We start from the raw sequence: 144,179 nt of genomic DNA, 5'->3' as shown, positions 1-144,179 counted from the left end.
TGTAGAATATATAAAAACTACCTGAGCGTATTCAGAAATTATGTAGCTACCAAATTAGATCCCAAAACTAAAATGAAATATATGCCTAATTTTGAAGCAAAACATGAATATAAAAAATTAAAACCACTGTGCTCAAAGCGAATGTATATGAGTCCTCTCTAGATGATCAGTATGCATAACGAATTGAGAAAGTAATTATAAATGTGTGGTTATATTAATTTATAAATTTTAGGGAAGCTTGTAAATTTCCAGATCTCAGGAGAGATTAAATTATAGAATACATCAAAGAACTGGTTGCACCAGCTTCAACCATTATACCTTAATGGTGGCAAAAAAAGCGCTTTTTACTCAACTTGATATCTAAGGATTAATTTGCTTAACAAACGTACAGCGTTCCAAGTAAGGTAGCCTTCAGCAAGGCCGTTGATTTTTTGATCAAGTCGCGAAACAGGATGTCACCGATATCACTTAAACATTGTATGTGCTTAGATAATTGGGGTGTTCCGCTATGAAATACATTATTTATATATTCTATCTTATTGATTGTATTGTATAATTGTATTATAAATCTTGTTATATTTACAAAATAAATAAATATTGGATAATTAGTAAAAATCTATTTAATATAAAATTATAGGCTTTTTAGTAGCTTACATCTTAGGTTTCACAAATTGCTTAAAATCAAAGATCAAAAAAATTTTATAATGCTCAAATGTAGATATTTGATTAAATTTTATTTAGAATAAATTTTTTTTAGCAATTAATGGAAATAAAAGGTGATATATGTAATTATAGATTTTGATTCGGAATTTTTTTTAAAAATAAAAAAAAATTTCTTTCTTTTTTTGCCATCTGGCTGGTACCAGAAAATTTTATTTGTTTTTTAATAAAATAAATGATATTATCAAAAGGACATATTTAAAAGGCCAAAATAAGGGATTTAAAGAGAGAATGTTAAAAAAAGTTGAATGAAATGGAATAACGTTAAGAAACATTTTTGTTTTGGTAAATTTATATAAAATCATAAATATTTTCATTAAAAAAAAAATTCATTGCAATAAATATTCAATGCAATATTATATTAACAATTTGAGACTATATATCCGATGTTTCGAATTATGAAGGATATTTTTATCATTCAAAGGAATTATAAATCCTTGCTTAGCCATTATGCCTATTCATTATAAACAACTATTGATGTACAAAATTATTATCAATAACTTTTATAATTCAGTGCTTGATCATTTTACTCAAATATAAAGACAAATTCTACTTATTTATATTATGGTTTGACTAATAAATAAAAATAAATTAAAGTTTTCGATTACTTCCCTAGTAGTAAACTTGACGCTTCGTCATTGCACAAGATATCACTATCACAAATTATACCATCAGTATTCTAATTCGACTATTAAATTTTTGTATAATTCATGTCGTTATATGTCACTGAATATAATTAAACTTCCTTCAATGCCTTTTCAGAAATAGCTTTCATATTTTTATTTATACATGTTCCGAATAAAAATATTTCACATTCATTGTAAGCTCTTTATTTACCTAAAATCTTCGGTCAGACAGCCATAATTTGATCAATACTTCAACAGTGCAGTATAGAGACCAATCTAGGGCATTTATCTATTCATTCATTATTTATACATCCTCCTTGTTCAACCTACTTGATTTTTAACATGCTAATTCGTACTCAAATGCTATCTGATAATTTTAAATCAGGAATATTTTAATTTAAATTGATAGTCTATTGTGAATTTGTTTTGATGAATATGAAGGTTATAAAAGGTATCAAAGATCTAGCATTTTCCTTATTTTCCAAGTAAATAAAACATCTGAAGGATAGACGATCCACTTTTTATCTTCTTATAATTATAAAATATGTTTTCTGTTATTTTTATAAAATATATACAAACAAATCCTTTTAATCAAAAAAAATTACCTTAAAATGCATTTAAATATAAATTTTTAGTAAATATTATTTTATATTTAGAATATGGAATCAAATATAAATAATATAATAAATGATCATATATTTAATTAAATTGTCATCGTCAATTGTAGTTAGAATATTTGAAGTGGTTTGTGTAGATCTAAATACCATGAGTTGATGTACTTCTAGTTATTTCGGTTCTATAGTAAGTTGTATAATCATCGTCATTTGTGATTAGAGAATAAGTATTTGGAGTAGTTCAAATTATCTAAATTAGCGTAGTTCTTGTCTGTAAGTTTGTACCGTTTTAGTTATTTTGAGTGTGGTTCAACTTTTTTGGGTCTTGTAGCAAATTGTATGATTGTCTGTCATAATCATTTGTGGTTGAAGAATAAGTAGCTGGAGTAGTTCGTATATTTCCAATTGTTCCCTCAGTTAATCTTATTCTATGATAATTTTTAAAATTGTAGATGTTGGTATAAAATAAGTTTATTCACATCTTTTATCATATAAGACTTTTAAATATCAAAAATGAAATTCAAATACGCGCTATTAATAATATAACTATTGAGAATAAATAATTTAATAATAATAATTAAATTTAAATAAATTAATTACAATAATTTTAATGATAATATAAATATTCAAAATAATTTTTATTTTTATATAGATAACAATTTAATATTCTTAATTTGAACTGTCACCTCTGACAAGATGTGCTCGTCTGTTAATAAAATATCTAATAAATTTTTTTGCAAATTTAAAAATTTCAAAATCAATTTTTTTTATGATATGATATGATGGCAAACAAAGGGACCTTATTTGATTTAAAAAAATTTAGATTCGGAAGTAAAAGTGAACAAAGTACAATAGCTATATATTATTCTAATTGTTAAATTTTTACAGAACACACTTTATATAATGTCAAAGGAATTTCTGGTATATCAGACGGATTTGTCAATTATTCAAATAAGTTTTAATTTGATCAATAAAATAAATATAGTTATATATTCTTCGCAAATTCAAATATTATTTTATTTCTACTTAATCTTCTAAATAAATATTATGTTTTTCAATATTATTTTTCAAGATCTTTAAGATATAATTGTATTAATATTTAATAATATGTAATTTCATTTTTTTAAGGAATTTATTACCATATTGACTATTTAATAGTGCAAAACATTTACCTTCTCTATGACTCAAATATAATGTTATCTTACTTTTTATGAAAATAGTTAAATGACAAGTGTTAATTAAAGTAATTTGCAAAATAAACCTAGATTAACAGGTAGAACTAAATTCAACTTAAGTTTGTAGCACCACATTTTTTTCCTACTCTGACAACCTGATTGTTATAGTCAATTCTAATCTTGTTTATTAGGATAGGGTTTTAAAAAATTAGCCATTAGGAATTACTAAAGTGGCTGACATGAATTTAATGCTTTATTTTAAAAGCTTCTAAATAATCTTTTAAACTAAAAAGGTATGCCCAAATTCAGAATGTTGAAGCCATTTATCGTAAAAATATAAACCAGGGTAAGATTTTAAAAAAATAAAAATAATACTTATGTTATATATTTTTTTAGGAACAAGAGATTATAATACAAATTTTTATACTTCTCCTGTCAGAAGTGGAAATATTGCAAACTACCCTATATCCAATCTTGATTACAACAGGACATTTGTGTCTCACAAAAGGGCATTGCCTAATAATCCTGATGGAACTTCACCCTATTTTAGCCAAAATGTTCCAGAATTTATTTTAAAACATCCAGCATTTAATAAAGCAAAATATATATTAGGTAAAAGATACACTTTACCACTCAAGAAATGTAGAATCAAAGATCTAGAGGCTGATAAAAACAAGCTGGAAAATTTTTGTTTTGTTTGGGAGGCCTTTCCCAAATATTCTGCAAATGTGAGTTGATTTAAATATTTATTTATTTGAAATATTTGAAAATTAATCAATATTATATGCTTACTAACATAACGTTCAAAGAATTGTGTAGATATGATTAGAGTCCTGTAGCAACCAAGTTGGTGGTAATATCATCAACTGAATATACGTTTGGTTTAACATGTGTCATGAGATAATATTTATGCTTCCTCTTATACCTGATTGAATAATATCCAATTATAAAATGAATCTAAAAATAAGAAAAATTTTGTTAAAAAAAATAAGGATATGATTTAAAAATTAATGTTTATGAATTTTTCAAAAGTTGTTTTAATTTAATTTTAAAAGTAACTAGTTAAGTTGCTTAGTTAATTGTTGAAAAATAATTTCTATAACTCATCATTTTTGATATCTTTTTTTGTTACACAAAATGTTTACAAATTTTAATTAAAGGAATTTGAATAAAAATACGACAAAGAGAATACGTACCATCCTAATTATTTGTACGAAAAAAAATAATAAAATAACACAATTCAAAAAAAAATTTGAGCTCAATAAATTTTTAGTTGACTTTCGCAAACTATTTTTAATATATGTGTATTGCAGTAGAGATCTGCTTTTGGACCTAATTTTTTTAAAAAAAATAGGGTTCAGGCTGAGAGGGCCTTATATTTTTTAAAAAAATTCAGGCCAAGTTGGGTAGGCCTTGGAATTTTTTTTAAATATTTTAAATTTATCAATTTTATATTGAATTTTTGATGTAAAATAAAAATATTTGATTTTATTTATAGAAATTAGATGCCATAGAACATATGTCTTTTATTTTGAGTAATTATAAAAATTTAATTTATATATTTAGATAAATTTGGGCAGGGCTGGTAATTTTTTTTAAAAAAATTTCTGGTTTGGGCTTGGCTGGCAAAACTTTTTTAAAAAAAATTCAAAAATTAGGCCCGATGCAGATCACTATATTGCAGTGTGCTTGTTTTCTAAAAAATAAGTTTCCCTACAGTAAACAAACCTTCTAAAGAAGCCTTTTTATGACTATATTTAATAAATAACTTTGAATTTGGGAAATAGTCATATAAAATTATAAATGTGATACTACATATATTTACATTATTTTACCTATATTTTAATTAAAGTAATTCATTATTTTTGTCATAATTACATTTTAATAAATTCGAAAAGGACCAGATAAAGTCCTAAAAAAATATAACTAGTCACTGTTTTTTTCCAAAAATGCAACTTTGCAAACTTAACGTTAACTAGAAACTTTAACTTAAAATTAATTACAAATTATGTTTGAGTTTGAGATTATTTTTATATCTATGCTTTTTATAAAGGTTTGGGTCAAGCACCAGGCTGGGCTTAGATCTAGAAATAATTTGGCACTTGGCTGTGGTTGAGCTAAGTCCAAAAATAAAATCCATTTTTCAGGTTCATAGCTCATATATTTTTCTCTCATGTAACTTTTTTTTGAATGGTTAAAAGAAAGACAAGTTTATAACCATTCCTTGTAGGCCCTAATTATTTTTTAGTCATGTCACAAAAAAAGAACTTACCAATATATAATTTCCTTGTAACATATTTTGTAACAAATGCCTTGTTGCTATTGGTACTTATCCATATCCCTTTTTTATATTATAGCCTCATTCTCTCATTAAATTATCTAAATCTTTATTTATTTGCAATATATTTAATATTTTTAAATTACCTTATTTAATAAAATATATTGTTTAGGATATTTACATAATATTTGACTATTATAACTGGAACATGGAATCAACTATTCAACACCTCAGTGATAAAAATGAAATTCCTGTAAAGCCACTGGTAGAAGATGCACTAAGGGATTTTTTGGAAGAATCAGATGATGAATTTATGGAGGACGACGATTCACATGGTATTTACTGCATGTATATATATCAGAGACCTGCAGCCGGCCCTAAGCCTGGCCCGGGTACCAGGGTCGGGCCGTATTTAAAATTTTTAAAATATACCCAGGCTGGGCCTGAAAAATTTTTTTTTTAAATGGGCCGGGCCTGAAAATTATTTTTTTAAATACCTGGGCAGGGCCTGGTCGTATTTTTTTAAAAAATTTATACAACATGAATTATTATATTCGTCAATTAGATATGGTTATAATGATTATATATAGTTATGATTAATATAATATTTGGTGAAAGTTAACACTAGCTAACACTCATAGTATCTATTACATAATAAAATTATAATTTTCCTGCCATGGAATAAATACGTAAAGGATTAAATACATTATCATATAATATATATGTTATATTTTTTATTAAAAATATCATTTTTATTTTTTTTATAAATACATAGTATTTGTAATATACTAAATATCTGTTTAGAATAAAAAAAATATATTTAGTGTTGTTAAATGGCTCGTTTTGAGCCGATTTTTAAAAACGGCTAAGTCAGTGTTTTATCCAGTAAAATATTATGCAAGCCTGAAAATTTTGCTCATAGAAGGAGCAAAGGTCTAGACATATAGTATTGCAAAAAATATTGAGTTAGCCGTTTTTGTTTAACAACATTAGCTAATATACTTGCTTATTAGATGATAATACTCGCCGAAAAATATGATAAAATACGAAATAATGAATTTTTTGAATATACCAGGTCGAATATAATTTCTAAAAATTCTGAGCCGGGCCTAAAAAAAATTTTTTTTTTTAATCTAGGCCGGCCGGGCCTCAAAAATTTTTTTTTTATATTCGGGTCGGGCCTTAAATTTTTAAACCCGGGTCGGGTAGGTCCGGGTTTTAAATTTTTAAACCCGGTCGGGCCGGGCCGTAAAAAATTTTTGGAAAAAAATCCGGGCCGTATAAATTGTACCTCTGCAGGTCTCTGATATATATATATATATAAAGAATAATTATGGATTTATTATTGGGGTATAAATTTTATTTGAATAAATGTTTTGGGCTAACATTTTAATACAAAGATTTTCTAAAAAAAAAACCACCCAATTTTTAAACAATAATTCTAATAATCAAAATAAGAGTGTTCAACATTCTATATTTTTTTCTAAATGTGTTTGTAAATCCATTTTGATTTCTTAGTTTTAAATTCTCGTATAAAATAATGAGGCTCTCCAATATTTTTAATATACTAAGCAAATATCATTAAAATTAATAAGTATTTTTAAAAAATTGGAATGCCAAACTTTTTCTTTCGCTGATAAAAAGTGGATAAAAACACTAATTTAACAAAGAGGAGTTGAAAGGAGAAGAAAATTTTTGACCGAAATTCACCTCAAAAAAAATATTCTTTTATAGGTAAATTAAATATTTTGTTATTTTCATTAAATAGGTTTCGAAGAGATTTTTTCAATCTTTTTACTAAGGCTGGATTCATCGTGGGATCAGATCCTGCACGATTTATCAGCTGAGTGATATTTAAAATCTTTATATAAGATCACAATTATATATTTTTTTTAAATCGATCAGCTGTTAAATCGTGTCAGATCGGGGGCCGCTATGAATCTAGAATCACTTGTGATCATGTGATGAATAAGGAATTTGAGTTTTCAATCGCGTTATATTTTTGATATAAGAACGCCTAGCCAGAGCCGAATTTGATATGGATGAATACAATTTCATAATGGACTACAATGGATCTACCCATCCTATGGCATTCATGCATTCCCATCAAACGCCTTTCAACCCTGCTAATGCTAACCTAAGCCACCCCTATACTTATAATATCCAAAATCTGCATACCAATGCTCCGGCATCTATATACAACAACGTTAATCATCAAAATATCTCTCCCGTCAACGTTAACCCCAATGATCCCATTGACAAACAATTTTATAATGGTAAATTTAGTCTATTTTTTTTTATATATATAATCTATTTTGGCAGGTTTGAGTGATTTGCTCAAAAAAGATTCGGGCCACGGAATTATAATTGACTATTCGGTTTGACAGGATTAATTTTCACGCCGGGATAGGCAATTCATATAAAATATTTTCTTTTGGGCCAAGCTAAAAAAATAATATTAGGAGGCCAAAAAACAAGTCATTTTTAAATATCTTCACTGGGGCTGGTTCGGACTGTGGCGTGCTGATATCATTAATTACTAATATCAACTTATACTATATTTTTACGAACCATAGATCAAAAAAGGAAGGCTGGGGATAACGTGACCCATGAATCTAATATAGCCCATGGCGCAAATAATCCTAATACGAATTCCAACTCGGGTACCGTTGACTTGATGGATGAGGACAATGAGGCCGACGAAACGAACAACTTGGAAATATCTTTGGATTATGGCGCAGAGGCCTATTATAACGTAAAAGAAGGAAATAGGGCATACGGCAGTATGGTTCAAAAAAAGAATTTAGGTTTTTTTAAAAAAAAAATTTTTTACAATTACGATCATGATATTAAACTGATCCAAATTGATTACACGTAATTATCCTTTTACACCCGCCAAACTAGCGAACAAAAATATTGGGAATTTTTAAAAAAGAGAAGTTTTCAATGAATATTTTTTTTCCAATTTTTCTTCTCGCAAAATCATCAATTTGCCAAACATCCTTGACGTCCACTCAGCCATTGTTAGATTATGATATAACTTCTTTTTTTTATAGAAAGGAAAAATATAAGCTACCAAATATTTTGTATTCATTATCACGAATCATATTATAATTTGCTCATTTTGTTGAATTTTATTTATTTTATTTTTTTAAAAAACGAACTTAAAAATAAATCATATCCTTAAAAACGATATTTGTGCTTGTTTTTTTTCTTCCATTACTTATGTTTAATAATTATTTGTATTTTTTTTGACATCTCTAGGCTACGGTAGTCGAGGAGGCTTGGAAAGAGACCTCATCTTAGATTTTTTCAACACTAGCACTAAAGAGGAACTGCTGAGCTTGAAGCATTGTTCTCTCAAAAAATGCGAAATCGTTATGCAAAACAGACCCTTCGTTAGTTGGGAAGAATTGGTAAATATATCAGAGATCTACAGGCCCGACCCGGGTACACGGGTCGGGTCGTATTTCAATTTTTTAAAAACCGGGTCTAAAAATTTAAAACCCGGGCCAGGCTAAAAAAATTAAGCCAGGTCAGGCCGTGCTAATGTTACTTCTATGGGCCTATATATTAAAAATATACTTTCTAGGGGTTTTTCCTTTGTTTGGACACACCTTATATGGTTTATGGTTAAATTGATAAATATATTTTAATAAATTAGGTTAAATTTAACACTAATCATACTTTTTAATTCTTCTTAATTGTTTTTTATTTTGTTTTAAACCTTTTCTTTTTTTGGATGAGAAAATTATTTTCTGTTGAAGGGTTTGTTTTTTTTGTTTTGGAGAATTATCTCCAGTGATTTATACTTTCTTATTCTACACAATTTTTGTCGATTTTATATCGTGGTTTACTGGCTAGGGTTGATACACCAATATTTACCTTTTCCGCCAAAACATGCCTGAATATTCATCGGGAATGTAAATGAGATTAATTTCCGCAAAGTTAAAATTTTATTTTAAACATTGGAGGTGGGGGAGTCTTGATCTTGAATTTCGAAAATATTATATCCATGTATTGTATTTGTATCTCTAACATTGTAATATAATATATTACGTATATAGAACGCTAAATTCGAAAGATTTAAATTTCTCTCGGTGGAATTGATTCAATCGGCCAAGAAAATGCTTTACGTGCGAAGACAAATCGTTAAATTGTTACAACATTGCGAGCAGCTATCATCCGTATTTTTATAATACAAATAATCTTCCTCTTTTTTTTCTATCAGAGCAAACTTTAATTCTAAGTGGTTTATAAAAAATTTTTGCCAGAATATATAGTCTTTAGTGGCGAGCATATTATTTTATAGTCAAACCAATTAAGGTCTAAGCTTCCACAAATTCTCATGGAACATGATTGTGCCATATTATATTTCATGAAGGAACTTTAACCCCTAGGCGGGCAGTTAAGGTGTCCAAGTTTCACACGATCATGATTAATCCTACATTCATATTAGCCCGAATTCGTGGTGAGTGTACATAATCTCACTTATAAACTTTCGCCACAATTTCGTGCCAAATATGAATGCAGGGTAACCCCTCATTCACAGCTAGAGCGATACCACGTATTTTTAATAATTCGCTACGAATGTGCGCTAACTATGAATTGAGGGGTAAGGCAGATTATATTTCCTCGAAGGTCAAGGACATTTAGCCAATAGAACGATCCTATAAAACACGCGAATTGAACAGTGCTAATTTTTGATTATATTTTCTGCGTTATTTATTCAGGTAGATTCAAAACACGAATCGAATCGTATTATTATTTTTAAAAAAAATTTTTTGGTAGAAAGGGTTTTATCTGTTATTATTGGTTATTTTCGTTCCCTGCCTTCCAGAATAAGTGTTTAAAAAAAACTAATGATAATTATATAAATAAGTCTGCTAAATTAGTGGCAAACTAAGAAAAGAGTTCTCCTTTGTATAAAGGGCTTGTAAAAAAAATGGACGAATACATTTGAATGATTTTAATTATCTTTTGCTAACGATATTTAGATTACCAAATGATATGATCAATCATATGTATCGCTTTTTGCAATTGTAAATGGAATACATATCTATTTTATTTTAAAAAATGACACCAACAATCACCTGGAATGAATTTATACTATTTGAATAAATTACACGTGACCGAATCAAATAATTTGTTTTTCGAATATTATTCACGAATATTAATTTCGATTATTTAAACAAACTTAGCGTATTTGATTCGTTCATCAGAATATACATTTTAAAAGCATGCACAATAAAATTTTTATATATAATATATCCGGACATCCCCATTTTATTTATAATTATTTTTTTTTAGGAATTACAAAGGGCAGTAGAGAATATGATGTCAAGGGGACATATGGTTGTTCAACCTTCTAAGTTGATATCTGATCATTATTCACTTAAACCATATCAGGTAGCCGGGATAAATTGGCTCAATCTACTCTTCAAAATGGGCATGAATGGGATATTGGCCGACGAAATGGTGATTTTTTCTCTCACATCTCATTGTACTCTATATATATTTCAATTAAAAAAATAGATTAATGGGTGTGCATTATGTTCTTATATTATACACGATTATTTCTTAATATTTTGTTTGCCAAAATTATTTATTTTTAAAAAAAATTTTAAGAAGGGATAGGTTATATTATATAAAAATCCTTATAAAGTTATGATTTATATTATTTACCTCTATTGATTATATATATATATATATATATACTATACAACGTTTACATATTTGATTACATTTTAAAAGGGATTGGGGAAAACCGTTCAAATTTTAGCCTTCCTTCAGTTCCTCCTAGAAAATGGCATCAAAGGGCCCATACTTATTATAGTACCTGCTTCAACGCTAGGTACGTTTTTATATGCTGCATTAAATTTTGGGTAAAATATGTTCTGGGTGGATGGGGTAGAGATGTGATATGGTCTAGAAGAAAGATGGATAGAAAATAGTTATTATTAATATTAAAATTGGACAATTGGCACGTTCTTTTTAAACGGGCAATTCAATTACATTCTTACCGACAGTTTTTATCTTAAATAAGATATTTAATTTGTTGAGGCATTTGTTCATCCCTGTCTCCCATAAAATGTATTACTTGAATATATTTTGCTCCGATCTTTATTGAAAACAGTGACAAAAATCGTAAAGGAAGATAAACGGGCTTTGGCCCCATCCGTCTGACCGAGACCGGATGGATTGGCGGACCTGTTCCGGTGTTTAATGTTAAAACCGTGATTCAATTCGGACAGTAAACTCTTTAAAATTCCTAGTCTTATTTTTTTTTTTTCATATTAAAATTATTTTATGGAAGATAATTGGACTTCCGAGATAAGCATATGGTGCCCCGTCTCCAAGATAACTATCTATTACGGCTCCCAGTCGGAGAGGAAAGATCAAAGATTTTTCTTGACCGAAGAAAATGGTCTTCAGCAATTGGATATCATTCTAACGACTTACGCTATGGTTTATTTTACCTCCAAATTTAAAATTTATTATTTTATTTCTTTTATATATATAAGAATTGAACACCATAATTTTACAGGGAATTGATTATCTTGTTCATGTCTATAATAAACCACCCAAATTACTAAGAACGCTTACACATAAATGACACAACACCTCTCTTTTTTTTTGATTATTTGAATTTATAATAAAATATTTATATTTTATTTTCCCCGTGTCTGTTAGTTTACCTATTTATATTAATAATAATATATAATTTAATCAGCCCCATATATTAGGTTGATTATGTTTTAATTTTTTTTTTGGGGGGGGGGGGAGGATTGGCTAAATTTTTTTAATCTTAAAAAATATTTTATATTAAACCAAAATATTCAAAGGTCTCCAGTACGGCAGATGACAAAAACTTTTTTAAAAGAATCTTATTCACTTACGTTATCTTTGACGAAGCCCACATGCTTAAAAATATGACTTCCATTCGATACAAATACCTTATGAAGATCAAAGTTTATAAATTTTTAATTAATAATTTATTAGGAATTTTAAAGAAAAAAATTATATTTCTTTTTTTTTATTTAAAATAAGATATCTGAGCATATTTTTTTTAAGAACATTACTCATAAAAATTATTATAACTATCAATTTAAAATAAAGATTTTACTTTATAATTAATATATATTTATTTCGATAACCTTTTGTAGGGTCTAAATTTTATTTGGTTATTTTGAATAATTTTGGCAAATTGTTTCAAAGGGAAATTGAAGATATGAGCATTAAGTGGATATTTAACAATCCATTATACGATTTTCCAGCTGGTTAGTGATGTTAAATGGCTCGTTTTGAGATGATTTTTAAAAACGGCTAACTCAATATTTCACCCAGAAAAATACTAAGCAAGCCTGAAGATTTTGCTCATAGAAGGAACAAAGGTCTAGACATATATTATCGAAATCTTCAGGCTTAGTCAATATTTTTCTAACTAATAACAACACTACTCTTCTCTTATAAAAATTTTATTAAAAAAAAGCTTATTCAAAGATGGTTTTTGGCATTAATGTTAAATACAAAATAAAATTTCAGTCTATGTTTTTACTTATAATAAAAAAAAAGAAAATTATTTTAAAAACGCGGGCTAACTTGTCTTTTACTTTTAAGGCGAAATATAGGGTTTTGCTAACCGGTACCCCCATACAAAATAATCTAATGGAACTCATGTCCTTGATGCAATTCATTCTCCCGGATAAAATATTCGAGGAAAAAACGGAGGAACTTAAAACCGTTTTTTCCGCTTACGAACTAAACGTAAACGCCGCCATAAATTTGGAAGTGGGAAAGACCGCCGCGGAAAATGGTAAGGACGGTGGGACCGGATCCGACAACGAATTAGAGGAAGATAACAATGACGGGAATGTTTCTGGGAGCATTGGTAAGAGGAAACCCGATAAAAGGCAGAGGAGTCAGTTCGAGATGGACAGGGTGGAACAAGCTAAAAGGATAGTTAGACCTTTCGTACTTAGAAGGACTAAAGCGCAAGTAAATAACAAGGATTATTTTTATTCATGATACTCACATTATTGGCATAGGAAAATATTTATATATTATAATGTGTTATAGTATTTGGAGCAGGATGTATAAAAAAATTTTTTTAATGTCATTCATTACTCTTTTAAAACCTAGTAAATCACAAGAGAAAACAAAATCCATTTTTTGAGATTTCAGTTTAAATTTTTGGAACAACGTGTGATTTTTTTTTTGTGTTAAACTCTGAATTATTTAAGTTTCGCTGTTTTGATTTCACATGCCCGGGTATCTTATGGTTTACAATATTTCTCAATTTTAAAGTTTCTTATTTAACCTTTTTAATCAATTCACTCGATTTTTCTAACTTATTGAACCGGACCAATTTAAAAATAAATCTTCGAACTTGGGTACGACTTGCAAGGATGTGCCAAGGAAAGGGCTCTAATACATGTCATAAATCTTATACAGGTTTTAGACCAACTCCCTCCAAAGATCCAAGAAATTACGCTCTGCGATATGACCCCCGACCAGGCTCTCGTTTACAAAGGAGTCCTGAATAATTACAAGGAACAATTGGCTAAAAACGCGAGTAATTCCCTGAACAACAGTAACGTACTGCTCCCACCCATGAATATTCTCATCCAACTCAGGAAAGCTGCTAACCATCCATTAATGCTAAGGAACGCTTACAGTGACGACCTTCTAAGACAAATGTCCGTGGATATGTTAAACGTAAGATAAATTATTTTATTTTTTTTTATACGTTTATAAAAAAAAAAACTTTCATTTTACCCCACTGCTGATTTTTAGGCAAGATTTATTTATAAGAATCGATAGGAAACATATTTATTAAGAAAAATATATATATTAAGATTAATATAAAAAGCCTTACGCCTTAAATAATATTTGATAGTTTGAAAACACTTGAAAATATTTAATCTTTATAAGGTTGTATATTTTTAAAAAGATATTTAATTTATTCTTATCTATTTCCCCTTTTTGTAATTTTTTTAGTATTATTAGATTTTTATTGTGTCCCGCGAACAATAAATTCGTTTATCCTTGAGTTGTAAGTTGATTTTTTCTCTTCTCGGCTTCACTCAAGGTTGAGATATTTTTTTAAGTTGATCATATCTATATTGGAACTCTTTATTAATCAAAATATTTTTTATACTATTCACGCAGGAGCCTACGCACAAGCACGCGGTTCCTGATTTGATATACGAAGATATGAAAGTCTTGAGCGATTTCGAACTTTATAAATTGACCAAAGCCTTTCCGGTTTGTTTACACAAAAAAATTATTTCATGTTTTTTCCCCTTTTCCTAGTGGTTTTAAAAAAAGACTTCTTAACCTTTATTCCCAAATGATTAATACGTAAGGGGCGCGCATTTATAAGCCTGGCACCGATTTGTTAAAAAATTATATATATTCCGAGCCAAGCATGCAAGCAGTATGGTGCTGCTCATGACTAAATTATAAAATGGATACTGCTGACGAATAAAAATTTTTGACAAATAGGATATCCCCCTGAAATGAAAGATGTTATTCTTTCCCTCCCCCTCCGCCATTGTTGAGAGTTTTTTAAAAAAATTGATAGCCTTAGCTTCAAATTATACTATTTTTTTAAAAAAAAAGCCTTCTTGTATAAATTACATATCATTTTTTTTAAATAAGGTGCATGATTGATTTTTTTTCCTAAATACCAAAGTTTCTTATAATAAACAAATTTTGATGTTCCATTTTTAAAAATATTTTTTTTTATTAAAGAGTATTTCCGGTTACAAACTGCCGAATCACGTGATAAAGGCTTGCGGAAAATTCGAATTTTTGGATACCATTTTGCCCCAGATCGTTAATAAGGTTAGTGTTTGTTTTTTTTCCCTTCTCCAAAACATTTTGCGCATCTTAATTATATAGTTGAATGATTTGAGAAATCTTCAAACCAAAATATTTTCTTTCCTCTTTTTTTTTTATTTTTAGAACGAGAAGGGATTAATATTTAGTCAATTCACGTTGATGCTGGACATTTTACAAGAGTATCTATCCATATTAGACTACAAGTTTATGAGGATCGACGGGGCGACTCCTGTCCCAGATCGGTAAAATAAATATATTAGAATAAATAATATTACTTGATAAATTCAGCGTTTTATGTTTTTGTTGCGTTTTCAATAAACAAAAATGAAACGCGCCCACCAATTTGAATGAAACTTCTTCATTTATTTCTTTAAATACAAAAAACTAAGGGGGGGGGGGCATGCTTTAATATTTATTTATAAAATTAATCTTTCTTATAAATTGTTTTTTTTTCAATTAACTCTATTTGACAAAATGAGCTAATTTTAAAATGATCGTGATAATTAGATATTTTAACTAGAAATGTTACTGGATTCAAATTTTCTATTTATTTATTTACCCAGTTCAGGTTCAGAAAAAAAATGTTTATTAATTTATCATATACATTTGAGTATAAATTTAAAAAAATATATTCAAATTTTAAGGATTTATATATATATATCCTTAACAGTAAGAATAAATCGGCAGTGATTCAATATTTTTCTTCATTTGGAGATGATTATCTTGTGTTTGAGTTTTATTTTTAATTTGATATATTTTTAGCAAAATAATATATTTTTTTAAAAAAAAACTTAATACCCCCCCTCCTCGTTCCCCCAAATTCATTTTATTTTTATTATACGATTTAAAAGTCTGTCCCTCATCAAGGCCTTCACTAACGATAAAGACTGCCCTTTCTTCCTCTTATCAACCAAGGCAGGGGGCCTGGGCATCAATCTCACGTGTGCCAATCACGTTATCATATACGACATCGACATAAACCCTTACAACGATAAACAGGCCGAAGATAGATGCCATAGAGTGGGCCAGGAAAAGTTAGTTTCATTGTCGATAAAATGTTTATTCGTCAGAGGTTGGATCGTTTATTAAAATTACACCTTTTTGAGATGTTTACTTTCGTTATGTTTATTTGTATACTTTTTCAGGGGGCTAAATTATTTTAAACCCGGCGTGGATTTGATCGATCATCTCCATTCTCAGGCCCAACCAGTTTAATAACCTGTCTCAGATCTTTGAAATTTATACCTCATACAAATACAGGGTTTCCCATGAGCTTTTTTGTTGCATTCTACTTCTGAAACTCTCATCAGTGTTAATATAGTATAATATGGAAACGGATTTTTGCGATTAAATGTAGTTTCCTTTTTATTATTAAAATAATTCAAGAATTTACCCTTGGTTCTTCCTATTCAACCACCCTTTTCTAGGAAATGAACCTTTAAATTAATTACTTTGAAAAATTGTTAAAATAAAACCTTAAATTCCTAGAAACTTTTTTTTGTACACCAAGGCAGAACATGCAGGGGGCTAGCTGATTTTATACAATGGATTAGATGATTATTGTTGCTATTAATACAAATTCTTGAAAACTGGTAATTTTTTTAAAAAGTTTTATATTCAATTTTTAGATCAAATAAAATATAATCATGATGGTTAATGATTTTATAATTATAGTTATTAATTTTTTTTTTAAACATTTAGAACTGTCTCCGTTAATAGGCTTATAAGTAAAGATACTATCGAAGAACTAATCTTGAGGTGCAACAAGGAGAAATTAAAATTGGAAGAGAGTATGACGGGCGTAGGAAAGCAACAAAATAGCCAATCTTCAGGAATGATATTAGGCGGAAATGACGTATTTGAAGGTTTGTATTGTTTATATCATATTAGTTTTATTACTTCAATAGATTATGTCCAAGGAAGCAAAAAGATAAGTTTATTATATTTACCTAAATCGCTTATTTTGCATTTAAAAAAATTTACTATTATTAGGTGTCAATTCCGATAATCTGAACGACGAAAATAATGACGACATTGCTAACTTGCTAAAGATGGCAGTCGGTTCATAGAAATACTCAAGATATATTATTTTTTTTTAAATTATATAATTTAGATTTTTAAAATTAATATATATATATAGTAAATATTTAGTTTGTTAAATAATTATATGTATGCCTATTTTGTGAATCGTGAACAATAAATTTTTAGTAATTGTATTATAAAAATATCAATTTCCATTTTAAATTATTATGATGAGCCAAAAATTGATGAAGCAATATCGCAATTAATTAGTAAAATAAAATGTCTAAGCAAATAATATTATATTTAAAAAAAATTCATTATTGTTAAAACATGATCGATAACTATGAATTTTAACTAATACTATTAGATATTCAAATATGATAATTAATCTTCAATCTATTTAAAATAATCCTATATTAGTCTATATTCTAGAGGATTTTATTATTTATGGTGAGCTAAAAACCAATAAGACAAATATATCACTAACAATTAGTAAAATAAAATATAATGTTGTGTGATTAATTTATTAATATTTTAAAAATATGGGCAATCACTTTGAATTTTAACTGATACACTATTAATTAGATATCCAAAAAATGGTTATTAATCTTCAATAAATTTAAAAAAAGATTTGATTCTATATTAATATTAATTCAAAGTATCTTTAAAAAAATTCTTTCTATTTTGCTAATTTATTTGTTTCAATAAACATATATTCAAATAATATAAAAAAAAATATGTAAACCATTTAAATCATAAATATAAAACTATATTAACTTCAAAAAATATAAGATGGGGAAACAATGATTTTTTTGAAAAAAAATTTCCTTAACCATCAAAATAATTATTAAGCATATTTTATTTTGAAAATAATTATAATAAAAAATTTTTAATTATTGTTCTATAAACATATTGAAATACTGTTTATTAAATTTATAATTTATATAAAAATAAAATTATATACAAATTTCTAGGGAATTAAATTAATATTTTTTAATCGGTTTGTTTTTTTATAAAAAAAAATTGTTGTCGGCATATAAATTTTTCCAATACAAAAAAAACGATAAAATGGCGCTTTATATTAAAATTTTTTTTAATGCTTTAGAAAATTTTTATAAATATGTGCGATAGTAATCAATATAAAAATAAGCGGTGAAAATCGTTAGCGCCAAATGGGGCGGCACACTCGGGACATTTGCGACGACGTGTGTCGTAACGCAGCTTGAGGCAATGGTAGCAGAACACGTGATAGCATTTAGACAGCATGGCGTCTTTGCGGTTAGATTTGCATGATGGGCAGGTCATTAGAGATTTATAACCACGAATTTCCTCTGCCAGTAAAATAAGTTCCGCTGCCATAGTAGCTGAATCGTCTGTCTGGTTATCCTTATTTTCTATGTTTTGAGAAATCTGTTTTTGAAATTTAATCTTGTCCTTAAGCCTTGAAAGCTGTTCTTTTAGTCTATCACACCGGAAATTCTCCTTTTCTAACAGGGCACTTTTATCAGCCAACGATTGGAGTGATTCAGAAAGTCGGATAGAAAGTTGTTCACATTTATCTTTGAAGGACAAGGTCTGTTGAGCACTTTCGATGGCCTTTTGCTTGAAGGAATTGCAGGCGGATATTCTGAGCCTCATTTCCCGCTCATTGTTTTGTAAGTCGTTTAGCAACTGTTTTTCTTTATCCCTATAAAGCACCAGAACATCATTAAGTTTTTTATTTGCACTTTTAAGAGCTTCCTCCCTATCCAACTCAATGTCTTTTTCTTCCTTCATCAGTTTTGTTAACTGGTTTGCCTTTATGCGTTCTGTCATGAGCTTAAAATTGGCGTCATCTTTCTCACGAAGCTGTTGCAATAGCCTGATATTCTGTTCTTGCATATCTTCAAAGGCCTGACCTGTGACTTCCAATTCCTTCAACAAGGCTTCTTCTTCCTGTTTCGTTTCAAACATTTTCTTCTGCATGCCACAAATCTTATTTTCACACTGAGCCAATTTTTTTGCCATTGAGTGATCATGGCTAGCATCTGAGGTGCTGGTAATAGAATTAGGAGGATTAATGGTAATTGCATCAGTATGATTTGGTTTATTATCTTGCTCTGTGACGTTCTTGATGCCTGTCAACTTATCCCTCAGTTCATTTAAGTCGTTTTGCAGCTTTTTCTCACTGGCCATCAGCTGGGCTTTATCCCTCTGATCTCTTGAGGAATTCTTGTAAACATCCAACAGGAGCTTCAATTCCTTTTGGGCTGAATGTGATTTTTTCAGTTCTTCTTTGAGATCTCTGATCTCGTGAACCATTTGATTAACATTATCAGGTGCGATTGGCAAATTGACCTTGTAAAACTTGGCTTTGACATTTTCATTCAAGTTTTTAGTGGAGGATTGAACTTTTTCATGGACTGGGCTATTATCATTAATAGAAGAAGGGGGGTGAACGTCAGAACTAATTGTTGTGTCTATGGCTATATTATTGATTCTTGGATCATTGATCACCTTGTTCTCATTTGAGGTATGGCTACTATTTGATGTCTCCAAAGTTAAGTTAGTAATCGGATCCAATTTCTTGAAAGGAATTATTAGAGAATGTGAAGTGGTTACATTGAGTGGGTGGTGTTGAAGCTTGTCACCAGTGGGACGTTGGACCAGAGAACTTGGTTGAGCCTGCTGAGTACATCTTTTTTTGTACCTCATGACCTCCCTTTTGAGTTGTCTATTATGTTCTTGTAAATTAGCAATGGTTATCTTAGTTTCATGGTTAATAGCAGCATTCTGATCTCTGGTGGATGAATATTGTTCATGTTCTATGTGCAAAATATCTAATTCCTTCTTTGTCTTCAGCCAATTATCTTGAAGATTTTTAGCATCATCCTTAAATTTTTGGCAATTTTCTGTCTGTACTTTAGCCATTTCCTCCATCTTTTGTGTGTGAACATTCTTAACGGCTTGTAACAACTTCCTAAGCTCGGATGCATGTGCTTTTATTTCTTTATTCTCGTTGAATATTATTGCATGCTGGCTTTGGAGAGATTTGTATTGCTCACTATTGACAATAAAAAGATTTTCATCAAATACGTCCTCCTCATACTCGTTGGTCAGTCCTGTCTCATTCAAATCTTCTGCGTCATTCACGGGTGTCACCATTTTAAAATGAAATCGCATTTTAAAGCAGTTAAGCTTTTCAATCCTATTAAGAGCATCAACGTATTGGGAATGAAGCTTTTCAAGCTCGTTTAATCTATTAGATGATGTTTCCCTTTCCTGACTCAATTCAAACTCTAACATTTGAATGGTTTCATTTGGCACAAAACTTGTGGTAGAAGTTGGAAGTTCTTGAATTATATTATTTGAATCTACTTCATGTAAATTTGGATGAATATTGTTTGATACTATTGCATTAGCTACATTATTAAGAGCTGCTTTTCTGGCATCAATTATTTCTTTGTTCAAATTTGCATAGGAATCAGTTAATCTTGACAATTCCTTGTTTAATTTAATTTCTTTTGCTAAATGTTTTTTAAGTTGAAATTCTAGGTCCTGTATTTTATTTTGCAATTCTCCATTTAAATTCTGTGTCAATTTTAATTGATCTTTATATTCTTTTTTCATTAGAGTGTCTTTGTAAGTATTTTTGTACAATAATGTCATTGAATCTCGTAGCTGTTTATTTTCTAATTTAACCTTTTCAACAAGCTCTTTAAAAGATGAGAAGTTTTGATTGAAATACTCTTTATCATCTTCAGTTTTATATTGAAATATTTTTAATAGTGTGCTATCCCTTAACAGATAAAAAGTTTCAATATGCTTTATAATGTCAAGCATAACTTTTTTGGTAAATTCAACTCTTTGCAATAATTTTTGTTCCAAGATATCTTTATCACACGAAAATAATTCTTCTATAAAATAATTATAAGGATTATCATTATTTATATTTTTATTAAATAAGTCCTTTAAAGCATTATCACCAATTTTTGTTTCATTGTTAATTCTTTTTTTGTTAAAATCTTGCATTTTACGTATTTTGGCAATTTTTCCATACTTCTTACATTCTTGATCAGATCCTCGTTCACTTATTTCTGAATCATTTTTTTCATCTTGGCCTGATCCTTCATCACTTGAACTTGTGTCATTTTTTTTTCTTTTACTGGCATAATGTTTTTGTAGTAATAGTTCATAATTTGTAAATTCCTCAATTTCTCTCAATTTTTGATTAGTTTCTAGATTGTAATCGATTTTTTCCTTTTGAACATTTAATTCAATTGCAACCCTCTCCAAGTTAGCCTTTAGGTTTTCATCCAAATTATTCCAATAGCGATTAAGCACACACATAACTGATTCATTTGAGTGAAATTTCTTTTCCATTTGGTAAATTTTTGATTTTAAATTATTTTCTACATTCTTATAATATTCTAACCTTTCAACCAGTTTTTTGTTTTGAAATACTAAAACTTTATAATCTAACTCTTGCAGATTGGATACTCCCCCAAATGTAATTTGCTCAAATGTGAAAGTGGAGCAGTCTTCGGAATCCATGATTTTTTAATAAATATATTCGAATATAAAAATATAATATACACCTGTCATCTGTCAAGTTCAGTACATTCTTATATTTTGTAGTAGTGAGTGATAATTATTAAAACCAAATAATTAACTTTGCATACATGTATCTAGACAGTCAAAATATGAAGTATTCGGCTAAAAAGTTACAAAATTAATATAATGGAATAATATTAAGAAGAAGTCATTTATTATATAAATTTTAGATGACAACAACAAGACTTTAAATTTATTCGTAATACTTATATTAATACCAGAAAATTTTCTCATTCAACATAGACATTTAAAATAAAAATAAGCCTTTCCTAGCTAATAATGTAATTAAATAACAATTATCGGCAGAGTTGTACAAAAGATCTTCTTTGAAGATTTGCGAGATCTAGCTCAAAAATTTGAGCAAGATCTTTGAAGATCGTAAAATTTGAAGATCTTTTATTTTTTAAAAATTTTGATCTTTGAAGATCGCTGCGATCAACGATCTTCAAGATATTTATTTTTTTACCCCTTTATTAAAAGCCCAGATGTTTTTCAATTTTCATCAAGGCAGGAGGAGAGGTATAAAACATAAAAGAAATATTATATTAATAAAATTGAAAAACATCTGGGCTTTTAATAAAGGGGTAAAAAAATAAATATCATGAAGATCTTTGAAGATCGTTACACAAAATTTTTAAAAAATAAAAGATCTTCAAATTTTACGATCTTTTATTTTGAGCAAATGTACAACTCTGATTATCGGGTTAAGCTTTTAATATGCCCAACTTTTTTTATCTTAGCCTATGGACTTTTAATGGCAGTCTTCGTCTTCGGACTGTTGTAGGGACAGGTATGTACAGCTTACCTATAAAAGTGTTGAGGGCTCCTCATTTTTAATTCTTCCCCCAACTTAATTTATTCCACTTAGAAGGAGATAAGGAATACCTAGGGCAACTCTGTTCTGTTGAACCTTCAACGATAAAATGTAAAAGAGCTATAAATCATGTATCCCTTAATAAATATTTTTAATTTTAACAGTATATAGAATATTTGGGATTTTCTACTTTCCAAATGATACAAATACTTTTGTAGCACAAAAGACATCGATTTTAATTTTACTATACAAAATAAATGATCAATATTAATATACTTTTACTCATTGATGACCATAAGTACAACCAGGGTTGGGCAAATTTTCAAAAAATTGTATTCGGATACAGATACAGATACTTTATAAAATTTTGTATTTAAGATACAAGATACTAGACACTTTAAAAAAATTTCAATTAGGTATAAGATACAAGATACTTGTATTTTTTTAAAAAAAAGTATCTAAGATACAAGATACTTTTTTAAAAAAACTTTAAATAGTCAAAATCAAAATGTATAAAGCTTTATTTTCTCTATAATATAAATTTATAAAAAAATATTTAAAATAAATTGTAGAAAATAACAAATTTATTATAAAAGATAATGCGATATTACATTTAATAATTATATAATTAGTAAATAATAATAAATCAGCATTATTTTTTAATATTATTAATTTTTCAAATGATTTATCGTTCAATCTTTGACGATTTGGTCTATTAACCATATTAGCAAAGCTAAATAATCTTTCAACGGAGAGAAGGGTAATATTGTGTTATATTTAATAAATATTTCTTTTATATATTTATAACTATTTAACATATTTATACTCCGCCTGTCATCTTACATATAATTTAGGACCTCTATTTCAATATCATTTATTGAATTATTAGAATTGGATGTGGTACTTTTAAGGCAAAAGTAATCATCATCTTCATCAATTGAAGATTTTGTTGAAGTATTAATTTCAATATTATTTTTAAAAACAATTAAAACTTCATGTAATAACAAATCCTGAAGGTATTTTTTTCTTTTTCACCATCAATCCAACGATTTTTAAAATAGGGATGAGAATAGTTGCCAAAAATGCACTTTTAAAATTGTTATCAAAATCATATATATTTTTAAATCTTTTATTTAAATAATTTTCTATGGCAATAGCTAATGGTTTGCAAAATTGTAGAATGGTTTGAATTAAATTTGTAATTTTTTTTAACGACATTTAAAATTGGAGCTGATTCTCCATAATTGCAGTTGATTTCACTCTATTTTGTCAATCGCTATAGCCAATGGGGCCATTATATTGCAATATTCTTCTAAATATTGAATTTCAATATCTCTTAATTTAGGAAATTCTAATTTTTGACATAATTTAGGAAGTTCGCCTTTAAATTTTAATAAACTATGAAGACTATCATACAAACTATTCCATCTATACAAGGTGTAACTAATTGTTTTCCTAAAACTGCTTTGATAAGTTCTGCAGTTTTAGGCCTATTATTTGCATTCCATAGTTTAGTACATTTAGCTATTGCAGGATGATGAATTTTAGAAATGTTAGAAGAATCCTTAATTGCTCTCTCGACATCTGTTGTGGCAATTAGACTTATCGTATGGCACAAACAACAAATGTGTTGAGGCAATGTTATTGAGGCATCTTTAGACCCTTAAATAAACAAATAAATAATTTTATTTGAATAAAAATTTTTACTATTTACAATATCATAATAAATTTTAAAGAAGTATTAAATAATACTTTCAATGATTTCGAATTCTATAAATTCATCATCATTGATGTCAAAGTCATTCTCTACAGCTTCCATAGAATATCCAAACTCCTTGAAAGCTTTCTTAAAGTTAGAGCCGTTATCTGTAACAGTTGCTATAACTTTTTCGTCAATACCAAAGTCACGATGAATTTCTTTATTATGATCATCTTGCAAAAAATTTGCCATTAAGTATGCTTAGTTTAAATTTATTGTTATAATTTTCGGTTGAAGAATCATCTGAAGACGAAGATAAACATATTATTCTATTTTCTTCTTCCATAATTTTAAAATAGACAGATATAAAACGATTCAAATATGGTAGTTCTAATTGTTAGCAAATTGCTTTATGACGACCAACGTCATATATCAAAAATTATCTTAAAATATCTAAATTTTGATTAAATTTTTCATTTAAATCTTAAAACAATATCATTTTAAATTTTAATACTATTTAAATTAATCAATATAAATTTTTTTAAAGTATCTGTATCTTTTTGAATACAAAGTTGGTTAAGATACAAATACTTTTAAATAATATGTATCTTAGATACTGGATACAAGATACTTTTCAAAATTTTAAATATCCGCGATACTGCCCAACCCTGAGTACAACTAAATAAAATAAAAAGATAGGTTATTGAAATTAGAAGTGGTATTATTTTAAATGACTTATGTATGGTATTATTTTAAATAACTTATGTATGGTATAATCATAAATGATTGTATATTAAAAATAGTTAGATCAGGCGCATAACCAAGAGGAGGGGTAACGCAGTGACAAAGCGTCCATAGAAACAAGGGAAACATTGCTTCCCTTGAATCATTATTTTCACTAAGTTAAAAATATTATTATTATTTTTATTACGTTAAAAAAATATTTATATATGAGGGAAGAAAATTTGATATTGCTTGTATTTGAAATATATTTTATAAAAATTATGATGATATTTTGGTGTAATTTTTTCATTACGTTAAAAAATATTGATATTGGGGAAAGAATATAAAATAATTTTTCAAATAAATAAAGTCAAAATCATGCGAATGTATTGATCTAAGGCTTATAATAAGTAGACCTAAAGATCTCCAGTAAAATTTATTGGGGAAAACAGCATCTTATCTTTAGCAAAATCCTAGATACGCCTATGAACTGTTTACTTTCGAAAATTATAATATAAAATCAGATTAATAATTTCGAATTAGGTTTCTGCGATGCGGCTTGGAATATTTTTAAATGGAGTTTAATTATATTTGATATATTTAAATAGTTTATTGTAGTTGTTGTTAAATAGATAAATTTGAGTCGATTTTCAAAAACGACTAACTCAATATTTTCACAAATAAAAATATTGCTCAAGCCTTAAAATTTTGTTAATAGTGCCAACTATGAGCAAGATATTCAGGCCTGTGTGATATTTTTCTGAATAAAATACTGAATTCGCCGTTTTTAAAAATTGGTTAAAATCGAGCTTATAACAATACTAGTTTGTTGCATGTGCATCATATTTTTTTAACTACTAAATTATTTTTTTTACATCTTAATTAGAAACTTAAAAATAGCAAGCTGATATGTCTATTAGCGATCTGCATCGAGCCTAATTTTACAAGGCCGGCCTGAAATTATTTTTAAAAAATTTGTTCTACCCGGCCTAATCTCTAATGTTTTATTTGCCCCGAAAGGCTCAACCTGATGAGCATTATTTGCCCACCCGGCCCGGCCCAAATTTATTTAAAAACAATAAATTTAATTTTTTTTCAAATTCGCAAAAATTTTAAAACATAGAAATTTATTTGACAAAATGGAATATCATATTTAAAAATTTAAACCCGGTCTGGCCCATATTTTTTTTAAAAAAACATTAGGCCATACCTAGCCCGAACCGTTTTTATAGACCCGGACCTGCCCGATACTTATTCGGGCCGGGTAATACCAGGGTCCGAGATCTCTATTGTCTACTATGCATTTCAAATCAATCATTTTATACAGTACATTTTGATGGACTCGAGCGGTATGTTTATAACTATGAAATAACATCGATCTCTGAAAATAATATTAAATAAATGTCATGTATGGATTAGTGTAGTTACAAGGCTTGATTCTGGTCGATTTTAAAAAAAGCCAAAATAATATTATGTAAGCCTAAAGATTTTACTCATAGATGGATGAAATGCTTGGCCATTTATTTGCCAAATCTCGCTCACCACATAATATTATTTTATCTAAATCGGGCTTTTTAACAACACTAGTGTTGGTTAGGGGAAGATATTCATGTGAACTAACTTTTAAAAAAAATAAAATAAGAAAAGCACCATAATGTCTGATTATCGTGAAACCTGCTTAACCCATTAATACTCAAGATTTATCTGGTGAATAAAAATGCTCAATTTTTTTCAAATTATATCGAAAATATGATATTTTAATTAAAATCAACCGAAAAAAATAATCTTAAATAGGAAATCTAGCCTGGTGCATATCTGCACCGTTAACCATTAAGAGGTTAAAATTGGTGAAAAGAAAGATGGGAAACAACTTTGATTAAGATAATTTATTTTTACGGTAATCTATTTTAGTTTTAAACTATTATATAAAATAAATTTTGATCCAAGATTTCAAAATCTGAAATATTTTGATGCAAATTTTAAAAAAAATTTAAATTGTAGGTATAATTCAAATGTCCTCGAAGTATTACATTATATTATGGGTAAAGATACGAAGTAGCATCTGGATTAGGGATGTAACCATTTACTTAGTCAACCTACTGTTTACCTGAACAAGATCTCCCTAAATTAACTAATTTAGCTAGAAAAGTTATTTTCAGACCTGCTACGAGAACACCTGGAAAATCATTCGCTGGATTAAACTCAACGGCAAAGGAACATCCAAAGTCCCTACCAATCTTTATAAAATCGTGTCGCACCAATTATCCTTTACCTAAATTAGCATTTTTAAATTTAATTACTATTTTACCAAAATATTTTGATTTGCATTCCGAAATTTATTTCGACATACATTTGTTTTAATTAGAAATTAATAACTCTATGAAATTTTATTGTTGTTGATTGAGTAGAAAGAGGAGAAGATAAAATGTTGCAAATTCGTAAAAGGTTAGATTGAAATAAGTATTGTTATAAAGCCCCCGATATGCGTCGATTTTTAAAAGACCCGAATATGATTTTTTTTTTTAAATCGTATTATGTAAACCCCTCAAAATTTGGCCAACAGACTTCTACCATCTATGAGCAAAATCTCTAGTAGGAGCTAACATAATATTATTTCGGTTATAATCTTAAAAAACTGACCCGCGGGCCTTTTAACGACGCTAATTGGAATACTAATAACATTGGCAAAATCCAATAATAAATTAATTATTAGGTGGCGGGCATATTAGATACGCCGACAATCGCCGATGCAAAAAATAAGAATTAACTGCCGTAGCCGATTTATATTATCGCGCAAATATCTCCTTAATTTTTTTTTTTTTTTAAATGTGATTAATTTTGGCACTCGTTATAGCTGTAAAAAAAAATATACAAACGCGTACAGGAGAATAAAAAAAACTGGAAAACCCTTTTATGAAAAATGTAATAATCGAAAATTTTTATCATCACATATTCATATAATAATTTTTCCCCCATTCGGACTTATTTAATTTTGTTAAAATTGTGTTTATTTTTTTAAAAAAAATTTTATCCGCTAAATTAAATATATATTTGTATAATTGCGCGTGGAAAAAATTTAATAAATGTGAAAAGTATACGATATTTTTTTAAATTTAATTCAAAACGGAAGGTAAACAAATGTTTTTGCGGTATTTTTCAATATTAAAATTTAAAATAACTTTATATTATATGAAAAAATATTTTCAATTTATATCCTTTATTTTTATCTTATTAAAAACAAGAAAGTATATTTAACAAACGAATTAATTTTATTAATTTACTAACCCCCTTTTTTTAAAAAATTTAATTTTATTATATTATTAAATTTAATTATTTTTTGTTTGCTTCCTTTAGGTAGGACTCGTTAAAAATTTTGCCCAAGTTTCCCGACCAGTTATTTAAATGTTTGTGTCCTAATTTTTTCTTAATGTCAATTAAGCATAGGCGTATCCGGAAAATTTTTATTAGCTTAAAATCATAGTTACAAAAACGGGCAAATTCACGATTAGGGGAATTTCCCCCTTTCCCACTTGGTTGTTAAGGATTGGGGAATAGGGGGGAGGGGCTTCTTTTCCTTATAAATTTTATTGAAAGTCTTTAGATCAACTTATTTTAGACCTTTAGCTACGTTAGAAATTTTATAAATTTAATTTTTCACTTTTTATCTATATAAAAAAGCTTTTGTTTCTTAAAATTTAAATTATAGCAAGTTATTTTAAAAATTATTAATTTTTTTTTTCAAATTCTTGTTCATGTTTAGAAGTAATATCAGAAATATGTTACAATAATCATATTGTTTCTGAGAAATGTCAATCAAAATTACATGTTATTCACGTAACTTTCTATTTCCCAAATTATTAATAGCCTTTTTATTGGGGTAAATATACTTTTATTTAGGATGATAATTTATAAATGAATACACATGACCAGGGTTGTGAACCCTTTGACAAGAAAAGAGAATTCGGGTCCGTGGTTTAAAGAACATAAAGAATTATTGCATCAAAATAACAAATTTTTTCCCCCATTTATTTTTTATACATACTCTAATTTACAAGTAAAAAAAATTAATTTATATTTTAAATGTTTTAATCGCATTAGTCTTAAACTTAATATTCTCTATAATTAAATATTACCTACACTATGGAATATAGGCGCATCCAGGATTTTTTTTAGGGGGGGTGGCACTATTATAGTACACACAAATTAAAATTTTAAATGAGTTTTTTAAAAAAAAAGGATTTGTCTTTGGAAATTATATTATCGTCTGCCTTCTTATTTCCTTAATTTCTAAATATTTCTTTTTTAGGTTATAAGTAAGTTATTTATATTACATTTTATATAATATTACAAAGCGAAGAATAATAGTGCGCACAAATTGAGCATTTCAAACGCTGCGTTGCAAACGCAACATTTTAAATAAGTTCTTAAAATAAAGGATTTGTCTTTTGAAAATTATATTATCGTCTGCGTTCTTATTTCTTTAATTTCTAAATATTCCTTTTTAGGATATAAGTAAGATATTTATATTACATTTTATATAATATTACACAGCGAATAATAATAGTAAGTAGTGAAAAAGGAAACCTATTTGCGTTTTTTAAAATGGTTGTTAACGCCAAACTGTAATTTTACCAATTTGCACGAGGTCATTTGAAATGCATTATTTGCGCTTGAAACGCTCAATTTGTGCGCACTATAAAGAAAGTAATGAAAAAGCAAACATATTTGCATTTTTTTTAAATGGTTGCTAACGCCAAAACGTAATTTTACCAATTTGCACGAGGCCATTTGAAATGCATTATTTGCGCTTGTAACGCAGTGTTAGAAAAGCTCAATTTGTGCGCACTATTAGGCAAGTTTTTTTCCCCCATAAATTTTATGGGAGTTGCAGGACTTTGGCTATATTCGATTTTTGTAAAAAATAATTTTTGGTTTCGGTTTTTTTCTAAAAATTTTGAATTATTAGAGTCGTTATTTTGAAAAGTTATTCTTTACTAATTTTTCTTCCAAATTCTTCCTTATAGTAATATATGCGATACATTTTTGGGAGGTGAGGTGTGTAGGGGAGTGGGAGAAGATCCTCCCATTGGTTCAACAAACAAGATAAGCAACTTATTCCTATTACATAGCATATTAATAAATTATCATTTATAATAAAATATAATTATATCTACTCTATAGAATTCACATCGCTTTCTAAAATTGATATAAATTAAAACAAGATTTTATACCTTATAAAATGGAAATATAAAAACTTTAAATTTTTGAAAAAAATGGGAAGAGTAAAAAAAAATATAATTTAATTGATTTTTCATGAATTTGAAAGATTCTTAAAATATTTTTGGCAGCTTGAACCATCCACGATTAGATTATGGTCCGGGGTTGAGTTCAGCTAAAATTCCGGGGTTCGGGGTCCGGTGTAACGTGATATTTTAACTTAAATTTAAATTAACTCCCTTTAGTAATACTGACATTTAATTGACGTTATAATAAAATAACATTATAAAATTTAGTGTGATATTTTAACTTAATTTAAATTAACTCCCTTTAGTAATACTGACATTTATGATTGACGTTATAATAATATTTTATTAAAATATCATTATATAATTTAGTAATACTGACATTTATGACTGACATGTAATGTTAAAAGTTTTTATTATTTAGTAATACTGACATTTATGACTGACATGATATGTTAAAAGTTTCTATTATTTAGTAATACTGACATTTATGACTGACATAATATGTTAAAAGTTTCTATTATTTAGTAATACTGACATTTATGACTGACATGTAATGTTAAAAGTTTTTATTATTTAGTAATACTGACATTTATGACTGACATGATATGTTAAAAGTTTTTATTATTTAGTAATACTGACATTTATGACTGACATGATATGTTAAAAGTTTCTATTATTTAGTAATACTGACATTTATGACTGACAAGATATGTTAAAAGTTTCTATTATTTAGTAATACTGACATTTATGACTGACATAATATGTTAAAAGTTTCTATTATTTAGTAATACTGACATTTATGACTGATATGATATGTTAAAAGTTTCTATTATTTAGTAATACTGACATTTATGACTGACATGATATGTTAAAAGTTTCTATTATTTAGTAATACTGACATTTATGATTATTTAGTAATGCTGACATTTATGACTGACACATAATGTTAAAAATTTCTATTATTTAATGATATTGACATTAATGACTGACATGTAATGTTAAAAAGATTCTATTATTTAGTAATACTGACATTTATGACTTTATATTGCAATATTAACACTTATGACTGACAGGTGATGCTTAAAGTTTATATGTTTAGCATATTGACTCTTATGAGTGATAAATAATTAAAATTTTCTAATATTAAAATTTATGAGATAGATAATATTTTAATTTCTGATATACCTATAAATAATTTAACTTCGAAAACGTCATAGCTTAATTTTTAAAAAGTTTCATTGAAATCTATATACACATGGTAGGTTAATTTATTCATATTTAAACATAAATTACATATCATTGATCAAATGATTCAATATCGTACTTTTTATAAAAATATCTATTAATAAAAAATATAAAAAGCTATATAATATAAATTAGCAATTGAATAGGACTTAACTCATCAAAAAGATGGCTAACTATTGTTTTTTTATAAAAAAAACTATTAATAAAAAATATAATGCAATAAATATATTGTATAAATTCGCAATTGAATAACATTTAAGAAAAAGATGAAGTATTAAAAAAAATATATAATGCAATAAATATAATTTAAATTTGCAATTGAATAGATTTCAACTTATAAAAAGGATGTCAAACTATTGTACTATTTATAAAATATACTATTAATAAAAATATGAGTACAATAAAATTTAACAAAAAGATATTTACCGATTATCATCTTTCAACTAAATTGCAATAAATATAATGGAATAAAAATATTAGAACAGATAATCACATTGATATAATTCTAACAAAATGATTGTTATTTACATTGCATAAATAAATATTTTAATATTATTAAAAAATTTCATGGGCGAATAATAAGCCCATTTATATTGGGTATAGATTAATATATTTGTCTGTAACAATGTGGCCATAGATAATATTTCTACCTCTGTTGCCCAGACACCGTTTCACATAACATTTCTGTTAACTAGGTATTCCTCTACAGGATATCCTATAAATTTTCCCATTTCCAATTTGAAATCTTCGCTCCTCATAATAAGAATGCATTCCTCCCTAAGGTAATTATAATTTTCCTGGCTATTTGATATCTCTTGACTTATACACCTATAAATAGGTAAATAATTTAAATATTATATATAGATTCTAACCTAAAAAAACAGTTCCCATCACCCATAATTTGTGAAAATCTCTTTTAATATACCACATTTTATCTTGGGATAACGTCCAATTACTTTGAAATTGAACCGTTTAGAGTGATATACCTTCGAGTTCCTTGTTGTGGGCAGAAAAAGTTCACCAATTTTCTTTGGTATTATTGCTTCCACAATAATTTGGTCATCTAAATTGGATAATTAAATAATAACATATTTTTAAAAAATATTACTACCCTGATCTTGTACACCTATATATCCTTCCTCTCTCACTATACTTTTAATAGCTATTATTTGATCTTCACCAAAAGTATCTATATCCAAAAAAATATATTAAATAATTTTATATATTATACCCTTTCTCTTGACACGTTTTATTTTAGTATCCTCCTTTCTAAATTCCAACCCCTAGAATTTTAGATTTATCAAAAATATAATTTTTCCAATTTTTAAAAAATAAAACTTTCTCCTGAAACTTTTATTCCACAGGACATTTCTTCAAATAGTGCTTCTTCTAATGAAAATATAATAATTAAAAATATATTTTCCTTTTTCCCAAATGCATTTGTTTACCTTCTCCTTCTCCAACTATAGTTTTAAGAAGCCTACAAACTTAATTATTTGTTCAATATTATTTTATAAATAAACTGATATTACCTTGATCTTGAACACCCTCTATAGTTTCACAATGTGCAATATTTTTGACTGTATCATTACCATTAAAAAAAGTTATATTCATATATTTAAAAAATAATACCTTTGTTACCCTCTATATAGTGCTTTAAATTACTTATATTAGCCTTAGTATGTAAAATTTTTCCTATTGAAGAGGATAATTCTACATTGCCTAAATATGTATAAATATTTTGTTAAAAATAATAAATTTACTATTAACAATTTTAACAATTATATAAGGACCTACCCAAGGCTGCAACATTTTCCCTCCTTTCCTGTCAGCCCGACGATTATTCCATACAAGCACTTTATCATTTATGTGATAAAGTGCATTCTTAGCCGCATTACGAGTTTTATAATCTCGTTGCTGCTTAAGCTGAGCCTTTATAATATTTTTTGTTGCAGTCTTGAATATGCCTTTCATATTGTCTGCCCTTCTTTGGAAATTGCAGTCATAATCTGTATCAGAAAGATCGTCAAGATCTGTTTCTGGTTCTCTATCATCCTTAAATAATAAAAATTTATTACGTATAATAATTTTATACAAATAATGATATATATATCATACCTCACAGGGCAGTAAAGCTTTCCTGCCATACATCATCTCATATGGCGTAAATTTTGAAGATTCATGCCTTGATGTATTGTAGGCAAATACAATACCAGGTAGAACTCCAGGCCAATCTTTCTGATTGCCTTTTGTACACTTCAAAAGGGAATTTTGAAGAGTACGATTGGCTCGCTCTACCATGCCATTAGCCTGAGGATGGTAAGATTATGTCAAAGTACATTTTAAAAGTGTTACAAGCTTTTTGGGTGATATCAGGCTAAATTTAAGCAATATTTTAAAACAATATTCTATTAATTGAAAGAGAATTTTAAATTGAGTACTGTATCCTAGCTTATAAGAGCAATATTTACCTGATTATATGAAAGTACATTTTAAAAGTGTTGCAAGCTTTTTGGGTGATATCAGGCTAAATTTAAGCAATATTTTAAAACAATATTCTATTAATTGAAAGAGAATTTTAAATTGAGTACTGTATCTTAGCTTATAAGAGCAATATTTACCTGATTATATTAAAGTATATTTTAAAAGTGTTGCAAGCTTTTTGGGTGATATCAGGCTAAATTTAAGCAATATTTTATAAACAATATTCTGTTAATTGAAAGAGAATTTTAAATTGAGTAGTAAATATACCTTTCAACTAGTTTATCATATGTCTTGTTGATTCCAAAGTGACCTGATAATGACATTTCTGTGAGATTTGTCTCACATCCTCCATGCAATGATACTAAAAATTTTTGTTTTTCGCTATAGAGTGAGATAACTTGAGCATTATGAAGGTTATGGTATAATTTGTCATTCTCTAAGAAAAACTTGGCACATTTGACTCTAAGGTTTCTTTTTAAGCCATGATCGCCGACATAGGAGTTTGGGTAGGTTTTGCATTTTAGGTAATTATAAATATCATTGATAACATCGTGATTCACTATTTAATATTTTTATATTAAAATAATAAAATATTTTACTTTTTACGTGAACAAGTTACTTTTTAAAAAGGATGTTTAATTTCACCAAGTAGATAAAAAAAATTAAAATTCGATCCAAAATTTAAATTCGAAAATCAAATTTACAAGAATTTCAGCAATATTAAAAAAACTGCATGATCAATAACTCTCCCTATCAATTTACATTGTAATTAATATCTTTGTTACTAATTAACTCCCTCCTTAACACTATTTATCAAAGGGGGAGTTAATCTCTCATAGTTATTACTTAACTCAGAGGTATGTGATAAGGGGAGTTAATTAATCACGCTACACCGGGTTCCCATTCCTGCAAATAACTTTTAGTTTGTCCTCAGGCATTATAATATCAAAACTAAAATCAAAATAATTTTAATTTGGGTTGGGCTGTAACAAAAAAATATTTGATCTTGGTTCAGGTTAGGCGGCAAAATTGTTTTTAAAGTCGGGCGCGGGTCGGGTTTGGGTTTCGAAAAATTATTTTACGAGACTCTAGTCATGACTCCGAAGGTTGAATTGAAGTGGCAGTGATTTATTTTTGACCTAGGAACATTCCCCAACTTAGAAAACTTTTTCTACCAAAGCCAGGTAGCTTAGGAAGGAAAGATTAAGAGTTAGTTTATAATTATTGTCAAGTGAAAACATTTATAACAATTTGGCCATGCCCCAACTAAAAAACGCTTTCTATCCAAAAAAAAAATATAGAAAACATTTGACCAAAATCACGAAAATGTAAATAATATTGAAAAGACTTCCAGTTTCTGAGCAAAGATTGTAATTAGATAATTGAGCATCTTGATTAATAAATAAATATTTTCATATTTAGAAAATTTTCAATTTAATGATATATATTGATAATATTTATCTAAAAAATAATACTTTTTTTTAATTAAATAAAATTATTTTTGTAAAATTTATAAATTTATAGTTTTTATGATCAAATAATCAGGATTTTAATCATTTTTTAGAAAAATATTTTTTCCTTTCGGTTCATATATCATAATCGTGTTTTGTTGTTTTTGCATGTACGCTCATTTTCTAGAATATAAATAGCTAAATTCTAGTAATATTTACCGGAAGATAATTTTTACTGAAATTATTTTAAATTTTTAATAATAACTGAAATAAGGATAATGGGTAGGATTAAAGGTTAAAGAGATATAGGATATGGTAGGCCAACTTTCTCTTTTAATTTTAATTTAGCAAATAACAATATAAATTTCGGAAATAATAATTTAATGAAATATGCAACATCGATTTTTATATTAAATTGTTCATTTTTCCATAATGCAAGCGTGTATTGGGGAGAAATTATTTCAATCTTTAAAACACAGCATTTAAAAGCTCTTAAGATATTTACTCAGAAAAATTTGTTAAATCATGAAAGGATTAAAAATGTTCTAATCGAAGGATAAGATACCAATTTGACCCTTATTAATGTTGGGTAGACAAATATAAGAGTGGAATGTATAATAAATTTTTTCCTAACATCCCAACTCTCATTTCCTATAAATTAATTGAAACAGGAAACAATCTTCATACTAAAGAATATATATATATCTAGTAAATTTAATTAAAGCAATTGAATAAATAAGGAAAGCCAAAAAATAAACATAATAAATAATGTAAGTAATGTAGAACTCCTGGACACATGTGAAATTATCAAACATAGAGTCTGGTCTGCATCTATTCAACTTAATATGCTTTTGAAGGATTAACAAATAAAATATTGCCAATTTAAATTTTAAGAGCAAAAGCCTTATAAAATATGTAAAATCTAACATTCTTTTACACACAACAGTAGTTTTACTAAATTAATAATCTGTTAAAAAAAATAAAAATTATTTTGCGGCAATTAATCCATGTTTTTATAGAGATAGTAGATTTAATCTGCTTGATAATGAAGTTTTTTTTTTTAATTGATCCTGAACAAGTTATACAATTATATAAAGTCATTTCTACACAAATAGAGGTTAGTGGAAGCGAACCTATCAAACTTATTTCACATTCCTCAATCATATTCATATCGGAGAGAGATCTCCTATGAAACGAAATTATAGAGATCAAACAATTTATAAAATAAAACCAAAATTTTTTTTTACCGCAGGGACACGACCCAATATTTTCTATATTTTTTAAAAACATTTTGGTGATTTTGGCCAAAACGTTCAATATCCATTCTAGGTTTTGTGATATATACTACGGAGGAAAACTCAAATAAAAAAATTGGTCATTTTTGAATTTTAATTTACAAAACAAATACGTTATATGAAATAAATTTGTAATTCAATTAGCTTTGACAATTTTTAATTATATAAATATTTTATAATTGCAATGTGAGAAAAATAATTTTCTGAGATATTAAAAAATGTTTTTATGCAAAAAAACTAGTCCTTGTAATTGCTTCGAGAATTTTTCTTTTTCAAAAAAAAAAACAACAATTCCATTTAAAGGGCACGAATCTTGAGCTGCTTGAATTTGGGGTTTCTTCTCTTCAGTTCTCTCTTGTACTCTTTTTCCTACAAAATAAAATAGCAAAAAAAAGAGATTAAATGACACTCGCAAATGATGAATAAGCTTTTTTTAAATATAAACTTAAAACAAACTTTCTAATTATTGCAAATATATATCATTTTTTTTAAAGGAATGCGTTTGACTCCCCGAGGGGCGGATTTGTTAAAAAAAATATGTAGAGACCCCACAGACGATTGGGCTAAAAAATCAAATTAAACCTTTCGCCAATCATAACTTTAATCACACTTTGAAAATTTCAATTTATAAAATACAGGCAAAAATTATTGTTGTTTAAATCACTTAACAACTCTCAAATGACTTCCAAAGATCATACCCTAAAAAAGTGTTTTTTAAGTTGTGGCCCGGTTTGTCAAACCGGTTTGTCAAACGGCTCGTTTTGAGTCGATTTTTAAAAACGGTTAACTCGATATTTTATCCGGAAAAAATATTATGCAAGCCTTTGGATTTTGCTCATAGATGGCACAAAGGTTTGAACACCTATCAACAAAATCTCGAGGATGACGTAAATATTTTTTCTGGTTTAAAATATTGAGTTCGCCGGGTTTTAAAAACCGGCTAAAATTTAGCCATTTAACAACACAAGCTATGGTCAATATGAGAAGTTTAAATCCATTCTAGGCTGCCTCTCATATATGAGTTGGTCAAAGGTAGTGTATTTTAACAGCACTAGGATAAAAAAACTTAAGAACCCGTTCTGGGCCGTAAAAATCACAATTTTATAATCCAGGATTCGGCTTTAAAATAAGAAATATATATTTTTTTTAACGATCGAAATCATTCTTTCTTTCTATAAACGATTTTAAGTGACGTTTATGATTTGATCGGTCGAAATCGAAAATGTTTATAACCTCCAATTTTTTCTGCTTCAATGGATCTTCCTCGTTTAACAAACGTTCTTTTTCGGCCTTCCTTTTTTCTTCTCTCCTTACCTGCGCCGCCTCTTGCCTCTGAGTATGTTGTTGTTTGAAAAACGTGTCCTCGACTTTAAACCTATTCTTTCCGCTCTTGATTTTAGCCTTGGCAAATTTTATAAAAAAAATTTTAAATTTACCAATGGCTCCACTTTTTTCAATTAGGTATAAATATAAAAATTACCCAACCTCTTTATTAAAAGATGTATGGAGATAATAGCACTATATGTATGTCTATTTTATTTTCAATTTCAAGTAATCGTATAAATTATATTTTAAAAAATTTTATATTTAACATCAATACTTATATAACAAAAACAAAATTATATTTTAAAAACTAATATAATTTTCAGGTTTTTAAAAAAAAATCGTCAATTTGAACAAAAAATCTTTGAAGAATTTTTATTCCTGAAAATTACAAAAGATTTTATTAAAAAATGATTTTGGCATTTTTAGGGTAAAATATGGATCAAAATTGCCCAATTTTTCTTTATTCCAAACCTCTCGTTATTTATATATTTTAATAATTAAAAAAAAATAGTTTTATAGATAAGGAAACTTGAAAATGTAAGGGCAATATTATATTATAAATTTTTGGTAAATTTAGATCATAAAATGAGATCAGATACATCAATAATCACCGTTTACAGCCGATACCGTGACCGAACCGATACATCATCGTGTTTACCGATACAACCGACGATATCAAAAAATAATGCATGTAATATATTTCCTTCATAAAAAAAATATTTATAAGTCTCGATTAAAAAAAAAATAGCCCGATTAAGATTTTAGCCAAATATTACGTAAGCCTGGAGATTTCGCCTATAGATGGCAAATAGGGTATCTCGAGGCTTACATAATATTATTATCGTCGGTTGTATCGGTAGACATGATGATGTATCGGTTCGGTATCGGCTGTAAATGTTGAAAAAATCGCTTCCGAATCGGGTTATATCGAGAGCACTAGTAAAAATGAAAAATATCGGCTAATAACGTGAAATTTGTTACATCTCTGATCGAGATAACCATAAGGGCGCATCTAAAACACTACTAAATTATATCGTCACTCAGCTACTCCTATAAAGCAAGATTTTAGTCCAAAACAAATATTAACCTACTCTAGAATTTCTCAAAAAAAAAAAGATGAAAGAAAGGTTTGGTTCTATATTTTTTTTGGCAATATCTCGAAGTTCAAATATTAGATAGTAGTTTAGTTAAAATCTTGACTTCTCAATAGAAGTTTTTTAAGAAGGCTTATTCCCTACTAATGATAATTACATTTTGATTCGAATTCTAATCAATTTTTTCGTTTAGCTAAAATCTTGACTTTGCAAATAGAAGTTTTTAAGAAGACTTATTCACTACTAATGATAATTATATTTTGATCCGAATTCTAATCAATTTTTTCGTTTAGCTAAAATCTTGACTTTGCAAATAGAAGTTTAAGACTTATTCACTACTAATGATAATAATTTTTCTGTTTAGCTAAAATCTTGACTTCGCAATAAAAAATTTTTGATAATTATATTTTTGATCTGATTTCTAAACAATTTTTAAAATAAGATGAGGTATTTTTAAAAATATAAAAAAATTGAATCTATTATTAATTTACCTCTTTACTTAATCGAAAACGTTGAACTTTATCTACGCAATAAAACACGAAAAGAAGGAGTGGCTTTAAGGTAGATAATTCTTCTTTCGAATTCCATTTATTTGAGGGAACTTATGGAATATATAAAAAAAAATAATAATATATACTGTTATAAGATTTCTAATGAAAAAAGTTGTCAAAACTAGAAAAACCTTTCATCCAAACAACTAAAAGATACTTTTACCTTTTCATTTAAGCTTATGTTCCTAAGGTTGATCTCGTATTTAAAATATAGTGGCCAATAAAACAATATATCGTCGGCCTAGAACTGGGGTGCTCCACTCGACATTTTCAAAATTTTAGAGTTAGAAGTGAACAATAACTTATTTATTCCCAATATATATATAAATATATATATAAATAAAAACTAGATTAAAAAAATTTAAATTTTTGCCAAAGTTATAGCTCTGTCAAAATTGATCGATAAGCTTTTCTATATTTGATTTTCTCATTTTAAACATTTGCGCAAGTGGAGCACTACAATCCTAGGCCGAAGATACATTAAAGTCAAACTCAATATTCTTGAATTTATCTATTTTTTTTATAATATACTCGAGAAACAAAATCGCAAGCACTTTTTGGTATCCTGAGGTTTTACAGCTTGATTTGCCTCGCTGATAAAATATATATATATATATATATATATAATTAATAAGAATAAAAAAATGGCGCCAAAGTTTCCTTTTCGGAAATATTATATCCTAATTTTGATAGGGATTCCGCTAGTGATATGGATCCTGTCCTGATGTCGACGCTTCTGCGTGAGCTTTAGGCAGTCAAAGATGGAAAATATAAACAGGAAGTTTTACTAGGAACTGAACTTCAATTTTTATTAGCGCGAAAACTTAAGAGAAGGGGATAAAATGTTTTGTGAAAATAGATTGGCATTGGTAATAAGGAGGAAAAGCCTTTGGAAAAACAAAACTCTAACGAAAAAAAAAACTGCAGATAAAAAAAAACAGCTGATGAAAACATAGGTTTTAGTTTGAGGAATTGAAGAAAAAAATTTAGCATATATTATGAACTAAACATATGGAAGCTTCTAATATGAAAATATTCGTTTGTTTTTTTTTAAATCAACCAATTAATCGATAATATTTATTTGCCTTAATAGAAAGAAGAAAAATCTTATAAAAATATTTTTCCTAAAAAAAAATATGTAAATAAAAATACATGTAAATAATTAAAATGCATGTGCATTAATAAAAACCAAAGTATACTCTGGCAGTTTTTTTCCGGCATATTGATCAGAAAAATGAATGTAATCTATATATGTCGCAAATTTGTTAAATGTCGCCATAATCTTTTTAATTTAAAAAAAAATAAAATAACGTAGTATTTGATTTTAAATATTGTAAATTCCCTGGAATGACTACATCTCATTTATTATTTAAAAAATTTATTGATTTAGCCACCTTATTCCTGATTATTATTTTTTAAATTATCAACTGAAAGTTAAAAAAAAATATTGAAATAATCAAAAAATAAACATCGAATCAGTTTTTTTTAAACTTTGTTGTCCAACAGAGATAAAATGGCTTCCCCGATTTCGCTGACATATTGAAAACCAGGTGGTAACCCCAATTTTTCGCCCCCTTTTTTCTCGGGACAATAAAGACTCTAGAAAAAGAATTTTTAATTTTAAATTAATTAATTTGCTAAATAAACTGTCATAATTTTTAAAAAAATTTTTTAATCTGATTTACTATTTCGTAAGTCATTAATATAATTAAAAGTCAAAAAAAAATACTTGGAACAGCTGTATCTTAATACATTATCGCTTATGAAAAGTAAATCAGCTGTGGAAGTAGAGATTTTTAAAAAAAAGGACGAATGACGTTTTGTAAATTTCGATATTGTAAGTAAATCGGTCTTAAATCATGTAAAATATTTCAAAAAGAAAACCAATTTTGAAGCACGAAGGGAAAATGGCACTCACTTCTATATTATTATATTCAAAGATAATATTATCCCAAGTTTTACCCCTAATTCAGTTAGTTGGAATTGGGGGTGAAACAATACAAAAATAGAGCATATTTTGTATATTTCGCTGCAGATTTGCGCTAACCAAGAATGAGAAGGGGTTAGTTTTATATTTCACAAAATACATAATAATCATCGTAGAAAGAAAGAAATGCATCTTTTCTTGAATATTACAGAAATAAAAACAATAATCGATTATCATCATAAAATAAAAGATAGTACTACATTAACTCATAAAAATTAGAAAACTTTACTTTAAATTATAAATACTCGCAAAATCTATGCCACGACATTACCCCAACTCGAATTTTGGTAAGAAGTGGAGTTAGAACTTTATAACACTACTTTAATTTTTTTTTTAAATAAAATGCTTAACTCACCAAATCTTTCATTTCCTTAGCAAGAAAGTTAATCGATTTCTTTTGTCCAATAGCTAATATGTAAGTGTCCATATCTTCGTTATTCATGTAAACGGTTATGATCTAAAAGAAGAAAAAAAAGAATATATTATTTTTTATGTTTTTTAGTATCTAACAGCTGTTCTTTAGACTATTTTTTTTAACTGATAGGTAGTATTCTCAAACGGCTAAATTTTTAAAAATGGCTAACCCAATATTTTAGCCAAAACTATCAAGTGGGCCTAGGAAATTTGCATAAAGAAGGTCGACCAGTTCGGAAACGAAATCTTGAGGATCAGGTAATATTTTTTTGGAAAAATATTGGGTTTCGCCGTTTTTAAAATTCGCGCCACTTAACAACATACTTATGCCCTCTGTCTTGCTCATTTTTATTTAACTTTGGTAGTAAAGTTCAATAAATTAGTTTTAACAAGATTAGTGGGGAGAAAAACTGACCAACCTATGGAATCTCTTCACAAGTAATTCAGGCTTATAAGATATATTTAACTCACAATTTTATCTGTCTCGTGCTTAAAGTAGCTGGTAACGAGACTGAATATGTCCTGCCTTTTGACGAGTTTCAATTCGCTAAGCATACCCTCGCAGCCCGTTCTCCCGCTGCACCATAATAAGTAAATATTTTCTGAGTCCTTGGTCAGGAGTGTTTCATTATCTTCTTCCGAGCCATTATGGTTGTTTTGGTTATCGCAATTGCCTTTATCATTTACAAAAAAATGATATAATTAAAACTTAATCACATTTATATAAGGGTAAAATCCTGTTAAGGCTATCTCAAAAAAAAATCATTTTACATGTAGCTTAGCTATTTTAGTGTAGCTACTATAAAAATTATATCTATTTTTCTCCTTTGTGGGAATAAATAAAATATTATAGTAGCAATTATAATTTTTTTTGAAATATTAAATGAATTTTTTACTTATAATATCACACAATAAAATATTAGTTATATATATATAATTTTAATTATATTTGAAATTTGTTTTAAGAGAATGTGTTTCAGTCTAGCAAAGAACTTCTTTTTCTTTCACCAAAAAACATTTTACTAGACTACACATATCTTAAAAGTAAAACTGGATGAGATAGGAGGTATTATATTTCATGAAGTGTGGTTTTGAAAGAGGACTCTTTAAATATTGTGAGATCTGATTTGGAGAGTCTCAAAAAATTTGTTATATAATCAAACAATATTATTTATATCATCCTCATCGGAAATATCATCAAATATTTGAGAACACAAGAATGTTATCATTTTGTTAGGTTTATTTATTTTAATGTTGAATGGATGATAATATATATATTCCCTGGGATAATCTATGGATTAGTTTATTATCCTTAATTATTGCATCTATCTCTAGTTTCAAACCTGTCCAACTCTATTTAAAAATATTAACATGAAATACTCTTGATATAAGTTAAAATTAAATATTTCCAGAGCTTGTTCAACAATACCTATATTAAACTCCTCTTCTTTGTTTAGTTTTTTCCTAAATAAAATACCCAAATTAAATATATATATATATAATAATAGTAATTATGAATAAGATGTCATCTTCCAAATTTAAATATATATAAGTGAAAGGATTTTAATAAATCTGGTTATTTAAAATATATCGAAGAGCTGCAGAGGTATCATTTGCATGGCACAGCCTAGATTTTTTTGTAAAAAAATTTTTGGCCTGGCCCAGAAATTTTTTAAAATATATTTTTTTATTTTTAATTTTTTGTAGCTAATAATGGCGATTTTAAAATATACATCCCAGCCCAGATATATTTTAAAAAAATTAAAAATACAGCTCAGCCCATGTCCTCAGGCCAGGCATAGAAAAGGGTCTGCAGGTCTCTAAAATATATCCAATTTTCTTATTTATATTATAAATAAAACTTTTTGATCCATAAATTTTTCATAATTCGATTTGATATTTCCAAATACAAATATTCATAATGGTTCATATTTACCACCCATCTTTGAACCAATGTCATAAAAAAAATTGACTAATTCTCATGAATAATCAAGTGTATCCTGATGTTTTTTATTCACCAAAAGTTAATCATTTCATTTAAAATATGGGCAATGTTTATAGCTGAATATAATGTCATCAAAGGCTTAATTTAGCTAATTTTTAAAAAGGGCTAAAAATTTTGTCCAATAAATATACAAACATCTCTGTCATCCATGAGAAAAATTTCCAAACTTAATAATTGTATTCTGGCCAAATTCTTGAGTTAGCCATAAAATTGTCTAAAAAATTGTTTAAAATCACAATATGTTTAAATCTTCTTCTTGTCACAGATAACATATAACAAAAAAATAATACCAAATTTTTAGCTATATTATCTTTTAAAATAATATTATTTAAACATTACAAATAAATTAAATTTTGGTTCCTTTTATTATAAAATATAGAATAATATATTATTATATATACAATAAATAAAATGACTAAAAATAATAAAATTATTTGATTGGATAGGTTTCTTTAAAAAATATTGGCCTAATTTAATATTTTACAAAGAGGATAAATATTAGATGGATCACCACTGCCCTAAATAAAATAATAAAAATTAATTATATTCATCATTTTTTTAAAATAGCTTAATAAATTAGCTATTTTTTAGATATAGCTACATAAAAAAATAGTGACATTATTCATTAGCTATTTTTTTATAAAGGCAGTATCATACCAAGTAGCATACAACCTTTAATATCTATTTTAACAGCATTGATAGGAATGCTTCAATTGTCCCATCGAGTTGCTGAGATCAAAACCATGGTCCCAGATCCAAATGGTACCAGCCAAGTGATTAATGAAAGTGCCATTTAAAATAATATTTATATTATATAATATTCAAATATAATAGGTGTACTCTATAATATCAAAATTACCATTGTTAGAATTTATAGCCATATTTGACATGTCTTCATCTTCTTTAGAATCATTTTTTATAGAATTATTCCCAATGGCATCTAGGTTAGAAGTTTTGATATTACTGTCATCACCTGATTTAATCATATAACATATCTTAAGGTTTTAAATCAATCACATGTTAAATAAAAGAAAGCTCACAAAGAAACAATATGTATTATATAATTTAAAATTTTTTAAAGAATAAAACCAAAATATATTTAATATATTTTACAAGCTATAATATATATTATTTTGAAAATTTTATTGATTTGATAAACTTTTATTACATAATAAAATATTACATGGTAAAGAATATAATGCAATTATATACCTATTAATAAAAAATTTGTTTCAAATATATCTTTATGCACATCAAACCATTCATTTGCTAATTTTGAATTTTTAGCACGTCCTGTAATGAAATTGACTAAGTATATAATCAAGCCTGTCATTAAAATCATTTCAACATAATAACTATCCCAATTAGATCTAAAATGTATTGGGACCTTTTTATTGAATAAAATATTAAGTCAAATAAATTTAATTTTATTCATAAATTTACTTGATTAATTTTCAATTGAGGTGGTGGTTTTGTTTGTGATTTCAAATCCTCATTATTGTCCATTTCTTCATCATCAACATCTACCTCGTCAACATGCAAGTCCTTCTACCATACAAGATTAAATTACTCTAATATTTTTTTTAACCTTTTCATTTCCAGGACAATTATGACCCTTGCATTCATCCTCATTTATATTATTTTTATATTGAGTCTTAATTTCTATTTCTTCTTCTATTTCATCAAATTCTGCAAAATCAGTTTCATCAGTGTCGCTTATTCTTTCAGAATATGAATAAGTTAATAAAAAAGTGAAGCAGAGAAAAAATATAATCATATGTCTGAATGTGGTAAAACTAGCATAAAAATGTTCACACGCGGCCTGTCAGATTTATTATGAATGTTACTTGGCAGTTAATAAATGTAAAATTTAAATATTTCTATTTGCATATTTAGACTTAAGAAAAGCAATTTTTTGACCCCCAATGTGTGGATTCGAATTTTATTGGCTATAAATTTTTTTTTAAAAATGAAAGTGTTAAGGGAAAATGGTCCCTGGTGGTAGGCAATATGGTAAAAAAAAAAGTCATCTATCTGCTACGGCTTGAGTAAGTGTTCTGCTATTTAATGGAAAAAGTGGAAATAGAGATATTATCCCAGGTGATATTTATAGAAAAATCCACTGGGATAGTTATAAAATATTAGTTGTGTTGTTATAAAGCTGATTTTAATCGATTTTAATAATGCTTTTTAAAAACGATCCGATTTAGATTTTAGCCAAAATATTTTGTAAGCTTCGGGATTTGGTAAGCAAAATCTCTAGGCTTACTTGGCTAAAATCTAAATCGGGCCGTTTCTAAAAATCGATCTTTAACAACTAGTCAAATTGTAGGGAGTTTTTGTTTCACAAAAAGAATATTTATTTAAATATTGTTTTTTTTTCCTTTATTTTTTTTAAATTTTTCCATCTAAATATTTGCAGCCTAAAATGATTACTATAAAATATAATTTTCAAACAATATTGGCATAAAGACAACTATAATAGTTTATTTCAATTTTTTAAAATCTTTTATATCTACTACAAAATAAATATATGTTGATTAACAATTTAATTAATCTAAAAATAATTTATCTATAAATCCTTTTTAAATAATAAAAATATATTAAGAATGATAGCGCAAAAATAATCAATAAAACTACCAAAAATGAATGACTTTATAATTACCATTAAAAAAACGACCCACACAATAAGACCCATCGGGCTTACGCTAGCCGCGGTGACAATCATCTGATAAAAAGTTGAGATGTTCTAATATATTAAGTATTTGATACTTATTTTAGAAATAGGTTGAGAAGTTTATTTATTGACAATATCACGTTTAAGACCCTGGCTTTTAATACTAACCCAATCTCTGCCCTTAGCAATAACTGGCAATTTCAATTCAGTCTACTGTAAGGTTAGACTATGTCGCAACCAAATTTTAACCTAGTGTATTATAGCTCTTCATTAGTTAAGAGGTTCCCTAAGTTTTTCCCATGTAAAGCTTTCCACTCATGTCTGCCTATTTTATCTTTATTTGAAAAGGTTGGATGTCCTCAAAGGGAGAGGTGAAGATGTGGATAAAATATAGTAGAATTTTGAAACTAGTAAAAATATATTTTGTTGATTTATATCGGAAAAGCAGTAACTGTTGAAACATTGTTGTGCCACATTTGACAATTGCAAGTCAGATCCAACAAGCCATCAATTAGAGGTGATTAAGCTGGATATTAACGAGTTATTTAATAGTTGGAAAGAAAGGAAAGATGAATGCGACAGGGTTTGAAGGGATAATGGATTGATGCCATATATTATACCAGAAGTTGCTAATCTTTAATTAAATAATAATTTTCTCAAATATGTTTTAAATATGGACTCCAAATTTTAAATAAATTTTTTAAGTAAAAAATTAAGAATATGCAACAGAGATGTAAAATTTTATAAACATGTAAGAATTCGCGGAATATATGGAAGCTCGGATGTGATGGGAGAATGTTTAAGATTGTGTTCAAGCTACATGTGACTAGAGATTCTTCGATTATGGAAGAATGCTTTATGAGGGTAAGCCAAAAAGTGTGAAGTTAATATACTTCGATGGTTTTGTGGGAAGATACTATTTTAGAATTATCTTGAAAGCAAATTGTTTTAGTTGTGTTGAGGATATGATCTGTGTTTTTATGATTGTTTTCAAGGAAGTTATAAACTCTGATTAATTTAGTAAGATGGCCACAAATTTTCCAATTGCCTAGGTACAAGATATATGAATACAGATCAAATTTAGATTAAAGATCATGGATGAAGTCATGAATACCAAGGCAAAATATATGAGGTTATTTGGATCTCCCTTTTAGATGCTTTTACCGGAATCTATGACATTTGTATTGAAAGAGAAGTTTTAATGCTATAACTAGCATATTTCTAATAAATAGTAATTAAGGAAATTTTTGATAGAAACATTTTTAAAAAAGATCACGAAACAAACTATTAAAAGTATTTTAAAGCCCAATAACACTATTGAGAGTAGCATTTTACAAATTCACATGATGAGCTGATTTTGACTTTATGTAAATCTATGAAATTATCAATTATATAAGGAAGAGTTTTATAATACATGAAGAATATTTTACGATTATAATGCTGAAATTAAGGTTTAGTTAGAAGAAAATAAACTCATTTCTTAAACATGATTTATTAATCAATTTCAAAATATCAAATCTTTATTACAAAAATTTCTATTTCAAAATATGAACACACAACGTTTTAATATTATATAAAAAATTACATTTTAATACAAAGTTTACCTCTTTATTATATAAATTTTATGTCCTAATATGATATATTACGCATTGGTTATAGTTATATAAAAAATCTTAGGGCATAAAAAAATTAAAACGAATATTTAGAGTTATAAAAAAAAAATTAAAAAAAATGAATTAAAATTAGTTTACTGGTATAAAAAAAGTTTAAATTGAATGTTTAAGTTATATAAATAAAAATAAAAAATCGAATGTCTCTAGTGTTGTTGAAAAGCTAGATAGTTTGATTTTTTAAAACTTCCCGATAAAGATTTTAGCTAAAATAATATTATGTAAGTCTCGAGATTTGGCAAATAGAAGGGGCAATTTTTCTAATAGCCTTAAAAAAAATTTCAGCTGATATAATATTAATTTGGCTAAAAAAATAATCGGGCCGTATCGACTTAAATCGGGCTTTTAAACACTACTTGTCTACATCATGTATTGATCTGTATGATGACATAGATTTATTTGTTTCTAATATCATGCAAATTATTATTTATTCTTAAATTTAAAATGTTGACGAGACTTAACTTATTCATTTATTTTATATGCTAAGTAGTAAGTAGTATTATAATATAAGTATTTTAACATTTTACCTATAAATGATCTAACTTGATCTATACTTAAGAATATTTAGTTTATTTCTTATTTTATTTTATTACGATACACCTTTATTTTTTTATTTTACTATTTTATCGTTCAAATTAGTATATCATCATTATTATCTATTATATTCTGTATATATATATATATTAGCATGAACAGTCTTATAAAATAAATATTATTATATATATATATACCTCGATTTTATTATATAAAATAGATATTACAAAATTACGATTTAAGAATTAAAAAAGTACGACACATAAAATAATAGTTTGTTTGTTCGTTTGTATAATTAATTTATTCTTATTATTGATCTAGGTTTGGTCATCAGCGTGTGCATGAACGACGGGGGGGGGCACTCATCCACTTTTTATTTGGGGGGGGGGGGGCACATTTAAAGGGGTATGATAAATTTATAGGGGGTAATCTATTAAATTTTTAGATAAAATAGGACGAAATATATTGCTATAAAAATTAATACTTTTATTATAGGCCTATTATAATACAATGATATGGCTGATCATCTACCAAATCTATATATTACATAATCATACATAGACATTTATTCCGAACAAAACTTTTTTCTATCCTTTAAAATATAACTTAAAAGGGTAAGACAGTCTTAACAAACTCATATTCATGCATTCATGCCAAATACTATAATAATGCATTCATTGTAAATGAGGGGGCTTTTAATTGAATTAATGATTTGAAAAATAACTCTTTTATATTAACAATATTTTGATAGTTGGTAGTAGAACTAAAATAATTTAAGTTATCCTTTTTAAAATGTGTGAAAGGGGTACCAATATATTTAAAATGCTAAATTAATAATGGAAAAACATCGTCGCTGAAGGCGCCAAAATTTTTTAGGGGTACAAGCATAGGATTTGGGGGGGGGGTTTGCATCCAGTGAGAATTCTGTCATGTACACGCTATCTGTCATGCATGTGTATTCTTAAGTGGAGCAATTTTTTAGGCGGCATTATTTTTGGTATTGCGTCTTGTCTTAAATGTGATATAATTCTGGTTTTTGTAACTCGCTTATTCGTTAATATAAATACAAGCTAAAATACTATGGCCCCGCATATCTTAAACTGATACTTAATTGAAAACTGAGGGAGGGGTCTAGGCCTCGACAAAGATTATATATTTCAGGTAAAACTATTATATACATTTAGTTTTGGGATCATAACTAATTTTTTTAAAGGGAACTATAACTAAACCACTAATTCCAAAAAAAAAACGAACACTCACTTTTTTGTTTCCCTGATGCCAACTTTATTAGCTATATGACATGGTATGATCGTTAATATTGTGTCTTGTATCGTTAATTTTAATTGTAACTTTATATGCATCATTTGCTATACACTTAATACATCGTCCATATTGTTTATATCTACGTTTAATAAGTTCTACTTTTTTTCTGCAATTTTGACACTGTCATCTAACAGTATTTATTTTAGTTGAATATCCAGCTTGGATTCTTAAAGATATTTGTTGCCTTGATTATAGTGTATTATGTTATAACCTTGATTTGAATTAGCCCTACATCATTTCTGTAAATTATAACGTATCTAATTTCTTAATTGCCAAAGCTTTCTATAATTGTTATCAATAAAGTTGCTAATATCATTCTAACTCTTATAATTAAAATTATATATCAGGATGCCTTATTTGTAAGGTCTATTTTGGTTTTCTTGAATCTCTCATCATGATATAATCTATGGTTGTAGTATCGCATCATTATTTGACTGTAACATCTTTAATTGTTTATATTGACGTCTAATAACGTAATTTTTAATTCGAGAGTCATATCACAGACGTCGAGTCTACGTTATTCATAATTGTATGTAAAACATATTGTTGTTTGAAAATATTGTCGTTTACGATGTCTACAACGTCTACATGAGCGGGAGGGGTAGGAACAGTTTGCATCCTATTTTTTTGAGGGGGTAGGGAGTAAGCTGCTTTAATGGGGATAGGATAAAAAAAATTTTTTTTTTTTTGGGGGGGGGGGGGGTTATCTTTTAAATTTTGAGATGAAATAGGACAAAATTTATTGCTGTATAAATTAATACTTTTAATATGGTATTATTATAATACAATTCATCGACCAAATCTCAAACAATCATTCACATTTTCTTCCAAATAACCGATCCTTTAAATGTAATTTAAAAGGTTTAGATATTTCAGCAAGCTCATAATGGCATAATAATTAATTCATTGTAAATAATGGAGGTTTTAATTGAATTTATTATCTAAAAAATAAATTCTTTTTATTCACAAAATATCGATAGTTGGTAGTAGAGATAGATTAATTTAAGTTATCCTTTATAAATACTTTGAAAAGAGTATCAATAAATAAATAGGTAAAAATAATGATAACAAGACACCACCACCGAAGGCGGCGGGATTTTTTAAGGGGGTAGGCAAAGGTTTTTGAAGGTGGTTTGCATCCAGTGAAAATCCTGTCATGTAGACGCTGGATGTCTATTATCTTGCTGGTTGTCCAATTTTATATCCTAAAACTTTTTATTACTTCCTATTTCACATGAATATTATTTTCAATCTCAGTAAGCGATTGTTTACTGAAATATATTCCTTCAATCTTAGCTATGATTTTATCATCGCTTGACTCTTTATTGTCTATAACGTTGTCTATACTAACTCGTATAATGTCACTTGTCTTTCAAGCTTACTCCCTATTGAATTTCTTTCGATGAGTGGCCATTCTTATTTATTCTCTATATTTAGCAACCCAAAAAGTTACAGTTTATTCTTAGCTGTCACATGCGAGCCGCCCTATAGTCTTATTCTTTATTTGACTTATCACAAAAAAAATTGGTCATCTTTGCGCTTTCTGATTTCTTAGGGTGTTGCAACTTGAATTTGATTATAAGGTTCGAAGGCTCTGCAAGTTCAGTTATAGTGTATATCGCTTGAAATTTACTAATATTCCTAAAGATTTTTTTGCTTCTTACCTTTGCCTGAATGTTTCCGCATATGAAAACTCGAACTTGATTAAGTTGGTAACTGTGATTGAATTATTTTTTATGTCCTTACTTAACGGATTAGAATTATCAGATCCAGCTTCTTTATCTCATTAACTTTTATAATATTAATTTAATTTTATTTTATATTTAAATTTTATTTTATATTTGCCCTAACAATTTCAGTAATATAAGTATTGGAAAAATCTTTTTTAAGGCTGGTAGATCTTTTCTGTCGAATGTAGCGATACATTGGATTGACTACCATATTTTGGAATGAATTGATTGTTTGTTTTAAAGATCAATAAATTACAAACAAGCTGCATCTACACCCCCCACCCACTTACAAATCATGTAAACGCTGGTTTGAGCATTCTGTAAAACATCCTTAGAGATCTAAATCTTTGAAGACTCTTTGTATAATTTATTCTATTTTGTGTTCAACATGAAAATATAATATATTTTTCTTATATGTGTTGTGATTGAATTTCAACCAGTGGTTTTGTTTTAGTCTAGTGACGCCAATGAATCATCATTTATAAAAAGAGTTGTTCAGGAGGCGAATTGGAAAACCTCAAAAACAGCTAGGATCCTTGAGAATAAATATAGAATCTTATTTAAATAATTTTAAAAATATATATATGGTCATATAAATTAGCAAACCACGTATAGTTTTTTTTAAATATCAAATTTCAAAAAGGTAGGATACTTAAGAATACCTATATAGTTTTATTTAAATAATAAAAATAATGTACTATGTATATTTTTATTGAGTTATAAAAATAATCAACATGGATGAACAAGCATATTATTCGCCCCTACAAAATGGTTTAAAAAAGGTAGGATCCGTAACAATCATTAGGGATAAAAGAGTATATTGTTCGGCATGACAAAATGGTTAGGTTTAAAAAAGATAAGAATTCTTTAGAATAGATATATAAATTTATTTAAATTATAAAATCATACTACATATTGTACTTTCAATATGATAAAAATTGTAAAACATGTTCAGTATTTTAGTGAATTCTTTATTTACCGAACAATACAAAAGAATCCGTAGGAATGAGGGAATAATGATAGGTATAACGAAATGTTAAAGTTCAAAAATGATAGGATCCTATACTTGAATGAAAATGTGTGTTAGAAGATATTTTGTGGTATACTTTGCTATTTACTTTTTTTCATCCAGTTTTTTTAAAAAAAGTTAAGCAAAAAAAAAACTTTTTTATCCAGTTTTCAATAAAATATTATTTACGTAAAAATAATATATATAAATAAATACGCACCGATTTTATGGTGTCATATGACAAAACGAGGATTTCAGAAAATTATAATATAGAAACAGATAGTGATAAGAAATCGAAAATGTAAAAAAAAAGAAAATATGTTTATATATATATATATATTTTTTATATTTATTTATTTTTTTTCCGGTCATGGGTTACTTTATTTGAATATTTACTGATATGATATGATGTCAAAATGTATTAGCAAATAATTAATTTTTTATATACTTTTAATTGTTTAATTCATGTAATTTTTTAAATCTAATGTTATAATTATTATTTAGTTATTATGTCTATATTTTTTGCCAAAAATTTCTGTTAAAGTAAAATTCTTGATTAGGATATTTTTTTATTTTGAATTAATTCAATAAAGTTATATATATATATTATTTTTAATTTTTTTGATTACAATGTAATTATTTTTAATATAAAAGATTTTTTAATATTCAATTATATTATTTATTTTATAAAAACTGGCCTCGTGTGTATCATTTAACAAATATCAATTTATATTGAATTTTTAGTTTTACAATAACTTAATAACCTTTAATATTCTAATTAAATATTTATTTGTAATATATATAAATACCTTAAATTTATATAAAATTTTAGTTATTATTTTCTAATAATTTCAATAAATATACTAATAAATAATTATAATAAACGTTTTTTTAAAACAAAGCTCTTTTGAGTAAACAGATGTTTTGGAATTATTATTTTCTGTATGTTGCACCAACTCTATTATAATTCCCTATATTTTTAAAAATTATGATATCAAGCTTTAATAAAAATTCAGTAAACACACAGTAGTATTTGCTATTTAGATTTATATAAATATAGGAAGATTGTACATTAGATAAAGCTCTAAATGAAAAAATTAACAAACTTTGCTCTGAGACAAAACCTCAAATATCAGCTTTGATATGTAAAATTTTAAAATGATATGGGTAACAATGACAATATATTATTTTAGTAAAGATTGATAAAAATAAAAAGTTAATTATACTTGACCAAGAATTGATAGTATATTAGATTATTTTATTAAAAATAAATATTTTTTGTAGAATTGTTCGATTGATGATATTAAAGATACATTGTCAGAAACATTACCTAGATATATAATCATGTCTTATATACTAGATTATCCTGATGGTAGAAAAGGCTTTCCTGTATTTTTATTATTTGTATCACCTTCAGGTTACTTTTTTTAAAACATTATTTATTAATAATATTTAATAAAGGAATCAAGATGGAACTTAGTGTACAATATTCATATAACTTGAAAACTGTCTCAGCCTTGGGAAAATTTACTAGAGTAAAAGATGAATTTATTTAGATATTTTATATTTATTTTAATATATATTATATATAATTTTAACAGGTTATTACATTGTGTAATATTGATGACTTTTCCAAAGAATGGTTAGACAAAGAACTTTTCCGCTCAAAAACATAACATTTTATATTAATATAGAAAATAAAATTATTTTTTACAACTTTTATATAATTTAATTGTGCATGAAAAAAAATGAAAAATTTGATGTGGTTAATAACTCATAAACTAATAATAAAATTTGATTATGGTATTATTAAGTTTAAATGGCCAAAAGAGTTTTTAAAATCAATATTCTCAATATACTATTGATAATATATAGGACTGTTTCAATATTTAATAACAGATCAAATTATATGCCAGAGACCTACTTGTCTAACCCTAATCTGGCCTCAAAATTGGTAAAAAAATGAATAACCAATTTTATTAAAATAAAGTTTAAAAATTAATTATAAAATGGAACATATTTTGCTGCTCAGGCTTCAAAATAGATTTTTTTCTTTAAATCTTTCAGCTTCTGATACAAACTAATAACTGTTTTAAAATAATTATATGGATTGTAATATTTTCTCGTGAGAGTTAAAAAAAAATTAATAAATATAAAACTAATGTTATAAACTTATATTATTCAAATGATATAAGTGTATCACCCAACATTAGGTAGAGAAAAAATTGGGTCGCCAAAGGGGAGTAAGTGAAGAGCCCCCTTAAAATCTTCTCCCCTCAGGAGAATCTTGATTACAATTTTAACATATATTTTTTACTTCTTGGTAAAAAATAAAATGTATCTGCTGATATTGATCCTTACTTATCAACATTGGAACCTCTCATTTTTATCAGGACATTTTATTTTCTCAATTTTCAAAGAAAAAAAAATTGAGGACAATCATTGTGATTTAGATCTTACTCTGAATTCACAGTTTGAATTCAAGGTAGGGTTTACAAAATTTGCACTGAAGAATATACAAAAATGCTGTTTATTTATTTGCTTAATAAATAAATTCATGGTTACTTCATTTATAATGATAATATTTTTTTGTTAGATGAGGTAAGTTGACTCAAAATAATTGCCTATTTCTATTGTTTTCTATTATTTTTTGAACATATGTATTGTATGTATATATTTGCCTTGAAATTTGCATATTCATTGTCATAACTTTTAATTTTGTATGTGTTCATTTTATTTGTTAATTTAGCAAGTCATCATTATCAAAATAAATTAATATTTTTATGATTAGGAAAGAAAGGAGAAATAGTATGAAAGTGGGAAAAAAAGAAGGAAAACGAACATTATGAAATTTGACTTTTTTTAATAAATTATTAAATAATAGAGTTTTTGAAAAGCTATAGAATTATATTAATCCTTTGTAACAAAAGAATTATTAGTACGTAAGCACCAAATAAATTTAACATTATATTTGTGTTTTTGAATACCTTGTGTTCTTGTAGTTAGTGTTAAAAAGCCCGATGATTAAGATTATAACCAAAATAACATTACGTAAGCCTAATATTTTGCTCATAGCTGGCAGGAATGCTTGGACATCTATTTATCAAATATCGATCATGCATGATATTATTTAACCAAAAATCTTAATCGGGTGTTTTGAAAAATCAATCAAAATTGTGCTTTTTAACAACAATACTTGTAGTCTCGGGGTTTTGTATTTTTTAATAATACGAAAATGGGGGATTTGATATTAATTTTAAATTATTTTGGATCATCACAGGATATACAATGTATTAAAAAAAATTTGATTTGTAACCTTAGTAAAAAAACAGAAAAATATATTTCGCTACAAATTACATATTCCATTTACATGACATCTTTTGCTGTAATATCCAAAATGGCAGCTAAAAATAAAGTTCTCATAAGTAAAATTTATATTTATCAGGGATCCAAACCGAAACAAATATCGGTTCAGATTCGGATAAAAATAACGGTTTAAGATTCGGTTCGTGAAAAATTAAAATATCGGTTCGAATCTCTAAAAACCGCTTTGAATACTTTTGTTTTCACACCTACATTCGAATTATGTATAGGGAAAATATTTTTTTATTTTAACATTAATTTAAAAAACACATGTATAAAACCTTCATTTTTATTAATTGCACATTAAAATAATATTTAATTTATAAATATAAAAATATATATCAATGATTAATTTTAATATGAACAATATTTTCCTTTTTTTAATTAAATTTTTTTTATTAAGCCGCACAATTAATATATTTTTAAAATTCGTCTCACTCAAATTACTTCTATAAGGAGATAGTATAAATTTAATTGTTGAAAAACATTTTTCCACATTAACTTGGGTAGCCGGCATTGCCAATATGATATCAGATTAGAGGTGTCATTTATAATAATATTTTGGATTTAATTTTTCTCTAATTATAATTTATAAGCTTAAAATTTAAAAAATGTTGTAAAATGACAATATACTAAAGTTTATGAAATTTATGTCCGACACTTATCAATCAAATGTGATTGATGATAATCTTTAGAATAATTCGAATATAAGTGAAATCTAAAACCGGTTCAGAGGCATTTTAGAGGTTCGGTTCAGGTTCGGCTGAATTTTTTTTAGCGGTTTAGGTTCGGTTTAGATTAGATAAAAATACCGGTTTTTAACTGTTTAACGGTTCGGTTCAGGTTCTGTTTGGATTCCTGATATTTATTAAAGGGTTTTTTTAGAAAATGAGATTAAAAATAAAGAGCTCTTAATTAAACAATGCATTATCGCTAATGTATTACCACTAAAACATTATAGCGAATGCATTGCAGAAAATACTTACCGCGAAAATATTAGAGCAAATTATCGCGAATGCATTACCGCGAATAAACTGCAGCAAATGCTTTACCGTGAATACATTATAGCGAATGCATTACCCCGAATTCATTAAAGCGAATGCATTATCGCAAATGTATTGACATGAATATATAATCGTGATGGCATTATCTCAAATGAAATGAATTACATCAGTTGAAATGTCTGGAATTGAGTAATTGCACATTTATATTTAGAGCTCTTCTATTTATTTATTTTTTAAACTCAATATATATATAAAAGAATTTAAGCAATAAAATAGGTTTCTCAGGATTAGGGTAATGGAATTAAATTTTTATATTGATTAATTGTTTAAATATGCGTTTAGTTATATTATTCAATTAAATTCGGGACAGGATAGGCCTAAAATAATAACATGGATAGGTACAAGATTTTCACTGGATGCAAACCTCCCTCAAAAACCTTACCCCCTTCCAAGACGGCGATGTTTCCCGATTATTAATTATATCTTTTTAATTATAATGATACTCCTTTCAGAAATTTTAATGGAATAACTTCAATTATTTTATCTCTACTACCAACTATAAAAATATTGTGAAAGATTAAGGAATTATTTTTTAGATAATGAATTGAATTAAAAACCCCCTCATTTAAAATGAATGCATTATTATAGCATTTTGAATTTGATGAGAATATCTAACCCTTTTAAATTACATTTAAAGGAATAGCGAAAAGTTTTATTTGGAAAATAATGACTATGATTGTTTGCAATATATAGATTTGATCGATGATCAGCAATATTATTGTATCATAATAGGTCTATAATAATAGAATTAATTTTTGTAGGAATATATTTTGTCCTATTTCATCTCAATATTTAATAGATAACCCCCCAAAAAATTTAAGACACCTACCCCCCTCATGAAAAAATGAATATAAACTGTTCTTCCCCCCCCTCGTTCATGAAGACGCTGACTAGGAGAGGGAAAAATAAATAAAAATTTTGAATTTGGCTCCGGCCAAAATAAATTTAATTTGCAAGACGCTAAGAAATGCCTTATTTAAAACTTTGATTCAAACAGATAATTGGTCCTCGGAGATCATTTACATTATTCTTTAACAAAACATGCCCTAATTAGTGAGGAATTTAATTAATTTTATTATTTCGGTATTTTGACCATATGGATATATATTTTATTAAAGAACAATTTATATAAATCATAAATTATAATTTAACATTTTTTGAGAATAAATTTGTATATAAAGTTATTAATTCATTGATATATAGCTTAATCATAAAGACAAGACCAAAGGCGAATGTATTATAGCGAATACATTATCGCGAAAGCATTGTAGCAAATGCATTATTGCAAAAATATTAGAGCTAATTTTTTTTATCGCGAACGCATTAGAGCGAGTTTACTACCACGAATGCATTATCGCGAATACATTATAGTATATTTTTAGCACAAATGCATTAGAACGAATGTATTAACGAGAAATTAATATCGCAAATGCAATGCGAAAATAATACCGTGCATGCTATATCGCGATTATTACAGCGAATGCATTATAGAATACATTATTGCAAAAGTATTATCGTGGATAGATTGGGAAACTTGAAGATATAAAAAAAAGTCATAATGTTGAAACACAACTGAATAAAATTGAAGCAGAAGACTTTGGCCACCAAAATTTTTTATATATTTTTTTAAGATTTTTGCTCATAATATTTGGGGGAAATAAAAATAATTAAGGAATGTTTTTCAAACCTATTAAATATATAGAGGTGTATACATAGTGAGAATAAAAATGAATAATTTTTACATAAAACTTCAATAATGCTCCATCATAAATTTTTTTCTTGGTACAAAAATATATGAACTATATGTCATTATCTAATTATATTAGTCTCTCAGACAGTTTATTTCTACATCGTATTTGATGTCTCAGCCGCTAGAGTGCAGATTCACTTGCCTTTTACGTTTCGAATAGTATTGTTAAACGGTTTAATTTAAGCCGATTTTTAAAAACGGCTAACCTATTTTTACCAGAAAAATATTATGCCTGAAGATTTTGCTCATAAATTGCACAAAGTGTTAGACATCTACTAGTAAAATCTCAAGGCTTAGGCAATATTTTTTTCGCTAAAGCATTAAGTTGACTGTTTTTAAAAATCGGCTCAAATCGAGCCATTTGACAACACTAGTTCCCAGATGGGAAATAATTTACAGTCCATCCTTTCAATATCTGCAAAATAAATTACTTAAGCAGTAAATCCAAAAGAGCAAAAAAAATAACTGTTCAATTTGAGGACCTCAAATAATTTCGGTCTCAGAATAGTTGGTAAACTTATATTCTCTGAAACTTTCAATTGTAATAATACTCAGATTTCTGAAAAAATTCTAAAATAGACAGATTTTAGCATTGAAATTCTATAATATTTTAAAGCATCCAATTTTATTTTATGCCTTAGAATAAAATATTTTAAAAACCCTTATTTATTAAGTCAGTGTAGGAATAAATATAAACATTTTTTATCACTTTTGTAATTCTTTAGTTGAAAATTTTTTTATATCCGCAATCACAAATATTTAATACTATAATAGACATCGTAGGGAAAAAATGGATATTTTTTTAAAACTTTTGTAATATTTTACTTGCAAAATTTTTCATTCGAAATCACAAATATTAAATGCCCTTTGATATTATAAATTATGTATCAAATATTGTAATAAATAGATATATTTTGTATTAAAAATATTATCTTTAGCTTACCAATTGTCTTGCGTTGTTTAACTTTCAATATATGCTTGTATTTGTATATAACAACATAACAAATGATAAAATATAAAATTTTGAACTAGTTCAGGGTTTGCAAATTTTTATCTAAAAAGTATAATATATTTTTAAAAATCCCAGAGGGATATAAACTTTTTTAGTTGACTTGGAATTATAAAGGCCAGTGATGCACCTGATTTTATGGTTATGTGAGAATATCAATATATGGTCAAATTTAGTTTTAAGTTTGTCAAACTTACTAAAATATATGCAATACAAATTGGGTGGGTATGCCAAATCACCTACGTTACCTCTCGTGTTATATTTTTTGACTTTCCTTTCGAGGGTAATAACTTAATTTTTTTAAAAAAATGATACGAATTCTCTTTATTCTACTAACTAAAGCCTTCGCAAATGTCAGATCAAATGTCTATATATATTATACGCCATTTATTAGGTTAATGAAAAGGGTGATGGGCCAGAAAATAAATTCTTAGCGAATTTCCCAATGTTCGTTAACTATCATTGAAAAAATTAAATTCTTTTCTCATGAATGTCATTATAAACATCAGTTAAATAAAAATGTATAATTTAATAATATAATGGTTATTGTAGATTACTGAAGCAAATAAATTTAATATAGCCAGGGCTTAAAAGAAGTGTACTAAACTATCCAATAAAATCTAATAGTGAGTACAGCTACTTAAAGTTTTTTCTCCTTAAAATATTATGGATAATAATAAGATTCATAGTAGTATCCAATCTGACACGATTTAACTGCTGATCCATTTCAAATTTTGTTTTTAAGATCAATTTTTCTTTATTAAAATAAATAATTCTTAAATTACTGAATGGAATTTAAGCTAAAATTAAATAAATAATTCTTAAATTAATATCATGAATGGAATTTAAGCTAAAATTATTATTAATAAATAATATTAACCTCGTAAACAAAATTTTTATTAATCAACTAAAAAAAACATAAATGTTTTTATGGGTGCGGCATCGCAATTTAAATGGACTCTTACAGGTGGGCCTTTAATTTTAAAGAATGGCATTTAAACCCCAACGATCTATGTTTTGCATCCAAATGTCTATCTTCTGAGGAGAAAACCAGAATTCTTAAATTCCAATATATACGGGATGTGAAAGCAGCTTTGTCTGGACGTTTACTGCTTCATCTTATGTTATGTAGACTCAAACAGTTCATAAAAACCAAAACGGATGACATAAATATTGAATTTACACGCTCAAACCATGGGAAGCCTATTCTTGATATTAAACTTGATAAGCCTGGAACCGGTGATATTAACAATTTATATATGACTGCATTGCATAATTATTCATTCAACATATCTCATCAAGGAAGTTATAGTGTTCTAGCAAGTTCCCCCATTTATAATGTTGGCATTGATATTATGTCAATCGATAATTTTGTTGTTAATGATCCTCTTAATGAAAAAAAAGATAATTCAAATATTGTAATTAAAAAAGATATCAAAAATTTTTTTAACACGATGAGAAATGTATTTACTGATAATGAATGGAAATATATAAAAAGTGCAGCTAAAGATTCAACAAAGATAGAAAGGTTTTTATGCAATTGGTGCCTCAAGGAAAGTTTTGTAAAGGCTAAAGGAAATGGTATATCATCAAAATTATTAAGATCTATTGAATTTTCAAACATAAATTATGATTTAATCTCAGGAGACAATTATTTAAAATCAGGGCCCAAATTAGCTCTAAATAATGTTGTAGATAATGATTGGAGATTTCAATGTCAAAAATTAGATTTACATATTATTGCTATAGCATTTTCAAAACATGTGGATAATGATTGCAAAAATGATATTTTTGATTTAATAGAAAAGGAACCAATGGATTTTACTTATTTAACATTTGAAGATATTAAACAATTGACTGAACAGCTGATATATAATCACGATATTGATGTAAATTTTGCAGATTCCATTATGCAAAAATTATGATTCTGAATATAATTTATTTTTTTGAGTATATATTACATTTTTCAGATAGGAAATAATAAAAACAAGACATCTCTAAAGGAAATTATGATTTATATGAAAATTACAAACATAAGGTGCAATTAATTTTATAATTTTTATCTAGAATTGGAAGTTGAATCTATTTTCTTCTGATGGTGATTCTTGATTAAAGTTATTGCCAAATATTCCACATACTGAATTATTTCCAGATTCTGTAATCATAAAATTAAAATCACTTTTGATTATATCATCTTTGTCCTTTGATTTAATTTCTCCTGCCATAATATTATCAATATCAAAATTTCTAACATTCTTTTTGTCCTCAGTATTTTTATTGAACAAATTTGAAAACACATCATTCCCTTCATTTTTATCCAAGGAAGATTCATTTATTTCCATTTTCCCCGCAATGTTAAAATGCACATCTGAAATATTGTTAGGATGGTAATTAAGATTGATCCTCTCATTTTGTAACGTTTTTATAATGTTGATGGTATTATCATTGATTTGATCATTTTCATGATTATCATTTGCTAATTTTTCATTAACTAATAAAAAAATATATTAAATTAACATTGAATTTATATTTTTTTATTTACCCTACACCCTTCCTTATTTATGTGAAATTTTATATTTATATTTTTACTCCTGAGTTTTAAGTTTTAAAATAATAATTAATATATGACAAAAATGTATTTTTTAGTTTTGGAATCATTGTTAAATCACAAATTTTTCATTTAGATAAAAATTGACATTAACAAAAAATGCCTCATTTTGACTTACAAAAATCTTGTCTTGTTTTTAGTTTAAACGTTTTTTCGCTTTCTACCTCTACACCTGGATTATAGATTACCTGGTCAGTTGCATCATCATTCTCAAACATAAAACGTGATTTAAAACAGCTGTTATATGAGGATTGAGAATCAAAAAATTTCTTTTTGTTCTCAGCATGTTTTTCACTTTATGAAATAAATAGCTCTAATTTAAGATTAAAAATATTTACCTATCAAACACACTAATTTTGGATTTTTGAGACAATGTTGATTCTTGACACCATTATAGAGGGAAAAAAAATAATTATTAAATATTTGAGAAAATATAAGGATAAGTTCTCACTTTCAGCTTCAAAATTTATGTTTAATAGATTTTTTTCTCCCAAAAATTTGTTTTCATCTACACTAGAGATTAGATTCAAATTGTTCTTCATAAATTCAGGCCTTGCCATTTTGTTATCATACAATCCATATCTATCATCACACCCTGTCAATGTATGAGTTGATATCAACACTCTGTTTTCTTCTGTATATAGTTCTTGCCCTGGATTTAAATCATTGTTTATTGGTGTCATTTCACGGGCACTATTATCCTCGGAGTTATTTGTTATTACATCTTTATACGGGAAATTCTTCGGAGTTTTGTCCAGATTATTATTAAATCCTATTAAAAATTTCGATTCTAAAGTCAATTTATTTGTCATTACATCTTTATGGGTATCAACACGTTCATTATCACCTATATTTCTTTCACCTTCGCTTACCACTTGAAAATTGCGTTCGTTGATTTGAGTAATATTATCGTAAATGCTACAATTTGATTCTCCTTTATGTGATTCTGATTGGCTCTGACTTGGCTGAGGTGCCACTATGGCAGTGGCAATGCCTTTTTTCACTCCTTTCAAATTAATCGCTGTTAAGTCTTTGCTACCAGAATTTAAAGAGCACACGGATACGTTACTCGATGAAAGCGAATTTTCTTTATCACCAAGTGAAACGGCTCCATTATGTAACAAGTATCTATCATGTCCATGCCTATCAGCTGTATTATCATTCGTTTTGTAGGTATTAAAGGGATCGTTTAAACAAATATTATGGTCAAATGACATGATTTTCTCGAAATCCGCGTTAAAATTCGACAAATATTTGTTGACCTTTTGGCAATCATTTTTCGATTGGGAATTTTTTTTTTCACTCATACCGTGATTAATATCATTATTATACAAATTCTACAAAATATTAGAATATGAATGTTATATTGTAATAATAAATTAGTTAATAAAATGAGACCTCATTATCTGTAAAAATGGCTTCTTTAATTAATCCAATATCATCTATACATTTGTTCGCCTTTTCCCCATAATCATTTTTACCAGCGTCGACTGTTTTATTATTTGTCTTTATAATCTTCATTAATTTGAAAATTTTAATTGGGTTAAAAAAATTTAAAAAAATAAATCATATGTTGTTTGCTAGGTAAAAAATAAATAAATATTCAATTAATTTTTTAATTTTATCAAAATTCAATTTAAAAAAAATATTTTTCAACAATTTGGAATCATTTGAATCAAAATTATTAAAAATAGAAATATTTATTATAATATAAATTAGAAAGAAATATGATTTTTTTAATAATTAAAGGGTAACGCCAAACGCTTTAAATAAAATAGGCCACCTTATTATCAGCTATTGTGCTATGTGCGGGGTCGTTTCTCAATCCATTCTTTGCTACATAATATTCGGCGAATTTTATTATAATTTCATATTTTCTAAATTTTTTAGCTAAACAAATATGAATTTACAGATAAACAAAACGAATTATAAAACTTTTTCCAATATTTGGGGTATAATGCTCTAATATTGTAGAATTGTCAGAACTATTATCATATAATGATTAAATAGTATATTTATATAAAAAAATATATTGTACCTTGATATTGATTTCTTTATATTCTTTTCACAATCAAATTTATCAAATATCGTTTTATATTTCTTAATTATACATAAATATTCGTTATTCTTTTTGATATCTAAAGATAATTATAATTTATTACATTGTGTATTTTTTAGACATTATTAAAGGCATATATTGATATCAAATATATTTCAGTAATAAAAAATATCAATTCCATTACTGTAATTAATGCATTCCTCTAATTTGCTTTTAAGATGAGATTGATCCCTCAAGGTATTAATCGATAGTTTAAGGTGATCTAGTTGATTTTTATATTCTTTTATTAATTCTTCAGTTTTGGCAATCACATTCTGTGAATAGTCTATAGACATCTAAGGATAAATATTCTTTATTAAATTAGAGTGTCATACCTACTTTAATTTCGTCAATTTTTAAATTTTCCTCTCTTAGTTTTGTTTTCATTGCCTCGATTCTATTCCTTTTGGCAGAAACATTACTCAACAACTTGCTATTTTCTATGTTTGCACGATGTATTATATCTTGAAAATCTTCCATAATTGTAAAAAATTTATTAAAATATTTCTCGCTATATCTAACTTTGTAACAATAACAGACGATATAAATAATCATAACTAAAAAGCAGACGAATTAATTATTGTAACGATATAATCTTTGGATAAATTGAGCATCTCTCAGAATTTCTTCTACCAGGAGTGCAAAAATTGGTTAGGTAAGAATCAAAAGAAATTGTTAAGGAAATAACAAATAGAAAGGAATAATTACTTTTTTTATAGTCCAATATCTCTGAAGATAGAATAAATAATTTAAGCAAACGATTTTTTTTAATGATATTCGTTTTTGACCCAGGTATATTTAAAAAATTAAAATAACGGTCCTGTTTTTATTGCTAATTATTAGAGATCAAAAATCTTAGTCAAATCTTCAATAAAATCTTTGTAAGATCTTATTTAATTTGAAATAAGAATGAGCCACTCAGATCGCGAATTTCTTCCCTCCTCCCCATAATACATGAAGCGGTCTTAGTAAGAAATATTCCCATTACAAGGTTAGGAGGGAATACTCCTGGACCGCTCCAAAAGGAGGAACGCTCTTCAAAATAAACACAATTTCCGTATCCTCTCGCACAGACCGAACAGAGAGAGGTAGAGGGAAAAAGTGCTTACGCAAATTTCGCGCTAAGGAAAAAACGCCACGATGGTCATCATCGTGACTGCGTGTCGACTTTACATTTAGGCGATATTTCGCACGTATCACACTACAGAAATGATCCTGTTGAAGTATGATCTTAATCTTTACATTTACCAATTCGGATTATATATGGCAAATCTTTTTATTCTCAATTATGGTCTTTTGTGATGTAAGAAAAGATTTTAAATATCAAGTATATGCTTTATAAACTTCCGCATTTTTTAAACTATGTTAAATAGCTAGTGCTACCTTTAAAATTAAAAATCAAGAGGATTAATATAAATATTTAATAATAAAGTCTACAAAAATAATAGACAAAATATTTAACGCCATCTATAGGCATTTAATGTATTTTATATTTTATTATAAAAAAAATTTTATATTATTTTTTTTAGAGTCAAATTGGTTGAAAGGTAAATTATTTTTAATAATATATTTGAGTATGAGTTTATTTAAATGTTTGTAATTCCCTGGTTGTAGTTTTCTTATACCCAATAAATGTTTGGGCATTATTTCTTTAGTTTGGTAAATTAATTCCGGGTGTGATATTTTTTTTAAATATGATTTTTAAGGTTGGCTAAAAAATATTAAAAATAGAATTTAGAAATATTATATATTTGTAGCCGGAAACTGTAGATTTTATCACAGTGTACACATTTACTCCAAGATATATTAGGTGTTTTGGAACATATTTTTTATATTATTATTAGATATGAGGTATTATCTATTGAAGGTAAAAGAGCTTTGACTCAATGTCTTGATCCATAAGATCCGCTTATAATTTATAATTATGTTTTAGTAATGCTGTACAAAAATGAAACGCGTTACAGTTACTCGTTTTACGTATGAAAAAAGGAACTCGTTATCGTTACTCGTTACCTTTTTAAAAACAGAACAAGCGCTACGGACTATTCAAAAAAGTTACGGGTTACTCGTTACTTAATAAATTAAATATTATATACAAAAAAAAATATTTATTTTTTTCCTACTATATATAATATAAATAAAACTATAAATATAAAATTTCATGTATATATATATATTATAATTATAGATAAAATTGTACAAAAATAATATATTACATCTTTTTATAACAATTTTTTATTTATTTTTAGCAACAATTGACTTTCAAAATTGTGATCAGACAAACAAAAGCGCTTAATGCTCAACAGCTTTCGCCATGCTAAACACACATTCAATAGGCGGAGAGGATGGGAGAGTTGTATAATATTTAATAAATAAAAATTTTAGTTCGGGGAATTTATTATAAATATATAAAGAATTATATTATTTTGAAAAAAGCTTAATAGATCATCTTCACAAGGAACCTTCATTCATTTCCTCATCATATTAATCTTTAACAGAAAATCTTCTGGTATGTGTGATAAAGTAATTTTCTTTATCAAGTCCTTTTCTCAAACTGGAAATAAGTTCTTGCATTCTTCCTTTGATGACTAATTTTATTCAGGGCCAATCCAATTTAAATAGCGGGTGAATTATTCTGGATATTATATATTTATCTTTATAGATGTGTTTTAATCTATTTTGAAAATAAAAAAATAATCAAAATATAAATTGTAAGCAATATTTGAACTATATATCTTTTATCTATGCCTTCCAGGATTGAATTAATAGGTGGTTTACAAAACTTGAAATTATTTAAAGCCATTTTTTAAGTTTTAATATTATAATAGTTATCGTGGGAGTTAGATATCCCAAATTCATTTTTCCTTCGCTCTCTAAAAATAAAATAGCCATAGCAATCGTAAAATTATATATATATATATATATCATATTTCTTAATTAACACTAACTGAGACTTTTCAATATCTGATATCTCTGTAATTCAGATTTATTGCAAGATTCGTCAAATTTTTGACAATTCTCCTTAACAAGACTATTAATTTGAGTTATAAGAAGAGTTTAATCTTGTTATAACCGGTTTAATCAGATATCTTTCCACGTTTTCCTTAAAAATGGCTGCACAGTTTGAAGATTGCCCATGTTAATTTCACAATAGCTTACACTTAGAAAATGTAATTTTTGAAATGGTTGTAAAATGGACATCGTTACCTGCCTTTTCAATGTCAACACTTGCAATGAGATTTAAAGTGCGTGCTGAACAGGAATGATGTTTAGGTAAGTCTACAATACTATCATTAGTATTTTGATTTTCAAATAGAACTAATATAATGGCAGAGGAACTATTTCAGCATCCTATTCCTCTCTTTGTTCATATACTCTAATAAATTTTCAAATAAATATAAATATATTATAATTTTTTTACTTAAAAGCTTTTATATAATTTCTAGCATTGTCGGTAATGCATTTGGTCACTTTATTTTGTATCCTATATGTGGTAAAAATTTCAAAAATTATTTTTGCTAGATAATCAAATGTGTGTTTTTTTAGCCTTTTACAAGCTAGAGGCTTAAACCCTCTCATGAGTGTCTGGGTGGTAGCCAGTGTACCGTCATCCCTAAGAACCATTTTAAAAGACAATATTATCAATCTTATTGGCATAATATTCTTAAAATAAATTATAAAATATAATTGAATATTAATTTGATTAACATTCATAGAAAATTAACAACGAGATTTTAAAATAAAAATGTAGGAATGGTGGTTGATAAGAATTAAAAACTTGTATAAATTATTTTTAATAAAGCTTGATTTTAAAAATGCTTTTAATTTTTTATCCTTAAAAGCATTTTTGAACATTTTTTATGAAAAATACCCTGTTTATGCAAGATTTATTGAACAGTCTTATGGCTGTAGAACCCCTCTCAAATTCGGGGAATATACTATTCCATCTGACGAAGGTATTCAACAAGGAGACCCTTTGGGCCCTCTGATCTTTAGTTTCGGTATACATAACCTAGTTCATTGTCTAAAATCCTTTTTTAATTTAGATTTAAACATATGGTATCTAGATGATGGTACCATTTACGGACCTTCTAAAAATATTCTTGCAGCGTTAGAATATACAGAGAAGAATTCTCTAAACATAGGCCTTACTCTAAATAAAGCTAAATCTGAAATATGCTTTTTAAATTCAAATACTCTTAAAGTCCAAGGGTTTAAAATTATTAAAAAAAGTGAAATTAATCGTCTAAGTTCACCTTTAAGCAGTTTTTCCAACTGTGAGGGGTTCGTGGAAAAATTTTTCGAAGACTTATTAGGACTTAAAACTATTTTAAACGAAATTCCTTCACACCAGAGCTTTTTTCTTTTAAAAAAATATTTATTTTTACCAAAGATTTTACATATTTTTAGATCTTCTTCCTTTTTTTCAAATAATGAAATTATTAATCGTCTTCATGAATTTTTTAGAAGTTTATTAGAAAATATTTTAAATATTAAATTGGAAGATTTTAATTGGGGTTTTTCACAATTACCCTCGAAAATGGGTGGTTTAGATTTATATCCTTTAAATCTTATATCTCTTTCCTCATTTTTGGCATCGCGTTTGATGAATAACGCCATGATATCTTCTTTTATCTCTACTAAAGATAACCTTTTAAACTCAGCCTTGACAGCCTGGGTATCTTTAGCTCCACCTGAAGCTGTCTTACCCACAATAACACACCAATCTATTTTCGAACCTTTAATTAAAATTTTTTTTAAATAATCTCATCAAACCCCCCTTTGGAGTATATTCAACTATTACAGAATGCTAACTGTACTAGTGGTTATGAATGGTTGGAAGCATTACCAAGTCGTAACCTAGGTAACCTCTTATCAGATGAACAATTAAGAGTTGTCATAGGCCATCGACTTGGATGTAACATTGTTCAACTACATACATGCATCAAATGTAAAATATTAGTTGACTCCAAAGGGAGACATGGTCAAAATTGTATTTATAGTCAAGGCAGGCATGCAAGGCTTGCAGCAATTAATTTAGCTATTAGCCGCTCTCTTACCAGGGCTCGAATACCAAACATCCTGGAGCCTATAAATTTATCATAAGATGATGGCTAAAGACCAGATGGCTTAACTTCCGTGCCTTGGTCTTTAGGGAAATCCTTAATTTGGGACTTCACATGCGTATCTTCTTTCCCAAAAAATTTAAATTCTAATCCGGTTGATATAGCTGAGAAAAAAAAACAATGAAATATTTCAAATTCACAAATTAGATTTTTACACCGATCGTTATCTCTTCCCTTGGACATATGCCAAGCGGAACTTTAAAGTTCTTAAAAAATATAGGGGATAAGACAAGATCCCTTACAGCAGAACCAAAAGAATTCTATTTTTTAAAACAAAACCTACAAATCACTATTTTAGATGTGGATATTGGATATTGCGTTGGAAAAATTTTTGTTCAATTATAGAAACACGCCTAATGATACAACAAAGATGATACCTAGCAAATTGATGTTTTCAAGAACAATGAGGACTAAACGGGATTTAATCAAACCAATGGAAGAAAAAGAAAATATATTTAAGAGGAAAATATCGGACAATAGAGACATAGATGTTGGAGAAAAAATTTGGTATAAAACGTTTAAAGAAAATATTTGGGACAAATGAAGGTGATACAAAAAGAAGGAAACTTGACGTACAGAATAGACAATGGACATCATATTATCAGGAGACATTTGGATCAAATAAAAAAGAGAGCATCAATAGATAATACTGAAAAAATTTTTAGAGGGGGAAGAAGTGAACAAGTTCAAGTTCAAAATTCGAAAATTCAAAAGCGAGAATATGACCTACGACATAGAAAATGATTGTTATGAATAAATAAAATTTTGTAAGAAATATATATATATAAAATTTTGAAAGAGAAATGGGATGATCAAACAGCAAATCAACAAGCAATGTTCAACTAACGATGTTTCACGACGTTCGATAACAAACAATCTAAAGATATACGAACAAATGACTAATGGAGCAATTGAGAAACGAATGACTGGAAGTGAAGATAAGAAACTGAGGAATGAAGACATAAAAAAGGGGGGGGGGAAATGTTAATATATAATTTGAATATTTTTTACTTTGTAACTTATGACCTTTTGTAAAAATCTTTTCTTTTTTTTTGATAACCTATAATTTGAATATTTTTTACTTTGACCTTTTGTAAAAATCTTTTCTTTTTTTAAGGACCTTTTAAATTATATAAATGTTAATATGTAAATAACAGAGTTGTTAAAAGATACTTTTTAAATATATCTAGATACAGATGAAACGTCTAAAATAATATCTAGATTATTTAATCAAAAATCTATCTAGATACAGATACCACATTTTTATATCTAGATACAGAATCTAGATCCTTTAACAACTCTGGTAAATAATATTAAAATAATAATATATATAGTATAGCTGTAAAAATTGTAAAGTTTTTCAGTGGTAATTTTTATAAAATTAAAAATAAATTAAATAAAGATATTAAAGAATATTTTTTGGTTTCTCTTTACCAGCCTTCCGTGAAAATATTATGGTGGCAGTGGATTAGCAACTTCGGTCGGATTATATATGGCAGATCTATTTATTCTCGATTATGGTCATTTGTTATATATGTGTAGATATTAAATGTCGGATTTATGCTTCAATAATATACGTACTTTTTTAAATTATATTAAATAACTAGGTTCTACCTGTAAAATAACAAATTGTGAGGTTTAGTATAATATTTAGTATTAAATTTATAAAAATAATATAAATAATATTTAACGCCATCTATATTTATATAACATATTTCATATTATAAAAAAAAATATCCAATTTTATTCTAATTGATTTATAATTTTAATATTTAAATTTTTTTTTATCTGATTTATAAAAAATAATTTAAAAAAAATATCAAACCATTAAATATCTCACCCGAACAGAACTTACAAAAAAAGGATTGTTTATATTTTACTCATGCATGGAGATAATTAATAATCATATTTTGACCTTATCATTATTTTTAGATATTTTTGTATATTGCTTTAAAAGTCCCAACCAAATTAGCGTATAGACTCGATCTTAATCATAAAATTTATTCTTGCTCCATATAGATAGTATAATAATAATAATAATAAATCTATTGTAATTTTTAGCAAACTGAGATTAAAGAAGAAAAAAAACGAATATTCATGAATGAGCAGCTATTATATATATATCACATTTATAATTATGTTATAAAAATGAAATCAAAATTTTTATACTATTTTTTTTATCCCTAATCATCGTTCCTCTTTCTTTCTTCCCTTTCTCGTTCCTTTAACATTCCAGAATTTCCCCAAAGTTCCGTTCTACCCAATGATCCCTTTAAGATTAAAACAAGATACGTTTTCATCCTTTCTAAAATAATTCTTAAATTGATGGATAGTCTTTTGAGATACAATTATATAAAATCTTGTATTCAATATTTATTTTAAAATATATAATTGATATTAATTGACTAAAGAGCCAAAAAGCGATGACATTTTTTTTTATAACCATTTTTCAAATTCCAAAGAAATATATTTCATCTTTCGATTATCAAGCTTTATAAAGCTATTATATCACGCATTTTACAGAAGGTTTTTCGATAGAACCATATTTCGATTTCCGGTCTAAACCGCCAAAACATTCATTATTGCTCCCAATATGAATACCAATCTGGGAATCAAAATGGGAATATGGATGATATTTCCTCCATTTTTTTAGGGATTTTTTTAAAAAAAATTCGATTTAAATACTTGTATTAATATTAATTTCAAATTTACTCTAAATATTCCTAGGCGATATAAACGAGATTATCAATTTTTAGCTATTTTTATTTTATCGATTTAGAACCTATCCCCATATTACAACTGTTTATTTGTAAATAGAGGCTTAAATTTTTTATTTTTTAATTCTTATTCATATTAAATAATTATTTTTTAAAAAATAGGTAATTTGACGTTCTAAAGCTTATCATAATTGATGATATTAATTGATTATAATTAGTTTCAAGAGTTTATATATATAAGTTTAATTTGTAACCTAATATATAGTCAAAATATTACTAAATTTTAAAATAAAGCTATCCGAAGGTAAGTATTTTTGGGATATATTTCCGAAACTTCGATGGTGGAAACAGTGGTAATACTAGTTTATTAATAAACTAGAAGAAGTGCATTTTTAAAAAATTTTTCCATCATCAAATTAATAATTTTCTTTAAAATAAGCAAAAAAAAATTTATTTAAAAATTTTGTAGGGTTATCATCCAATGTTTTTTAGTGGGCCTTATCTGTTCTGCTTCCCACATTGATGCTACTAGTTAGGAATGACCACTAAAGTACCCCCCCCCCTCTCCCACAAATTTTCACTTCATATGGTTAACAGGCCACTTAATAAATTAAATTTAAAAAAGAAAATGTTTATAAAACATTTTTAAAAAATATTTAAAAAATCGCTTGCTACGTTTTTTTGGTTTGTTTTAAGTATTTGGTAATGTTATTTTTCGCATTTTTTTCTCGTTGTTTTTTTTTTCGTTTCTTAGTGCACACAAATTGAGCGTTTACGTTTTGGCGTAATTTTTTAATATAAAAACGTAACGCGTCCGTGTTTAAATTGAGGTTGCCTTTTCATTAATATCGTCGATTCAAAATTTTAGATAAGTTGTTTTTGGAAATTAATTATCGTCTGCCTTCTTTATTTCTATAATTTCTAAATATTCCTTTTTAAGATTATAAGTAAGTTATTTATATTACATTTTTATATAATATAACAAAATGAAGAATAAAAAAAGTGTTGAAAAAGCAAACTTGTTTGCGTTTTATTAAATGGCTGCTAAAGCCAAACGGTAATCTTACCAATTTGCCCGAGGTCATTTGAAATGCATTATTTGCGCTTGCAACTCAGCCTTTGAAACGCTCAATTTGTGAGCACTATTAGGCTATTTAATAACAAATCGACCTAGTACACGGCCTTAAAACTGTTGCAAGGAATTCAAAAAATTAAATATTCTAATTTATATTTATATTTTGATGTTAAAATGAGTTGAATGACTAATTATATTTATCATCATAATAAATAAAATAATATTAATATTTAAATTAATATTTTTGTTTTGTTTGTTTTAAGTCAATGATAGTTTTTTTTTTCCAAAAATTTAATTGATTTTAAAAAGGTTTTTAATATTATTCATTTCATTTTTTTTTGCAAAGGTGTCAAATTAATAATAAATATATTTTTTTTATCGTATAAAATATAAAGAATATGAATTTTATATGCCTTGTTCAATTATCAATCCTTTTGTTATCACTATTTTGCCTTACCATGAATTATAACGCTTTCCGGTTTGCCAATATTGGTATATCTTTCAACCACACGGTTTTCGCTTATAATATTAACTCATTAACACGGATTTTAGCGGCTCCATTCACGACCGGATTTACGGTTTCAAATAGTTACGGTAAAAAATGTATTATATAGATCTCAAAACGAATATTCGAATTATTCGATATCGGAATGCAAATAGTGATACATTCGTATTCGATCAATAATTCGGATATTTTTTTTAAAAATATTTATTTTACTTTAATGCACTTTTTATCAAAACAAAGACAAAACTTCGGGTTTAAAAGTAAGATTGTAACGTTAGTTATATTTTATCTTGAAATGGTAGATTATGCATTAAATTTCAAAGTTTTAGATAGTTTTCATATAAATGCGTCAATAACAATAATTTAATCATTATATCTTGTTTACATTTCAAAAATTTAACAAAATAAACAATATTAGATGAAGAAAAAACCAAAGTTTGAAAGCCGCTTCAAATTAAAATTATTTAAAATATTTTTCTAGAGGTAGTGTTATTAAACAGCTGACTAACTTTGTATTTTATCCAGAAAAAATATTACTCAAACCTTAAAATTTTGACCATAGATAGCATAAAGGTTTGAACTAACGAAATTTTCAGGCTTAGGCACAATATTTTTTCTGGCGAAAATATTGAATTAGCCCTTTTTAAAAATAGCTTCAAATCGAACCCTTAAATTAAATATTTTGTTATTTTTATGAATAAAAATTTTTTTTTTAATTTTAATTATTAATATTCATAAATTTTGGGCAGAAAAATAAAACTTCCTTTAAGATTTTCTTTTCTTCCAAACTCTGGAATTGACGCTGTTATAACTGTAAAAAAAAGAAGGGAAAATTATTGATATCGATACATATAAAACTCTTTAGAAATATCTAAATCTAATAAGTATAATTAGAAAATAGCTAAAAAAAATCTACGGATTTGGCTACAGACGCGTGCAAGAAAATCCCAAGAAACAGTTGACTTATTTACGATTTCCTTGTTGAGGGATATTTTCAGAAAAGCTAAGGTGATAAGGACTGTTTTATTAGCTAGATCCAGATAATGGGATAAAATGGCGAAAAATATAGCAATTTACACACACACAACGGTTGTTAAACGGCTCGTTTTGAGCCGATTTTTTAAAACGGCTAACTCAATATTTTAGTCAGAAATAAATTGTCCAAGCCTCGAGATTTCGTTAATATATGTCCAGACCTTTGTTCCTTCTGTAAGCAAAATCTTCGGGCTTGAGTAGTATTCCTCTGGATAAAATATTGAGTTAGCCGTTTTTAAAAATCGGCTTAAAAGCCGTTTAACAACACTACACACAACTACAATAAATAAGCCACCATTTTTTTTATCTTTTTTTTAAAAATAATTAGATATTACTCGTTTCAAATAACTAGAAAGTCGAATCGTAAAATAGGATATTCCTTTTCTTTTTAAAACAAATCAAATTATTGCTAAGGGTGCATTTTGGCAAACATCTTATTTAAATAAAAAAAAGGATGGATGGTATTAAGTGTAAAATAAAATGGATGATATTAGGTAAAATAATTCATGATATGGGCTACCCGGGTTTAGCCTCGGTGTAACTGGCGCAAAATATTTTATTTCGTAATTTTTTTTTTGTTAATCTTAGAATAATGTATAGTCTTTACGAGTCAATTTGTACAAAAAAAAATTTTATTACCCGACCAAATACCAATTTGTACGGGGCGGAAAAAACGTTATATAAATGTTAACGGGCCGGGTTTCGGCGGATAGTGAACTTAAATCTTTTTTAATGAAATTGGATGTTTAAATTTATTTTATATATTTTAGATAACGAGACTTTAATAATACCCCAATGCGTTTTGACTAAAGATACAAAAGATACTTCTTTTATAACACGAGGTATATATATATATATATATATATAATATATATATATATATATATATATATTATTTTTAACAAATAATAAATAAAGACTTTTCACTGACGTTATTAGGGACATAGTTTAGTAAATGGATAAATGTTGATCAATCTACAGACGCGTAACCGAGAAAATCCGTTAACATTAAGGCGTTTTAATTTATATTAGTTTCTTTCAAATTTGAGCTGTATTTTTATGAAGTTTTCGGCTACAAATTGGGTTAAGCTACTTTTTAAAGGCGCTAAAAAATCGGCTTAAGCGGTTAAAAATTTAGTACAACACTCAAGAGAAATCGACTGAGCAGTGATGGCGGAGTTAATTTATTCACGCTTTCTACAAAATTAAGCAATATTTTGCAAAAAGAAAACTGAGGTTGAGGGATGATAGCTTCCAGCTAAGAACTAGGTTTATGGATCAATTACCCAATTATATTCAAGGCCACCCAAAAGAAGCATGCCTCTGCTGCATAATATAGTAAAGAAAGCGCGAAAATAGCCCATAGTTCTCCATAAATAGCGATATATTTCCTTGATTTTACTATTTCTCATTTCTATCGAAAACTATATCCTACTATTTTTTCGCACTTTTTTTATTAATAAATACACCATAATGGGGGAAAAAAATTAGCGACATTATTGGATTTTTTTCTTAAAATATAATTTTGCATATGTATAAGCCTATAAACATAAGAAAGTAGTTATCTTTAAAATTTGATGGCTATTATAATTTTATTTTGAGCATATCATGGGCCTAATTATTTGGAAGCCAAAAAAAAAGTTATATGATAGTACTGATTATTTGAAAGAAGGAAGTTATAAATTATCAAAATATAATAAAAGGTTATTCGAAATATAATAAAGGTCTCCTCATTATAACTCCTTTTTTTTATGGAATACGGTGCTACGTTTGCTATATACTAATCAATTGCAATCATTTCCATGAGAATATGATATATTTATTATTAGTAATGTGTAAATGGCTGGTTTTACTTGACCACGACCCTGGTTTTTGGTCGAAAAAATGAACCAGAAATAACCCAACCAAATGGATCGATTTGGTCGACCAAATCCGTATACCCGAGCACCGACCCAACCTAAATTGGTGCTTTGGTCTATCGACCAGATCGATTTGGTTGGTTGGGTTAGTTCTGGTTCATTTATTCGACCAAAAATCATGCTAAGACCCAATCAAGCACGGCCCGGCTAGGGTTTTTAGGCCCGACCCTGATTTTTTAAAAAATATTATATTTGTTTTTAATTTTTATAGCTAATAATGACGATTTAAAATATTTGGTTTTGAAATATAAGGCCCGGCCCGGATATTTTTTTAAAAAAATATTTAAGCCCGGGTATATTTAAAAAATTAAAATACGGCACGGCCTGTGTACCCGTGCCGGGCCTGAAGATCTCTGAATTACATAAAAAGGAACGAAAATTAAACTATTCAATATGAATGAAACTGATATCAGTATATGATGATATATCAAATCTAGAAAATTGCTCTTTCAAATTTAAGCCATTTAACCAAAAAAGAAAAGAGGCTTTCATTTACAGAACACCTAGCATTAAAATAAACCCCTTTAAATTTTAGTTTCTTATAAATACCGGATTATTTATCTAAGTTTTCACGAATATAATAACAATAATAATCAGACCCAAATGACGCATTATTAACGTTCATAACAATTGGCGACACTGGAGGGGAAGATTTTCATCCTTACACATCTCATATAGGTAGGAATACCGCTAAAACCTTGGGACTATTTGCCAATCAGAACCACCCGGCTTTTGTTTTTCTATTAGGCGATAACTTTTATCCCAAAGGCGTAATAAATGATACAGATTCTAGGTTCAATGTAAATTGTAGTATATTACCATACTTTTATATAAATTTGTTGTAAATGAATTTAAAAAAAGACACAATAATTGCATAACCCCTCATTCACAATTTGCGCGAATTAGCGATTAAGTATACAAAATATGCTGTATTTTTGTATCCCTAACTGTGAAGGAAGGGTAATATAGTCAAAGAATAGTGAATTGAATATACAATGTCAAAAGAGCATATTCGAATCTTAAAATCAAATGCCTACATTTTTAATTTTTTTGTTTGTTTTATAATACATTTGATTTTGCCGAAATTGTATTTCAAAACACGTTATAAATTTCATACAATTTTATCATAAAATATGGGGTTAATTTCAAATAATAATATATATGGGAAAAAAATTAAAATTTGATTAGAATTTTTTTTGGGGGGGGGGGCATTGTTATCTGAAATTCATAATGGTAAGTTAGGGTACTACTTACCATACTAATAACACGTGTTTAAAATACAATTCCGACAAGGTTCAAGTCTTTAAAAAAAATAAAAAATTAATGTTGCGCTATGATTGATTGAAACTTTAGTGATTCCAGTCTGAATTCCAGTACATACATCCCACGCCTAGCGACATTAAATACAATCGAAAATTAAAAGAATTATTTATTTTTTCAATTTTATATATCGCGTTTTTAAAATATTTAATGGTTCGACTTTAATCAGACTTCGTTCGAAAATTTGTATAATTATCCGGGCTTAGACATACCCTGGTATGCGATAGCGGGCGCGCACGACCATTATGGTAATATTACAGCGCAAATGTCTTACAGATCTTCTAAATGGTGATTAAAATCAATTTCGTTTTAAAAAAAATAATATTGTTATTTATTTATATCATATTTTAAGGAACTTTCCTTACCTATATTATTCAAACATTTACAATATATCGGGGAAATGTCCAACCCAAGGAGCAGATAATGCTAATGTAATTATGCAAATGGTGATGATTGATACCCAAGTTTTATGCCCAACCGCGAAACATGTCAAAAAAAGTTTCGAGAAATTGAAATACATTAATTCCAATAATAAAATCCTTCACTGGAAATGGCTGGAAAACACCCTATCTAAATCAAAGTATAAATTAAAACTTTATAAACATATTAAAAAGACAGATTTTAATAGATATCTTAAAATATACAGAAAATAAATGATTAAATTATTAATAATTAGAGCAGATTTATTGATAGTTGTTGGACATCAACCCATATACTCCATTGCGAAACATGGTCCCATTCCCTGTTTGGTCAAAAATCTTAGACAGCTGTTTTACAAATATAACGTATCATTATACCTTAGCGGCCATAATCATGTCATGGAAGTTTAAAAACGTATTTTAATATTTGGTCATTCCTATAAATAGATTATTTAATATGGTAGCAGTATTATTATAAAAATAAGTCAATCAAAATAATTATTAAATTGCATTGTATAACTAAATAAGAAACTTTGAAAATACATTCAGCACAACAAATGCTCAGTTATCTTTATAAATATACTCCTATAAGGTTATATTTTTTTTATGACTTAGGCCTAATTTATAGTAAACGCGTTATGTTACAGCGGATTTTTCGTAGCGTTAATGATGAAACATTGAGCGTTAATATATTTAATAACGCGAACAATGGAACGTTATAACTTTATGATATAATTTGAAAAACATGTCACGATGGGTAGCGAATTCGATTTAAATTTTATATAAAATAATTATCTCTTTAGCTTTATCTTAAATTAGTTTTTAAAGACTGGATCGCAACGCTTGAAGATAACGCCTTTACTATAGTAGTAGCGTTAATTACAAAAACTAATTCAACATCCATATGATTTATTACATAAAAGTATTTAATGTGTTAAAGCATTTAATCGACAGAGAAGAATCCTCCGGCAAAACAATGAACTATGGGGTTTTCGGATCCGGGTCCAAATTAAACGTTAATCGCAAAACAAACAGAACCTCTAGCCCATTGTGCCTCAGTAAATTTTACGATGAATCCAAAGGTGGCTTTGGCATATTGGATGTTCACTGCAACAAATCACTAACAGTCTATTACGAAAATGAAGAGGGGTACCTAGTACATCACTTTATACTCAGTCCAAGGATTGTTTTTTAAAATAAATATTATTATCATTCATTATAATAAAAAATTGTCTAACTAATTGTATTTATAAATGTGTCTAGATGTAGTAGTTTGTTTTATATAAGTTAAGTAATATTCTTTCTATTTTGCCAAGTATATTTGACATGAATTATTTTTTAGGTGTAATAATAATGTAAACCTCATCTGGTTAGTTAAAAACGGCAAATAACGTAACACTGATCCGGTTGGTTTAATAGCATAATTGCTAAATTCTAAAACCAGGATTTCACAAGCTGTACAAAATCAAAAAATTTTGAACTTTTGCAAATCAAAATAAAATGCTTTTTTTGGGAAAATGCATTAAGCAGGATTTTTGATAAAATTTTCCCCAAAATTCCAAATCTTTTTATAAATTTATCTTGTGATTTTTATCCATAAAAAAATCTTAATTTTGTTTGATCTTCAAAGAATTTTGCCCAAACCGCGAAGAGGCGAACATTTTTGTTAAAACATACAATTTAATTAAAAAAATCTTAAAGATATTTCCAATATTAAAAAAGGCTATGCTAATTTTTTTTATTAAATGACAAAGTTATTGTAACAATAAATTTGTTTTTTTTCTAACATTTATTAATAATAAAATACATGTATAGATATAATTGGATTTAAATTTTTTTAAAATAATTTATAGAAATAATAATGTAGATATTTTATCAATATAATTACAATTAATATATAAGACTAGTATAAGTATTTCTAAGTCTAGTTTATCACAATATCCATTGGTTTGGTAAAATTATTATTTATTATATCACTAACATAATAATTCTTAATATATAATATAATTGGGTATAATATTAATATATACAAAAAAAGATTATAATTATAAGATTCTGTGTCCCGAATTAGGTTCGGTTTACCCTCCTTAAGTAAATAAGCTAGTCAAAAAAATTTGACTACATAACATATATTGTCCGTGTTTAAGCATATCTGAATGTAGGATTTTTAATTATCCTTTTATATATGGGGTCATAAATCCTTCGGCAAAAGTAAATGTTTGACTTATTCTTGTAAAGAGTTTGAAATGATGGGATTTTCCTAGTGGATGAACAGGTAATCATAATACGAGAGGTTGGCAAACGTGGCTCGGCTTTAAATTTTATTTTGGCTTGCAATCTGTTTTTTTTAAAAATAATCAATATATTATATTTATTTATATTAATTTTAAAAAAAGAATTATTGGCATAAAATTGTAATAAAATATATTTTAATATAGTTGATTAAAAAAAATAATTTTTTATTATCAATTTGCTTTTCTATTATAAAATGTAGTTATTTTAGGCAATAACTATAAATATAATAAATATATGTGCTACATATTCCGCTATATTTCATAATTTTAAATTATAAAGGAGGAGCGAGTATAACAATATGCTAAAAATTGAGTTTATTTATTTCTAAGATTATTCGACTCTAAATAAATATTTTTAAAAAATTGTAAAGAGAGTTTGTTAAGAAATTTTATCGTTCGTGTCATTTAAAATTTATTTATGTAAATTTTGGTAAATAGTAAAGACACATCGCGTAGTAAAAGGCCATATCCCCGGGTTTTTTTAGGGTTAATTTTAAAAAAAACTTAAATCACACATAGCCTTGATTTAAACAGGAATCATATTCCAGTGAGTATAGACTTATACATCTACCTCATCGAATTATTTTTAAAATTTATATGAAAAATCGATATATATATAAATTTAAGTGTAAATAATAAGTTCAAGGTAAAAAAAAAATTGCCACATATTTCACAGTATAAGCACTCTAATGTTAGAATAACGATTTCGGCCATGAATAATTTAGGTTTTAAAGATTTTGCTAAAAAACAAGCTAAAATTTTCTAAATCCTCGATGGGCATTTAGATACAATTTACAATCGCTAAATAAAAAGGATATATGCATTTATATTATTATATATGTAAGAAAGAAAAGGTTTCAAACATCATCTATAATTCATTGGAATTCGGGATTTCTTAATTTTATATCATTTACTAAGGAAGATTTCTAAATGTGAAAATTTGATTTAAAACGGAAATGTATTCCAGCAAGTGTAGGATATACCTACCCAATAAATTTCTGATAATTTTCGCCATAAGACTTTTGTGTAGTGTTAAAAAGCCCGATTTGGGGTCGATTTGAAAAAATGGCCCCATTAAGATTATAACCAAAATAACATTCTAAAGATTTTGCTCATAGCAGGCAAAAATGCTTGGCCATCTATTTTCAAAATCTCGATGTTTACATAATATTATTTCAGCGAAAATCATCTACTTCAAAAAGTTCTAATCAAAATTTGTGCGAGTTTCACACAATGGATGCTCTATATATGTTGGAATACATTTCAGGTCAAAAAATCGGAGGAAATAACAAAAATAAAGTCATAAAACCTACAATAGGCGTCGTAGGTAAATACGAACCCCTTATCCTCGATACAACCCACACTCAGGGTATCTATGTGTTTGGAGGCGAAAAGTTCTTTGGGGGACCCATTTTTTATGAACGGAAAATTCTGTTCGCATTTTTGATTGGTCGTAATGGCGAAAAATTTATTTCTAGAAGATTTAATTCCAATATGGTCACCGCGATTCCGAGCGTACATAAAACTTGTATCGATCTCGCTTATCACGGACGAAGCGTCGGAATCCGCGTTGTAAGTCTCCGCTATTTCCACGTGTTCTTTTTGGTAGTACCACATTATTGTCATTTTCATGTCACCTTATTTATTTATTATTTTTTGGTAAGATAATAAAATATTCTTTTATCCGGGGTTCTTTCATTCAATTGTTTCGAGGTTCGGGGTGTACCGGTCCAAAGTTCGGACAAAATGATTACCGGGTCGGATAATTTGTACGAAATTATTTACGGACCGACCGGATATAAAAATTTAGGTTCTGAACAGAAAAAATCGATAAAAATTCACGGACAGACCCGTGTCGATTTCTAATATAAAATACAAATAATTTTTATGATTACACAAGTAAAAAAATAAAATTAAAATAACCATTGTGATTCCAAAAGGCCATAATTTTACCGACGCATGTCACTTGACGTTTGTCAGCCTTACCTTTAAAAGAACGATCCGATATTTCCGATCGGATGAGAACGTCGTCCTTAATTCGTAAAATGTCGCCTCCTTTGGCGTGTTTTATGGCTGGGTAACACAATCTCACATGAGGAATGGAAGAATTCTTTATAAAAATATAATTTTAAAGATAAGAATTAAAAATGAAAATAACTTTTTATGCAATGTATAGTAGTTATCTAGATATAAAATATAAATGTGTATCACCCAAATTTGCCCTGAATTTTCATATAATTTGTGCCTATTTATTAGTAATATTATAATGAAATGAATAAATTTATAAAGGATTTACTAAAATACATCAGGATATAATTTCAAAAGATTTCATATACAATAGTAGAAAGTAATTTCGTTACTTATTATATCCAAAAAAGTAGCTAGTAACGGCATTCCAGTTGAAAACAAGTAATGAATTAAGGTAACGCGTTACTTTTGGTGACATTGCCACATTACGTTCAGGATTGCCATGTAAAAATTAATCGATTGTGGTAGATTTTTGTTAAAAAAAATTTTGTGGCCTTCACCCACAAACCCCCTTTTACCCTGCCAATCCAATGCTGAAAAATACTAATTACTAATTTATTTCATTCATTTTTATTAAAAAGGTTTTTAGTGCTGATTGTTTAATCAATATATCATTTCACAAATTAGCTAAATATAGTATGGCCGTAATTATATAAATCCCAGTAGTTTTATCAGTTATCAAATAAAAAATACTACATTTGAGAATAGGAGGATCCAATAGAAAAGAGGAATTAAATTATCGTGATTTTAAAAATTTCTCTTTTTTACATGATATTTTTTATATCAAAAAGCATGATTTTTGAAGAAAAAAAAATTAGAATTGTGGGAGATTTTGTGGTATATTTGGGAAATTTTAATTTCGACTTTTGTAACAAAATGTGGTAGACCTTGGCAACCCCGATTATTTTATTCGCTATTCGCATTATACACTGCATTGTAAAATGAAATGAAATATATAAAACGAAGTTTTTAAAACAAAAATTATGTAATTTGTCACCTTAATTAGCGGGATATCATTAATTACACTTAGTGTCGTTAAATTACCTAATTTTGACCATCTTTATTGTTGTTTAGTCTTCTAACATTTAAGCATAACTAGAAGCGATTAGATAAAGGGAAGGTAAATACATTAACCTATTTTATAATCAATAAGGTCGAGACCCGATAATAAATATTTTATTTTCACAAAATACAACAGATTGCCCAGATTAATGATATTTCTTAGCTGAAATCTTGGCAAGAAGATACTTTACCATTTACTATCAGGTTAAAACGGCTGTAAAACTCTTATTAATGGTGATCTTGTCATGAAGCTTTGGATTTTAGACTTAAGGAACCGAAATCTAACAGATCACCTGCCAAGCTGTCTAATAGTTTGTGAATGACAGAAAAACATGTAGGATAGTTAATGGGGGAAGGGCATATTTATAAAAAATTCTTAAATTTATTTTTAAATTAGCAAAAACATATATAGAATATTTACTTATTTTAAAAAGTCGAAATATATTAGCAAATTTTCTCAAAATCATGGCAAATTATGCCTGATTGTGGATTCAAATTAACGAGAAAATACCATCATTTAAATATTAATTAATAAATTTTTTTAAATTATATTTACTAATTATTTACCTTTGTTAAAACGTATCCATAATAAGGGCCCCCTTCCCACTTCCATCCGTATTGGGGAGGTGCTCGATCAGAAGATGCGGTGTTTGCGGTGGTAAAGATGTCGCGAATATTGTCATTTTTATCCGGATACAATAAAGATTTAACGGGAATTTCTGGCGCCAGGGCTACCATAGATGATAATTGATGAAAACTTTTAACTTTATTCAAGTCGTTGGTAGGGCGGATGTTCTATTATATATAGGATTATATTTTTAAAATTCTTTAGAAAGGTAAATTATATTATTGACAAACAATTTAAAACTAATTTAATTTTGGCATGACCATGAGTGTTAATTATTATATTGTTATTATTTTTATTTTATTTATTTATTTTTTAAAAAATATATTTATATTAATATTTTCAAAAATTATATAAAAAAAAATATGTAATTTTAACAATGAAGCAGACTGATGAATCATTCATATGTGGACACGTGCAAACAAAAAAAATTTAGCACAAAAAAAATGGAAATTCAAAATCTAAAAATTAGCATAAACAAAAACATGAAAAATTAAAAAATTCTAATTAAGTAATTTCGGGGTTCGATCCCCAAAACGGGTTTTTAAAATATGCCCATAGCATAATGTATATCAATATAAATCAGCTGGAGACACTAGAAATCAAAATGGCGTGTTACCAGCTGAGCTGATTGATTTGTTAAACGCTTCAAATCATTCTAGGTATGTTATAGAAGTTTTAATAAATACCTTATGAGTATTTTTGTGGCCAACGGATGTTGCAGTGTTTAACTCTTTCTCGCCAATTAACAAAGATAGGTCCCGCCGTTTTTTAGCGCGTTTATAATTCGCAAAAGTAGTCGGCGGATAAGTCAAGCCAACATTTAATTTTTTTTTATGATTTGACGTCGGCAGGGAGGGTGTCTTGGTATCAAACAATCTCAAATTTTCAACTTTGCTTGCGATATTATTATCCTTTGAATGTAAAGTAGTAGGTAGCGATGCTGATCCATGATCAAGGCTCAGAGATGTTTTTTCTTTTAACAAAGAATGGTTGATCGCCTTCTTGGAGACTCCATTTTTCGCAGGAGAATGCCTTGGTTTGCATGGTGCTGCATCATATTCCATAATCGATAGCGAAACTTTGTCGCGATACTTTTGCAGAGAATTGAAATCGATTAATTTTTCGATATCCTTGATGACTTTCAAACGAAACGTAGTGTTATCATTAAAAATTTCGGCTACGTCATCTGTTCCAATCTTCTTTTTGTTATTCCTCTTAATCTTATTAACAGTTACCGCGCCAATCGTGTTCCGTCCTTTGGGCCCGTTTACTACGGAAATCTTGGATCTATCTTTACGCGATTTTTTGCGCCTTTTAGAGGCCTTCCCACTTTTAGACTTGTCATAATCATTTGTGCTTGCTTTACCCGTTAAATGTTTGACGCTATTCCCAGGGAAATTTTTTTTTTGAAATTTGATATGCAGGGGTGCTCTGATCAATTTATTATTTTTTGGTTCATAACTTAAAGGGGTTGTTATTACGTGATCGGGTGTTTCAGCCAAAAATGATGGCTGCCACGACAAAACAAAATTTTTCAGGATTTTTATCGCCAAATTTGCGAAATCTAAATGGGTGTTGTTTTTTAAAAAAAAAAAATTTATAACATAAACGAGGATTCATTAATAAAGTTCCATAAATCAATCGATTTAACCCTTTATTACAAAGCCGGTTGAAATTTGTCCCACCTAAAAAAGGACCTTTAATACACGGTGGGACATATTTAACCCGGCTTGACTTTTTTTACTTTATTTAATACACGACAGATGACATAAATTTATCCCATTTAAAAAATAATATTATTTATGTATATTTAAATATTTTCGCGAGCAAAAAGTTTCGTATTTTATCAATCATGCCTTTTTATTTTATTCTTTGCAAAATATTTTTTATAAAATTTTTGAATCTACTTTATAGCAAAATTCTGGTACATTTGATAAATAAATAAGTAAAATTTATATATTCTATATATTATCATAAATATCAATATTTTTAAAAATGATCATTTTTTGGCAGTTACAAAAAATGTATCCAGTCATTTTAAGTCCCTCTCTGCAATAATACTTATTTTACATTTATATTTTAAAAATTTTATGTTTTTATAAAATTTTTCAAAAAAATTTTCTTTTCTGATATATGTTCAAGTGATCGGATTCTTCTTTTGAAATATGCTCAAAGGAAGTCGAGGACAACCTATTTGAATTAAATTGGAGGGCAATTACAAAACCAATACCCCCACCAAGTTTTTTATCAGATTACGGCTCTGGTGATTATATAAGAGTCTCTATGTCGATTAAAAATTATCGAAAATCTACTAACTCATAAGATTCTTAGTGTATCATCATCCTTGCAAAGCAATCCAATATCGACTCATTCAAAAGTAGCTGATGATACAAGGAAAAAGGGATCGGATCATATTTCTGTAAAAATTCTTGCTAGTGATTCGGAATCCCTTAAGAAAATATATTAGGACATCCTGGGAATGTTCTATTTGTAAAGTTTCGCTATGTATTAACGCTAAAAGAAATTGTTTTTTTTTCTTTTCATAACAAAAAATAATTTATATAATACACAGTGGAAAAAATATGTCCTCTCCCATTTATAAATTATTTTGTAATTTTGGTATTTTATATTATAAAATTTCAATAAATATCAAAAAATAAAATTTTAAACAATCTCTGATTATTTTATTTGAGTTTTTATAGGTGAGCAATAAAGGGGTTTTTTAATGTTGAATGTAGCAATAAAGGGTCACTTTAAAAGAAAATTGGATTGCAGGGAAGAATGAATTGTTCCGGCTCTTTTATTAGTTGTAGGGGCCACTGGTCACAAACGCAGAAATCGAGAATATGGTTAATTGCGTCAAATGTAAATCATAATAACTGATGGCCCCTTGCTAAATTTGAGCCCAACAAATTCTTTGCATGTTTGCTGCTCCGCCAAACAACTATCTAATTATATTTTTGATTTGGAGTCATTTTTAATACTATATTTAAAAATATTTTTTTATATATATATAATAATAATAATTTCGGTAATTTAGGGTTCAGCATTAAATTTTCAGTATCGGTATTTAATTAGATTTACTAATAAATATATTTAATTGATTTGTTAGAATATATTATTTTTCTCCTTAAATTATATTACCATAAATTATTAAGTGCATTATTTAAATTAATTTATCGGTAAAATAAATTCATTTTCTATGAAATGTTTTATTTTTAAATTGAACAATTATCCATTAGCTTTTAATGGCCTTATATTATAAATAATAGTAATTAAATAATAAATAACAATAAACGCCACCTTGCGGATTTATATTTTATAAAACTATTAATTAATTATTCTAATTGCATTTAAAAATTTTGCCCATAAATTAAAAGAAAAATTATTCTTATGATTATCTTTAATTTAATTAGATTAAACTATATAAATAATATTATCAAGAATATTTTAACTTAGAAATAAATTAATTATTTAAATATTATATAGATTTATATAATATAAATGTATTCATATGTACGCATATCAAATTATGTATATAATGCTTTATCAGTTAAGCTCCAAAAAACTTCATGAATAATTTTTCTCTGATCTGCATTAATTTTTAGATGACATTGAAATATACATATTAGATCATTCTGAACCATCCTTGCTCTTTTCAAATCACCTTTCATTTGCTTTGCTTCTAGAAATATTAAAAAATTGTTAAATTTCATTATAAATATTAAAATTTTCAATTTTTATGAGCAAGTAATGCTTAATAATTTATTTAAATTATGAAAGTAAATTATTAAAAAATTATTAAATTTCATTATAAAGATTGTATTTTTAATTTTTATATGAGCAAGTAATGCTTAATAATTTATTTAAATTATGAGCAAGTTAATTATTAAAAAATTGTTAAATTTCATTATAATTTAATTTTCAATTTTTATACGAGCAAGTAATGCATAATAATTTACTTAAATTATAAGCATAATTTAAAAAATTGTTAAATTTCATTATTGTATATAATAAAAAATTTACCTTGACATTTAATTTGGAATAGAGATATGGAATGAAAATATTTTACAATTCAATATAAAAAAAAAAAATAGGAGGGAAAACAACACGTAATTAAATAACATAATAGGATAGGCCATGCATATGAAGCAACATCGTTATATGCAAATAGCGCAAAATTGACAGAGCTATAACTTTGGCAAAAATTAAGATTTTTAATCAAGTTTTTATTTTTAAATATATTGGGAATAAATTAGTAATTATCCACTTCTAACTCAAAAATTTTGAAAATGTCGAGTGGAGCACCCTAATTCTAGACCGACGATATATTTACAAATATATAATACAAAGATCTTACCAATTATTATAATAAGAGAATTTTTTTTCTTTCATATCAAATTCATAGGAAAAATATCTGATATCCCGTTATCTACTTTTACTCCATATTTATATAATTATGCCTCTTGATTATTAATGATATTAAGAGAATAATGAATATTCATGGTCCTACAAAGGTTTGCTATATGGACATCATCGTGTAACTTGTTAGGACGGTAGTTTGCTAATACGAATTCCCATATCATACCATATTCATAGCGTAAAAAGATTTGGTCTCTATTTATCTACATTGACGTCATATTTATGTAATCGGGGGCTTGATTTGAATATCTTGAACGACGCATTATTTTGTCATTTTTTGGAATTATGATAGTTCAATGCGATGGTAAATTTGGTAAAAAAGGAAATAAAATTTATTTTAATTTTTTTTATAAACAAAAATTATTAAATTACAATTTTGGGGCATTAAAAAATATAATTAAACAAATTATGGCAATATAGGGGAAAAAAATTTATAAAATAAAATAAAATAACAATTTCAAATACTTTTACCCTTGTCACACCTCATGGGATATTACAAACTGGATGAGGCACATAACATATTTTATTTACAATCCCTCATTATTTCTCACATGTGCCTCAAATATTTCCATACTATTACCACAAATATCCATTGGTGTAAGTGACAAGTAAAACAAAGCCAAACAAAAGTATCTATACAAACATTAGACCAATCAGGCGAATCCCCCAATCCTTATTCATTTCTTCTCTAATTGACTTATAAACATAACGGCAATTTTCAATTTTTCTTTTTCAAATAACCATCTACCCTGGTATCTGGTAGACAAAACAAACATTAAAATTTCCGATAACTGTTTTTAAAATTTGAATGGTGGTACTTCTATTTTAATTTTTGCTTTACCACACCCATCTAACGTTGTTAAACGGTTCGTTTTGGGCCGATTTTTAAAAACGGCTAACACAGTATTTTATCCAGAAAAATATTACGCAAACCTGAAAATTTTGTTCATGGAAGAAGCAAAAGTCTAGACATATAGTATCGAAATTTCTTTCTTTCAGCCGTTTTTAAAAATCGGCTCAAAACGAGCCATTTAACAACATTACACCCATCCATAACCAAAAGATTTTTTGTCTTATTAAATTATTTTTCCAATTTCAAAATATGCCCAAAAATATTAACCAAAAAAAATACAAATTCTTAATTAATAATTGCACACGGCATAATATAAGAAGATGATAAATGGATAGACCATATTAGAAAAAATATGGTGGGCTAAATTTTAACGATATAAAGAAAAGCTTCGAAATAGTAGCTTTTAAAGACATTATTAAACTAATTGCAGATTCGGAACCTCTCCACAAAGTATTCCATGTAGTCGTGTGCTGCTATGCCCCATAAAGAGGTAGGCAGGTGGTTGGATCAAATCCAAAAAACCTTGGGAGCGTATCCGCGTCGATTTCTTTGATAAGAATAAAAAATCGTACTTTTTAGTAGTTGATTCGTATTCAAAGTGGAGAGAATATGAAGAGGTACACGGGTATACGACAAAAGGGAATGGCCTGGTTCGGTTATTCGGACATTATTATTTCCGATGGAGATCCAGAATTTATAGGTGATGATATTAAACAGTTTTGTGCCGAGTCACAAACTAAACACATTTTTGCCCCACCGTATCATCCCAGATCGAATGGACAAGATGAGAGAATGGTGGCGATTGTTAAAAATTGGCCCAGAAAGGCTGGAAAAGGAAAGGGTGAGGTTTAAATGTCTCAATTGTATTGTCTTAATTCTCGTAACCGAGAAGGTATCACTCTTTCAAAGTTGTTTCTTAAAAAAGATCTAACCCCACTAAATCAAAGAGTCAAATTTATTGTGGGCCAAATAGATAGGACACGTTTATTTGATAAGAAAAGAGAATAAATGGGCTAAGGGCAAGGTACTAGCTCATATATGATCGAGATTAAATAAAATAGAAATATTACTAATAAATGGTATTACCGTTATTAGACATAATGATCATGTATGATAAGGGGGAAAAAATGTAAAAGTTAATATGTTAAATGTTCTTTAACATTAATATTTTTGTTTTCCCTATAATATGATAGTAGTTTAAATTAATGTAGAATTAATCCCAATGTACTTTGTAGTACAAAAAAAATGAGGGAATTAATTTACTTATTGTATAATACCGCAGTGTAACATGTATATAAAAGTTGTAAATTATTATGTAGCAACTGTGTACTTTGAAAGTATGGAAATATGCAATATAATGATATAATAATGTGGCTGAAATGGCAAAAAAGAATTTTTTTAAAAAAAAATTCATTATAATTTTATTATGTTAAAGTTTATAACAGTAGTTTGGTATATAGTTGAATTAAGGGCAATTAATAAAATTGCTAATTCTCTATAGTTAACAGTTTTAGTTGTTGTTAAAATGAAAAAAAATATAATAAAACTTGGTTGAAAATAGTGAGGGCAGGTTCACTGAATGCCGTCAGAAGTAAAAGTTATTTTATTATCATATTTTTCTTAAAATAATTGTAATTTAAATAAATAAAAATCCCGTCTTGTAAATGTTTAATTATCTAATTTACAGTGTTGAACCAGATTTGATGGAAAACATTTCCATATTTTTCAATTTATCTGAAAATAAAATTATTTGACTTGCAAAAATAATTTGTTAAAATAACATATTTATATATTCTTATCAGGCTGCCTTTCAAAGTGGAGACGGATCAGTCTCCAATGCAGCCTCAATTTTTACAAATTAAATAATTTCATTTACAAACGAAAATTATGGAAATGTTTTTCGTTAAATCTGCACAACACTCTACTTCCATGGATGAAAAATATAGGAACATTTGTTGTGCACATGTCAGTAGCAGTTGAAAAAGAAAGAAATAAATATATTATTTTGATTTTTTAAAAAAAATTTTTATTTATATACATGTCTGATTTATATTTTATAAGGCTGCGTTCAAAATGTTTTTAAAAAATCCTTTCGTAAATTTATAACAAAACACTTTGGACACATTTTAAGTTTTAAAAAAATTAAAATAAAAATTTAAATATTTTAAATACTGGATATGATTCAATTATTAGTTATTTAATATATAATATTTGAAGATACGACTGAACATAGTGATCATAATTCAGGTTATGTTTTTCCAATTTCCTGCCAAATTTATAATTTTGATAATATTATAAGATTTATATAGCTTAATTTAATTAAATTAAAGGTAATCATATTTTTTTTAAATTTGAGCGCTAAAATTTTTAAAATGCAATTAAGAATAATTAAAATAAGAAAATATAATTTTATTAAATATTTAATCCGCAAGGTGGAGTTTATTGTTATTAACTATTCTATTACTATTATATATAATATAATATAAGAACATGTTTAATTTAAAAAATAAACATTTTAAATTAATTAATATGCTTTCATAGAAAAAAATCTCGAAATTTAGATATAATTACTATAATTAATTAATTATAATAATGAATTTATTTTACCGATAAATTAATATTAATTTAAATAATACACTTATAATTTACTGGTAATATAATTTAAATACTAACAAATCTATTAAATATATATATATATATTAAAATACCGATACTGAAAATTTAATATTGAACTCTAAAATACCGATATATTATTAATTTATATTGGTAAATTACAAATTATATACTCAAAATGAAGAAAAAAGAATATATTGGATGTTTTTCGATTATAGTTGATGGTACATATGATGTTTCGAAATCAGAATTAATAAACTTTGTTAGTAAAATATATTGGAAATGGTGGAACACGACTGGTCTTGATATTAAAAAAAATATAATAAGCAAACTTAGTTCCATTAATCTACGCCTCGAATTCTTAGTTGGAAAAACTATGATGGTGCTTCAAACATGAGTGGAAGGAACATATGAGTACAGGCTTTGATTAGAGCTGAGATCTCAAAGGGAGCTTTTTTGATTCTATTGTCATCGATTAAATCTAATCATTGTTTAATTATTTCAATCGATAAAAGAACTAAGAAATGTTTTAAAGATCTTAGACGAGATTCACTTGTATTTTAATAGTGTTAAAAAATATGCAATGCTCAAAGTATCAGAGTTGATGTAATGCCAAAATCGCAAAGATTTATATGCATTAAGAATACCACTCGGTAATATTATCTGAAAAAAATATACCTTCTGATTTTGAAAGTTCTAGACTTCAAACATTACAATACAAATGAGAGGTATATATTTTATATATACTTTCATTAATAAATATAATATTTTATTTTAGTTATAAAACCAGTTTATACTGCAGATTTGATCATTATGCAGTTTAATGAAAGATTCAGTGATAAATTGATGAAATTTTTAAATCAAACCTCATTTTTTTACACCAAAGGCGGAAAAGATATTCGTTAAGGATGATATCGAGGGTATCTGTGAATTTTACCATTAAAATTCAAGTAAAGTTTTTAAAAAAATTTTCCAAGTTTCGAAACATTTATATTATGACTAAAACGAGGGATGCAATTATTATATATGACCTGAAGGTTAAAGAATCTAAATATTTTTCAGGAGAAAAAATTAAAAATATATTTGAAAAAAGAAAAAAAATTATATAAATACATGTGATCACAATGTTGCTTATTTATTGGATCCCCATTATTAAAGGGGAGAATCCTACTGGTAGTGAATTTAATGAAGTATGTGATATAATACAAGAATTCGGCATTTTACAAAGTGATAAATGATCAAAATATTTTAAATGATATCATCAGAAGTTAAAATGGCCAGTTTAATGGCAAATTAAAGCACTAATTTCCATAAAAAAACAATCAGATTGCTGCCTCAAGTTAGTGGAATGAGCTTTGCTCACCATACTCATTAATAGAAGTGGCATTTTACTAACAATTCCTATCTCTACTGTTTTTTCTTAAAGAAATTGGTCGATTTGGATTAATGTTCTTACCCATAAATCGATTCCAGATCTCGACAACAGGAAAATTGATTAAAAAATAATCAAAGAAAATGATAATATTGAATATGAATCATAACAAGACTCTGGGAGAGCGAAAACATTAGTTATCGAATGACAATGAATTTTTTAAAAAATAGGATAAAAATTAATATTATAGATTCATTTTACTATTATATACAAAATAAAGTTATTATTGTCTTAAAAAACATTTATTTGAATTTGACTATATTTGACAGACGTCAATTGACCCAAACATATTTGGCCGGTCAAGTACACAACCATAGTTAGATGTAATAACACCAACCACCATAAGTACCTTACATTTACATATATAGCATCAAATATTTTTAACAGAAAACGACTTCAGAATCTGAAACTTTATTAAACAACAAAATAATGCTATATTTATTCTGTGATGGTACTTCCCCACTCTATCGGAATTATGTGAATTTATCCGATTAGGTTAAATAATAAAAAATTTCTAGTATAAGTCAATTTTAGTAGTAATAGCTGATCTCAATATTGTTTTAGCTGGCTAATTTTGCTCATTTACTTACAAGATTTCTCAATTAAACGGCCCGATTAAGATTTTGGCCAAAATTATATTATGTAAAGCCTGGATATTTTGTTCGCAGATAGCAGAAAGGTTTTCACCTCAATATGCCAAATTTCAAGGCTTACATGTTTTTAAATTCTCAACTGATCAGAAATCCAGAAACCCTTATTTTAATTATAATCACACAAACGCAATTAAAAACAATAACTTAAATAAATATGTAAAATAAAATAAATCAATTTATTATTTTACTTTTTTTTTAATATTAAAATTATCGAGATTTGAATATATTGGACCGTCTTCAAAATTTCATAAAAATTCAAAAAATGTTTAGCGGAAAGAGATAGTTTATATAATAAATATAATATATTAATTTATTTATTATTTTATTATTTAATTAAATATTTTTGCCTTTTAATATCGTTTATTTTATTTACTATTTTTTTTTACTTCTTTTGTAATTATATGTTTTTTATGACTTGAACTACTATTATACGAATCGACATATTTCAAGGTCACGTAAAATTTCGTGAGCCAAGCAGTTATTATACGTTATATATATATTTTTTTATAAATAATATTTATTTTATAAATAATAATATAATTTGGAAATTATGATTGGCATGTTTTGAGTTAATTTATTATTTATATATTATAATTATGATTTATTTTATAAATAATTCATATTTTAAAATAAATAAATGCAAATTTTTATTTTCCGACTTATTTATTACCTATAAAATCTAAGATTTGAATTGACGACAATGACAGTAAGAATGATTAAAAGTGAATCTTACTGATTCAATATAGATTTAAGAAAATGTAAAAGAAGAAAATATTTTACTAATATCATAAGAAATATGTTTAATTAATTTAATATAATAAAAATGAAATGAAATAAACAGAGAAGTTAGCAGGTATATGCATACCTATGGTTCAAGAATTTTTTAAATAGTGAAATAAATTTTTATATTATAATATAATCTAAATAAATTTAATTATTGGGCGATGATAGAGATGTTAAAAGGTTTTTTTTTAAAAATGTATCGATACAGACTTATTACCTAAAAAGGGAATATAGAATAGATATACTCTTTTTATAGATACAATATTTTCTAATAAACATAATGTTCAGTCTCGAGAAACCATCGTACGCCTCAAGAGGTCAACGAATTCAAAAAGTTCGAGTTGATATGCTGTCGCGGTATGCCGTGGGGAGGAGCTAACCGACTCAAGCACAAGAGACGGAATCACAAGAGAATAAAATAGGAAGAATTGCTGTTAAACCAGTAAATTATTTGTAAGATGATTGTGGTAAGAAATGTAATCTATCATACCTATCCATACAATATTTATTTTTTGAAAATAGATTTCAAACATAATATTAATTATGCAGGGGTCCATTTTTGGACAATAATTATCAGAGACGGGAAAACCAAATATTTGATTCTTAGCTGTAAAAATCAAAAATAAATAATATATTTTTTGCTGAAAAATTTTTTTAAAAAATATCCGGGCCGGGTCGGGCTGTACAAATGATACCTTTGCAGGTCTCTGATAATTATATAACAAATTATACATTGAAATGGAAATTTATTAGGCGCATATCCTTAGCCCGTTAAGGGTAGGCATTTTGCAATTTGTATCAAATATATTTACAATGGATTATAACATAGATTCCTTTTTCGCATATGATTTATTCCAAATTTTTTTTAAATAAAAATAAATTTGATTTGAAAAAACTAAAACAGTTGTATTCGATGATTATTGGAAGAATTTTCTGAAGATCAAATATTTATTCAAGAATCTTTGAGGATTAAAATACAAAACTTTTGATCCCATCTCCAAATTTTTAGGCTAGCTTAATATTATTCTGGCTAAAATATTGCGTTAGCCATTTTTAAAAAATAGGGCTTAAAATAGAGCCGTTTAACAACACTAGGCACGGAGCAAAATTTTCAGGCTTGCGTGATATTTTTCTGGATAAAATAGCTCAAATCGTATTGTTTAAGAACACTAGGCGCGTGATCTATTACCTAAATCTAAATAGCCTCTATCGTTTTAGGTTGTTTAGGGGAAGCTACGGTTAAACAACACCCGATCCGAAATAAAATCCAAAAATCAAAGTCCGTAAATCCGGTCCGCGACTGACCCGAGTTCGGCTAAATCAGATACCGAACCAGGATGTAAAATATAACCAATAAAAATATTAAAACATCGATGGAATATACAATTTGGTCTAATCAAAAAATATTCAAAAATCAAAATCTAAATATTAATGAAAAACTCTTTCTGGTCTGGTCTGGTTAATGTTTCATTTTTTTTAAAAAATACCTCCTCATAAATTTATTGAACCTTCTGAAGATAATTGATGTTATGAATTATAGATATTATGCAAATTTCAATTAGAAAATTTAAAAAATATCGATTAGCATACTTAACCGTAACGAATTATCATGAATTGACTTAACACGTAAGGCGGGAGAAGGGCGGATGCGGAAAAAATATACCCTTACAAACCTTCCCCCCCCTCTCCCGGTTATTCTCTCTCCCTAAGAAGGAGTATTGCTAAACAATTTTTTTTTATACGATAAAAAATCTCATTCTTATAGTGAGCACGAATTGACCATTTCAAACGCAAATAATGCATTCCAAATGGCAGGGTGCGAATTGGTAAAATTACTGTTTGGCGCTAGCAACGATTTAAAACTTAAACAGATTTGCTTTTGTCAATAGCTCATTATTCTTCATTTTGTAATATTATATATATAATGTTAAAAAAAAATAACTAACTCTATATCTTAAAATGGAATATTTAGAAATTAAAGAAATAAAAAGGCAGACGATAAATATAATTTTCTAAAACAAATCTTTCTTTTGAACTTAGCTAAAATTTTGAATCGACGATATTAATAAAAAGGCAACCTCCATTTAAACAAGGGATGCGTTACGATTTTCTTATTAAAAAATTACGGCAAAACGTACACGCTCAATTTGCGCGCCTGCGCATTTTTAAGTTTTTGTTTTTGAGGTATATTTAACAAAATAATATAAATATTATGGTTTTTAATATAAAAAAAATGTCATTGAAATATTTACTTATGGATTAATTTATAAAAGGACCTTTTGAAGTTCACCAACCTCCTTTACGAAAAATATGGATATAGACAGGTTATATATCATTCAGCAACATGTTTTCAATGATGTTGAGAATTTCCATATGCCCATCTAAAATGAATCGACAATATATTCTTTTTTTTTAATTTAAAAAAAGAGATAAAACTGATTTAAATGCATTTTTATAACTTCTTATTTAGTGCTCAACCCTTAAATTCCATATTCCGCTTCATTGATTCTTTCTTTCTTTTTTCTTATTTTTATACAGATTTTTTTTTTATCTTTCGATAAAGTAGAAAAGATTATCAGAGGAAAGGATGATAAAAATAATATATTATAAAAGTGTTAAGAAATATTTCATATAAGCTAATTTATGATATAATTATATTTTGATGTTTTTATATTTAAAAACTACTTTTATAAAGATGTATTAATTAAATCTTTTGATGTACAATTATTTTTAATTTATTTATTCATTAAAACATTGATAAATCATTCAAAATAAATGTTTTAAATCAATTATTAATCGTGAATTTGGCCAAAATTTTGTTAATAATAATTTTTTTTTCCCCTCGTCACTAATTATTACTATACCGGCTATAATACTACAAATATTTAAATAAACTACATATAATCACCGGTTAATAAGAAATAGTTTAAACACCTAAAATTTTTACATAAAATGAACCCGACTAAAAGGCTGGCAGGGTGAAACTACCAAAAAATTTGGTAATCCTCATCTCCTCCTGCCCCTACAAATCTTGGACCATCATTTGCTTACACTAATCAAATCAATTTGAGAAAATCTTTGATAAAATTAGTCCAGTTAAAATGGTAAGGTATCAAGAGTCTTAATTAGTATAGGCAAATTTAGTATTTATTGCTATATAGATCCTAACGTTCCCTAGCCCCCGAAATATCGGCGTTATTTTACGGTGCGTGAAAAGTGTAGATCTAGAAGCACATGACATACATTTACCTTAAATATCTTTCTTGAGCTTTGAAAGGGGAAAAAACCAAGAAATTTCAACCTACATCATTCTAAATAAGCTTATTTATTTAAAAATTATCTTCCCCGTTTAGTTCCGTAAATTCTTTATAGTTATTTTATATCAATTCAATAAGCAAGTTTCAATTATAAAAAGAAAATAATATTCTTTCAAATATATTTATATTTTTTGAATGCCAAAAAAAATTTTTTCCGTTAGTTATACTATATATTTTATAAAATCGATTTAAAACGTAAAATAAATAAGATTTTTTGAATTTAAATTTTTTTCAAAATAAATTTCATCAACAATATAATATAAAGAATAAAACCAATAATATCTAATACACTTATATATCTATACATAAAATAATTTTCTTTAGCTAAAATTCCAGATATCCGGAGTCTCTAGACTTCAAGCATTAATGAATATTACCTGTTCTATTTGGAGATTTTTGATGTTGGAAATATACAAATTTTTCCTTCTAGAGGATTGCTGTTAAGATAATTTATACTACATATCATAAAGCGTTTAGTCCAAAATTTAAAAAAAAAGTATCTTCCGCTATTACATCGATAATTTGTATCGAATCCGGTCACTCCTCTTTTCCGAAAAGTATTCGAAAAAATATAATAAGAAAAATAAAACTGCCAAACACAATAGTGTGTTCCAATTTTTAATCCATTATATATATATAAAAAAATTAAATTAATAATGACTAACATTATTTATAATGTGAAGTAATAAAATTTTGTATCTTAATATGAAAAAAAAAATATATTAAATTATGTCCTCAGGTTTCAAAAAAGATTTAACAAAATAAAAATAGTAAACAAAATATTCTTATTATTAAATAAATTACATAGATGGTGTTATATATTTGATAGTAAACTATTTAATTTTAAAAATTTCTAAAACTCTGAAATTTTGATATAAGAAATCTAGGTGATTGATGAATATCTTTTATCTATTACGTTTTCATTTTTGATACCCATAATGGTTATAATGATATCTTTACAACAAAATGAAATCCCATAAGTCACCATACTTGTAAAACAATTTATTTCCTATATATATATAAGGTTAACATTAAAAGTCTTCTAACGAATTTCTGGGAAAATTGAATATATTCTCTAATCGCAAAATAATAGGTTCTCTTTGAGAACATGCAATTAATTTTTTTTTTTCAAGACACCTAAATTAAATAGGGAAATGATGGAAATTGTTTATATTTTTTATTATATAAATCGAATGTGCCTATTATGTTGTACAGTATGTGACTAGATTTATTTATGAATAAATAGGTATTTATTCTGTCACACTCATTTTAGATTATTAAAATAAATTTTTTATGTCTACAATTTTGGTTCTTAATTAATCTTTCACAAATATATGGCATTTTGTTTATGTTACATAATATTATATAGAGTCATAGATTTGCTATTTATTTATGCATCGACCAATCGGTTACGTTCATTTGGGGATATTTTCTTTTAATTTAAATTCTTATTATAAATATCCGGGAATGTGGAAACATACAAATATTTCAGGAACTCTACTACACTATAAATCTGTATAAAATGAAGGATATATAATAATTTTTCTCTTAGTATGTATATATTTAAGCAATATGTCTATCCCCAAATATTATAACAACAATATGAATATCCCATAGATTATAAATAAATATGTCAAGTAAAACATTTCCAGAAGTGTATACCATAAATAAGTATCAAAAATGGACGATTCAATAAATATCATGAACGGTTCCGAAGATACCAAAAACCGATACAATTCAAATGGACGATTCGATAAATACTATAGTTGGGTCAATGCCAGAAATACGATAATTGAATGAATCCTCCGAGGATCATAAACTCAAATTTCATAGGAACTAGGAAGAGATGAACAATGGGCGTATGAAGGGTGGGCGTGTTGCAGTTTGCGAAAACATATAAATTAAAAAATAGATCTTCCAAACACGTATCAATCAATATGAAACAGCTAGTGTTGTTAAACGGCTCATTTTGAGCCGATTTTTTAAAACAGCTAACTCAATATTTTAGCCAGAAAAATATTGCCTAAGTCTCGAGATTTCGATAATATATGCCTAGACCTTTGTTCCTTCTATGAGCAAAATCTTGAGGCTTGCGTAATATTTTTCTGGACAAAATATTGAGTTAGCCGTTTTTAAAAATCGGCTCAAAACGAGCCATTTAACAACACTAGAAACAGCCAATATCTTTTATTCAGAATAATAATTTGTAAAAAATCAAATTTTCCTAAATTTTAAGGAAAAAAAACTTTTACCGTTTTTAGATATAAAAATCCCATTAAAAATAAAAATACAATAATTGATTGATTGACATTTCAAACAATCTATTATTTAATTTTATTTAACTTATATGATCGCAAACTGCAACACAAAAATTTGGCTCACTTCACGCTAAGCGTAATGTCATAGTACTGCTCTTTTTTTGTGATAAGTAGGTAATCAAGGAATTGATAATAAGAATCAGTCAGTTAATATTTTGGCCAGAAAATCAAATATTTAGTCCTTCATATTTTTCCAATCTGGTCAAATTAAATATTTGCTGAGAACTTTTTTTCTTTATATTATCAACTAAGGGGATAAAAATAAAATATGAATCATTAAATCAATTGAAATATCTTTCAGAATAAATGCTTTAAGTGAATTTTGAATTTTGTTAATAATGATTCCCCCCCCCCTTAACACTCGCTAATCGTTACTATACCAGTTATAATACTAAGTGCTTCCAAATATTTTTAAAAAGTAAACTACATATAATCACGAGTTAATAAAAAAATATTTTTAAACAACTGGTCAAAATTTTTCTATAGAATGGACCCGGCTAAAAGGCTGAGGGTGAAGCTCCCACTCCCCGCTCCTAGAAATTTTGGACCGCCATACATGAGAAAATTAATAAAATTAGTCCAGTTAAAACGATAGGGTATCAAAAGTTTTCCTAGCCCTCGAAAAAGACGCCATTATTAATCCCGTTGGCGTTATTTTATGGTGCTTGCAAAATGTAGATCTAAAAACACATGACATATTATCAGGACCAGGGATCCAAACCGAAACGAATATCGATTCGATTCGGGTTTAGGTTCGGATAAAAATAACGGTTCAAGATTCAGGTTTGGTTCGCCAAAAATTAAAATAGCGGTTCGGTTCGAACCTCTAAAAACCGGTTTGAACACTTTCTATTCAAACCTACATTCGAATTATGTATAGGGAAAATATTTTTTTATTTTATCATTAATTTAAAAAACACTTGTATAAAACCTTCATTTTTATTAATTGCACATTATAAAATTATATTTAATTTATAAATATAACAAATAAATATATCAATGATTAATTTTAATATGAACAATTTACTTAAATTTTTTTTTTATTAAGTCGCACAATTAAATATATTTTCAAAATTCGTCTCACTCAAATTACATCTATAAGGAGATAGTATAAATTTAATTGTTGAAAAACATCTTTCCACACTAACTTGGGTAGCCGACACTGCCAATATGATATAAGATTTGATGTGTCATTTACAATAATATTTTGGATTTAATTTTTCTCTAAGCATTATATTATAATTCATTAGCTTAAAATATTTAAAAAATGTTGTAAAATGACAATATACTAAAGTTTATAAAAATTATGACCAACACTTATCAATCAAATGTGATTGATGCTAATCTTTAAAATAATTCGAATATAATTGAAATTTTTTTCAAAATACTAATAATAACTTACATATTATTTTATAAAAATAAAATCATGAGGCTTGAACCGGTTCAGAGGCATTTTAGCGGTTAGGTTCAGGTTCAGCTAGAAATTTTTTACCCGTTTAGATTCGGTTCAGGTTCGATAAAAAATACCGGTTTTTAGCGGTTTAACGGTTCGGTTCAGGTTCGGTTTGGATCCCTGATCAGGACTGTAGCCAGAAATTTCCAGCTGGGTGGGCATCTGCTTACTTGGGGGGGGGGCACTATTTTTTAAAAATAAAACAGATAATTAAGCACATAGAAATTTTTTTGCTAATTTTATTAACAAAATAATAATATAATATAATACGGCGATTTTTACTTTAAAATTTTAACATAAATGAATTAAAATATAAATTCCGTGTTATTCTTTTTTCATAAGCCATTAATAGTAAATTTTGTTTACGTTGATCTTTCATCGACTCTCTAGTGCGTGATATAACTCTCTTTAGTGTAGAAAATGAGGCCTCACAGGAAGTCGTTGATACCCCTATGAATATGGCTGCTGAGTAGCATTTATATGATTCTTTAAATGCAAGATGATATTTATTTGTATACATAATATTTAGGATATTTTCAAAATTATGTGTTTCATAAACTTCTGCAGATAATCCTTTTGCTATTTACATTTCATAATGTAACGTTTCCATATTTAAGTTTATTAATGATTCTAATGGGCCATTTTATCTTATAAAATAATAAAGGTCAATGGGGATAATGTATTAAAACATGATAGAAGATTATAATCATCTTGTGTAAATCTATCTAAAAAGCGATCAACAAAGTAATCAAAAATTTCATAATAATTCTTTTGTAAAGGACTCTAATTGAGTCCACAATCAAATTGTAATTTGGTCTTGATTAAAAATCTTAAAAATTTATAAGCGTTTTACATTGAGAATTTTTGGGTGATGAGATAAAATTTTGCTAAAGGGTTTTCAGCCTTAATTTCTAATAAGATCAAAAGAATTGTCGCTTTTTTATTTTTTAATATATTGATAATTGTTGTAGCTGTTGAAAAAAAAGAAGAAATAAATTTAATATAATATATCAAATGTCAGTTAATTTCTGACAGGGGAATTAGTGTTACCTTGTGGATGGGAGGAAAAAGAAAGGATCACATGGGTTTTTTTGGTAAAGAACAATAAAAGTTTCTTTGTGTGCGGTTTGGAGTGAAGAAGACATTATATTAGATGAAGAGGGGATTGATCGGGAAGATTTAGCAATTTAATGATTATCGTTTATGATACTTAGATATTTTTTTAGATATTTGTATAAATAAATTGGATTTAGATATTTGTATGAATAATTGGATTTTTAGACTATATGAGAACTTTGACTATTTCTAGTTGGATTGTTTTGGATTGATAAGTTATATTTTTCGAGGGACGGATTAAGAGTAAGGGTCAATACAATTTTTAGAATCCGATAGATTAGGATGTACTAACTTAGTGGATCCTTTGTTATTATTATCTCATAAATTATAATGGCTAATATAACATAATTTATAATATTAACGCATTGAGATAGAAGACCAGAGGCTTCTACTGAATCATGAGTGGAAACTTCTGAATTAAGAGTTCAATTAGAAAAGTAAAAAAAACCAATAGCTTCAAAATTCTCACAAATGATGTAAGATGTTTCTAAATGACCAGTCCACCTATGGTCTAAAAGTCTATTAAGAGCATGGCCTGTATATTTACAGGATACGTTAAAACGCCTAAAAATATTATCCAATGCATTGGATAAATTTTAAAAAAATTAGAAATGATAACAATATTATTACATCAATTTTGAATCACAAGATGCAACAATGGTTGTAGCAATGTATAAAAGGAACTTTATTATTAATTTTGAAGTAGGGTTTGCACTCCTCCATTTTGGCCAGACATGACGTTTGCATCATTCTCCTGGCTTATTTTATTCTTTGAATTAATATTTAACTAATTAAGTTGCTTTAAAATGCTACCATTAATGCTTTCAGAAGAAAGACACTGTAAATTAAAAAATCCTATTCAATTTTCTTGGATATCCACAGAAAAAATAGCTAATAATTATACTCAGGTTTTCACATCCTGATGCATCTTTTGTTTCTTCAGCCTTAATACAAAAAAAAGGCATATCACTTTTATTATCTTTATCTAAGATATTTTCGAGGCCATTTTTGGAGGTCAAAGATTTTTTCTGAAGACCAAGTTTGGGAGCCTAAAAAATTTATTTTAGGGACATTCCCAACACCCCCCTCCCATTACCCGTAGCTACGGCCTTGAATATATTTACCTTTAATTCTTTCCTGAATTTTTAAAGGTAAAGAAAACCAAAAAGTTTCAGCCTACATCATTAAAGAAAACTTTTTTTAAAAAAAAAACATTATTATTTTAAGGATTATTTTCTAAATAAGCTTATTTATTTGAAAATTGTCTAATTCCCTGTTAGTTCCGTAGATTCTTTAGTTATTTTATTTCAAATCAATATGCAGGCTTCAATTATAAAAACAAAATAATATTCTTTCAAAATATTCATATTTTTTATTGCCAAATAAATTTTTTTACGTTATTAATAAAATATTTATAAAATCGATTTAAAAAGTAAAATAAATTAAGATTTTTAGAATTAAAATTTTTTTTTTTAAATTTCATCAACAATTATAAAAATAAAACCAGTAACATCTAACACACTTATAAATTAAATTCATTTTAAAATAAATAAAAAATATTATTCTTTAGCTAAAATTCCCCATATCATAAGTCTCTAGACTTCAATCATGTGAAACTGCATTAAATAAATTACTTATTCTATTTGGAAATTTTTGACGTTGAAAATATAAATTACATGAATTTACATTTTTTCTTCTAAGGGATTGTTGTTATTGTAATGAGCATTAAATAGCTCATACATCGTCTAGTCTAAAATTTTAAAAAGGTATCTTCCCTTCCGCTATTACATTGATGACTTTAAAGGTATTTGGAAAAAGATAAAAATTGCCTAACACAATCGTGGATTTTTAAAATTTCATATCCATTTTTACGTGATACGTGATATATAGCGCTTTCGCCCTAAGCTACTTTTTATAAAAAAAAATTTAGAAACAAATGAAACAAATTTTTTTTATTTTTTTTTTGCTTATAATGTAAATGTATAATAAATAATATATAAAAATCAACATTTATAAATATAAAAATATAGTTCTTTAGATTATAAAAAAATAAGATAAATAAATATTTGATATGGAAATGAATCATTATTAATTAGAATTACTTCTGTATACTCTTTTATATAAGTATGCTCTTCATCGTTAATATATTCAATTTCAACAAGATCACAGAGATAATTAATCTCTAATCTTCTTTCCTCCAGAAAAAAAAGCGATTAGTTTTATTGCTTGGTATACAGAATTCCATCTTGTACGATTAGGGGTTAATAAATACCTCCCTAATTTTTTTTTAAACATGTCAGAACTTTTAGGAGATTTGTTCTGCTTATTCCATAAAGTTTGACATTTATAAAATGTCGATCTTGACACCCTTTTAAAATCTTCATCATTTAAAGCTCCTTCAGCATCTACTGTTGCTATCAAATTTAAATTATGACAGGAGCATCTCTGATGGCTGGGTAACATTGTGGAGTTAGTTGAAAATCCTATAGAATATTGATTAGATTAACATGTATTATAAAATAATTTAAACCTTCTTCTAAGATCTCATTAATATCATTGGCATCAACACCTATTTCCTCCTCTTCCAATACATGTTGACTATCATTCTTCTCATCTTCAGCATTATCCTCACCAAATATTCTATATTCATATTAAATAGTACAAATTAAATTATTCATCCAGTTTTAATAGAAATGTCTAGTAATATTTATCAAAAATGGTGTGGAAAAATCATTTCTTAGTATTCTAAATTTTGAACCTCAGGAATTATAATGTAACTAAGCAAAAATATTTTATAAAATGAATACATTGAATGAATTCCCTGTACTGTATATAAATTGATGGCAATTAATCAATAAGAAATAAATATAGTAAAAATCTAATCATCCATGAAATATTCAATAACCATATCTTATTAAATGTTAGATTAGCTCAATGACACTGTACAATAAAAATTAATGAAATAATCCACCTCTGTTTTATATTTTATTAGTTAATTTCACTAATTTTATTTACGTGATACGTGATAAAAGCGTTTTCGCCCTCTGGCTGTGGATACAACAGAGCTACGCTAGGTTTTCCTCAAAAAACCATCAAACTGGATAGTTAATTAAGGGGAGAAAAAATGAGGAGCCCTTCACACGTTTGTGGGCAAGCCGCACGTACTTGTACGCGCAACAGTCCGAGAACTGTTGCTTAAACGTCTATAGGCTCATAAACAAAAAAAAATGGGCAAAACAAAAGCCTATACCCATGAACTGTCAAAATAATTTAATTACTTTAAGGGTGGGTGGTGGCTAATTTTAAGTTTAACATCTAATGTAAGCCTTGATAGTTACTAACAATAATTGAGAATGTTTTCATATCAATTGAGATTAGAATTTATTCATGAAAATAAGGAAAAGCTAAATGGGTTTACCGCAAATTGTTTAAATAAGTGAAAATTCCAGTGAATAGGCAAAAACTAGTCAGTAATTGGTTTATGACTATCCAGCAACGAACACCACACAACAACGGTTTTTTCTCCTTTTTTCAGAGAAACAAAATACTCTATGGAGTGATAGATAGATTATATAGCGAAAAAGGTCTTTGATAATGATAAAGATATGAGAGAAAGGAAACTATGACGCAGAAATAGGAACCAGCTCCGTAAGTTTTAGGAAATGGAAAAGTAATTGTTGGCCAGGATTAACAAAAGGCCATATGGCTTGATTGTTATATGATAGTCTATCACTCGCGGAAAGACTCTACCCACAAAACATATTTACAAACCTCGCCACCCCCCTGTCGACTGGCTGGTTTCTCCATAAATGAAATAACAAGTGGAGAAAGACTAAGAAAAAAAACACTAAGAAAAAGCAAAGCTCCGGGGCTAGATAATATCACAGCAGTAAAACCAAAAAATAGCACCTATAACAATATCGCTACCTATTTGCCCTCATTTAATAAAATATGGGAGAGCGGAACTACTGCAGTGGTATGGATCAAATCCTACCTAAGTAACTGCCCAAAAAAACTAAGACTAGAGAAATTAAAGGGTTATTGAGCTATAGCCATCACATCCTATAGCATGGGAAATTTTTTTTTGGTTCACACAAAAACCACAAGCATATCACCCACACCGAAAACTTCCCCCCAAAAAATACATAAGTATATACAGGCCAAGAAAAGAAAATACTGGAGCCAAAAATTAATTTAGAAAAATAATCATGCAGAAAAACTAAGTACAAACCCCCTTCTGCTTTACATTTGTAAATTATAACAGAGCTATTGATAATGTTAATGTTAACCATGCAGCTTTGTCAGAAAAGGGAAGACCCCAACATCTTCCAGATCCAGAAAACCACTAATACATGTTGTGCTTCGAAATCAATGACGAAGAAAATCCCCTACCTCCAAGGTAAAAAGGAGTAAAACAAGGCTAAACTCTTGACACTCCTAAATAAATAAAGATCATAAAAATAAAAACAAGAAGAAACACTGGCAACGACCAATGTATTATATGTAGACTTCAATTAAGATGTAATGTTTTGAAAAAGTTAAAGACGTTAGATCTAGTTAACTAGCGATAATAAAAGAAAAAAGTTTTTTTTTTTTCCTTTTCAAAAACTTATAGTTAGAAACAGGGTAAATGTAGTCACAATGTATTTAAGAAATGTACTAAATAATGGAAGTAGTTGCAAAAGAAGGAGAGAAATTAGAATACAAAGACGAGTGGAAACTTTTAAATGTATACAAAAGTATGAAAGATAAGAGAGAAATCGGTAATTTCTAGACTGAGGACACATCCACTTTTCCTATATTAGTCTATGGAGGGGGCGGACATGTAGAGAGACCAAAGAAACTAGGGAAGAGAAAAATAAATAAATAAATTAAAATAAAATAAAAGAAACAGATGACTATAAACAAATAAATGTCTCATAAACAAAAGAGGATACCCTCTACCCCAGAAGCATTACAAACTCAAAAACTATGGAAAAATTACAAAAACATACCCAAAAACTAAGTTAGAAAGAGCCAAAGAAAAATTTTAGCCCACATAGGAAACGCAAATCACAAACTACTCAAAAATGTCATTAATATATCTTAACCCATATAATGGGAATGCATAGAAGTACAACGTATATGTAATTAAAAATATGGGACGGACTGATTTAAATTAGTCCATTAAGTCAATAGGATAAATAAAAGCTAAAGTCAGTGAAGTAAGTAATTCACAGAAAAGGTGAAAGACAAAATCATGAGGTAAAATTGAGAGATGAAGAAATTAAATAACCTGAAAAAACAGAAGAAAAAAAAATGAGAGGTTTAGGTAGTTCGATTTAATTTTTAGTAATTTTTTTCTATATTTTTTGTTTTTATTTAGCCTTAGGAACTGCTTCAAATTTAAGTTTAGATCCATTATGTCCTTCAAGGCTTAATTTGATATAAATTATGATAATCATAATATTACTAAAATATGTGTGTATTTAGTTAATAAAAATTCTATAAATAATGTGAAATATTAAAATACTAAATATTTTATAGATTAAATAATAACCATTCCATTCTGATTAATTTACTGCCCAAAAAATCATAACTTAAAATAAATATTATAAATAAATTTGTGATATAACCTAAATGCCTTCAGGTAGTTAGACCCATTATCAGTAACCATCTTGCAAACTTTATTATGAATCCTAAAAGACTTGTGGATGTCAATAATTTTATTTGCAAGTACGTCATATGTCTGGCATCCTATAATCCTTTAAGGGCTAAGGCTACAGATCTTCTTTTTAAAGTCCTAGGGTCTAACCAATGGCCTGTGATTCCCAAATAAGCTCTAAAAATATTTAATCAAATCAATTTATAAATATAAAAAAGCCTTCTGTTATGTGTCCAACTATCTGCCGTGGTACATACATAAGATATATCTGATAACTCTACTATTAGAGCATCTTTCATCACTTTGAAGTTGTCGGCTATTTTATTCATAAGTGTCTGGCGACATAAAATTGTTGTGCCAGGGGATAAAGTTTTAATCATCATAGTAAATGATGGATTATCAACCAAGGACAATGGCTGAACTGTGTCAATAATAAAATCCAATTACTTTATCAGCCAATTTTTGTGAAATTGGCATGTTTATTATCAATTAATTTGGTTTGGATAGTATTTGTCTTTTTGAATGAAGATTCTCCTATACCAAAATTTTTTATATGTTTCTCTATTTCCTTATAGCAATTGGCGTGAACAGTCTAATAAAATAAATAATATTATAATGTAAAAATAACAATTTACCTTTAGGTGTTTCTTCAGGTTATAGCTACTCAATTGATTTGATGATATATTTTTCTTACATTTTAAGCACAGGAATTTGAATCCAGATTTTGTTTTAATATTTATTTTAAAAAATTTATCAAATCTAGGGAATGGGAAATCGTTATTAGAGTTATTAAGTACATTTTCTTCCATTGAATCTTCCATGTCCGAATCACTTTCAAGGATTTGGATATCCATGGGCGATGCCATTTTAGATTATTAACACAGATTGAAAATATAAATTAAAAATTGAAAATATATTTAAATTTCAAAATTAAATAATAAATTATACGAATTATAATTAATTATGATATTATATTTAAATTTTCATGTTTATACTTACATTCATTATAAAAAAAAGTAGCGCGCTAAAAAATTAAATAATTTAAAAAAAAGTAGCGGTTATTAGCTATAGCTACCATAAAAGATAGCGCGCTAAGTAGCGTGCTACTTTAACAATTCTGCCCTCCACACGTTTGTGGGCAAGCCACACGTACTTGTAGGCACAACATTTCGAAAAAAGTTGCTTAAACCCCTATAGGCTTTAATTTAAAAGGAGTGGGACAAAGAAAAAGCCTATACCCGAGAACTACAGTATAATTTAATTACTTTAAAGGTGGGTGATGGCTGATTTTAAGCTTAATTTCTTTAGTGTAAATTATAATTACTATCAATGTCGAGATATAATGTTCATAGAATCTGTAAATAAATATGATTAAAATAAAATAATATTTAACGTTCTATCACTTCAAATTTTCCACCGGGTGAAACCGCACCTCGGGTTATCCATATTAGTGTTGTTAAATGGCTCGATTTGAGCCGATTTTTAAAAACGGCTAACTCAATAATTTATCCAGAAAAATATTATGCAAGCCTAGAGATTTTGCTCATAGATGGCACATAGTATTGAACATCTATTGGCGAAATCTCGGCAATTAGGCAATATTTTCCTGGCTATAATTTTGAGTTAGCCGTTTTTAAAAATCGGCTAAAATCGAGCCATTTAACAACACTAATCCATATTAGAGACCTTCATGGGCCTAGATTTTAGGACCAAGCCCAGCCCAGGCCCATCGTAAAAAAAAATTTTAAGCCCAGGCCCGTGCCGGCCCGTTTTTAATATTTAAAAAAATTCCCAAGCCCGGCCCAAGCCCGCTATAATATTTAAAAAATTTCCCAAGCCCGGCCCAAGCCCATAAAATTATTTTATGTATACTTAACTTATGCTGAAGTAATACTAATAGAAATATAATTATTTATTTAGTAATAATATATATATAATATTAATAAATGATATAAACAAAATTTTAATTTATATTTTCAAATTATCATTTAAAAATAATATATTATCTATAATTTCGTTATTTAAATTTGTTCTTCTTTCTACAATAACCCTTCCAATATACTGAAATTCCGTTAACAGGAAACATTAGATGCTGGAATTGCATGAATTTTTTTGGCTAATCTTGCCAATTTTGGTTAGATTTTTTCATGCTTCCTCCAATCTAGGATGCAGTCATCATAGTTGATATTCTCTTCATTTAGCTGAATATCCATATATAAATTAATTTCATCAGCATCCGTCTCATTATGAAGTATTGTATCATCCTCCCATGAAGACATATCCAATAATGAGGATGAAGCTAAAAATATTATATAGCTAAAAAGATTTATAAAGAATAAATTACTGGTAGCTCTAGTGATCCTCGAAGTTTGGCCATCTTTGGGAACATTTTTGGGAATATTCCCTGATTTTCGCTTTTTCTTTTTTCGATGTTTCGTGCCCAGGCCGTTGTGTTAAGTTAAGTAAAATTATACCAATTTCCGATTTAAAAAAATATATACTCTCCCAAGGTGTATAGGAAATTTGATAAATAACACTAATAAAATCAGAATGATTTGTTATATTTGTCCTAATAAATATCCTTAAAATAAGCTAAATTTGAATTTAAAAATTTAGGCCTAAGCCCGGCCCAAGCCCTATTGCAAAAATTTCCAACGAACTCAAGCCCGGCCCATGAAGGTCTCTAATCCATATCCATTTTTGATCCATTATATAAAAAATTAAATTAAAAATGAATGACATATTAAAAAAATTAATTTTATAATGAATAAAATAAAATTTTACAAAAAAATATTAAATTATGTCCTCAGGTTTCAAAAAAGACATAACAAATAAAGATAATAAATAATTCTTATTATGAAATAAATAACATAATATATAGAATGTATATGAATCAAATAGAAAAACGTGCATTATAGGGTTAATAGCATCAATGAAAAGTATTCTGGGTATTGGGAATGAATTATTATTGGGACCTAATCCCAAACTCAAGTATTTTATATATTTTTCTTATTTATTTTCAAATATTTTTATACCTCTTAATACTAACCATAATTATTAATTTTTATTTTCTTATTTTAGTTACGTTTTAACCTACAAAACCTCACAAGATCATCTTGAACTATTTTTTAGTTGTTTACGCAGCAGAGGAGGTTTTAACAATAATCCTTCTGCTTATCAATTACGATCGGACATAAGAGATGTCTTGATAGCAAAACTGGAAGTGATAACAACAGGTAATTGTATTCCAATCGATAATACTAATCTAATTTGTGCAGATTTTTAGAAAAATGCTGACAATAACAACCATATTAATCTTTATGAAAATTCGTTAACATTTGTTCCTAATATTCAGACGTTATCACTCTACCTTGAAAATGTATCAACCTATATAGCAGGGTATATAATAGGCAAATTAATATCTGAAAAAAAAGTAACATGTTATACCAGCATAACAGCTATGATGGATAATCAAAATCATAAAAATAGTGATGCTTATAATTTGATAAAAATAAAAAACAATCAGGGGTTAATAATTCTTTCTAAGATTGTTTCAATATTATGCCAAATTTCTGAAAGTGCATTCCGTATTTTTGAAAAATCATTGCTAATAAAAAAAAAAGATTATTTTCAAAAGGATTGTATCATTTATTCTTTCTAAAGTACATCAAACTAATATTTTTGATGAACTTATTGATCATATGCTTAATCAAGAAGCACTATTCTCCCATTATTAAATTCTAATTACATTAATAATTGAACGTTATTTGCACATTCAATTTCATCATTATGGTAATAATCAAAATAGAAAATCGAATATCAATATTCGTCAGAAATTGACCAAAACAATTTTATTTAATGGCCAATGAATAAATTGTATAGTGTGTCTGAATTAAGATTCCTTTTTTTAAATTTAATATAGTTGATTTATATCATGATCATATATTTTTAAATGTTGATATTATATTTTGTTAAGAAAATTTATTATCTTATAAATTTTCTGTAACTTTAATTTTATAATAAAAATTATTTCATTCTTACACATTTTTAATTAGGTTATGCTTATGATTTTGTAAGAAATACATATGAGAAATGTTAAATAAAATAAATACTGATACAAACACATAATAATAAAAGCCATATTAGAAAATGAAACCAATTTTAAAAAATAAAATATTACAAACAAGGAATGATAAAAACAAGGGAATGACTAAAATACGCGTCCCCGAAAACTACGCGTCCCTACGCGTCCCCGGTCAAAACGATTTATTTTTATTAATATTAATAGGAAATCTTATTAAGCTTTATAAGATGAGTTAGAAAATGTTTTTTTTAATTTAAAAAAAATACGGTAACTATATAAAATTTACAAAAATTTATTTTTTTAAAAAATAAACTACGCGTCCCTACGCGTCCCCGGTCAAAATACAGTTTTTTTTAAAAAATCAAAACGGATTAATATTTAGCTTATTAAAAGAATACAGAATATGTAAATATTATATTTTAAACTATTTTATAACTTAGTGATTTTTTCAAAAAACACTTTTTTTTTCAAAAACACTACGCGTCCCCGGTCAAAAAACCTTTTTTTTAAAAAAATAATAGCAGATTCATGTTTAACTTTTTAAGGAGATTCAGAAAATGGTATTAATATAAAAAAAAATTAAAAAAAAATTTTTTCCAAAAAAATTTTTTTTTGGCTAAACTACGCGTCCCTACGCGTCCCCGGTCAAAATACAGTTTTTTTAAAAAAATCAAAACGGATTCATATTTAGCTCATTAAAAGAATACAGAATATGTAAATATTATATATTAAACTATTTTATAACTTAGTGATTTTTTCAAAAAACACTTTTTTTTTTCAAAAACACTACGCGTCCCCGGTCAAAAAACCTTTTTTTAAAAAAAATAAAAGCAGATTCATGTTTAGCTTTTCAAGGAGATTCAGAAAATTTAATTAATAAAAAAAATTTAAAAAAAAAATTTTTCGAAAAATTTTTTTTTTGGCTAAACTACGCGTCCCTACGCGTCCCCGGTCAAAATACAGTTTTTTTAAAAAAATCAAAACGGATTCATATTTAGCTCATTAAAAGAATACAGAATATGTAAATATTATATATTAAACTATTTTATAACTTAGTGATTTTTTCAAAAAATACTTTTTTTTTCAAAAACACTACGCGTCCCCGGTCAAAAAACCTTTTTTTTAAAAAAATAAAAGCAGATTCATGTTTAGCTTTTCAAGGAGATTCAGAAAATGGTATTAATAAAAAAAATTTAAAAAAAAAAATTTTCGAAAAATTTTTTTTTTGGCTAAACTACGCGTCCCCGGCCAAAATACTATTTTTTTAAAAAAATCAAAACGGATTCATATATAGCTCATTGAAAGAATACAGAATATGTAAATATTATATTTTAAACTATTTTATAACTTAGTGATTTTTTCAAAAAACACTTTTTTCGAAAACACTACGCGTCCCCGGTCAAAAAACTGTTTTTTTAAAAAAATAAAAGCAGATTCATGTTTAGCTTTTTAAGGAGATTCAGAAAATGGTATTAATAAAAAAAAATTTTTTAAATTTTTTTTTGGCTAAACTTCGCGTCCCTACGCGTCCCCGGTCAAAATACAGTTTTTTTTAAAAAATCAAAACAAATTCATATTTAGCTCATTAAAAGAATACAGAATATGTAAATATTATATATTAAACTATTTTATAACTTAGTGATTTTTTCAAAAAACACTTTTTTTTTCAAAAACACTACGCGTCCCCGGTCAAAAAACCTTTTTTTTAAAAAAATAAAAGCAGATTCATGTTTAGCTTTTCAAGGAGATTCAGAAAATGGTATTAATAAAAAAAATTTAAAAAAAAAAATTTTTCGAAAAATTTTTTTTTTGGCTAAACTACGCGTCCCCGGCCAAAATACAGTTTTTTTAAAAAAATCAAAACGGATTCATATTTAGCTCATTGAAAGAATACAGAATATGTAAATATTATATTTTAAACTATTTTATAACTTAGTGATTTTTTCAAAAAACACTTTTTTTTCAAAAATACTACGCGTCCCCGGTCAAAAAACCTTTTTTTAAAAAAAATAAAAGCAGATTCATGTTTAGCTTTTCAAGGAGATTCAGAATAATTTTGGTAGTTGAGAATTCAAATAAAATATTTAAAAAAGCCAATGTCTAGCCCATATTTAAAATTAAAAAATTTTCAAGGATATCTATTTTAAATTTTACCCAAGTTGATTTCTATCATAAATGTAAATTATGATATTTCTAATACCCTTACATTGCAACATTTTTACCTCTTTTTCTCCTAAATATTAATATTTTTATGAAATATATTAATAAAGCATATTTAGTATCGTATACACCTAACTAATTAGTAATTACCCATCAACCTCGTCATTCTGATTAAATTAAATTAATTTTATAAAAAAAAATTTTAATATATATATATACAAATATATCAAAATATAAAATTGACGGGGGGGCTCAATGGTTAGAACGTATGCCTTCCGAACGATAAGTTGCTGTTGCTAGTTCGAATCCCGTGTTGCCATAAAAAATTTAAAAAAAAAATTTTTAACATTAGCGTGATAATAATAGCTCCATTAAGATGATAGGAAAGTTGATAGAAAAAAAAATTTTAACATTAGGAGATAGGAAAGTGAAATTAACGTTAAGAAGATAGGTAAGTTGATAGAAAAAAAATTAACATTACCAAGATACGAAAACGTTCATTTCTTGATTACATTTATAGATAGATAGATATATATCATATTAAATCAATGTGTTAAAAAGCTAAAAAATCAAACAAAGTTGAGTGTTCTAAATCTGATTGATGAATTAGAAAATATTATAATTATAATTTATTTTTCATTTATGTTAGTAATAAGTTTTTTAAAATAACTTTCTAATCTTACATTAATAGTTAAAATTTATCATTTTATATGTTTTGTATATGGGAGACTGGGATTAGGACCCCGGGCTTGGCAAACCACTTAATCTCATTTCAAAATTAAATATCCTAATATAGTTTTTATTAGTTTACATCTATAGACAAAAAATCTTTTGAAATATTTAATTTATTAAAGATTTTATTTAAGAAATAAAATTTTGATGAAATTTTCAAAAAATTTTTACATGACAAAATTTTAATTTTTATTAAAATATATAATCATTTATATCTAAATTAAATTTTATAGTTAATTTTAAACACTCTTCTATAATTTGGAAAAGTTCAATGTGTATTTATTATATCTAGATAATATTTCAATCATAATTTGTCAATAATAAAATACCATTTATATTACATATTATTATATACAATCGTAATAGGTAAAAAAATGTAAATATTCGTTTGTTGTAAAATAATGTGGGTGTTTCAATCACGGTAGTCTTTATAGAATGTTGTTTCCGACGTATCACGATTTAGTTTTCCAATTTCAATCATTGACCAAACTATAATATGATGTTGTTTTCATCTTCGATATCTATTTATAGTTTATATAATAATATAATATATTTATTTTTATATGCCTTTTTACCTTCAATAATTATAGATTTCAAATTATAGGACTTTAATAATTGGTAATATTTAAACTTAAAAATAACTAATGATTTTCATTTTTGTTGAACAAAGGCTGTTATTTTATATAATCACATTTGTAACCACAAAGATATTTGTAAACATATTATGATGTTTACCATCTTATACATAATTGCCTCGGTTTTTAAAATTTATAGTCGAATGATACAATTAGTTTTCTATAAAATAATAAATACTTTATAATTTATCATAATCCATTGTTCCACCATTACAAAATATTTCTTAATCATAACCATTAAACAGTTGAAGAAGGGGGGGGGGAGCGAAGAAAATATGTTTTTAAATAATTTTTATTTTTTAGACCTAAATAAGTTGAAGGGGATTGATAAATTTTTATTTATGTAAAATCCATTGTTTTTTTTACCTATATATAACATATTATAAATTAATCAATTTATATAACTTTATTAAATTTTAAAAAAAAAATATTTCAAACATATAAAAAATTTATCAATTTATATAACTTTATTAAATTTTAAAAAAAAATTTTTTCAAGAATGACTTCTACTTTCCGTGTAGGCAACTATCTCATACGACTTCAAATCCGCATGATTGATGGCTCAGTGGAGTCAGACAACTGGCTAATAAATAAATATTCAAATTTAAAATATAAGACTAATCAACAAAAATTAATCCTTTATTTTATTTATATAGATTTAATACACCTTTGATTCCTAATTAGCTCTCCCAATGCAACATTAACACCCTGAGTTAAGTTCGGATTTGTAACAATAATATTTTATATATCATAAATAAAAATCCGCTAGATGGCGTAAATTATTAAAATTTTAGTTTTTTATTAAAAATAATATGAATTATAGGAGCATAATTCTTCGCTCTGAATTAATTTATTTGGTAGAAAATAATATAAACATAAAATGAAAAAAAATTTAAGATCCAATCATTATTTTTGGAGTTATGATGTGAATTCTCAGTTTAGTCAATTTTTTAGATTTTTGGGAATTAAAAAATATTTTATTTTTTTTGACTCATTTGGTGTAAACTAACTTATAAATTTAAAGTTTCCATCTATATTTTTGGAGTTATGATGTGGATTCTTAATTTAGTCAATTTTTTAATTTTTTTTTAAAATTTTTGGTTAAAAAATGAATTACATTTTCTTTAATGTGTTTAGTACAAAAGATGGGTTGAATTAAAATTTCTACGCAAGGCCGATACCATCCCCAATTCTCCGTCACTCCCAAAAATTAAATTATTTAAGGTTATACGATTTTTTTTAAAAATTGATTCAAGGTGAGAGAAAAAATTATTAAATGTTTGATAATCCGAATTACCGTGTAAAAATATAGGTCCTAAGGAAATTGGATGATCGTGTAAACGGTGAGTTTTTATACATTTATGTTTAAAAACGATGCATGTTACAAACAATTCTCCTAAATTATAAGTTTTATCTATACTTATAATGCTAGGATTATTATTTGAGCAGATATATTTAATGTTATCTATCATGAGGGGAGTATATAAAATAAGAGATATTACTTTATCGGGGCTGATATCAACCTTTTGTACCAATGGGTATTTATAAATGTTTTTAAAATATCAAGAGCTTGATCAGCAAAATTAGACAAGTATCCTGATTCATTTTTGCTTAAAAGATTATATTTAATATTAGCTATTCGTTTTACATTTTGAAGTCCTATTATATCACGATCATCAATTAGTAATTCTTGGTAGATATTACTAGGTGTTTGGTACTTTACTTTATTAGCAATTGTTTTGTAAACGCAATGCGGTGTGCGTAAATATATAGATTGAGATATTTTCTTATTGCCATGAGCTATTTTACCAGGATACTCACCTAAATATTCGGCAATAAAAATATCGTGTAATTGGTTAACTGATGATGACATATTAACCAAATAAGAAATACTTCTCTTATATTTTTCACAATTTCTTAACTCACTATAGTAACGATGAAGAATTACCATATCGTCAATATTTGGCTGAGGCTCAGGTAATTCTAAATTTTTATTATTTTTAATATTTTTAATTTGTTTTTTTTTTAAAAATAAATTATTTTTATGAATATATGGGCCAAAAAAATCAAAATTTTTGAAATAGTATATTGAATGATTCGATCCTATTGGCTTTCCAGTCCAGGCTCCGCAATCATCCTCAAAGACTGATTTTTCGTCAACATTTTTTAATATATTAATTTGATTATTAATTACAAAAACTTTATTATTTTTTATCCCAGTAGGTATTAAATTCAATACTTTTATAGGATGCAAGAATAAAGACATTAATTCATCAGTAGTTAAATATTTACCAAAATTATTAAAACCTTCCCTTGCCATAGAACCTTCTTGAATAGTGGTAGCTTTAATGGTCTAACGCTATTTTAGACGGATAAAGTGCTATAGATGTCGAAGGCTGATTGGACGGAGAAAGTGGTATATATAAATATTCGTCAGAATTTTTAGATTGGGATTCGATTGGATTCTTTAACTCTTCATATACAAAATTAGTAGGTGAAAATACACTAGACGGAGAAGATGTTCTAGAAAGAAAAAATACTCTAGGTGGAGAAGGTGTTCCAGAAAGAATAATTACTCTAGATGGCGAAGATTTTCTAGAAAAAGAAATTACTCTAGATGGAGAAGGTCTTCCAGAAAGAGGAAATTCTCTAGAGGGAGAAGGTGTTCTAGACAGAGAAATTGCTCTAGAGGGAGAGGGTGTTCTAGAAAGAGAAATTACTCTAGATGGCGAAGATTTTCTAGAAAAAGGAATTACTCTAGATGGAGAAGGTGTTCCAGAAAGAGAAATTACTTTAGATGGAGAGGGTGTTCTAGAAAGAGAGATTCTCTAGAGGGAGAAGGTGTTCTAGACAGAGGAATTGCTCTAGAGGGAGAAGGTGTTCTAGAAAAACGAAATGCTCTAGAGGGAGATTTTTTTTTATTTTCCAGTTTATAAATATGATCTGAAGGTGGAGAATGTGAAAGTGTTAAAGAATGAGGTGTTCTAGAAGAAGATAGATTTATAGATTTTACTTTCCAAATCTATATATTCAAATTTGGATGATGATGTTTTCTTTTGTAAATAACAAAAATGATTTGGAAAAAAGGCTGCTAAATTCTTAGGGTATATCATGCATGGCCACATGATATTAATATCAGTCATCGAAGATGGTTTAACATCATGTCCTTTTATAAATTTGGTGTATGGACTATATCCTATCCCAACACCTGGGGGGCAATAAGACATGAAAGGTAGTCTTAAAGCTGCACTCGTTGCATAAAGATGCAAGAGATGGGAAAATCCATTTATATTTAAAACATCACGCAAAATTTTTGCATGATTGCCAGATACAATTTGCTTTTCAATTATAGTTTTATTATTATTATAAAATTTTGAATTTATATCATAAATTTTTTTATTTATTATGATTTCATTGGCTGTTAGAAGATGAATATATAAATGTTCATCTTCGTGTCCATAAAGAGCTAAAGACATTGAGCGATAGAAACAGTTACCATCGCCAATGGCTAATCTCGGGGAGTAATTATTTAAAATTTGGGGTTGAAAAGCTTTTATTATTTTAGATGAAATAATGTCTTCTATTTATCGGAAACTTTATAATGAATTTCTAAAAATCTAAGCTCATATGCGTTTTTGATATTGATATTCTTAATTAGTCTAGGTAAAGTATCATCAATTAAATAACACAATGAACATATATAATTATTATTAGAATCTGACCAATCTTTCATCATCTTTGAAGATAATTTAGGGATCATTTAGCATGAATCCATGTTCGACAAAAATCACAAAAAATCCCAGATTCAGTCATTCCAACAATCACATTGCAAATATTACATAAATCTGACATTGATAATAACTAATAAAAATTGTGCAGAATTATAAATATATATATTTATTAAATTTAAATTGTTTAATTTTATTTTCTTAAGGCGATAAAGATGTTAGCTTGATATTTATAGTAGTGATCTGTGCAACTAGCCTAATTTTTCAAGCTAGGCCCGGCCCGAAATTTTTTTTAAAAGAGTTTTGCCGGCCTGACCCGAATTTATTTAAATATAGAAATTAAATTTTATAATTATACTCAAAATAATAGATATTATCTTATATGTCGTCTATTTCTACAAATAAAATATTTTTTTTTTACATAAATAATTCAGCATATTTTAAAAAATTCCAAGGCCCGACCTGGCCAAAATTTTAAAAAAAAATTAGGCCGTAAGACATCTTTAAATGATAAGTTGTAATATTATAGATTCTTAATTTTAAGTATGACATGTTCTATGGTTTAACTATCCCCTATATTAATTTAAATGTATTGATAAATTAATATAATAGTAAAAAAATTCTCAAATAAAATATTTAAAATTTTAAGAAGCAAAATTTAAAATTCGTAAAATTTCTCAATAAAATCCTAATTTTTAAATTTATATTAAAATAAAAAATATTAATTTGAAAATTTTATAAAGTCTACATATAATCTAATAAGGTTGTAATATTATAGATTCTTAATTTTAAGTATGACATGTTCTATGGTTTAACTATCCCCTATATTAATTTAAATGTATTGATAAATTAATAAAATAGGAAAAAAATTCCCAAATAAAATATTTAAAATTTTAAGAAGCAAAATTAAAAATTCGTAAAATTTCTCAATAAAATCCTAATTTTTAAATTTATATTAAAATATAAAAATATTAATTTGAAAATTTTATAAAGTCTACATACAATCTAATAAGGTTGTAATATTATAGATTCTTAATATTAAGTATGACATGTTTGGTTTAACTATCCCCTATATTAATTTAAATGTATCGATAAATTAATAAAATAGGAAAAAGATTCCCAAATAAAATATTTAAAATTTTAAGAAGCAAAATTAAAAATTCGTAATATTTTTCAATAAAATCCTAATTTTTAAATTTATATTAAAATATAAAAATATTAATTTGAAAATTTTATAAAGTCAACATATAATCTAATAAGGTTGTAATATTATAGATTCTTAATTTTAAGTATGACATGTTATTTGGTTTAACTATCCCCTATGTTAATTTAAATGTATTGATAAATTAATAAAATAGGAAAAAAATTCCCAAATAAAATATTTAAAATTTTAATAAGCAAAATTAAAAAAAATTCTCAAAATAAATTTAAATTAAAATATAATTTTTTTTTAAACTTTATGAAGAATATTTATAAGAATAAATAATTGCTAAGGTAGTAGCTATATATATAGTATCGTGATATACAAGTAAAAAAATAAATATTAAAATAATTAATTATAACAATATAAATTTTTCCCATATCTGTAAACAATATTTTTACCTTGATGAATAAAATATTATGTAAGTATACAATAATATTTCAAGTACCGTTTTATGTAATGTAATAATAATACTAATTTTATTATAAAATTGTTACCTTTATATAACTTGAAAATTTGAAACTAATAATAAAAAATAATTTTGTATGTTTTTAAGATATTTGAAGACTCACTTCCGTTTTTATATTTAATTTAATACAACTAGAATTATTTAAAAAATAGCCACAGGTGTGCAACATAATGTAAGTCGGAGTTTAATCTAAACTAAATTACAGTTAGACCGGAACCAATTGAACGACCCTTCATATACTAATTTTCCCATGATACAAAATAATAAAAAATAGTCCTTGATTAACACTATTGCAAGGTAAAAATTATAAAATGATAGGTTTTTCCAATATTTTTGAAATTGATTAATAGGGGAGACTGGGTTTAGGTAAACCCCGGGGCTTGGCAAACCACTTAATCTCATTTTAAAAATAAATACACCAGAAGGTTAAAATTTTATCCTAATATAGATTTTATTAGTTTACATCTATAGACAAAAAATCTTTTAAAATATATAATTATTAAAAATTTTATTTAAGAAATTAAATTTTATAGCAAAGTTTAAACACTCTTCTATAATTTGGGAAAGTTTTATGATTTTTTATTATATCTAGATATTATTTCAATCATAATTTGTCAATTTAGAGCTAGCGGGGTTTGCTAAACCATACAAGTCAATTATGGCAATTTGAGTCCAAAAAAATAAAATATTTTTAATACCCAAAAATTTAAAAAAAAATTAAAAAATTGACTAAACTGAGAATCCACATCATAACTCCAAAAATAATGATGGAAACTTAAAATTTTTTTCATTTTATGTTTAAATAAGTTAGTTTACACCAAATGAGTCAAAAAAATAAAATATTTTTAAAATCCCAAAATTAAAAAAAATTAAAAAATTGACTAAACTGAGAATCCACATTATAACTCCAAAAATAATGATGGAAATTTAAAAATTTTTTCATTTTATGTTCATATAAGTTAGTTTACACCAAATGAGTCAAAAAAATAAAATACTTTTAAAATCCCAAAAATTTTTAAAAAAATTAAAAAATTGATTAAACTGAGAATCCACATCATAACTCGAAAAATAATGATGGAAACTTATAAATTTTTTAATTTTATGTTTATATAAGTTAGTCTACACCAAATGAGTCAAAAAATAAAATATTTTTAAAATCCCAAAATTTTTAAAAAAAATTAAAAAATTGACTAAACTGAGAATCCACATCATAACTCCAAAAATAATGATGGAAACTTAAAATTTTTTTCATTTTATGTTTATATAAGTTAGTTTACACTAAATGAGTCAAAAAAAAACTATTTTTAAAATCCCAAAAATTTAAAAAAAATTAAAAAATTGATTAAACTGAGAATCCACATCATAACTCCAAAAATAATGATGGCAACTTAAAATTTTTTTTATTTTATGTTTAAATAAATTAGTTTACACCAAATAAGTCAAAAAAAATAAAATATTTTTAAAATCCCAAAAATTTAAAAAAAAAATTAAAAAATTGACTAAACTGAGAATCCACAACATAACTCCAAAAATAATGATGGAAACTTAAAATTTTTTTCATTTTATGTTTAAATAAGTTATTACACCAAACGAGTCAAAAAAAATAAAATATTTTTAAAATGCCAAAAATTTAAAAAAAAATTAAAAAATTGACTAAACTGGGAATCCACATCATAATTCCAAAAATAATGATGGAAACTTAAAATTTTTTTTATTTTATGTTTAAATAAGTTAGTTTACACCAAATGAGTCAAAAAAAATAAAATATTTTTAAAATCCCAAAAATTTAAAAAAAAATTAAAAAATTGACTAAACATAGAATCCACATCATAACTCCAAAAATAATGATGGAAACTTAAAAATTTTTTCATTTTATGTTTAAATAAGTTATTACACCAAATGAGTCAAAAAAAAAATATTTTTAAAATCTTAAAAATTTAAAAATAAATTAAAAAATTGACTAAACTGGGAATCCACATCATAACTCCAAAAATAATGATGGAAATTTAAAATTTTTTTCATTTTATGTTTAAATAAGTTAGTTTACACCAAATGAGTCATAAAAATAAAATATTTTTAAAATCCCAAAAATTTAAAAAAAAATTAAAAAATTGACTAAACTGAGAATCACTTCATAACTCCAAAAATTATGATGGAAATTTAAAAATTTTTTCATTTTATGTTTAAACAAGTTAGTTTATGTTGTATATGCAAATTCGAATGTTAATTTGGAAAAGTGATTATTCATAAATAAATGGTAGACGAAGATAATATTTTTGGGGTAATTTGTCTATGTAAATAATCTTAAATTGAACATAATATTTTTCTATAAATTTTATATATATATTCAAATATGCAAATTTTATATATTTAATTCTTCGAAAATTGTTTAATTTTTTTTATATATATATATACATTGTTAATTCAAAAAAGTTCAGTTTTGGATATTTTGGATTCTTCGAAAATTATTTTATTATTTATTGACCGATGATTTTTTTGATTATTAATTTACAGACGATATTTTGATTATTATTTTGGATTTGATAGAAGTTGAATAAAGAGTAAAAGTAGTGAATTAGTATTAGAAATTATTAATAATTATATATTTATTTATTTATTATTAGTTCCATAGATATTCAGTCTCTCCCACTAGCCTCAGCAATAAATATCAATCCCATATTGGTACAGTGGTGCCTTACAGCGATTGATCCAGGCTTTAGAAGATCAAAAGTCAGTCTAATTATACATTGGAACAAGGTAAAAAAAAATAATAAAAAATATATATAAATTTTTGATAATTTCGGTTCTCTTATTGATGTTATATAAATTTTGGATCTTGGTATTGGTTTTATTCGTATGTTTATATTTATTTAATTGTTTAAGATTAGTTAAAATTATTTTAATCAAGTGGTTATTGAGTACACTTTAATGTATATTACGCAAATAAATTTATTAAGTTTAATACTTGAAAATATAAGTATAATTATATTTTTGGTGCTAATTTTAAGTTTCACGTTAGGTTTAATTATAGGAAGAAATACGACTTACGTTAAGATAGAGATTAAAGAGTTAGAAAATATTAAGAATATACTAAGAGAGGAAGATAAGAAAAGAAATATAAACAACTTCATACGAACGGATAATTACAGACAGATAATTTGCTATAGTTGTGGTCAGCCGGGCCACATGTCGCGCCAGTGTGAGATAACGAAGAATCTAAGATGCGCGAGGTGTGGCAAGAATGGCCATGTGGCTATAAGTTGCAGAGTAAATAATTCAATTGTAAGGTGCAATAATTGTGCCCAAGAAGGACACACACAATAAAATTGCAATAAATGACTAAGAGAGAAATATTTTAATTTTAATGATAAATTTTATAATGATAATAATTTTTCTAAGGTTGATAATTTTAATTCAGGTAAGAATATATATTTTAATTATAATGATAAATTTTGTAATGATAATAGTTTTTCTAAGGTTGATAATTTTAATTCAGGTAAGAATAAATATTTTAATTTTAATGATAAATTTTGTAATGATAATAGTTTTTCTAAGGTTGATAATTTTAATTCAGGTAAGAATAAATATTTTAATTATAATGATAAATTTGGTAATGATAATAATTTTTCTAATGTTGATAATTTTAGTTCAAGTAAGAATAAGTATTGTAATGTTAATGATAAATCCGGTGATGATAATGAGTGTTTTAATATTGATAATTATAATTTGAATAATGATAATAAAAGTATAAGTAAAGAGAGAAATATAAAGATAAAAAGTAGAGATTTTGAAATATATAGAATTAAAAAGGCAACTAGGGTAGACGTACTAAAGATGGAATTAGAGAATTTTTTAATGAAAAATAGATGCCCTAGAGTAAAGATAAACATGGAGGAAGCAGAAATTTGTTTTTTATTAGATACAGGAGCAGAAATTAGTTTAATAAGTATAAAAGATTTTATGAGATTTTGGCCAGAGAAAGAGTTTGTTACTAAAAAGATAAGAGCCAAACAATTGGATGGTAGCATGGTGAAAATTTTAGGGTATTATAGGGTAAGGTTACCAAGAGTTAATAAAAGTATAAATTTGTGGATAACGACGTTGAAGATTGAACCGATTTTAGGATGGGATGATATAAGAACGTTAGGTCCAGTTTATAATTGGTGGAAATTTTTCGATACTATCCCTGTAAGTAATGATGAAAATAGTGAAATGATAGATTTCGATAGATTTAAGTTACCTATTATAGAGGATAAACAAGAATTAGTTCTCGATAAACTTAGAAATCGAACACCAGAATTTTTGATTAAATATAGAAGCAACTTAGAAGAAAATAAGAAAACAAGAGATACAAAGACAATAGAGGTAAATTCAGTCGAAATTAAACAAGAAATTAATAATATGGTAGATCAGAATGTTGTTGAAGATATTTTTGACAAAGAAATAAAGATTATTTTGAATATGTATAATGAAGTCTTTAAAGAAGAATTAGGTACTCTGAAAAATTTTGAGGTAGATATACGATTAGAAGAAAATTATAGACCTAAGTTTTGCGGCATAAGAAGATTACCGTTTTCTTGGATAGAAGAGATAGATAAAGAATTAGATAAATGGTTAAAAGACGGAATAATAAAACCAATAGTGCATAGTGAATGGGCAACACCTTTAGTGCCCATAAGGAAACCAGATAACAGTTTAAGATTGTGTATAGACTATAGAGTAACAGTTAATAAGTGCGTAATAAATGAAAAGTATCCACTACCTAGAATAGAACAACTGCTAGCGAATTTAAGAGGAGACACCCTGTTTTCAAAGATTGATTTTTCGAATGCGTATTTGCAAATTAAGGTGAGTGAAAAGACAAGTAAGATACTAACGATTACAACTCATAGAGGTTTGTTTGCATTCTGTCGATTACCTTTTGGTTTGAAAATATCAGCGCCAATATTTCAAAGAACGATGACGGCGTTATTTCAAGGAATAAAAGGAATAATGTATTATTTAGATGATGTTTTGATATCTGGTAGAACAGAAGAAGAACACAATTCGAGATTAGTTAAAGTGTTAAATATTATAGTAGAAAATGGTTTAAAAGCTAATTTGAAGAAGTGCGTTTTTGGAGTAAAAGAAATAAAGTATTTAGGACATGTTATAAAGGGAAATGAGATTACGCCAATTGGAAAGAATATAGATAAGATCATGAATATGAGAGCCCCGAATAATAAAGCGGAGGTACAAGCGTTTTTAGGAGCAACAAATTATTATCATCGGTTTGTTCAAAATTTTGCAGAAATTGTTACACCGTTGTATGATTTATTAAAGAAAAATAAAAAATTTGAATGGGGAGAAGCACAGGAGAAAAGTTTCGAAAAGTTGAAAATAAAGATGGTAGAGAAGCCTATTTTAAGTTGTTTTAATGAGAAATTAAATATTATTTTAGCAGTAGATGCTTCTAATGAAGGTATAGGAGGAGTTTTGTTGCAGATGATAGATAATGTGGAGAAACCTGTTTTATTTTTATCGAGACGATTTAATAGCACTGAGAAAAATTACTCAACGATAGAAAGAGAGGCTCTAGCAGTGAAATTCGGGCTTACGAAATGTAAGGAATATCTGATAGGAAAAAGGTTTTTATTGTATACGGACCATAAACCGTTGGTAGATTTATTTAAAAAAGAGAATAAGGAACTTATGATTTCACCCAGGTTGCAAAAATGGCTAATTTTAGTTGGTAATTTCGATTTTGAAATAAAATTCAGAGAAGGTAAACAAAATTGCTTACCGGACATTTTATCAAGATTGATTAATAAAGACATTGAAGACAAAGAACCAGTAATCAATAGTTTAGAAGATATAGAAGAAGAAGAAAATGTAAATGGTAATATTATAAGAGCGGTGAGAATAGATACAAGCGAAAAACCTATAACATTTGATATAGTAGATAAGATATCCCAAAAAGATGAAGAATTAATAAGAATTAAAGCTTGTTTAAAAGGAGATATAGAATGGAAAAATGAAGATAAAGCGTTTAAAAAAGTTAAGAGTGAATTAAATATAGAAGACAATTGTTTATTGAGAGGATATAGATTAGTGATACCGAATAAATTAAGAAAGGAAACCTTAAATGTAATACATTCAGGTCATCAAGGCATAGAAAGAATGAAAAATAAAGCAAGAGAATATATGTGGTGGCCTAAGATGAATAAGGAAATAGAAGAGTTAACAAGGAGCTGTGAAACCTGTAACATGTGGGCTAATGTTCCAGCAAAGAATAAGGAAGATAAATGGCCAAAGACAGACATTCCATGCGAAAGAATACACGTAGATTTTTTAGAATATGAGAAGAAAAGATTTTTTATCATGGTAGATGCAGGTTCAAAATGGATAGATTGCCAGCAAGTTTCAGGTTTATCAACAAGAATAGCTTTAGACAAGATAAAGGATTTTGTAGGCAAATATGGTTTGATGAAGACGATAGTATCAGATGGAGGTCCAGCGTTTAAAGGTAGAGCATTTGATAAATTTTGTGATAGGTGGAATATTAGACATTTATTATCACCACCTTATTACCCAAGAAGCAATGGACAAGCTGAACGAATGGTAGCTTTAGTAAAGAGTTGGTTGAAAAAGGCAAAATATGGAGAAGGGCAATGGTGGTTATCATTGTTAGCATACAACAGTACGGAAACAGCAAAAGGAAAGTCACCAGCGGAAATATTTTTAGGAAGAAAGACGAGATCAGAATTAGATTTTTTAAAGGAAAAAGTGATAAGGAGAGAACAAGCAGAGAGTGAAAGATTTCCAGTAGGAAGTTTGGTGTGGGTATTGTTGTTTGATGGTCCTATTAAATGGGGGAAGGGGGTAATAAGCAAAAATATAGGAAAGAAAAAAGTAGAAGTAAAGATTGAAGGACAAGAAGGAACCTTTACAAGGCACCTGAAGCAAGTAAGGTGTAGAAGCTTAAGGCCTTAGAGAGAAATGAGAAATATACGAAGAATTAGAAAGGAATAAATTGATGATAGACATAGTAGGAGAATCATAATTTAGAAAGGAATAAATTGATGATAGACATAGTAGGAGAATCATAATATAGAAAGGAATAAATTGATGATAGACATAGTAGGAGAATCATAATTTGGAAAGGAATAACGTGATGATAGACGTAGTAGGAGAATCATACGTTGTAGGAAATAAAAGGGATGTTAGACTTAATTAGGAGAGTTATATTTTATAAAGAGTTAGAGAAGAAAGTCGAAGAATATATATATATATGTGTACAAAGTATTTGATTTAGATGGCCTCCTATGTTAGAGTGGGTAACAAAATAATGAAGATAGAGATCCGAGAGGTTGACGGTTCAGAAGAGTCCAACAGATGGGTAGAAGCCGCTAGGAACGAAGCAAAACAAAGATATGGAGATTGGCTACAAGAGACGCCAACGAGAGGGGTTCACAGGATAGCACCATATAACACAAGAAGGAGAGTGGAATGTTGGGCTTGTGGGGGAGGACACAAGTTACGATATTGTCCCAGTGTAGAGTTGACAGCGAACAATAATACGAATTTACCGATGCGAAATATGGTTGAATCAGAAAGGAAGGAGGTGTTGTATATGCAAATTCGAATGTTAATTTGGAAAAGTGATTATTCATAAATAAATGGTAGACGAAGATAATATTTTTGGGGTAATTTGTCTATGTAAATAATCTTAAATTGAACATAATATTTTTCTATAAATTTTATATATATATTCAAATATGCAAATTTTATATATTTAATTCTTCGAAAATTGTTTAATTTTTTTATATATATATATACATTGTTAATTCAAAAAAGTTCAGTTTTGGATATTTTGGATTCTTCGAAAATTATTTTATTATTTATTGACCGATGATTTTTTTGATTATTAATTTACAGACGATATTTTGATTATTATTTTGGATTTGATAGAAGTTGAATAAAGAGTAAAAGTAGTGAATTAGTATTAGAAATTATTAATAATTATATATTTATTTATTTATTATTAGTTCCATAGATATTCAGTCTCTCCCACTAGCCCCAGCAATAAATATCAATCCCATATTGGTACAGTTTACACCAAATGAGTCAAAAAAAATAAAATATTTTTAAAATCCCAAAAATTTTAAAAAAAATTAAAAAATTGACTAAACTGAGAATCAACATCATAACTCCAAAAATAATGATGGAAACTTAAAATTTTTTTTCATTTTATGTTTATATAAGTTAGTTTACACCAAATGAGTCAAAAAAATAAAATATTTTTAAAATAAAAAAATTGACTAAATTGAGAATCCACATCATAACTCCAAAAATAATGATGGAAACTTAAAAATTTTTTCATTTTATGTTTAAATAAGTTATTTTACACCAAATGAGTCAAAAAAAATAAAATATTTTTAAAATCCCAAAAATTTAAAAAAAATTAAAAAATTGACTAAACAGAATCCATCCACATCATAACTCCAAAAATAATGATGGAAATTTAAAAATTTTTTCATTTTATGTTTATATATGTTAGTTTACACCAAATGAGTAAAAAAAAATAAAATATTTAAAATCCCAAAAATCTTAAAAAAAAAAACTGACTAAACTGAGAATTCACATTATAACTCCAAAAATAATGATGGGATCTTAAAAATTTTTTCATTTTATGTTTATATAAGTTGGTACAAAATCAATTAATCCAGAGCGAAGAATTATACCCCTATAATTCATGTTATTTTTAATTAAAAACTAAAATTTTAATAAATTACGCCATCTAGCAGAATTTTATTTATGATATACTAAATATATTATGGGTGTTATATTTTCTATATAATAGGTCTGTTTTATACATATTATAAATTTATGGACTACAATATTTTTTCTATTCTAATTTATACATTTAGATAATTTTAATTTTGAATAGATTTGATTTTTACTTTAAAAACATTTTTATTCATTTAAAAATAATTGATAAGCAATAAAATAAAAATAAATTTTAACAGTCAATTCTCAGTTCACATGTCAATTATCAGTTTACCTGTTAATTCTCATTTACATTACACCGTGTAATGTAAATCTTACGAAACCGAAATGCCTTTAAGTTTGAAGTGCTTATTGGAATCTATTCTTCTTTTCACTAATGCAGTTGCGATATTAAATGAAAAAAGATTTTTAGCAAAAAGTGATAAAAATATAATTATTTTAATTTTATTTTTGTAAACATCAGTTGGATGGAATCATGATGCATCACAAACATTTAGTGATTCTCCTGGAATAAAGTCTCAATTGATAAATCTTATTAAATCTATTCAAATGGTAATGAGAGGTACATAAATCTTTCAAATATGTATATGCATTATTTATATAGTACCGCTAATATTTTTGAATATAGTTGTAATTATATTGGAATTGATATTGGGATAAACTATGTTATAAATATATATATATTTTTTAAATAAAAGTCTTATATATTTTTAAAATGTCTGCTTAATAATTTAGCTTTTTCTCTAATTTGGTCTCTTTGTTTAATAAGCTTGCATTCTAAAAGTATAGCTTCTTGTAAAATTTTATCCACTTGTTTTAAACAATAAGGTTCAAAAGATTCTGCTTCACTAAATTTATAAAAAAAAATTAAAATATAAATGATTTAATTCTAACATAAAATAATGTAATCGCTTCTTGATTATTTTCTCAAAGTCTTTTTCTATATCTTATGGTTAATATAATTAAACAGATGTTTTATTATAAAATAAACTTTTTATGTTTTACCTTTTAACTTTTCTTCAATATTCTGGCTGTCAGTATTAATATCATTTTCCTTAGCTAAAAAAGATAAAAAACAGTTTGATTAATGGAAAAAATCTTTTATATTCCAAATTAGAAAATGATTAGATTATCAAAGTGTGTTGTATTCTATTTTTTATATAAAAAACACCCTATTTTAAAGTAAATAACCGCTTATTTATCAAGCCATATGTATTTTAATAATACATATGATAGTAATGTTGTTAATTTATTCCCAAATAACAAACTAGGGCCCAATTTCAAGACATTTTCTAATATAAATTCATATTAAGTTACTGAGGAGTTGGAGAAAAAAAATGTTTAAAATAACAAGTTTCATTTTTGAAAATTTATATTTTGTAAAAAATTATTATATAAACAAGTTTTATAATATATTTATTACATTTTACCTAGGTCTTCTTTTAAAGCAGAGTTTTGAGACAGATTGGTTTCTTTTTGCATATATTTTTTATCAGGAAATAAAATGGGATTAGATTTCATTATCTGATTATTCTCCTTTATAATATCTACTGTAGTGTCATTTTCCTTACAAGAACAAAGTTATAACATTTTATTAATATTATACCTCCATTTTAAGTTTTTTATTATCTTCATAATTATTTGCAAAAGAATCACAAGAAAATGGTGATTTTTGCATGTTTATGATCGTCTGCTTATTATGATAACTTATTATCCCACGCAATATTTATTTTATACATTGGTATATAAATTAATTCTTGGAAAGAAAGGTCTTTTTTAGATATGGGGATGGCTGAAGCCTGGGTGAAAATAGAAAATTGGTTCTTAAGAATCTATAATTGAAAATATATAAATATTTTAGCCTTTATTTATTTATAACATTATAAGTATTGCTATATTCAATTGCACTTTTTAGTTTTAAAACTGTGCTCTGGTTCAACTTATTTTTGATAATTATTGCAGTTTTGCTGCTTAACAGCTTTAAAACTAGGACACTCTATTTTGGGTTGTTTTAAGTATTTAGTGTGGTGGCACTTTATTTTTTATGTCTTGTTTTTTTCAATTTATTTTTCTTTCTTTTTAGGGTGTTTAGAACCATATAGCCAAGTTCACCTGACTCTGACTCAGAGTCTGAGTTGTTAGTCAAATTAGTTGACTCACTGAAGTTGTAAACTCGAGTCGTAAACTCAAGTCGACTTAAGTCGTGAATTTAAGTCGCTAACTCAGGTCAACTTGAGTCGAAAACATGAGTTTTTCACTTGAGTCGTGAACTTAAGTCGACTAGAGACGAATATTTCGAATCATAATATTTTTGTTACAATTAATTTGTGGTTTTCATGCAAAAATTTTAAGCAAAATTTGAATTGATAAGAATTTAAAATCTTCTTTTTTAAAATTTTTTTGTGAATTATTAATCTTTAGTTGAAATCTTTTATAGGTTTATTTTTATCATTTTTGTAAAATTTTCTATTTTTTAGTTTATTAAATGAATTAGTTTAAATAATTTATCTTTAAATATTTATATTAAATTTTTATATGTTATTTTTAGTGTTGTTAAACGGCTCGATTTGAGCCGATTTTTAAAAACGGCTAACTCAATATTTTATCAAAAATAATATTACGCAAGTCTGAAGATTTTGCTCATAGATGGCACAAAGGTCTAGACATCAATTAGCGAAATTTCGAGATTTAGGTAATATTTTTCTAGCTAAAATATGGATTTAGCCGTTTTTAAAAATCGGCTCAAAATGAGCCGTTTAACAACACTAGTTATTTTACATGATCGTCTTATAATATTTTAATGTGACAATTGTCATGTTATTTTTTAACATTTTTGAAATTTTGGCACAAAAGGGTAAAAATATAATTTATATTATAAATATGTTAAATTATAAATTCAATGATGATGTTCCTTTAAAAATGACAAATATCATAATCTGTGTTTTAAAACATATTAGTTTATTTTTGACGCTAATGGGTAAAAATATAGATTGTAAATATTAAAATTTCAGTGAAGATTTCCCCTAGATAAGTGACAATTGTCATAATCGTTATTTCTAAAGTTTTTGGAAATTTTTTGGCACAAATAAGTAAAAATATAGGCTTTTAATTAAAAATTCAGTGAAGATTTACCATAGATATGTGACAATTGTCATAATCGTTATTTTTAAAGTTTTTTGAATTTTTTTAAAGCAAATGGGTAAAAATATATATTGTAAACATGTTAAATTAAAATTTCAGTGAAGATATACCATAGAAAAGTGACAATATAGTTTTCTTTGAACTTTTTTAAAGTAAATAAGAAAAATTAAATATGTTAAACCATAGAAAAGTGACAATTGTCATAATCGTTATTTTTGAACTTTTTTGAATTTTTTTAAAGCAAATGTGTTAATATATATATTGTAAACATGTTAAATTAAAATTTCAGTGAAGATGTACCAGTCATTCCATATCAAATCAATCACTTTACAACCCGATCATCTCAGATTTTGTTAAAATTTGGTATTTAAGTTAATTAAGTATTTTAAGTGACGAATCCAAAATATTAGAGTCTTAACTCTATTAGAATTGGAGTAGGGCTTCAAAGTGGGTCAATTTGGTCATTTTTCGAAAAAAATGATTTTTAAAAATTGAGATAACTTTTATATTAGATGCACTATGTATATTTATTATGGCTCATTTTATAGCCCTAAGTAAACTCTTGAACATATGTTAGATAAAATTAATTTTTAGTTTAAATTTTTTTTTAAATTGCGGTTAAAAATTTGTAATTAATTTTTTAAAATGTTAGATTAAATTTTTTTTTCCAAATTTCAGATATTTTGTAAAGAGTACCAAGAACTGTTCATATAAAAAATTTCAGAGTGGGCCCAAAAAAATTAATTAGATAAAATTGCATTTTAAAAAAGACCGCTAGATGGCGCAAGAAATTTAAAATATTAATTTTAACAATAAAAGTCATTCTAAGAATTTTTTTTTATTCCATAATATAATATTTATCGAATAATTAATAATAAGCGTATAATATAAATATTTAAAATAATTTTAATAAAATTTCTTTGAATGATAACCACCATTCATTATCATATAAACATGTAACATACCCTTTAATATCTTTAGTTAATATTTCGTTTTTTTTGGATTTTTTCTAATTTGACTTCAATAACACTAGAATATTTTTTTGTATTTATTTGTGATAAATTAACAGGATAGACTGCATTAATTTTTTGAATCCCAGATATTGAAAGAGCTCTTGAAAATCGTTCCTCTAAAAATTCTTGCTCATCTTGGTATTCTTTATGGGATGTATAAGAAAAATAAGTATTTTTAATATTTTCCTCAGCGAATTTAAAGAATTCATAGGGAGATTTTATTTGATTTTCATAAGGACGTTGTAAACTGGCCCGCGCAGCCAAGTGTTTAACGGTTCCCCCTATTCCATCGCAAACATTTTTCCCATGGGCAGTAGGAAAAAAATGCCACTCTGCTGGGATGGGGAAGCCCACTTGATAACACAAATTTATAAAATTTTTCCTATTTTTATATTGCGCCGCGGACCCATCGGAATAATAATAAATGTATTTTGGCTCAGATAAAAAGTAATTTTTTAGAAAATTTATCATTTTTTTTTGGAATAAATTGAATAAACAAGTGTTATGTACCAGCGACTCGGATATGGCCACATAACTTATATGATTTAATACATTATTTACTTTATAATATATACCAAATGGATGTAGGGTAACCTGAGAAGTGGCCCAGTGATAACTTTGGACTTCATCTTGAAATATAAAAGAGTAATTTTCAGAAAAATCGCAGATAACTAAATAATGATCTAGCTCTAAGTTGTTTTTAAGATTCTGATGGAATCTATTTTGTTGTTCAGTAATAAAAGAATGGCGAATCAAAATAAATATTTTATCAAATATAATTAAGAAATTCGCAGTTTGTGTTAGGGTCTCTAAACTGGTTCTATCTACAGTTATACATTGCTTGAACGTTATCCTGTATATATCATGTGCAATTAATAAATTTTCTAATTTAGCCCTTAATGCTTGGTCCCTAGGACATTCATGACATTCGCCAAAATAACAGGCTGGCAGTGGAGGATTGCAAATCATTTTTGAAATTATGTCTTTGTAAGTCTTTATCTCAAAATCCCTATTTTTTGTCAAAGTTGCTAAATTGCTACCTATTATTAGCAACTTAACATTCTGATGGATTAGGCAGACCAAAACCGAGTGAGTGCCACTCCTGGCATTATGCAATTTTTAGGGCGCAATGAGGTGAATTCTGAAAATCCGATTTTAAGAGTAGGGTAGATAGTTTTAAAATTTATATAGATTTCTTTTAAATTATTAAGAATTAACCTTTTTTGAACGTTAATCCTTTCATCATTTTCAATTATAGAAACGCAATTTTTTTTTCCGGGCAATAATCTACTATATTCGTCATTTAAATAGAAACTTTTAACTACGTCAACTGTGTTTTGATCTATAATTTTACCTGCCTTGTGATTAGGAGTTGAAAGAATCCCCTTTTGACTATGAATGTATTTTGAATTACGGATCATATAAAACGAAGCGTTAAATTGTTTTTTAATTTTATGAATGCTCCAATTTGGAGGTAATGTTGTTAATAATTGATATTTTTGGGTTTTAGACAATAATGGATAATTATTTTTCATATGAATTATCCAATCGTCGCTATCATTTTTATTAATCTTTGGTTGTAGAATTTTCCCAATAGCTTTTGAAATTCTGCTGAGCTTTTTCTTGGGATATCCTTTTTCTCTTAGTCTCTTTTTTTTTACTGGAGAATGCCCCATTTGATTTAAAGTAGAATTTAAGGATTCTAAAAAAAGTGTAGAGAGTTGCGCATTGTCGTCATTAATTGGATAATCATTTTCTATATCGGTGGAGTTTAAGAAATTTGAAGTTGTAGGGATATTGCTATCCTCTAAAATTGGAATACTATTCTTCATTTTATATAATAATTTGCGACACTTAGCACAATTATATTCTCCTTTCTTAATTTTATGATACATTGTCATCCATAGGGGCACATTGCACAAACCTTTTACGGAATAGTGATTTGGAAGATTCAATGGATTTGTACAAAATATATTTAATAAAATATTAATAAATTATTTAATTTTAATTATAAATTATAGGAAAAAGTAACAGATAAAAAAATCGGTAAATTAATTAATTTTAAAAATTATAAATTTTAGGAAAAAGTAACAGATATAATTATTGGAAAAAATATTTCGAAAAATCGATAATTCAATTAATTTCAAAGAAATTAAATAGGTAAAAATATATAGTGTTAGATAAGTGGACGATTATCATAATCGTTATTTCTAAAGTTGTTCGAAATTTTTTGACGCAAATAGGTAAAAATATATACTGTAAATATGTTAAATTAAAATATCAGTAAAAATTACTAGACATCCTATATTTTATTTTAAGATTTCGAATTCTATAAACATGATTTATCCCCAAAATCCGGGGCAAATTGGAATTTTATTACCCCGTCATCGGGAAAGAAATAAATATATAAAATTACTATGATAATATCTTATCCTAATATAGAAATTATTTTTTTTGTCTATTTTCATCAGACAATCTTGTTTAAATTGCGGCTAAATATTTTTTCTATATTAAAATTAATATTGATGTAAAAACACAAAAAATAAGTATAAAAATATTTGGAGCTATAAATTAAATGTCCTACACTCATATACAAGCTAGATTATTTTCTAATACAATATTTTTTATACCTTATTTTTATATTCATTTCTTCATAAACGTATTAAATATGATATATTATATTTACTAACGACTAACGAATAAAATTATATCTATCAATTATATAATTTATTTTTCATCGCATATATTTATTATTGATATATGCAAAAATAAAAAAAATTTCATTTTATTAATATTCTACTATAAATAATAAAATATAATTATAAAATTAAAAAAGAGTTATAAATTTGCAACTTAGACATTTTAATAAAATTATAGAAATAATAAATATATCCACTCCCCACATGTCATTAATTACCTTTTTCCTGACATTTAGACATAAACACCATCTGAGTTTATTGTGGGGGGGGGGGCTAATCTAACATGGTAGCTATATAATTGCTGAATGTCATGTAGTTTTTATATGTTGCACATTTTATCAACATTTTTTACTTGCCGCATTTTTAATATCACTATCATGATGATTTTTGGAAGCCTCGTCTAAAATTTTCTTCATCTTTCCCATAAATAAAACTCTGGTTCCTATCCAAACTTATTTTATGGAATGGCTTTAAAAAAAGTTTAACTTTATTTAAAAATTTTGCCTCATTATCGTTTATATTGAAAGGCTCTGCTATACATTTTTTTCCTATCTGTCTAATTTCTTCTAAATTCTATATTCATTAAATATATTATTATGCAATGTTTTTATATCTCAAAAAGGTTCAAAATTGTATATTCATTGAATATTATATAGACTTAAAAGGTTATTTCATATAAAATAAACAAAAAAAAACACAAAAGGTGCCAGCTAAGCGCAAAATCAACTTAAAATAAGAAATAAATAATATAAGCCTTCTTGCTAAATTTAGTGGTACTTTGGTATAAAAAAATAAGCTTTTTTATTTATAATGTAATAAATTTTAAATAAGATTAGAGAGAAAGACGAAGGAGGGATTGGTTATTTATTTTTTTAAATAATAATTATAAAAAATATTAAATAAATTAAATAATTAATAAATAAAATTGCAAAATATGAATGATATATTTTATTATAATTTAAATTTAAACATTTTTATTTTTATTAGTTTTTTTTTAAATTTTTTATCTTTAGCTTTCACCTTTTCTGGTGGTAAGCTCCTTCAACATCTCTCTCCACTTTATGTTATTCATACAATCTCTTTTATCTATTTTATACTTCTTTATATTGGCTCTAACTTTATGGCCCCATTGAAGTTTTGGCCTTCCTCTTTTACGTTTGCCCATCACTTCCAAACTTTCAACTTTATTTCCTATGTAGTTCATAGGCCTTCTCATTGTGTGCCCATACCACCTAAGTCTGTTTACCATTAACTTAGTCTTAATGGGCACTACCTTTAAACTATTTAGTATTCTTGTACTGCGCACCTTATCCTTTCTTGTTACCCCAGCAATCATCCTCATCAATCTCATCTCCATAGTTTGTAGACTTCTCTCGTCTGATTCTTTGGTTGGCCATGTTTCCGTATATATATAGAATAGTTGGTTGTACTATGGAACTGTAGATTTTTTCCTATAATTTGTGTGGGATTCTTTTGTCAAATAGCACTCCAAATAAAGATCTCCACTTTAACCACCCTTGATTTATCTTATTCTTTATCTCTTTTTCTATTGTGCCGTTTGTTTGTATAGTGGAGCCCAAATATTTGCAGCTTTCAATTGCGGATATCTGCCAATCATTTATATCAATACTCTCCGTTTCATCTCCTCCTATCACCATATACTCCGTCTTTTCTCTATTTACTTTTAATCCGTGCGTTTCTAGGATATTTATCCAATTCAACCTTTCTTTCATTTCATCCTTGGATTCGGCAACACAATATCATCTGCAAATATCATATTCCACGGGACTGTTTGAGGAGGTATAGACTGTGCTAATACATCTATTACTGTAATGAAGAGAAGTGGGCTGAGAGCCGACCCTTGATGAACTCCTTCGGCTATTGTGAAGCCTGCTGAAGTACCTGTTGTGCTACGGACCATTGTTGTATGTCCCATATACATATCCTGTATTATTCTTATATATTTGGCGTAGCGCCCACCAGATAAGTTTTCTTGGGATTCTATCGAAGGCCTTTTCTAGATCGAGAAAGACCATGTGTAGCTTTTTGTTCTTTTCCCTGTATTTTTCACTCATTTGCCTAATTGCATGGATAGCATCGGTTGTTGATCTTCCAGGCATAAAGCCAAGCTGTGTCTCTCCTATTTCGATTATATCTCTTAATCTTTTTTCTATTATTTTTTCGTATAGTTTTAGACAATGTGACATTAGTTTTATGCCCCTGTAATTTTGACAAATGTGTGAATCCCCTTTATTTTTGAAGATAGGAACTAGATAGCTCTGCCTCCATTTTTGGGGAACCTCTTCATTTCCAAGTATTTTATTGTACAGATTTGTGAGGAGATGTATTCCATCATCTCCTAGTGCTTTAAGGCTTTCTATTGGAATATCGTCTGGACCCCTAGCTTTGTTGTTTTTCATATGCTTGAGGCATGTGATTATTTCTTGTTCTAGGTTGTACAAGGTTTTGACAAGGGGAGTGTTCATCGAGATGCAATATGTGGGAATTAAAGTTGAGAAGCTCCTGAAAATATTCTTTATTTCTTTTTCCTTTATTATCAATTTCCCATCTTTATTTTTGATTACTTTCGGAGCTCCGTTTATATCCCTTTCTTTTATCGCTGTTTGGCTAATCTGTATATTTTATTTTGCCCTTCTTTGGTGTGTAGATCTTCGTACATGTCATCGTATGCCATAGATTTGGCCCTAGCCACCGCCTTTGTAGCTAATCTCTTGGATTTTTTGTAACTTGACTTGTCATTGCATTTTTGGATTTGTACCATATTTTATAAAGGGCTTTTTTCTCCTGTATAGTGGTTTGTACCTCTTGATTCCACCACCATAGTTCTTTGTGTGATTTGTTGCCTCCTCTTGTCAAGCCTAGCGTCGATTTTGCAGTGTCTCTTAATCTGGATGAAAGGTCTGTCCAGATTTTTCCCTGACGTGAGCAATTTATTGTTTCAATGTTTGCATTGATTGCAAAGGCATCTGTCATTGTTTTTAATTTGCCCCATTTGATGCATGGTTCCAGTTTTATCTTATTTTAAGAGGATTTATTTGAGATTTGTAAATCCATGATTAGTAGCTTGTGTTGCGCGACGATATCTTCTCCTGGGATGACTTTGCAGTCTCTGCGAGAGATTAGCATGTAATCTATCTGTGTTTTCCTAGTACCACTTTCATATGTTATTAAATGACTGTCTTTTTTCCTATAGTAGGTGTTGGTTAAGGCAAGGTCGAAGGCTTGCGCAAATTTCAGTACGTGCTCTCCTTCATCATTTCTTTCTCCGTATTCAAAACCACCATGATGCCTTTTGTAGCTATCTCTTGCTTTCCCCACATGCGCATTTAAGTCATCCATTACAGCTTCATCAAGGATAGCTCTAAAGTCATCTTTCCCTTCTTCCTTGCAACCCGTTTGAAAAGCATATACTGATAGGATGAGTAGTATTGATTGACCAATGCAGAGATCTTCATTAGTCTTCTCAGAGATCCTGTTGACTTCTACTACTGAGACACCGTTCCTATTGCTAACAAGTCCATTATAGTACAATTTATACCCATCTCCAATCATCAAAGTTTTCTGTCCTTTCCATTTCGTCTCTTGTATGCACGCTATATCAACTTTTCTCTTGTTCAACATTGATGCCAATTCTCTCCTCTTACCTTTAAGCGTCCCAATATTCAAACTTGCCAGTCTTTTCTTTGCTTTGACCTTTACTTTATTTTTCACAGGATGGAGGTCTACACCCTGCGCGTCGCATGGAGGGAACGCCCTAGCTTTCATATTCATATTTCATTTGTGTCCTTCATTTTGTTTATTGGACAGGTATCCTCAGCACTCGGCTGTCCAGGCCTGTCGGTGACCGGGGTGTCATCTCTAAGCTCCGAAATTCATCATACCATATGTCTTTACACATCAGTCATCGAAGAAAAACTTGAAAGTTTTTATGGTTCTTACCAGGATTGAACCCGCGTCCTTGTTCATACTCGTGTTTCCAAGCCTACATCTTACCCATTAGGCCACCCCGGTGATATTTTTATTAGTAATCTTGTATAAATTCTTTTTTTAAAATTTTTTTATGTCTTCTACATATGAAAAATACATATTCGAATCTGTAAATACAGACTCCGAAAATATAAGTAATTGTAAAGAAAGTGAGGAGGACGACATTTACCTTAAGCCTGATGATATAGACCGTGACAGAGGTAAAATTATACATTTTTTCCGTATTTATATATTTAAAATACATGTAGACTGTAACATATTTATTCATAGATATTCATCTCTAATAGTTCTACTCAAGCCTATTTAATTATTTTTCTTTTAGAACTATACTTATATACCCTAATTTAGAATATTTAATTTTTACTTAATGTTGATTAACACCAAAAGTATTAGTGTGAATGTGGACAAAATGCCAAAAATATATTAATATTATGGACAATTTCGAAATTTATTTATGTACTCAGATCAAAAGAACTTTTATACCTTAATGGATGAATAAAGTATGTTTATATGAATGAGGGGGTATGTATATTTTTCCATTATACTATAACTATGAAATGTTCTCATAAAGTAGATATACTTAATTTTTTTTTAAAATTTCATTATGATCGCGGAATGCCAAGCTGATTCTATCATCTCAGCCTCGCCTATAGTGTTGGATTTCAGATAGTGTCTATGTCTAAATGCCTAGAAAGTAATTAATGACATGTGGGGAGTGGATATATTTATTATTTCAATAATTTTATTAAAATGTCTAAGTTTTAAATTTATAACTTTTTTTTTATATTTTATTATTTATAGTAAAATATTAATAATGTATTATATATCACGAAAATATATTCAAATATATCTATCAATTGTATAATTTATTTATCATCGCATATATTCATTATTGATATATGGATTAATAAAGAATAAATAAATATAAGATTAAACTGATTAACCATTCTAGTGAAGGGTTAAATCGAAATATAGTATTAAATGACGCAATTTTATATAGTATTCAAATTTATACACGATATATAGTATTAAACAATTTTAAATGTCAGAACGATTTAACAATTTATATTTTCTAAAATATCTATATTCAAGAAGATATTCATGAATATTATCGCCATCCCCATGTCTTTTGTAGTTTGTTTTTAGATCCCGCCGCAGGACCCATTACCTACCCCTCTCTCTCCCATATATAAAGGATGCGGAATTAATTTCTATATTTTTTTTTACCCTAATACAACATTTTGTAGAAAAAATTTTTCAAAATATCTTAAATAAAAATTTATAGAAAAAACTTTTTTAAATATCTTAAATAAAAAATTAAATTTGTAGGCAAAATTTTCCTAAAAATCACTTAAACTTCAAAGGTGGGGTCAATAAAAATTTGTAGACCTAAATAAAAAATATAATTTGTAGGCAAAATTCTCCTATAAAATTAATTTAAATATTTTACCACAAAAAAAATTAAATTTGTATACAAAATTCTCCTAAATATAATCTAAATATGCGGAATTAATAATTCCTATATTTTACTACAAAAAAAATTAAATTTGTATGCAAAATTCTCCTAAATATAACTTAAATATGCGGAATTAATAATTCCTATATTTTACCACAAAAAAAAATTAAATTTGTATGCAAAATTCTCCTAAATATAACTTATTAAATATGCGGAATTAATAATTCCTATATTTTACCACAAAAAAAATTAAATATCCATGCAAAATTCTCCTAAATATAACTTAAATATGCGGAATTAATAATTCCT

The 144,179-nt window shown here is 26.8% G+C and overlaps 9 protein-coding genes, 1 long non-coding RNA gene and 1 other non-coding gene across 14 annotated transcripts; 6 read left to right on the top strand and 5 right to left on the bottom strand.

The window, feature by feature from the left end:
• The first annotated feature begins 2,742 nt into the window (after positions 1-2,742).
• Positions 2,743-17,446, top strand: LOC135927749 (SWI/SNF-related matrix-associated actin-dependent regulator of chromatin subfamily A containing DEAD/H box 1B-like). Its single transcript, XM_065463910.1, has 21 exons — positions 2,743-2,806; positions 2,849-2,915; positions 3,429-3,481; positions 3,532-3,863; positions 5,586-5,748; positions 7,426-7,689; positions 7,990-8,220; positions 8,678-8,829; positions 9,481-9,600; positions 10,724-10,891; positions 11,168-11,267; positions 11,730-11,881; positions 12,259-12,384; positions 13,034-13,411; positions 13,868-14,131; positions 14,585-14,680; positions 15,170-15,262; positions 15,383-15,501; positions 16,111-16,293; positions 16,961-17,124; positions 17,252-17,446. Exons 1-21 carry the CDS (start codon positions 2,743-2,745, stop codon positions 17,326-17,328), a joined length of 3,366 nt encoding a protein of 1,121 aa, XP_065319982.1. The 3' UTR covers positions 17,329-17,446.
• A 789-nt stretch (positions 17,447-18,235) lies between these two features.
• LOC135927894 (E3 ubiquitin-protein ligase BRE1B-like) lies at positions 18,236-21,832 on the bottom strand. The gene has a single exon (XM_065464139.1). The coding sequence runs from the start codon at positions 21,812-21,814 to the stop codon at positions 18,416-18,418; it is 3,399 nt and encodes a 1,132-aa protein (XP_065320211.1). The 5' UTR covers positions 21,815-21,832; the 3' UTR covers positions 18,236-18,415.
• A 15,277-nt stretch (positions 21,833-37,109) lies between these two features.
• Positions 37,110-45,998, bottom strand: LOC135927956 (PAT complex subunit CCDC47-like). The gene is made up of 12 exons (XM_065464245.1): positions 45,797-45,998; positions 45,652-45,756; positions 45,421-45,595; positions 45,068-45,181; positions 42,675-42,877; positions 42,145-42,246; positions 41,294-41,401; positions 41,002-41,084; positions 40,334-40,395; positions 39,743-39,852; positions 38,065-38,232; positions 37,110-37,200 (listed from the first exon to the last, which is right to left on the bottom strand). Exons 1-12 carry the CDS (start codon positions 45,983-45,985, stop codon positions 37,129-37,131), a joined length of 1,491 nt encoding a protein of 496 aa, XP_065320317.1. The 5' UTR covers positions 45,986-45,998; the 3' UTR covers positions 37,110-37,128.
• Positions 45,999-54,036: 8,038 nt separating this feature from the next.
• Positions 54,037-54,916, top strand: LOC135928499 (glia maturation factor beta-like). The gene is made up of 6 exons (XM_065464963.1): positions 54,037-54,166; positions 54,212-54,296; positions 54,345-54,394; positions 54,436-54,568; positions 54,613-54,686; positions 54,753-54,916. The coding sequence occupies exons 1-6, from the start codon at positions 54,140-54,142 to the stop codon at positions 54,825-54,827; spliced, it is 444 nt and encodes a 147-aa protein (XP_065321035.1). The 5' UTR covers positions 54,037-54,139; the 3' UTR covers positions 54,828-54,916.
• Positions 54,917-61,256: 6,340 nt separating this feature from the next.
• On the top strand, positions 61,257-64,922 carry LOC135927813 (L-aminoadipate-semialdehyde dehydrogenase-phosphopantetheinyl transferase-like). Its single transcript, XM_065464007.1, has one exon. The coding sequence runs from the start codon at positions 61,291-61,293 to the stop codon at positions 62,260-62,262; it is 972 nt and encodes a 323-aa protein (XP_065320079.1). The 5' UTR covers positions 61,257-61,290; the 3' UTR covers positions 62,263-64,922.
• Positions 62,401-69,052, bottom strand: LOC135928539 (GATA zinc finger domain-containing protein 14-like). The gene is made up of 4 exons (XM_065464995.1): positions 68,915-69,052; positions 64,344-64,460; positions 63,397-64,282; positions 62,401-62,828 (listed from the first exon to the last, which is right to left on the bottom strand). The coding sequence occupies exons 1-4, from the start codon at positions 69,050-69,052 to the stop codon at positions 62,401-62,403; spliced, it is 1,569 nt and encodes a 522-aa protein (XP_065321067.1).
• Positions 66,178-66,276, bottom strand: LOC135929220 (small nucleolar RNA U3). Its single transcript, XR_010572527.1, has one exon. It is a non-coding gene; the product is annotated as a small nucleolar RNA U3 (small nucleolar RNA).
• A 5,254-nt stretch (positions 69,053-74,306) lies between the features above and the next one.
• LOC135927843 (tartrate-resistant acid phosphatase type 5-like) lies at positions 74,307-80,651 on the top strand. 2 transcript variants are annotated; one of them, XM_065464045.1, is made up of 7 exons: positions 74,307-74,555; positions 76,272-76,343; positions 78,018-78,220; positions 78,910-79,028; positions 79,093-79,320; positions 79,417-79,564; positions 80,100-80,651. In XM_065464045.1, the coding sequence occupies exons 1-7, from the start codon at positions 74,360-74,362 to the stop codon at positions 80,352-80,354; spliced, it is 1,221 nt and encodes a 406-aa protein (XP_065320117.1). In that variant the 5' UTR covers positions 74,307-74,359; the 3' UTR covers positions 80,355-80,651. The 2 variants fall into 2 exon arrangements, with proteins under 2 accessions (XP_065320117.1, XP_065320118.1); XM_065464046.1 differs by lacking the exon at positions 76,272-76,343 and having other exon boundaries at positions 74,308-74,555.
• A 405-nt stretch (positions 80,652-81,056) lies between these two features.
• LOC135928538 (uncharacterized) lies at positions 81,057-86,791 on the bottom strand. The gene is made up of 6 exons (XM_065464994.1): positions 86,782-86,791; positions 85,858-86,735; positions 85,111-85,338; positions 83,377-83,563; positions 82,763-83,090; positions 81,057-81,497 (listed from the first exon to the last, which is right to left on the bottom strand). Exons 1-6 carry the CDS (start codon positions 86,789-86,791, stop codon positions 81,302-81,304), a joined length of 1,827 nt encoding a protein of 608 aa, XP_065321066.1. The 3' UTR covers positions 81,057-81,301.
• A 6,196-nt stretch (positions 86,792-92,987) lies between these two features.
• Positions 92,988-130,347, top strand: LOC135927756 (uncharacterized). 3 transcript variants are annotated; one of them, XR_010572172.1, is made up of 5 exons: positions 93,298-93,787; positions 93,838-94,009; positions 96,216-96,369; positions 125,409-125,541; positions 130,079-130,347. It is a non-coding gene; the product is annotated as an uncharacterized LOC135927756 (long non-coding RNA). The 3 variants fall into 3 exon arrangements; XR_010572171.1 differs by having other exon boundaries at positions 130,067-130,347; XR_010572173.1 differs by lacking the exons at positions 93,298-93,787; positions 93,838-94,009 and adding an exon at positions 92,988-93,097 and having other exon boundaries at positions 130,067-130,347.
• A 1,481-nt stretch (positions 130,348-131,828) lies between these two features.
• Positions 131,829-132,264, top strand: LOC135928288 (immediate early response 3-interacting protein 1-like). The gene is made up of 3 exons (XM_065464707.1): positions 131,829-131,971; positions 132,017-132,115; positions 132,158-132,264. The coding sequence occupies exons 1-3, from the start codon at positions 131,881-131,883 to the stop codon at positions 132,211-132,213; spliced, it is 246 nt and encodes an 81-aa protein (XP_065320779.1). The 5' UTR covers positions 131,829-131,880; the 3' UTR covers positions 132,214-132,264.
• Positions 132,265-144,179: the final 11,915 nt, after the last annotated feature.

Source organism: Gordionus sp. m RMFG-2023, chromosome 4 (assembly GCF_954871325.1).
Source record: "Gordionus sp. m RMFG-2023 chromosome 4, tfGorSpeb1-WG-v2, whole genome shotgun sequence".
NCBI classification, from domain to species: domain Eukaryota; kingdom Metazoa; phylum Nematomorpha; class Gordioida; order Chordodea; family Parachordodidae; genus Gordionus; species Gordionus sp. m RMFG-2023.
Note: the sequence above shows the minus strand (reverse complement) of the source record. Positions and strands in the feature narration are given on the sequence as shown.

What these genes read in the sequence shown, in the direction of transcription:
- LOC135927749 (XM_065463910.1), top strand. Translation starts at nt 2,743, where the DNA reads ATGGCAAACAAAGGGACCTTATTTGATTTAAAAAAATTTAGATTCGGA. An exon ending in AGTACCTGCTTCAACGCTAG is followed by an intron (nt 11,268 to 11,729) that starts GTACGTTTTTAT and finishes ATTTTATGGAAG; the next exon opens with ATAATTGGACTTCCGAGATA. An exon ending in TGCCCCAGATCGTTAATAAG is followed by an intron (nt 15,263 to 15,382) that starts GTTAGTGTTTGT and finishes TTTTATTTTTAG; the next exon opens with AACGAGAAGGGATTAATATT.
- LOC135928499 (XM_065464963.1), top strand. Translation starts at nt 54,140, where the DNA reads ATGATATCAAGCTTTAATAAAAATTCA. An exon ending in CAAGCTTTAATAAAAATTCA is followed by an intron (nt 54,167 to 54,211) that starts GTAAACACACAG and finishes ATATAAATATAG; the next exon opens with GAAGATTGTACATTAGATAA. An exon ending in ATTATTTGTATCACCTTCAG is followed by an intron (nt 54,569 to 54,612) that starts GTTACTTTTTTT and finishes TATTTAATAAAG; the next exon opens with GAATCAAGATGGAACTTAGT.
- LOC135927956 (XM_065464245.1), bottom strand. Translation starts at nt 45,985, where the DNA reads ATGATTATATTTTTTCTCTGCTTCACTTTTTTATTAACTTATTCATAT. An exon ending in CTAAGGAAATGAAAGATTTG is followed by an intron (nt 41,402 to 42,144) that starts GTGAGTTAAGCA and finishes TTCTTTTTCTAG; the next exon opens with AGTCTTTATTGTCCCGAGAA. An exon ending in TATCTCTGTTGGACAACAAA is followed by an intron (nt 41,085 to 41,293) that starts GTTTAAAAAAAA and finishes TAAATTAAAAAG; the next exon opens with ATTATGGCGACATTTAACAA.
- LOC135927894 (XM_065464139.1), bottom strand. Translation starts at nt 21,814, where the DNA reads ATGGATTCCGAAGACTGCTCCACTTTCACATTTGAGCAAATTACATTT.
- LOC135927843 (XM_065464045.1), top strand. Translation starts at nt 74,360, where the DNA reads ATGAATTTTATATGCCTTGTTCAATTATCAATCCTTTTGTTATCACTA. An exon ending in ATACAGATTCTAGGTTCAAT is followed by an intron (nt 78,221 to 78,909) that starts GTAAATTGTAGT and finishes GACTTTAATCAG; the next exon opens with ACTTCGTTCGAAAATTTGTA. An exon ending in AACACCCTATCTAAATCAAA is followed by an intron (nt 79,321 to 79,416) that starts GTATAAATTAAA and finishes ATTAATAATTAG; the next exon opens with AGCAGATTTATTGATAGTTG.
- LOC135928538 (XM_065464994.1), bottom strand. An exon ending in GCCACAAAAATACTCATAAG is followed by an intron (nt 85,339 to 85,857) that starts GTATTTATTAAA and finishes TATATATAATAG; the next exon opens with AACATCCGCCCTACCAACGA. An exon ending in GGCCTTTTGGAATCACAATG is followed by an intron (nt 83,091 to 83,376) that starts GTTATTTTAATT and finishes TAAATAAATAAG; the next exon opens with GTGACATGAAAATGACAATA.
- LOC135928288 (XM_065464707.1), top strand. Translation starts at nt 131,881, where the DNA reads ATGCCTTTAAGTTTGAAGTGCTTATTGGAATCTATTCTTCTTTTCACT. An exon ending in AAAAAGATTTTTAGCAAAAA is followed by an intron (nt 131,972 to 132,016) that starts GTGATAAAAATA and finishes TGTAAACATCAG; the next exon opens with TTGGATGGAATCATGATGCA. An exon ending in TATTCAAATGGTAATGAGAG is followed by an intron (nt 132,116 to 132,157) that starts GTACATAAATCT and finishes TTATTTATATAG; the next exon opens with TACCGCTAATATTTTTGAAT.
- LOC135928539 (XM_065464995.1), bottom strand. Translation starts at nt 69,052, where the DNA reads ATGTATACCGAAACTAAAGATCAGAGGGCCCAAAGGGTCTCCTTGTTG. An exon ending in ATAAATCTTGCATAAACAGG is followed by an intron (nt 64,461 to 68,914) that starts GTATTTTTCATA and finishes AAATTAATGAAG; the next exon opens with ATTATAAAGACAAATAATAA. An exon ending in CATAAATTTTGAAGCTGAAA is followed by an intron (nt 62,829 to 63,396) that starts GTGAGAACTTAT and finishes TTTTTTTATTAG; the next exon opens with TTAATGAAAAATTAGCAAAT.
- LOC135927813 (XM_065464007.1), top strand. Translation starts at nt 61,291, where the DNA reads ATGGACTCTTACAGGTGGGCCTTTAATTTTAAAGAATGGCATTTAAAC.